The sequence below is a fragment of the Podarcis erhardii genome, assembly GCF_964252035.2.
Source record: "Podarcis erhardii genome assembly, chromosome: 2".
Lineage (NCBI taxonomy): Eukaryota > Metazoa > Chordata > Lepidosauria > Squamata > Lacertidae > Podarcis > Podarcis erhardii.
The window spans coordinates 81,800,407-81,922,302 of record NC_138498.1 but is presented as its reverse complement, the minus strand read 5'-3'; the positions used below and the strand labels follow the sequence as shown (position 1 = coordinate 81,922,302).

The 121,896-nt window shown below is 41.4% G+C and overlaps 1 protein-coding gene across 3 annotated transcripts; it reads left to right on the top strand.

Moving 5' to 3' along the window:
* The first annotated feature begins 397 nt into the window (after positions 1 to 397).
* On the top strand, positions 398 to 102,937 carry FGD3 (FYVE, RhoGEF and PH domain containing 3). 3 transcript variants are annotated; one of them, XM_081848857.1, is made up of 19 exons: positions 398 to 638; positions 50,017 to 50,187; positions 53,207 to 53,378; positions 54,447 to 55,044; positions 65,718 to 65,807; positions 66,419 to 66,555; positions 68,686 to 68,842; positions 70,334 to 70,472; positions 72,353 to 72,411; positions 74,891 to 75,037; positions 76,387 to 76,479; positions 77,235 to 77,314; positions 77,629 to 77,659; positions 78,937 to 79,038; positions 81,624 to 81,686; positions 89,432 to 89,554; positions 94,775 to 94,927; positions 99,648 to 99,788; positions 101,958 to 102,937. In XM_081848857.1, exons 1-19 carry the CDS (start codon positions 626 to 628, stop codon positions 102,180 to 102,182), a joined length of 2,694 nt encoding a protein of 897 aa, XP_081704983.1. In that variant the 5' UTR covers positions 398 to 625; the 3' UTR covers positions 102,183 to 102,937. The 3 variants fall into 3 exon arrangements, with proteins under 3 accessions (XP_081704983.1, XP_081704985.1, XP_081704984.1); XM_081848859.1 differs by lacking the exons at positions 398 to 638; positions 50,017 to 50,187 and adding an exon at positions 51,658 to 51,765; XM_081848858.1 differs by lacking the exons at positions 398 to 638; positions 50,017 to 50,187 and adding an exon at positions 52,241 to 53,040.
* The last annotated feature ends 18,959 nt before the right edge of the window (positions 102,938 to 121,896 follow it).

Below are 121,896 nucleotides of genomic sequence, written 5' to 3'. Positions count from 1 at the left end.
AAGACCAAAGGCGAAACTTTTCTTTAGGTTGGGACCCCCCCTCCCCTCCCCAGGCAGCTCAGGCCTTCTTTTTACCCACAATCCCCCCGACTTTTAGCGAGGAGGCCAGAAGAGGCTTCTCGCTCTTCCCGACTGTGGGATGCGAGCGGGGAGTGGAAGAAACCTGAACCCAAAAGGCGCCCACCCCCTTTCCCCGCTCCCGCCAGCCTCTGTGCTGCGGCTGCACCTGGCGCCTTGGCAGGCTGGGCACGTTCCTCCCCGCCGGGCCGCACGCCTTCGTCGGCCGGCCCCCAACCGGGACAGCGCACGAGCCTGGCTGGCGGCGGCGGCGAGGGGGTGTGGAAGGCGAGGCGGGCGCCCGTGTGCGGCGAGAGCCGTGGGGACCGCGGTGGCGGGCAGCCCTGTCGGGGGGCGCGCGCCGCCGCCGCCGCCCTCCTCCTCCTCCCGGCCGGTGCCACAGGGCGAGATGCAGGCGCCGGAAAGAAAGCGCGCGCGGGAGAGACGGCGAGCAGCTCCCCGCGTCCCCTTCTGAGGGCGCCTCCTTCGCCGTTGTGCAGCCCAGCCGTGCGCCTCAGGGCCCGTCCAAAGCTGCCGAGGCGCGTCTCCTGAGGGGCTGAAAACGGAGATGGAGCCAGAAGGTGAGCTTGGGGTGGCAGCTTCTGCTACTCGGGGAGCGAGTTGCTAACTCTCTCTCTCTCTCTCTCTGTCTTACCCCTTTTCCAAGGCTCCCTGCTTGCATGTGCTTCTCATCTCCCTGCGCCTCGGGAAAAACTTTCCGTGCAAGTTGGCTTGGGACTGCCAAATCTCACTGCACGGAAGCCAGAGTCCTGCATTGTTCTCTGTCTGCCCCCCTCCTTCAAGACTTTCCTCAAGGTTTGACCGAGGGGGGAGCTGGCTGTCTGGCGGCGGAATGTGCTGGAGTGAATGGGGTTTCTTTTTAAAACTTCCAACATGCAAGGTTTCGCTGGAAGTGTTAATATCAGCCGACTGCCCAGACCTGCGTTTTCCTTGAAACCAGCCTGAATTGCCTGCTAATAAATCCGGCGGCCCACATTTCACTCAATAGACGCCAAATGGTTTGTTCTGGCTGCCTTGGAGGGAAACACCTTGCTGAAAAATGTAGAAGGTTGAAGAAAGGGAGAGGACAGGGGTTTATATAGTTTGGCGCATGACCTCCTTTCTTGGTGTGATTAGAAAGGATTGGATTGATGTGCATCTTAATGATGACTGTACCTGTGGTTAGTTTGTTCGTGACATTTTTCAAACAACAATACCGGGAGAACCCTTCTTGATGGTTAAGAATTCAATGTTGGTTAAGACTAGTCTTGTAGTCTTCCTTCCAGTAGTAGCTTGCCACAGATACTTGGAAAGTTCTTAGTGTAACACATGATGGCAAGTGCCAACCCCTTTTTGCATTAGCACTTGACTGTCAGGTATACTGGTTTTGAACATGGAGCTACTCTCCATTGAGTGGTTTACTCCCTTTTGATAAATGAATTTAAGCTAGTGTCTGTCACAGTACCTTGCAGTGGCAGATTTCATTAAGCCAGATCCATTGTGTAAATAAGTGCTACCTTTTGGCTTTGTCTGTGTTGAACCCGCTGCCTCTCAGTTCCACTGGGTGATTCATTTATTTAAATCATTCTGACTCTGTTCCTCAACAGAAAGGGCTTCCAGAGCAGCTTCCAGGTGAATAAAAACAAGACAGCCCCCCCCCCCCCCCGTTTTCAGATTTACAATTTAAAATAGAGAGGAAAAAGAGAGAGGCATAAAAGGAGAAAACAATGAAGAGGGAGAAGGGGAAAGCAAAATCAGGCACCAGTTGCAGAGTCCTTATAACCAGCTGGGAAGGAAACAGTTCTGGGAGAGGAGGAGCCAAAAGGAGTTGGTCTCTCAGCTTATCTGATGGAGATGATGAAATGGTTGCTAGTAGGTGACAGCTGAAGGAGAGCCAAAGGCAGCTGCTGGTGTCTCAACAGAGCCAATGGACTTGGTATTATAAAAGCCTGTGCAGTCTCTCCACAACGTTTATAATACAGTATCTCTACCTTTGTTTTAGCTGAAAAGCCCCAAATGCTTCCTAACAGTGAAGATGTTCAATATCTAGCTTATGGCTCTGGCTTTGTGTGCTTTTAATGTCTAGCCCGATTGTTTAATGTTCTTTTTTTTTGTTAGGAAGATTGTTGCTTTAATGGATTATTTTAATTGGTTAGCCACTCTGAAAGCCTTTTGGATACAGAAAACATAGGAAGTTGTTTTATACCATTGTTTTGTATAATTCATTGATTCCTTCAGTGGTTGGTTTCAGCTGGATCTTTCCCAGCCCTGTGCCTCAGGTTGAAGACTGAAGGTTTAAAGGGTGGGTTATAAATATAATAAATGTCTTGTTTGAGGTGGGACAACCAGAATAGTACATATTATAAGACATGAGTAACCAAAGCTAAGCACAGTAAAAGAAGCTCTGTATACTTATTCAATGAAAAGTTCACCTTCTTTCTTTTCTATCACTTCATTAATTGTCTATCATCTGTTTGCTTTCTGGGACAGAGACTTCAATGCTGTGAATAGTTCCAAACATCTTGGGTGCTGCTCCTATTTTCTTTCTTTCCCCTTACATTAAACCAACTTCTTCGTTGAGTGCCTGGATACAAGTCCAAGTTAACAACTGAATGCTGATCTAGCCTGCCAAAATTATTGTGTGGTAGATTTGGCAGACTGGAACAGCTGCTGCGTTCAATTTTTGTTCAGTGGGAATGTATACCAAGTGCATATTACATCTTCAGACATCCCAGGAGTGCTTGAAGCTGGTTCTAAAGATTTCACCAGACCTGTGAGGTTAGGGTTACCTTTAAAGGCTTGGACCTGTTATTTTCTTAGAATTGCTAAGGTAGAAACTGAACCCATTTCCTCTCTTAAGGGTGCTTGCTAGTTTCTATGTGCATAAGAGATATTTTTAAAACAACAACAACAACAACAATGAAAACAACTATTAACATAAAACACATAAGGACAGCCACACAGCCAGCTTGGGGGGGTCTTTCGGCTATGCAAGGCCCCAGATTTGCACCTGCTGTTCCTCCCCTAGTGTGTATAGCATATATTTGTTGCCCTTTTAGAAACCTTTTTGAGGTATTGCAGTGAATGTAATGCTATTTTAACTTTTCCTGTTCATAACCACTGGCTTACTAAGGTATCTAGCATATTTTAAAAAGAGCGAAGAAAACTGTATGAGACACATTTATAGAACATTTGAAACTGTTCATGCAAACCTCATATTTCCCACAGTTTCTATTTCTGAAATGCATGTTGAAGTTCAATGTCCAGCATATCTCTACCACTTTCAAAAAGAAAAGAGGTGGCCAGTTCACAGTCATTGGGGCCTGTCCCAGCCTCTCTAAAAGTCTGCACTGGTAATGTAATGTAATGTAATGTAATGTAATGTAATGTAATGTAATGTAATGTAATGTAATGTAATGTAATGTAATGGGCCTTTTTAAGGTTTGAGGACGATGTAGAACAGCTTGCTGGTTCCCTGTATAAAATCCAAGACTGTTGGGACAGCCTTGTATTTTGGGAACAGCCTTTGGGGTTTTTTTAATATAGGAAAGAAAGGTGAGTAAGGGAGGGGGACATGATAGAGCTATAAAATTATGTATCGTGTGGAGAAAGTAGATAAAGGGAAGTCCTCCCCCCCTCCTTCTCCCATAATACCAGAAGTTAGTGTCATCCGATAAAGGTGAACATTGAAAGAATCAGGAAATACAAAAGGAAGTACTTCTTCATACACCACATCATAATACTATGAAATTAACTACCACAATATATAGTAAATGCCACCAACCTTGAAGGTTTCAAAAGGGTTTTAGACAAATTAATGGAAGGCAAGGCTATCTACAGCCACTAGCTGTGATGGCTGTGTACTTCCTCCAGTAACTGCGGAACGCAAGTGGGGAAAGTGCTGTTGTGCTCATGTTCATGGGCTTTCCATAAGGCATCTGGCTGGCCGCTGAGAACAAGTTGCTGGACTAGATGGACCCTGGTGGTCTGATCCATTGGGACTCCTCTTATGTTCTTATGTCACTGATGGGTAGGGCCTGAGGCAAAAATGGGCAGAGCAACACATGGAACTCTAGTGTTTGTATAGTAGATTACATCCCAGCCATGCAGAAGTCAAGGGGCTACACACACACAGGAATACACACCTCTCCAGCCATCCATTGAATCAGGGCCTGGAGAAAGAGGCCTGTAAGTCTGCATTTGGGTCTCAGGTTACCCAATCCTGATTTACGGTAGGCTTAGAAAGTAAAAAGAAACCCCAACTTGGATCTGTGTTCCTTTTTTCAATCATCAACATGGAACAGAGGAGCCAACTGGCTCTTCATCGCAGGCAGGCCAATTGGAGGAGGCCCTCCTGCCTTGCCACTCTCTTGATCATTGCATTTGGGGTTCCATTATGATTCCATCTTGTATCCCCATTCTGTTTGATGTGTATTTAAGGCCAGTAGGTGAGAGGACAGACATAATGTTTAGTGGCACCTGATACCTACTCTATCCCTCCTTCGTTTTTTCTACAGGTACTGCTACAGGTTACCTCAGGAGTTTCCAACCTGTTTAGGGCTGAGGGTCACAAATTGATTTTTGAGCAAGTGCTGTGGGCAAGATTTCCTCTATTCCCTTTTCTTTGCTTTCCCCTGCATCAGCTCACACCCCACACCATTTGAAATATGTCTTGCATCTGGGTAAAAGTCAGATTCAGTAGAATTACTCTGAGCCATGAAATCCACAAAGAAAGAGGGGCTGAGTACTCATCACTGTTTGGCTCCCATGTGCCCCACCACTGGTGTTAGAAGCTGAATACACATGACATTTGCCACAATCCATATGTATCCTGTAGAATCTTGATAAGTACTTTTGTTTGATGTACAGTGGTACCTCTGGTTACAAACTTAATTCGTTCTGGAGGTCCGTTCTTAAGCTGAAACCGTTCTTATACTGAGGTGCGCTTTTGCTAATGGGTTCCAGCGGAAGACCTGACCTTAAGGGCACCACTGTGCTTGTGGAATAAAAGTTAGCAACTTCTGGGTTACCTAGTGTACAGTTTTGTTGGAGGCAGGATGCAGCCGAGATGATTGAAGTTGAAAAGCTTAAGTTACAACTTATGGGATTTGAATTCTGGTTATGAGCTTTTGGCTTTCTTAGATCATTCAGGGTCACAGCACTGAGGCATTTCTACATTAACTGCAGTGCTTGAATGCTGGTTTTACAGTCGCCAGACGGGCTTTTCCCCATTCCACCTGCTAAAAAGGCTGCAGCCTCTCCTTTACAAGTCAGCTGTGTAGACCACCTTTGCAACCTTAAAGTGGGACTTAAAGTTTAAAGACTTACATCTTTCATGACTGTTTGAGAGGTTCATTTTGTGCAGAATGTGGTGGCCATCTCCTGACAGGGTTACATACTAGCACCATATTATACTAGCGTTCCAGTTTATACCAGTTCCCCATTGTTTTCTAGGGAATAGCTGCTGATGTTTTTGAACTTCAAAGCCACGGACAACTTGTCCCTGTGTTCTTTAAGAACATATGCAGAACCTATAGGGCAATTGTTCCATGCTCAACAAACCATTCATAGTATAGTTTAGGCTTCTAATTTTTTTTGGCAGTCTTTTGTATTGCATTGTATTCTGTTCATTTGTCCGTGTAGCAGGCATGCTGCTCCACTTTGGTGTAATTCCTAAAAAGGCAATAAAATACACAATGATAAAATACACTATAGGAAACAGTTGGTTTCCAGGGATCATAATGTAAGCACAGTTCAAGTCCCTCTTTTGGCAAAATATAACATCTTGGGGGCTAATTTTTGGGAAGTTATGAGCAAACCTGCAATGTCTAAAACCCCTGATCAGCATTTCAGAATTATAAATGTGACAATCTTGCACTGTTACTAACTTTGCTGTTTGGCTTCTTTTGTCTGACAACTCTGTTTTAACATATTTCCCACGACTGTAAAGGATGGAAACGTTTTCTTTTGAAACTGATGAAATGTGAGACTCTGTTTTCAATGGAATGTAGGGATGTACCTTATATCTTAAACTGCAGCTGCACAATATTTCTGGCAAACAAATGCTAACTTTGTATGCATAATAGGAATTCAGTTTTACAGCTATCTTCCATCTTCCATGTATAATGGCTAAAAGAAGTAATAATGTAATCACAAGAACAGCTGCTACAGTAAAGGCCCAGTTCCCATTTACAGTGCACATTTTAAAAGCTAGTTACAAATCTTTGGAAGTAAAGTTTTGTAATATTAATAGATTAATGAAAATGGCATCACCTTAAATAGCTTGGTTGTTGCAAACTTGATTTGAGCTAGTCCACCTGATAAAGGTCTAGATGACATAAGCAACTTAAATATACCGGCCCCAATAGTCACGTTACAACCCTTTATCAACTTGTAAAGCTTATAGAAAATAAGACTGTAGTCTGAACAAGACTGTTTTGTAAATTATTTATAAATGCTGGCACCATTAACTCAGAGCTCAAATGTGAGGTTCATTGATTTCAACAACATTTACTTCAGAGTAGCTGATTAGGATCGAGTTCAAAACTGTTCTCTTGCATGCTGAAAGCTGGGGCTGGGATCTAAAGCTAAGCCATCTTGCCATAACTCAGGGATGGGGAACAGCTTTTGTTAAATTTGTATCCCACCCTTCCAGTGCTCGAAATTCCCCAGCTGCCAGGTGCCTGGTGCATTTTGCTACTGGTGCTGGTCCAATTGCAACTAGGTAGAGATTCCTGGGTGCCAGATTGGCAGCTGACAGCTCCATCGAGCCAGCAGACTCACGCACAACAAAAGATGCACTTCTTGTTCTGCTGTGTGAATCATGGACCCTTTGCTGGGCATCATCGCATCAAGGAAAGTAAGTGCAGGGGGAGTACAGATATATTTTGAATGTGCTGCAGCTTTTCCACAGGCCAACCAAATGGAACTCACAGACCAAAATTTAAAAACCTCTGTCTTAGTCCATAGTTAATACAATACCATTTCCATTTGCATTTCGTGTGTTTCTCCTTCTTGCATACTGGGACAAATGAATCATTGTAAGAGCAAGCTACAGTCAAGCAGAGTCGTTGAGATCATAGAAACATAGAATTGCAGCAATGGAAGTGACCCCAAGGGTCTTCTAGTCCAACCATCTGGCAAATAGACATGCTGTTGTGGCGACTGTAACCATTTGGCACCCAGCTTATGTACCTGAGTTTCTAAGACTGCACCCTTCCTCCCAAATGAGCCCAGAGCAGGAAACAACAAATGATATCATCATCATCACCATCTTTAAAATAATTCCAACACAGCTGCAGGCTGGGGAAGATCTCAGCGCAGTAGCCTTGTTTAAAGAGGAAGTTCTGCAAAAAGACAGCAGTCATGGCACCTGTGTAATATTCAAGGAGGGGGGGGGGGATTCCAATGGGTAGGTGCCAAAAGACTAAAGGCTTGAACATATACCCCTCCAGATGCTCCTGAACTACAGCTCCCATCATCCCTGACCATTGGCCATCCTAGCTGGGACTGACGGGAGTTGGAGTCTGACAACTGGAGGGCTACAGGTTCCTCACTGTTGCCATAGATACTTGCCCTAATCCCACAAGAGAGAGCAGCACATAGAAACCAGGTTTTGTGTGTGGATTGCCCTGCTAGGTTAGGAACTGCATGTATAGGTGAGGTGTCGTTGTGTGTGTGCTTTAATGTGATCTATATCCACACTCTTGCTTTATGTGCATTTCCATCTATTTAGCAATACTGATGAGAACATGCAGTATACCATGCTGTGTTGCACATGACTGTTGTTGGAGCACAGCCAGTTCAAGGTTCGCCAGTGAAGATAATAGGCCAGTCGCATGACACAAAAGTATCTGGATTTTTAAACAAAAAGAACATTTTACATAATTACTGCATGCCTGGACTAAGAAGATGGGTTACTGCATTTACTGTGTTCTGTTCAAGCTGCTTTAAAGTGGATTGTGCTGCAAATCGCTTGTCAAAAGCCACATTAATGATCTTTTAAAAAGTGTTAACACCTAGTTCAATTTTCTGTCACTTTGTTAGTTAAACTGGATTTTTGATCAACAGTCATGGTTAACTACTGGTTTTGTTTTCATTGCATCACATTTAGTTTTAATGTGGAAACTAACATTCTGCTCAAGAGATAGCAATTTGTGTACATTGATGCTTATAGTTGCTCACTGTGCTTTCCATTATGAAAGTACTTGCATTTTTTTTAAAGTTATTTTACCTGATGGGGAAAATGCTTAAAATGCTACACCATGGTCATATAAAGAAGAGATAACTCGTTTTCTTCTTCTTCTCCACCCCACTCTCTTGATTCGTGGTCAGAGTGTTGTTTGAAAATAACATTCTAGTGGGGTTTTTGTTTGTTTGTTTGGTTACAGTCCCTTTCCTATCTAAGCAAGACACTGCTGTATATTTGCATTGGTGAATGCAGACCTGAAGCCAAAACTACCACACGTAGTTGCATCTAGTGGTGACTGGAATTGTATGGCTGTGCCAGGTAGTAGCAGCAGACTGGCTGGGTTCCTAACTTGATCTCCACCTGCTACTTTTTCTTGAGAGCTCCTTCCTGCAGTTCCCTTTCTACTAGCCAGAATGATCAGACATGCGTTCACTACCTCAACTGGGGGAAAAGGAACTTAGGAAATTGCAGGAGGAAAATAGCCAAGTAGAGGAAAGGTTAACCTCCCCCTACCCTTTTGGCTGCCGCTTCTCTGCTCTCAAATCACTCTGTGTCAGAGGTTAGCAGTAGAGAAGCACAACAGAGTGTAGGTCAGGGGTGGCTGACATTTACCTCCTTTTAAAAATTCTTTTATTAAAACTTGAAAGAACAAAGAAAAGACAGCATACAGGAATAAACAAATATCAAGCATTTTTTTAAAGATAAGAATTAAAAGAAAATAGATAAAGAAGAAGAAAAAGGTGGGCCATATTGCACTGGTCATATGCCGCTGGTGGGTTTGGCTAAATATTTGTGCACACTCTCAAATGAACCACATACATACGCCAAAGCATGCACACACGCATTGGAAAAGAAATAAGGATGGCTTCCCTAGACTCCCTCAGGTCTCATCCAGACTTGCCCTTGCCCTGCCGCTTTCCCCCAAGGAAACCTGATCTTTACCACTGAATTGGAGCAAACGTCAATCAGGTTTTCTCCAGATTGACATTTGTTTCTTGGGGAAGCAGCGTGGGGCAAGTGGAAAACTGCTCAGCCCCATGCTTTCTAGGCATGGGACAAGCACGAGTCTGAATGAGCCCTTAGATGAGAATGGCATGCTTTGTTAAAGTTGTGGGACTGCATTTTACACAGTGTATAGATGTAATAATAGGGTATGGCAAGACACCCCCCTCCTGAGATCTTTGGAAATGGGGGATAGAGGGAATATACTTTTGCATTCAGGTTTGTTTGAAAAAGCATTAGAAACACAAATGCATACAAGATAGTCTTCCTGCCTGTGATAACTCGGGCAGATGCTACTGAGTTCTATTGGCTTCTGTCAGACAGCACAGATTCCATGTGATGCCAAACAATGGTTTTTTTGTCATTCTCAAAAGCACTGAAATAATCAGGGATATCTCCACTGGCTTTTCCTATAGGTCTTTTTTTTAGTAGTTAATTGTGAATTTGTGAAATGTTCACATCCTATGTATGCCTGCTCAGAAGTAATTTTCATTTGAGTTCAAAGGTGTTTTTTTTAAAAAAATTAAAATCTCATGTAAGTAGGTACTGGATAATAGACTCTGTGTGGGTTTGATGTAATAGTCTCAATTACACCAGTTCAGAATTATAAATAAGCTTGGATTCTGTGTGACTTGGTGCCTATATACGCAACTTTTTTTAATGGTAACTGCCAAGTTGTCAGGTGGCAGCATAGTGCACATAAAGAAATGGCAGGTTCAGGTCAGAAAAAGGAAGTACTATTTCACACAGCAAACAATATATTGTGATGAGTCCTGACCTGGATAGCTTTAAAAGGAAATTTCATGAAATTTCGTGGAGAAAGTAAGGTAGAATCAATGTTCTGCCTACAGTGTTGAAGGAGGTACACCTCTGAATTGCAGTTGTTGAGAATCAGCAAGGGAGGGAGCCAGCTGCACTCATATCCCACTTGTGGTCTTCTCATAGGTATCTGGCTGGCCATTGTGAGAGCAGAATGCTTGACCAGATTACTTCAGCAGGACTCCTTTTGCATTCCTTAAATACAGTCGTACCTCGGAAGTTGAACTGAATCCGCTCCAGAAGTCCATTTGACTTCCAAAATGTTCAGAAACCAAGGCGCAGCTTCCAATTGGCTGTAGAAAGCTCCTGCAGCCAATCGGAAGCCGCGTAAGCTGCGTCGGATGTCCGGGTTCCAAAGAACGTTTGCTAACCGGAACATTCACTTCCGGGTTTGCGGCGTTCAGGAGCCAAAACATTCGACTCACAAGGTGTTCGACTTCTGAGGTATGACTGTATGCTCATTTAATATTTAGAGATGATATTTTATTTCATCAATATTTGTCACATCTCAGTTAACCAGTTCTTCTGCTACCTTCTCACAAATGTGCATATCCACTCTGAGAGATGTCCTTGCTTAATGCTTTTGAATCAGTTAGCCGTCATATAATAGTCAAAAATCATCTGAAAGAGACAATTGCCTTCAGAATTTAGCCCATCAGTTGCCTGCAGAACTGCTCCACATTCTTTGTGCTAATCAAAAGGAAAATCTTTGGGCAAAATATGAGCACCAAAACAGTGATTGTAAGCTCTCAAATCACTGAGGGGAACCTCATGCAGTCATTAGACAATAGCTATTCTATCGAAGATCGTAGTGCCACACTGTGGAATGTAGACAACAATTCATTCCTTACTTTTGGACAAAAGATAAACAAGAGTTGGTTTATTGTGAAAAGTAGACTGGAGATATGACAGGATAAAAGACAGCAGAATTTTATTTGTAGAATAATTATATAGGCAAATCCCCATTTGCACGGGGGTTGCGTCCTGGGTCATTGCGTGGGTCAGTAGTTGGCATAAGTGCCCTCCGCCCGCCGCCCACAGTTCTGCTCCCTTCTGTGGCTGAAAACAATGTGCATTTTGGCAATTGTGCATCAGTTGAGTGCATGCAAAATGGTTGCCACCTGTATACGCTTCCCTGGAAGTGAGCAATATTGAACTCAATAGGAGTACATAAATACTTTCATACATAGCTTTATTTGCATGCCACCTTTCCATAGTTCAGACCGTGCTCAAGCTGGCTTACATGAAAAAATACATAATTGCAAACCTAATAGAGCACTCAGAAGTAAACAACCAATAGCCTATCTACACATTAAATAAAGATACAAAAATAATATCAAGAACAGCAACAGCCTCGTCCAACACAAACCTCTAAACAATACCGTATTACAATGCAGTGGATTACACAGTGAGTTAAGAGTTTTGAAGAGACATTTAACATTTCTGTATGTAAGGAATGAATGGAAAAACATTCTGCTCCGCTTCAGATCTTTTACGGGTAGGAAAAAGCATTTCGTTTGATGACACAGTCTTCAAGGAATTGGAAGAGTAACCCAAAGCTGGCTAAAGGGAGCTCTATTGTAGTAAAGTATTGTTAAATATTTTAGTGCCTCATGATTTTTCTTTAATGTGAACATGAATAACTTGATACTTTCAGGCCATATTTTCTTTTCTTTTAAAACACTTTATTGGACTGTGATGTATTGGATATTTCTTTGATAGCTTCCGTTTAGATGGATGACTGTTCAGTTACAGAAAAAAGTATTTTTATGCCTGACTGAGGCATGAATGAATAAAGTGCTTGTGATTCTGCTGTCTCAGAGCCTTTCATACATATTGCAAAGCTGAATCATGAATGGCTTATAGTGACCTCTGGGATGTGATGCAACTGCAGTTTCATGGCACTATTTGAATCTTTACTTGCTGAATGGATGGTGTCTGTCTGATGCAGAAAAAAAAGCAGCCTAAAGATTAAAAACTATTAAGCCAGCCGTCTGAACAAGTGGTTGTATCTCGAAACTTTCAACAGCAAATTGTATTATTATTATTTTGGATACATGTATAAAGATTCTGGGATGCGGGTGGCGCTGTGGGTTAAACCACAGAGCCTAGGACTTGCAGATCAGAAGGTTGGCGGTTCGAATCCCCGCAACCGGGTGAGCTCCTGTTGCTTGGTCCCTGCTCCTGCTAACCTAGCAGTTTGAAAGCGCGTCAAAGTGCAAGTAGATAAATAGGTACCGCTCTGGTGGGAAGGTAAACGGCGTTTCCGTGCGCTGCTCTGGTTCGCCAGAAGCGGCTTAGTCATGCTGGCCACATGACCCGGAAGCTGTACACCGGCTCCCTCGGCCTATAGAGCGAGATGAGCGCCGCAACTCCAGAGTCAGTCACGACTGGACCTAATGGTCAGGGGTGCCTTTACCTTTTTATAAAGATTCTAAAACACCCCCCTTCACTTTCAGAGCATTAGGGCACTTACATTCATTCATGGGCTCAAAAGGATGAACACTGTAACTTAAGGCACCCTGGCAGTAAACACCTGCTCTGCAGTCTTACAACTCATTTACAATGGTTTTTCATCACTAATCCTCTTCCTCTGCAGATTGGAAGAACAGTGAAGCTGGGACCAGTGGCGCATCTCAGACTAAATGTTGATTCACACTCTTACATCCTAACCTTCTTAGGTCTAACAGCTGGCTTTTGTGTACAGAGGCAAACCATCTTGAACCAGAAAGTAAATCAGTAAAGTAATTCTTCAGTCATTGTCAAAAATGTCAGACCTGCTTCCGAGCTCTGCTCTGCTTGTAAATCTTCAAAGATCTAATTAATTACTTTGAAAGAGGGCCAACCTGTTGCAAAGTCCACAGTGCGCACCCAGAAATACAGGATTTGCATCCTCCATTATGTTTTGGACCTGTGTGCCATGTCATGATGATACAAGCACAAACCTCAGAATCTATCTGCTGCCTACCCTGTAAGAAAAAATATTATATATCTATATAGCTATGTCGATATAGCTATCTATCTCAATCACACACACACACAGCCATTAAGACAGCACAAAATATCCCCTAAATAACCCTGTTCCCATGCCTCTCCATATCTACCTACCTACAGAATTTTACTTGTACGCTGCCTTTCCACAGTTCAAACCATGCTCAAGGTGGCTTACAACAAGAAAAATATATATAACTACAACATAAAAGTAGTCATGATCAATAAACAAAACATTTTAAAAATACACAACTAAACTTGATTCTAGTTTTACCTTTTTGACTACTGACTCTGCAGTTGCAGTTTATTCTTTATTTATTGTGTTGATACCCCATGTTTATTCCAAGGAGCTCCAGGTGGCATGCCTAGTCAGCCTTGCGTCAGCTCTGTGAGGTACTTAGGCTGAGAGTGAGTGACTAGCCCAAGGTCACCCACAGTGAGCTTCATGGCTAAGTGGGGATTTGAATCCTGGTCTCTTAGATCCTTTGTTGTGGTTTAGTCGTTTAGTCGTGTCCGACTCTTCGTGACACCATGGACCAGAGCACGCCAGGCACTCCTGTCTTCCACTGCCTCCCGCAGTTTGCTCAAACTCATGTTAGTAGCTTCAAGAACACTGTCCAACCATCTCGTCCTCTGTCGTCCCCTTCTCCTTGTGCCCTCAATCTTTCCCAGTATCAGGGTCTTTTCTAGAGAATCTTCTCTTCTCATGAGGTGGCCCAAGTATTGGAGCCTCAGATTCAGGATCTGTCCTTCCAGTGAGCACTCAGGGCTGATTTCCTTAAGAATGGATAGGTTTGATCTTCTTGCAGTCCATGGGACTCACAAGAGTTTCCTCCAGCACCATAATTCAAAAGCATCCATTCTTCAACGATCAGCCTTCTTTATGGTCCAGCTCTCACTTCCATACATCACTACTGGGAATACCATAGCTTTAATCCTAGTTACATGTTAAAGAAGGCTGGCCAGTTAGCCTTTGTGAAAAAAATGAGCTGTGAAGTCATCCTCCTAACATTGATGTTCCTGCATCTTATCTGGACAAGGCAGGGCAGTAGTGTGAAGGCATGCTGGCAGAGTCAATCTGGTGCTTTCAACTTCCCCAAAGAGTGTCCTGATCACAGAAAGTCTTAAGTGGTAAACCTCACCAGACTTTAGTATAGGGGTTCATCACTATTACTATTCTTGAATCTTTCTGTATGCTGTAAGGACTACAGAAATGTACTGACCATTGCAGCAGAATTTGGGATCAGAAGATGGAGCCTGTGAAACGAAGGCACTCTGAAGACCCCTGGCAAGTTGATGATTGTAATTGGTTTGCAACCATGGTTTGTGTTAATTTTGGTTGTGTAGTATATCTGCATTATTAGCCAGTGCCAACATACTGTGGTCACACAGCTGTGGTCAACACAATCAATAGCTGCTGCTTCAGCTTTAGAGAAGATTCTGAAGGTGTAGTAAAATCATAGTTCAATTTGGCAAGCTAAGCTTTCCCTCTAGAGGGTGTGTATCTGCAGATGTCAATGAGGAGACCTGCTTGTCATCTAGCACGCAGAGAGCATACAAAGGTATAGGGCTTTTTCACTTATGTCTTGCTTGTGGGCTTCCCGTAGGCATTCAGAGGAAAACTCTTGTTTCAGTTCTGCAAATTGGCTTGTGACAAATTTCTCTACTATTGAAAAGTAATTGATGGCTTAGATTAAGGGTTCCCATGGAGCATTAGCAATCAAGCCATGTTTTAGTCTTACTTTCAGGCTGCTATGGAAACCATTTGATTCTTGTTTCGAACAGAAGCAAGCACAATTTTTAAAACCAGAGCTTCTACTTGTAATGGAGACAAGGACTGAATTGTAATGTGTTCAGCAATCTGTACCTTGAAGCTAACTGTTGTTGTTGTTAAGCTTAATTGTTGCTTTACACTTTCTTGCCCTTACCAGGCAATGGAGGCAAAAGATGGTCTTTCAGGTAACCTGCCCCAGAGTTGTTTAGAGAGTTACATATAAGTAGTGGGGGTCTTACAACTAGTTCAGTGGTTAATAGGCAGCCAATGCAGATCGTATGATGTGCACCCAATAAAGTGTACCACTTACCACTGGGCCATGGCATTCTGTGCCAGCTGCAACTTCTGGATCAGCCATAAGGGAAGCCCCAAATATAGCACATTACAGCAGTCTAAACCTGAGGTTACCAACACATGTCACAGTGGCCAAATTATCCCTTCCCAGGAAAGAGTGCAGTTGGCACACCAGCCATAGCTGGTGATAGGTGCTCTTTGCCATGGAAACTGCCTCCATGAACAAAGATGGAACAAAGAAGCAACCCTCCTTCTATAATCCTGCCAATGCTTGCTTGCTTGCTCATTTATATATTTCCTTAAGGTTCCAGGGCAGGTTGCAGCGTTAAAACACAATACGAAAAACATCTTAAAGCAACTTACAATCATAAAAATAGGATGGGTGCTAATACATATATATATTTATGTTATGTTAATGCATCCCACTGAAAGTTTATGCAAGTCTTCATATCATAAAAGGTATTACTGTTACTTTGGAGATCAGGGGCTTATTGTTCATTATTGGCTACGTAATTACAACTTCTAAGTTTAGAATGTAGGAATTCTTCATATGGTGGCCATACGCCATGCCAAATCAGTTGATGAAGTTCATCATGTGAGCAGCAGTAACTGTACACAAACGTGCCTCGTCGTGTTACATGACTCCACTTACTTGCTGTTACTTAAATCAGTCATCAGGACCCAGCTAACACACGATTGATGGATAATAGTATAGCATGACTCTGATGGACCAAGCCACCTGTTCTATCTGTAGTCCAGAATATGCCAGCAGAAAGTATACGGAATTGTTTTTATTTTGAGATGGGGCTAGCAAAGTAACTTAAACGTACTAGGGACTCATGCTGGGGGAAAATCTTACATTAAAATATGGGTGTATTTTGTTATTTAATGCTTTTAGATTTAATATTTTTTCTAGTACATTACTTCATTCCTCTAACTTTCCAATTTTGTTTTCATGAAGAGAGATGTTGAATTTGTTACTGAAAACCACACTGTATTTTAAATGCGCTGTACAAAACTGGAAACTTGGGAACTAGGAAACCATACGAGGAATGAGAACAGCTGTAAAAATATTCAGGAAAACAACAATGGCAGTTGGAGTTCTGCACCTCTTAATATTCAGCCCCCCAAAAAATGGGCTTCCAGATCTTTACAGACAAGTAAGACAATTAGAGTAAGAACAGTACAAATCTTGCTCCAGTAAGTGACCATGCAACAGCATTTAAATAACTAATTCTAGACATAGTGTCAGGGTTTTAGGGAGAGAGGAGACAGAGAGCGAGGGCGAGGAGGAAGAGGACGACAACGAGCCGAGGTTGTCCCAAAGTCCGTCTAGCGAATCAGAGGATTCCCAGAAGGGAGCCCCCCTGGTCAGGCCAAGGGGCAATAGAGAGGGAATCAGTCAGAGAGAGGGGAACGAAGAGGGAATCCCCAGTGGGAGTGGCAAAGCGGGACCAGCTCCCCCGTCGGAACGGAGTAGAGGGGGGGGAGTTGCCAGTGTGTCAGAAAGAGCAGGACAGGAAGGAGGAAGGGGGAGGAGTTCGGAGCAAGACGTCCTGCCTGAAAGGGAGGAGTGTAGTACCGAGAGCAGCGTAACTGTAGAAAGGAAGGTCAGAGGCAACGTACGCGCGCCAAGTTCAAATATAGAGGCGCGCGGAAATGAGGAGAGCTCTGAGGAGGAGCCTGGTGCCAAAGCACGAAGGAGGGGGGAGCAGGCGGGAGAAGACTCAGCCTCTGGGGAGTCCCGGAAAGAGGGAAGACAGGGGGGCAGGAAGACCCTGCGGAAAAGGAAAGAGAGGAAAAGGTGGAGCAGTACAAGCCTCTTAAATTGGTGCAGGGGAGGGACGGACTCAGAGGGGACTTCTAACATCTAAGGGTAACAGATGCGGAGCCACGGAGTTTGGATGTAATGACGACAATGATCTTCAATAAAACCTTTTGTATATAGCTTGGACTGGACTTTGGTCTCTTGTGAGCTGGGACCCAGGGTGGCTCTGACACATAGCATTGGTGTAGAATTCTGAAAATTCCAGGAGCCTAACTCATATTTAGACCGTTATGTACATAATAATAAATATGGTGAAATTGTTATAGTAAACGTTTTTTTCTTTCTTTCAAGTACATTGACACATAGTGCCTCACTCAGATTTATATTTTGCTAAGATTATTTGCTAATTTGCTTTGGTTTAAGCAAAATAATTACAGAGTTATGCTGTTCTTTCATTGTTTTACCATGCCGGGCATGAAAGGAGTTTTCCTATAGTGCTAATTGTTCGCTCTGCTTTCTCTCTCTCCCTCCCTCCCTGTCCCATATCTTGCTCAGCTTGTTTTGCTGGGCCAGACAGCAAGGAGAGGTCACACTTAAATAGATTAGCAGAGGACAGAGAGAGATAAAACCTTGCCTGAACTATTGGAATAGACAATACTTTCCATGATGTGCTTGTTAAATGGATTGAGAAACAGTGAAAGGGTGTCTTAATACAGCAGCATATTAACCTGGCATAGATCCCCTTTGATCTCTCTGTTGCAATAATTCAGCACTGGGATGCTAAAATAAATTTGTTGAGAGTAATGCACACAATTAAGAACAAGATTGATAGAAATAAAAGTAATTATAGACATAGGGCATATTTGTAAAATGAAGGAACATGAGGTCTTGCCAATCTACCTCAGTAGTACTGAAACCTGTGCCTGGCTAAGGAAGTATGGGAAAGTGATACTTGTATCAGTATGCTAATCAGTTGAGGGAGGTGGGATAGAGTATCCTAGAACAGGAGTTTTCAAACTGTGATCTGTCAACTTCATTCAAGTGGTCCATGTGGCATGTCTGTGGATTTGTGATTGCAGATGGGAGAGGACACATCCATCACACTTAATATTGATATTGATTTTAATTGCTTTTTTATTTCTTCTTTTATTTTTTGTATTGTATTGTATCATGATGTGAATTCTATGGAATTACAGTTCAAGTGGTCCATGGGAAAAAGTTTGGGAACATTGCCCTCGACTTTACCTGATCCAGGATTTCCCTTGCCTTTCTTCCACCATGGGAGAGTTGGCAGGTTAGCCCAAATCATTTTGTGGTTAAAGATGGTGAGATGGATATTTGACTGTGCTAACATAGCTGACAAGACTGTGTAGCTCCAGACAAAAGTTCATTCTGTTTGTTCTTAAGATACCTTAAAATGAGATATGGAGTGCAGTTGATAAGACCATTGTAGTCTTTCAAGATCTTGTTTAATAACAGTAAATTTGCATTCAGTTTCGCAGTACTGTATTGTTTTTCAATGCACAGGTTAACTTTTCTAGAGGAGAGTGCTCTCCGCCTAAAGCATTGGATTCATATTTTGGGAAAATGTGATTATTGTGCAGCAAGGAGATACTGGCAACAAATGATTTGAACATGTCTATCAGCTTTGACAAGTGTGAGAGAATGACAGAGAGTAGAGTACTCTTTTGTGAAGTTGTACACTTTGAATCCAAGCGTACAGAACTAGTCTGAAATGCAGGCCACGATATAGAGTTCTGTGCTCATGGGGGCTTCCTGTTCTTGTCTATGAAAAGAAAAAATTCATCGTGCTCATTTGGAAACTTATTTTTTTCAGAAGTGCCATTTAAATTCTCCTTAAAAAAAATAATAAATGGTGATATGGTGCAAAAGCTTATACAAAGGTAAAGTGGTGTGGGAGTCATGTAAAAGAGTGTGGATGTCATTTCTTAAAGCGCTCAATATGAATACTTAAAGTCCTTTGGAACTTAAAGGTAAAGAACCCCTGACAGTTAAGTCCAGTTGAGAACAACTCTGGGGTTGCGGTGCTCATCTCACTTTACTGGCCAAGGGAGCCGACGTTTGTTCGCAGACAGTTTTTCTGGGTCATGTGGCCAGCATGACTAATCCTTTTGGCAAAACCAGAGCAGTGCACGGAAACGCCGTTTACCTTCCCGCCAGAGCGGTACCTGCTAATCTACTTGCACTTTGACGTGCTTTTGAACTGCTAGGTTGGCAGGAGCTGGGACCGAGCAGTGGCAGCTCACCTCATCGCAGGGATTCGGACTGCCGACCTTCCGATCGTCAAGCGATCTAGGAGTCTTGGTTGACCACAAACTTGACATGAGCCAACAGAGTGACGCGGCAGCTAAAAAAGCCAATGCAATTCTGGGCTGCATCAATAGGAGTATAGCATCTAGATCAAGGGAAGTAATAGTGCCACTGTATTCTGCTCTGGTCAGACCTCACCTGGAGTACTGTGTCCAGTTCTGGGCACCACAGTTCAAGAAGGACACTGACAAACTGGAACGTGTCCAGAGGAGGGCAACCAAAATGGTCAAAGGCCTGGAAACAATGCCTTATGAGGAACGGCTAAGGGAACTGGCCGTGTTTAGCCTGGAGAAGAGGAGGTTAAGGGGTGATATGATAGCCATGTTCAAATATATAAAAGGATGTCACATAAAGGAGGGAGAAAGGTTGTTTTCTGCTGCTCCAGAGAAGCCGACACGGAGCAATGGATCCAAACTACAAGAAAGAAGATTCCACCTAAACATTAGGAAGAACTTCCTGACAGTAAGAGCTGTTCGACAGTGGAATTTGCTGCCAAGGAGTGTGGTGGAGTCTCCTTCTTTGGAGGTCTTTAAGCAGAGGCTTGACAATCATATGTCAGGAGTGCTCTGATGGTGTTTCCTGCTTGGCAGGGGGTTGGACTCGATGGCCCTTGTGGTCTCTTCCAACTCTATGATTCTATGATTCTAAGCCCTAGGCTCAGTGGTTTAGACCTTAAATTTAGAACTTAAGTGATGTTAAAGACCACTTTTGTGGTTCTTCCAAAAAACCTGTCATGGCCTTGATTATTATAAGCTTTGTATTGCTATGCTTTTATAAGGACATAGAAGAGTTAACATTTTTTTCTTCAACCAACACAGTGGTACCATTAGGAAAAACAGAGTAGTACAGCCTGTTTTTCAGTTCTTTTTTCCACTTGTTCTTTAATTATAGGCTTGATATGGACCTTACAGTTTAGAGGGCATAGTAGGGTGTTTTTTTAAAAGAGGAAGTGATAAAGAGTTGTGCTTTCTATCAGGCTACACACCCCACTGTTCCACTTGGAAAAAAAGTCAGTTGAGAACTTCAAACAAATGAACAACAACAACAAAATCCTCATTTTGAGAGAAGATCATGGGTTCCCAGTTCCGCAGAGCTAAGTTAATAAGAGAATGCAGTTTTGCTAATGAATAACAGTGCCGAGTCTGGAAGAACTGATGTTCGACAGCATGGAAATGTAACTTAGTTTTTGTTCACAAGAGGCTGTTCCTGGAGAGCTGCAGCTGTGACATGTATTCCTTCAACCCGGATTGCAGATAGCATGCTTTTTCTTTGCGACAGCTGATCCAAAGGACTCTGGCTGGTAAGATTGTGGTGGGAAGAGGGCTTGAGGAGGGGGTTGTAATGGAAGTGTGCTAAAGGGATAAAAGAATTCCTGTTTTACTTTACCACTTTGCAGTGCTGCTATTACATCAGGCTCAGTTTTGAAACCCTAAACCCCTCTGCACTTGCTAGTCTTCTTTGCTGCAGTCTTTCAGGGAGCCCAGGTGGCAGTGAGGTTTGCTTTGGCTCCTGCAGTGGTTAGGTCAGCCTGCTAGATGGGGGGGGGGGGGAACCCGTGCCTGTCCTCTTCAATAATCATCTTCTGCCAGCTGGTGCTCTGCAGGAAATTCCAAATTGTTAATTTTGTTAGGGATATTTGTTTTCCACACTGCCAGTTTGACTTACTCCAGGGCTGGCGAACATTGCCCTAGGCACTGTGACAGCCAAGGAAATCCTAGAAGAGAATTAAGACATCAAAAAAAGCAGAAAAAAAGCACGTAGAGATTGAGAACAGAGAAGCAGTTCTTCTTTTAAAATGTGCTGTCTAGATTTCATCTTGTATTAATCAGCCTTCCTTTAAACAAAAAGGAAAAAACCTTGCTTGAAGACCATGCATTTCTCATGTCAGCTGAGAAGGGATTTGTATTATGGTGGTGAATGTCTATACAAATCTTCTTTAAACTGCTGGCATGTGTGTTGATCCTTAAACACTGCTTCTAAAGTCTCCAGCTCATACTGGAACTGCTTCTTTTAAAGCTGGTTATGGGAGAATGGAGGGCTTCTTTTCATCTTATATTCCTCCCCTGCCACAACAGAAGGTGGCAGCCTTAAGAGACTGCATTTGAACACCTTGAGAACTTCTGGGTCATGCCACCTTAGCTGATTTTAGCGGTCAGGAAATATTAGATTATTTGTGCTGGTTGGGTCTCTATGGACTGGGTACAGCAAGGCAGGTGACTTTCAACCTCTTTTTAGTGGCTCCCCTGCCAGGAAACCCATGCATGTTGCTGCAGATTTAGGACACACACTCTGTTCACATGGGCCAGGCCTCAGTATTGTATTACATGAACTGACAGTGTGCCTGAGAGCACTCTCAGTACTGCATCTTCTTACATATTTCAGCTGCAAAGGAAAGACTGGTATTGATAGACGATCCTGTCCTTCCTCCAAGAGCTCAGGATGATGCATGTGGCTCTCCTCACGCCAATTTTGTCCTCACGCCAACTGTGTGAGGGGGATATGGCTCAGAGTTGGAATGGGTGGCCTTAGGTGAGCGTCGTGGCTGAGAGGGAATTTGAAACCAGGGGTTCCTTGTGCTAATCCAACACGTTTTCAGCTATACCTCACTGGTTCTAAAAGTAGTTAGCGTTGGCCATTTAATAACTGTATGGATGTGAGGGAATTGCGGGGGAAGGGGGATCATTTCTTCTGGGAAGATTATCAGGTGTTACTGCTAAGCTTCTGAGGCACCAAGGCTTCCCTGAAATTGCCATTTAAAAACCACTGACTTGAGATGAGTGCAGAAGCACTATTTTCTGTACAGTGGTATCTCGGGTTAAGAACTTAATTCGTTTTATAGGTCCGTTCTTAACCTGAAACTGTTCTTAACCTGAGGTACCACTTTAGCTAATGGGGCCTCCCGCTGCTGCCACGCGATTTCTGTTCTCAACCTGAAGCAAAGTTCTTAACCTGAGGTACTATTTCTGGGTTAGCAGAGTCTGTAACCTGAAGCGTCAGTAACCTGAGGTACCCCTGTATTCCTAATTGCAGCCATTTTGAGAAATCCACTACAGTTAAGCCTATGTTGAAAACGACAGGGTTGGATCACAAACAGCTTAGGTTTGCAAACAACTTTTGGTCAGTTGGTGTCACGTCTGAAGAAAGGAAATGCTCCTGATTAACTGGCTATGGCAGATAGAGAAGAATGGAGTGGCATTACACTAGTATCCCCCTCTCTTAAAGGGCTCAGCCTTTGTTTTACGGGGCAGGAGAAATAAAAACCTTTTGAGAATAACTTCAAAAACTGCCTGGGACATGGGTATCTGTGTTGCTCATCACCAGTGATAGCATAGGCTTCAACCGATAGTCTGTGATAATTGTGGCACATGTGGTAACAACCAAACTAATAGTGCTCATAGGTTTGGTGGGAACTTTGATTTAGTGAGCAGTCCTGATTTATCGTTTGATGGGGCTGAACCTGAGAAGAAAATTTGGGTGAGGAATTTGAGATTGTGCTATGGCAGTCGTTTCATCAACTCAAGCATTTCAGGTTGGTGGATGGAACAATACCTCCTCTCCTCCCTCTGCATGCTGTTCTGAGGTTTTCCCGACACCCTGCCAGCCAATCTTGGGAGGCCTGCAGGGGGAGGATAGCGGGGAAGCCCTGTTACCCTAGTGGAAATCATTGTGTGGATTTCTGCCAACAGGACTTGTTAGTCCCTTTGTCAAGCAACTGAACGATCACCAAGATCCCTTGAATTTCTGAATAGTAAATAACACTAAGATATTTGTTTTCATATAACAACTTGTTATTGATTTCAATTTTATGAATTATTTCTTCCTTGGTTTTCTGTCTGTGGACACACAAAAGCGGCTTATGGTTTTTAAAAATAAAGTTAAACTTGAAACATAATGTACAACAATGGCTTTCCAAAAACTTCCCGCTGAAGTGACATTTGGGGCATGGTCTCTATCTGTTAAAACTTTTCAAAGATGTCATAGGGAGACTTTATAAGTTATATTTTAGCTATTAAAGTTTGAAATTAACATGTACAAATGCAATGTCTGAATCCAACAAATAGATGTATTTCACTTACCATGACGCTGGGACTTTTCCCAGTTGCTTATACTCTTGATACTAGATAGAGAACACAAGTTTCCCATTGCTTAATGTGCAAAGTAGCCCATAGAGAGTGAAGAGGCAACCAGTATGCAAGTAAATTTTCTGAAGTAGTTTCACATAATTTCCTTCCTCTGAATAGGCTACAGTGGAATCTACAAATATATAAAAACGCTGTGAAAATGCTTTTTAAAAAAAGTTTTGAAAAATACATTGAATTTTGCATAGCTCACTTTCGCCATCGAGTGTAGCATTTGTATATTGCACTTTACAACACATTTAAAATGTTTTATTTGTAGCTGTATGGCTGAGTCCTATGATTACCAACCAAAATGTTTAGATATTTGCCATCTTCGTAAAGAAGGACATTGCACAATCCATATGTCATAATAGTGTCTGGCAATTTTGAAAGTAGACGGCTTTAGCCCATGAAGTTGTCTTCTTCTGCAACATCTCCTTCAATGCCTTCCATATGGCTCCCTTAATAAATTCTTGTTGGTTTCTGTCAAATACTTTTTTCAAATGTTGAGAATTACTACTTTTTCATTGATGTGGGATATCCAGTCTTTACTGCTATATGTTGTTAGGGAACATTGATTCAATTATCCCAATTCAAAATTTATATGCACTTAATTTAATTTGTGGCTAAACTTTTGTGGGGCTAAACAGTTTTGGAGACCACCCTTGTTTCACATACTAGCACCTCAATGAAAAGGATAACTGGATTGTATGTGTATCAACCAGAAATTTCAGTGTCCAAAGTGGACATTGACAATATAATACCAGATACAAATTAGAATTACAAACAAGTTAATAGCTCATTACTACCAAAGGTAGGAATTTAAGAATCTCTACTCTGTTTCCATCCATATCTACCTATGTGTAACTAATCCATCCTATCTGTAACTAATCCATCCATATAGTTTATGCATAGAATTCAGTCCAAGGAATGTTCATTTAACATTTACAGTGGTATAGTTTTTTCAGATTTTTTTGCATGCTGCCACATGACATCGTCTTTATTCAGCTAGTATTCTGGATTAATGTACCCCCTAAAATGCATTTTCTTCTACCACAAAAAAATCTGCCTTGGGCATCTACTGTGTATGGAGTTGTCTAACAATCAGTGCAGGTAGATTTGCTCTTAACTGTAATAAAGAGCCCAAGAGCAGTCTGAGCAATTGCATTTCTCCTTCCTATTTTGTGCAAAATCTATCACTGCAATTAAACACACAATTTAGCGGTAACATTAAAATTGTTTTGGGTTAGACTTAGATCTCTCAGGCTATAGGTGAAAACTGTATCCCAATAAAGTTATTGGTGACATTCCTATCAATTTTAAATGTTTGGGACTATGCCTGGTCAATAATAGAACTATGCTGCCAAAAATGATTTCTGAAATGCAATTCTTCATCAATCCACCAGATGACACTTGATGATTAAGTTGAAAAAAATTAATAAATTTCCGCTGACAATTGGATTCCTCCTCCCCATACATTTTCCACGTTGCCTTTGCAATTTTAAACGTGTGTTACAAAATGCAGATGTTTTGCATTTTGATCTTTCACTGTATGCCACTAATTTAGAAAAAGAGAATCTGTTACGTGTTTACTGCTGTTTAATTGGAAGGCTTAGTGATGGAAGCTGAACATTGCTCGGATATCTTTCTTATAATTGGTAATGAATGAGTTGCATCTGGGAAGAAGAACATGAAGTTACTAGCACTGCCGACCGAGGCAGATGGAGCAAGCCAAGTTGCTAGCTTACCTCTTTCAAGACTTTTCAGTCAAGCATTAGCATCCCTCATGTTGCATGGTATATGAGTTTTGTCATGCTGGGCTTTGCCTTTTCTCTTCTGACATTGAGCATAGGAATCTGCCTTATACTGAGTCCTCCCATTGTTCCATCTAGCTCAGAATTGTCTGCACTGACTGGCAATGGCTCTCCAAGATTGCAAACAGGGAATCTTCCCTAGTCTCACCTGGAGACAGCGGCCGTAGCTAGTCGCTTGGGTGCCCAGGGTGGTGTGCGCACTCTGCACCCGGGGGCAGGACAAGCTACCCACGGGGCGGGGCGAGCCAGGGCAGGGCGCACTGTGCAGAGCCTCCTAGGAGTATGCTCTCCGGCTACCCCTCAGCTGTAGGGCAGCTGAGGAAGAGGCAGTGGGCAGACGCAAGTCCCACACTGCTATTTTGGGCAGTGCGGAGCCTGCAGGCCCCGTGGTAAGTGCTGCCCCCCGCAGTGTGGCGCCCAGTGTGCCCCGCCCCCCTAGCCATGCCTCTACCTGGACTGGACCTAGGACCTTTTGCATGCAAAGCAGATGCTGTCCTACTGAGCTCTGGCCCTTCCCTTGTCTAGGCCTATTGTCTATCTCCACAACCAGTATGTTACTAGAACCATTTGAATGTGGACGGTGCTCTTGTAGTCTTTGTGGCAGTAGTCACCTAAATTGATTCAGTTATGATACTTATTTTCAAGCTTTGGTGCTTGTCGCTGTTGCAGACATGTACTGGTAATGAATTTATGTAATGTGCTGAAGAACTTTTTACTTTGTGCTTTTTCACAACCTTAATATACTTCTTTTGCGTTGAACTAAAATTGGAACTTCGAAAAAAAAATATATTATATACATACATACGGAAGCATGTTGCCCTCTAGTGGTTTTTTCAACAATGAAATGTTATCTAGCATAACTTTTTCAGCTAAAGATTTATTGTAACTGTGGGACCTTGTCATAGACACAGCAGTCCTGGTATTTATTTGCATGCAGGCCACTGAAAATTTAGCAGGCCCCTATGATTTATAAACAGTTTTGTGCTCCTGTTCCAAGCTCTTTTAGAGCCGCAGTAGCAGTGTTAAGAAATCCATATTGCAAAGCCCCCTTTCCTTCCAGAAACACGCAATTTGTCACAATCATCCTATAGAACTGATAATGTTTTGGGGTAAATAAAGGCATGTAAAGGATGGTGTTGTCATTTTTTTCTTCTTGTAAAAAGAGATTATTGCCTTGAATTTTCCTTGTCCCATTTTCCTGGCTCATCAAAGATTGATGAAAGCTCTCTCTCTGCCCCCCCTTTAACCTCATACTTGCAGTGTTCATAAATTACATAGCAAACCAGGCAGTTTAGTCTGATCTCTAGTGGATTTGCACAAAACGTGCCTATCCTCCTTTTCCTGCTTTCATGTTTCAAACTCTACTTATCCCACTTTCTTGCAGTTCATTCACCCAATACTAAGTGGACTTTCTAAAGAAAACATTTTAAAGTTTAATGTACAATGCTCCTTTCATTGGCACTTTAATTGTTTTTTTTTTTTAAGCAACCATTATTTATAGAGATCACAGAGTATACAAAATGCTTCATATACATGCTCTCTGTAATCCTTACTGTATATAGAGTGCCTGTATTATTTTCCCCATAATATCCTGAAGAGAATATGGTTTGTATCCTATTGTGTTCCTGGCAGAGGAAAAATTTGAATGGAGGAGTTGTCAGGTCCTGCTTTTAGTCAGCTTTCATTCATTCATTCATTCTACAAATCGTCTTGCCAGTGGCCTGCACAGTATGGCTACCCTGGGTGCCCACACTTTAATTAAAGCACAAGAGAGGACATAATTATGTACTTCCTCAGCATGAGCAGCCAGGGAGGCTGCATAGTGCTGGGAAAATGTTTACTAGAAAGAGAAATTCATACACCACCCTTGACAACTTAATGATATGTTAAGATCAAAATGTTGTACCCACTAGAATTCTCAATAAATTCTAAAGTGCCCTGAGAATGAAGCAGCAGAAAAGGAGGCCTATTTTGCAGTGGAAGACAACTTTCTGGAAATACGAAAGCAGATTTTTGGCACATCACTAAATGCTGTGATCCTAGAATTGCAAGTCTGGGAAAAGAGCCAATGGATTATTTTGTCTTAATGCCTGAAGCATCCCTGCTTAGAAGTGTTGTGAGCTCACTGCTGCTTCTAGATTGTATTTGAAAGCAGCCCCACTAAAGCACATCTTAGTATCCCAGCCTGGAAGTTAACAGAGCATGGATAAGTGAAGTTGGTGCTCACTTCCATCATTCAACATGGCTCACACAAAGCCAGTGTTATAAAATCAGTAACACCAATAGAAAGCAAAGCAACAACAGCAAAAACAGTGAAATGCCAATCAAATCCTATCTGAAACAAATTGGTTCTATGCACCTCTAGAAGGTGATGAAGGAAGAGCAAGTTTTATTTTTTCCAGGGAGCTTGTTCTAAAGCTTCAGGGCCATGAGCCTTATTTCCTGTGGATAATGTTCTAGTTTCATGCAGTAAAAGAACTCTAAGCAGGACCCATTGTGCAGAACACTGATAGAGCAAGGGTTTATTCCAGGAGAAGCAAGTTGTGATGGACTTTAAGAGTGAGAAGCTTGAATGAAGCCTGGAAGTGAACATGCAGCAAGGCTGTAGCTGCGGAAGTGGTGGAACATGTTTTTGCCACTTTGTATGTGCCAGGAATAAATCAGCAGCATTTCCACCAGCAGCAACTTCTGAGTCAATTTCAAGGGCAAGTTTGTCTAAAGGGCATCACCTCTGTTTCAGCTTTAGATTATCCAACTTCATCCACTTGACAGTTTACAGGCACAACTTTCTAACAGAGACAGGTGTTCCTTGATGTGTAGTTATAGCAGGTGCCAGGCAAGCTTACCAGGAGAGTGTATTCAGCATGCAAGGAGCCATCTCAAGCAACAGGTGCTGAAGGGCAGAGTGGACAAAGTTGCATGTCATGTGGCCTGCCTTGCACCCCTTAAATTCGCTTGATGCCCTCAGAGGTTCCCTACTTCAGGTGTAGGGTCTGCAGAAAGCCTTTTCCTGCATAAGAGCTCCATGGCACTGTCATCACATTTAAAAGATTCATAAGCTGAGATAAAACAGAGTCTTGTGGCGCCTTAAAGACTAAACAAATGTGTTATGGCATAAGCTTTCATGGACTCAAGCCTACTTCATTAGACCAACACCATGTACAGCAGCATGACGTCATGAGCTTGAGATCACTTAAAGGCAAATAGTACGCAGGATAATAATAACTTTCTAAATGTATTGATGGTTGAGTGGTTCATCTAACAAAGGAATTTTCCCTACTCTTGCATGCAGTAAGCATCACATCTAAACTGACCCATAATTTTACTGAAGTATATTGTTTTGCTCAGTTGCCAGCAATGCATTGTAGCCTGTAGGGTGAACAAAGTGAAGCAAGACCATTGGTTTTAACATTTTGTTTGGCTTTTTTTTCTTTGTCTCCTTTGATGTTGGATTGAATTTGGAACATTCAGTTTTAATACCAGTTTGACATGCACACCCCTGATGTGTATTTTGTAGAATTAGGAAAGTTATAAGATGCACCATAATACGATACAGTGGTGCCCCGCAAGACGAACGTCTCGGAAGACGAAAAACTCACTAGACGAAGGAGTTTTTCGTTTTCTTAGCCGCTTCGCAAGACGCATCTCCCTATGGGCTTGCTTCGCAAAACGAAGCTTGCCCCGCAAACTCTGGGGATAGCAGGGAAGCGTAGCGCGTCTTCCCTGCTGTCCCCGGACCTCTTTTGAAGCAAGGGGCGGTGGGGAGAAGATCGCTTCTCCCCGTCGCCAGTCCCGCAATCTCCGGGGACAGAGGGGAAGGCGTACGCCTTCCCCTCTGTCCCCGGACCTGTTTAAAGCAAGGGGCGGTGGGGAGAAGATTGCTTCTCCCCGTTACCTGCCCCGCAATCTCCGGGGACAGAGGGGAAGGCGCGCGCCGGACCTGTTTAAAGCAAGGGGCAGCGGGGAGAAGATTGATTTTCAATGCATTCCTATGGGAAACTGTGCTTCGCAAGACGAAAAACTCGCAAGAAGAAAAAACTTGCGGAACGAATTAATTTCGTTTTGCGAGGCACCACTGTACCTTTCTTGAACACTTATAGATCTCAATGAAACATAACTCAATAAACATTTTTTTAAAAATTTATGTAGACTTTCTCAATATAAATGTGTCTATTTCTGTGATACAATGTGCTGTTAGAAGCAAACCATTTTATCTAATTGGAACGTCCTCCTCCAGATTTAAAAGAAAATAGTTGAGGAGCCAACTTTTGGTAGGTTAACTCATTGGGGGGGGGGAATGTATTGATGTCAGTGTGTACGTGGTTCTGAATTAGTTTTGACAATCAGACACCCTATAAAGGCTGCTCACTTGTGATCTCTTTCTGTCTCAGAAATTCTTTCTCGCTTTATATATATTACCGCACAGAAGTGAGAGGCTGTGCTGGGATCTTTGATTCTCTCTTCCAATCAGTCGGCATTTCTGCTTTGTGAGTGAGATTCTTTTGATCTTAATACTCCTAGAATGCAGAGCTGTTCTATTAAGGCTGCACAGAAAAATAAGGTGTGTTGAAATAGTTTCAAAGTGAGACATCACATGACCTAGTCTTGGTTTCACGCAAGGGTAATTTTAGACCCACGATTCTTTAAATGTATTGACGCACACAAACTGTTATTTAGAGCTCCACTTAATGTAGACCTTGTCTTCTGGTATGTCTGCTCACTACACACGCCACATTTCTGAACAGGGTCTGCACAGCTTCAGTGTTCTTTATAGCTCTGGAACTCCACTGGTTTTAAGTAAATATGTAGCTGTACAATTAATGAGGTGTAAGATTCAAAACACAGCTCATTATCGTTTGTGTAGAAAATTCATCTTAGTTCATCATATCTAAATTCTCTAGATAAAGTGCTTTAAAATGGTGTGGAGATGATACTTTATGCAGGAAAATTGGAGCTACTTCACCCATCGCTCAGTGATGTCGAGGTAGTAACCCCAGTCAAGCACTGTTAGCTTTGTAACATGTTTTGGGAAGAGAACCTTGCTGTGCCAAATATTCTCAATTTGTAGGTTAAGAATAGTTGTGTTAGTAGGGTAGAAATACTTCCAGAAAATCATTTTGTCTGGATATTCACCCTTCTCCAGTGTTGCTTGGTGCCATTGGTTTCCCCAGTCTTCCCTTTTCACTGCTGGATTACTCCCAATCTGGGATCATACAGTGAGCAGGATAACATCACAATTCAGCCAAAAAGATTTTGGCATGCAATAACCACACAGGCCTCGTTCACACATAACACTGAGCCAAACCATGGCTTTGAGCTAACAAGTCAACGGGCAGCCTGCCAGAGAAGATTTCATGGCTGCTTTCCTTTCCCCTAGTCATTTCGCTCTTGCGCTGTGCTGAGTTAAGATGTGGTTTGGCTTAGTATGTCACCTGTGAATTAGCTTTTTGCAGAGAAACTGTGAGCTTTCACAAAGGCTTGATCACAGTGACTGTGCTTTCCTCTCCAGGAGCCTACACATTTGACCATTCGTGTTAAGCCATGGTTTGGGTTTGGCTTTGAGCTATGTGCGAACAAGGGGCAAGTGAAACCCATTGATACCAAGAGCAAGTCTGGGCAATGTAACTGAAAGCTCTAACTGAAGGGAATTAAAAAAAAAAAAATGATTAGAAAAACTGAGGCATTTCTTTACCCTGCTGAAATTTGTGAATAGTTTTGGCTTACTATAATTCCTATCCAAATTTGTAATACTAGCTCCTTCTCCTTGACTAATACAATTCAGCAGAGTGCTGAAACTGACCAATTCCAAAGCAGCTCTTCATCTGGCCAATTCCTTTCCAAAGGACTGTGAGAGAAATAGAGCTGTAATGCCTCTTTTTTTCTTTTCCATTGCACATTGTGTTGACAACTGCACATCCTTTAACATGCTGAAGTTAGTTTATTTATTAATGTGCAATTCTTTTAAAAGTGATGTTGCATGCCTTTGGTAGGAGGCTCCACTCAACAGCCAAGCTGCCACTTTCTGCAATAACTGCAACTTCCAGACCAATCTTAAGGGCATCCCCACATAGAGCACATTATAGCAGTCTAATCTTGAGGTTATGTCCAGGAATGGCCCTACCTGCCACACTAGCAGAAGCACAGAAAGCGTTCTTTAAACGATGATAGCCACTTCTGTCTCTTGCAGCAAAGATGGATCCAGGAACACCAATTCTTCCAGATTCCTGGACCTGGGAACCACCCAGCCACTCACAATACCTCAATTTTTCCTGGATTCAGCCTCACCATGTTATCTCTCATCCAGCCCACCACCAACTCAGGACTTGCACTGCCTCATCTGCCTCCGATGTAACAGAGCAACGCAGCTAATATAAAACAAGCCTCTCAAACTGATTTCAAAGCTACACTGGCTATTTTGGGGTTGTAGGATACAGAAGAGGACAGAGTTTGCCATCCTGGGACAGTCTCGCCAAAATAATGCTGTTGCAACAGCCATGAAATCTTCTCTGGGATGCTGTTGGAATTCCATCTTTCAGAAGTCTGCAAGATCAGTCAGACTGTAGTCCATCACCAAATATTAGAACCCCAAATGACAGCCCTTCAGTGCCATCTGCAACTCTCTGAAAAGCTGTCTACCCTTAATATCTGCCACTGTGTGCTTTTGTGTCACAGCTTTAGGTATTAATGGCACTGATTCCAGTACCCTTTTAGTGACATAATCAATCTTCAGTTCAGTCCCATAGGGTGTTATTGATATGACAGTCTTATATAAGTGTTGTCAGAGAATATGGGAAAGGTTTTCCCCACAGGATTGTGTAGGGCAGTAGGCCTCTTAGAGGCACCTGCGCCACCTAGAATGGTTTTAGATTTGTATGGCACAAAGCCTGCTTTTTTGACAGATCTTTGAAAGAGGGTAATATGGGGAAGTTTTTGGGGGGTTTTTAGCATTTTGATATGTACAGCACAAAAGCTTTTCCCCACGATAGCACCCCATGCATAAGTGGTAGCATTTAAAAGTATTTTGTCAAGCATGCCAGCCAAACACATGCAGTTTCCCCTTTAATCTGGAGTAAAGCCACAGGGTGGAGCTTTCCAGGGACATTTATTGGGGGATGTAGCATCTGAGCTTTTCCTTTGAAAGGTCAAATATTGCTGGGAGTTCCAATGTAAATGTAATGAATGAAGTTAGACTAACTTGGTATAAGACAACTTCATATGTTTAAAAGATTCAAAAGCCTAAATAAAGAAGGGTGGTTTCTCTATATGGTGCCTTCCATCCCTACGCTATAGACTGCAGATACACCCAGATAGGATTCTTTCTCAGAACTTCCTTTCTCTTATAAGCTCACAGTTCATGAAAACAAATATTTTTGAGATGATGGTATAAATTTTTAGGTAGGGTGTTTATTATAATATGATTTTTTTAATTTAAAAATATTCAGAGGTGTTATATGAATTTTTTAATCCATCTATAGATTTCAGGCGAAGTCTTGAATTCAAGCTTTCACCTCGTAGCCATTGGTGATATTGGTGACAGGTGATTACATGACAAGGCAAGGGTATGTGCTGTTGTAAAAGAGGCACAGGGCTATGCCACTCATCTGTGCCCAGCATGGAAACCAGACTGGACTCTGTGCCTAGCACGGAAATAAAGTGAGCTGCTGGATGAGGGTCAGAACTCTTCTCCTAGTCCGCTGCAGACTAGTAAAATATTTTGTAGGCTAGTAACTTTTGTAGGCTCATTTTGAAGACAGGCTTAGACCTCTTTGTGCGTGTGTGTCTCTATCCCACCCCTGTGTAGTCAGTGTGTGCAAAGCCCAATAACCAAGTTGTAGAAAGAAAGTGATGTGTGCATGAAGATCTTCAATGCAAAGTTTTCAATCTAACATGAATAGTTTGAGTTGTCTTTTAATGGAAACACTGACTCGCTCCATCTTGACTGATGATGCCAAGTATTCTACTTTTTGTTTCATGTGTGGACTGTTAACTGAATAGTGTTCACTGAATTCTCCTTCAGAAAAGAGCACTCCAAGAACACATTTGTAGCATTTCAAATACTAAAACATATTCTCAATCTTAATTCATCTCAGTTCTTCCTATCTAACTCTGCAACAAGTTTGCTCTCTACCAACACTGATATTTTCATCAAAATGTTATAACTGGCTGGCACAAAGACTTCTCTGTGGAAATGCAAATAAAGCACTTTTCAGGTGTCCTAGTTCTTGATGGCACTAGAGATCAGCAGCTGCTTTAAGGACCTTCCTCCTGTGTTTCTATGGCAACTCCATATGCATTTAAAAATAAATAAATCCAGCTTCATAGCGAAACAATTGAAATCTAAATCAAATGCAGGTCTGATCCTAGTAGTAATAGTAAAATGCATTTTCTTCCCCTCTTTCACAGCCCCCATTCAGCCTCCCTTCAAAGCTTGTCTCTGTTCAGAAGCAGCATTTGTCATCAGAGAAGCCCCCTCCCCTTTCCACATTTATTTCCATGGTAACCCTTTTAAGGCATTCTGCAGCCTGAAAACTACTTTTGCTCTTTCATCATGCAAGCTGGCATTGTGAAGGGCTCAGTGTATTCCTCCAGCTCCTGAATGAATATCAGGATAAGCAGCATTTTGGATGGACTGTTTGTTTTTGAAAAGGGGGACCCTAATGAAGGAACCAAGAGGCAACCTTCCTATGACCTAGTTGTCAGCACATCGCTTGCTATGGAAAAGCAATCTTCGTTAATTGATTAATTGATTAACTTTGTGGGTAGGTGTTATCGGAATGATCGTTCTGTGAAATCAACAGGGCAATTCCCTGAATCCAGTTCAAGGAAAAAATGGGCAGATGGCTGGATGTGCTATGCTGGTGAATTGCGGGTAAGCTCTCATGCTGCGATCAACTGCAAATCTCATTTTTCTTGTATACTCTTTCATGTATATCCAAGATTTGTTTAGAAAATGGTGTCTTAATAGGTTCTCATGTTACAAATTTGTCTTTTAATTTTCCCCCAAAAAAAGATACATTTAGTTGTGTTTGTCATCTCAGATTTTGTGTGCACAAAATGACATTTGATGCTATACATCTTTTTGCTGCTCTTCCTGCTTTAATGACCTGGGTTGACTTTATTATTATTTTTAAAAAGGCCATCTAGAAATTAAGAATATTTTCTTCAAACATTTTTAACATTTTTATTAAATGCAAAAAAATGCAAAGGGTGAAATCCATACAGTTTCATATATTGAATTTTCATCATATTTAAAATACATTTTATTTCCTGTTAGTCTATCTGCATCACAAAGTGATGTGTCAGCAGTCTTATTTTTTTAAAAATATATACCTTTGTTTGTTTGAAAGCATGAACTGACATTAACTGGTTCCCTGATGGGTGTTTTATACCTGTTTTATCTGTTAATAGTATTTCATTTTGTGAAACTGGGACAATGTGTGGTCGACTTGTGTTACGGCAATAAAAACCTACCTTAAAAATGTGAAGTACATAATGATTGGAGAATCACCATGACAACATGGTTTCCATTTCACGTTTTCTTACTATGCTGTGGAAACCTTTACACATGCCTTTTTAAACAGATAAAAGTAATGGCAATGCATAATGTGAGAACACTGTTCTGTCCTTGGCATAATGCTTACAAACTCATTATTGAATATTAAGCTGTATCGTTCTCTACAAATCTTCATGTAATCTACCCAGCTCATTCATTTCCCCTCCTTTGTATACTCAAATTGTTCTATTATTACAACTGCACATTTTATCGGGAAACAAAATCACATCAGCATGCACAAACAGATCTATTCCTGATTTTGTATATGCTGAGAATGATGGTGGTGCCTCTATTGAGATGAATAAACACACGTAATGTAAAATAACTTTATTAGAAAGGGCTCCTGCCAACATGAGCGCAGATGCTGAAATGCTATGCTTGGGCAGCCTTCCTCAAAATACTCCTGTTAGTTTCTGTGGTTTGCCTTCTGGATCCCTGTGCTCAAAGTATCACATCCCTCCAGAGGTGGTTCCACTGCCCCCGATGCTTCTACTCTGTATCCTTGAAGCTTGACCTTTCCTTCTCTGCATTCCCTGATTCCATTTAGCATGGCTTCCTGCGATGGAATTAAAGCATTCTTTTAGAATGTGCTTTTGTGTCTATAAATATGTGTATTGGGTTTTTATTTTATTTTATTAAGAATGAATTCAACCGTACCCATTTGCTCCATTTCAAAAAACCATTTGGCATAGAGACAAAAAAGAAGAAGTTATATGTACTAATAAAGGCATATTGATAGGTTAAGCATCCCTGATAGCCTAACCTATCTCTGGACTTCTGAGAACAGCACAGGATTTCTGGGGACAGCTTAGGAGAAAGTTATAATAACAGCTGCATGATTGAGCCATTAGGAATATAAAGCGTGAGGTTTGATGGTTTTGCACCAGAGATGCTATGGCATCATAGACAGATGGCTTGGATGACTATTTAAAATTGGGGTCTCAGAAATGTTTCTAGATGTGCCATTCTTCTGGAGAAGTCTTACAGCTTAGTTTAATTCCCTAGAGGAGTAAAAAGAAATTTTTAAAAAGCTGCATCTGCAACTGAATTTGTTGTTATGGAAGTGACAGTGAGTTTATTACCATACTTTCCTATTAGGAGGGAGGACATGCAAATTGCAGAGACAGAGTTTTGACTAGGGGTCAGCAAACTTTTTCAGCAGGGGGCTGGTCCACTGTCCCTCAGACCTTGTGGGGGGCTGGACTATATATTTTTTTTTGGGGGGGGAGAACAAATTCCTATGCCCCACAAATAACCCAGAAATGAATTTTAAATAAAAGGACACATTTTACTCATGTAAAAACGCTGATTCCCAGACCTTCTGAAGGCAGGATTTAGAAGGCAATTGGGCCAGATCCAGCCCCCGGGCCTTAGTTTGCCTACCCATGGTTTTGACCCTCAGCAGCTACTAATCTTCCTTGCTGGTTCCTAGCAAAACTTTAAAAGTTTCTACATTTAAAAAAATAATAAAAAATGCTAGGGATTTTTAAACACCAAAACAGAGCCCTAATTTCCACCCCATGAACAGAATGGAATTCTGTTCACATAATCAAGCATTTTTGACTCTCCCTTCCCTTTGCTGACCTTTACACTCCTTGGAAATTCATTTCTGAGAGTTGGAAGACCCTCTGTAGCAGAATGATATGTAGCTGGGGAAACTTCCAAAAATTGGGAACCCCCTTGCTTGAATTAAAGCGCCTTCTGCTCATACAACAACACATTTTGGCTCAAAGTTCAAAATAAAAAAAGGTAAAGGACCCCTGACAGTTAAGTCCAGTCGCGAACAACTCTGGGGTTGCAGCGCCCATCTCACCTAACTGGTCAAGGAAGCCAACGTTTTGTCCGCAGACAGTTTTTCCGGGTCATGTGGCTAGCATGACTAAGCCACTTCTGGCGCAACCAGAGCAGCGCACGGAAACGCTGTTTACCTTCCCACCGGACTGGTACCTATTTATCTACTTGCACTTTGATGTGCTTTCGAACTGCTGGGTTGGCAGGAGCTGGGACTGAGCAATAGGAGCTCACACCGTCACGGAGATTCAAACTGCCAACCTTCCGATCGGCAAGCCCCAGGCTCACTGGTTTAGACCCCAGTGCCACCCGCGTCTCCAGCAAGTTTAAAATAAGTAGGTGCTAAAACTAATGAATTGGTTATGAGTGCTTGGACATGAATTTAGCTGGTGTTGCCTTTGCACAAATATATGACTGGTAGATTGCTATCAGAGCAATCAATCATAGTAAACACCCATGTTCCTATGCAAAGCTCATACATACAAACATTTCAGGTCAAGTTTGTACTGCTCAGATTGCATGCAAGAGATCCTACCAATACTTTTATGTAGTGCTTTGACAGTACTTCAACAGAATCCAGACCTCCAGCTTTGACTTACTGATGGAAGATCCAGTATAAGTTTGAATTACTGATGGAGCAGCAGCATAAAGTTGACACTTTACTCCTTGCTGCCCCTTTAGTGCTTAGTGTTGCTACCTAATTGTGACTCTATATTTCAAGACCCAGGGAACTACATATGTAGTGTATGCTGGAATGGCACTATTTCATACTTCAGATTTGGCTATGGCACATTTGCTAAAAGCTACTTCAACTGTGTGGAAAGCTGAGAAACCCCATCTGTAATTGCTTGAATATCTCAATAATTTGAGAAGAGATTTCTCAGGCCTCTTCCCAATGAATTGTTTTTAATACTAGAAATGCAATGTGCTAGCACAAATCCTCAGGTTATACAGAATCCAGATGACATTCTCTTAACTTGCTATATTTATTGCAGAGGTAGCAAAGCATCTTTCTCAGCTAGTGCTTTGTTTGTAAATTATACCTTCCCATACTTGGACAGCAAGCAATGTAGACATGCATTCCTGCTAGTTAGAAAACACTTTAGGTGCATATGTGGATGGAGTTGAAGCTTTGATCCTCATTAGTGCAGTGGTTTGCAATGAGATTCTGTGTCAAGTAATCAGTAGAAATGTCAGAGAATTCATTTTAAAGACAGACATTGACTAAATAATGATCAATAATGGATTCAGATCCTTTTCTTGACAGTGACCCCCTGTTTAGGGAAGCTTTTAATGTTTAATAGATTATTGTATTTTAATATTCTGTTGGAAGCCGTCCAGAGTGGCAGGGGAAACCCAGCCAGATGGGCGGGGCATTATTATTATTATTATTATTATTATTATTATTATTATTATTATTAATTATGTTTCTCCAGCACCATTTCTCTTCTCCTCACCAAACCAATCAACGATCTCAGAAATGAGCAAGAAGACATCACATTAGTATAGCAGCAAATCCTGTTTAGCTATATACTGCTATTACTGAGGGCATATGAAGCTGCATTGCCCCCACTGTAAAGGAGAAGAATATTTTCCTGAATGGCTGAACCAAATTGCTCAACATATTCCATTGCCAAGAGGGGCTATGAACCCACCTTTGCAGTGTAGTGCAGGAAGACTGAGTGTGGTGCTCATTTGCCTTCTTCCTTCCCTCTCCCACAGCAAGCACTTTCACCTCACCTCTGTCTGTGTGTCCAGAGAGTGAAAACATCTCCCATTGTATGGGGAAAGGAAAGGAAAGGAAAGGAAAGGAAAGGAAAGGAAAGGAAAGGAGGAAGGCAAGACATCTCGCCATTACTGAGGCAACTGGGCATGCTGCATTTCCCATGATGCACTGTAAGGAGGGGGGAGTTCATTGTCTTTCACAGTGCTCAAAGTCATGGGAATATCATGCAGTTACTTCAGCTAGAAGGTGGGCCATTTTTTGCAGGGTGAGAGAGAGCTTTGCTGAACATCCATGTGAACATCAGTTTTGGCTCAGGTCAGCTATTTAGGTAAACCCAACTTCTTCAGATTTTAGAGGAGCTATCTAGGAAGGCTTTCTAGTAAACTACAGCTCTTGATGTGTCTTGCAAGAGCTGCTTTTGGATCTGTGAATTATTTAGGCTATGTGTGTTTAACTGAATTACATAGCACAGACGTGCCATTCTCTGCTCGCCTTGGAAAGATGCCTTTGTCAGACTGATGCTTCACTGGTGTTGGAGGCAAATATTGCTCAGTTGCTATTTACATGATGTTGTTTTGCTGCCGCCTTTGTTATATTAGATTTGTTAGAGCTGTTTTAGTTGTTTTGAATCTGTTCGTTGTTTTGTTGTTGGAGCGCTGACACTCTCAGGCATATATACACTATTCTCTGCTGACTTGCTTCTTGTCTGCATTGGCACCATCATAGCGGTGGTGGGGCTTGCACATCCCTTTGTTGAGGAACTAGATGAATAGGACAAGATATTTTAGGACAGAAAACTCATCATTTAGAAATACTCTTCACTGGATATATGTAGCGAGTGGAGCAGCCCTACATATTTCCCAGAAGAACGTGTAAGCAACTGAAAGGTAACTGATGTATCCATATTTCCCTTTGCCTGGAATGGGCCTAGTGATGCCACATGAGGCCTTTTCATGTGTTCTGGCAGTGTGATGCATGATCAGTGGAGGAAGCATCTCTGCAGCAGTCCGCCTAGCAATGCGCACATTTGTTTGTGTTTCTGCAACCTGTCTACATGTCGTGCTTGTTTCCACATAATTGGGAACACTGTGTGTTTTCATAGGTTTGCAGCTGTACAAAAGCATGAATGTGTGACGGTCCCATATTCTTCTTCATGTTACTTGAACACATTGAGTACTACTGAACAACTGAAAAGGGGTGGCAGTAATAATAATAATTTAAAACATTTTATACTGCCCCACATCAATAATGGCAGGTCAGTTCACAATGAGACAATAAATCAAAGATTATAATATATTAAAATACATCACCAAGTAGATTTGCCAGTTGTCACTTAGACTCAGCTTTAACAGACCACAAATTCCAGATAGCTATTTTGCAAAAATCTAGTAAGCAAAAAGAACCTGATGATTTTGCTAATACGGGGTCCCTCCCAATACTGAAATTTGGCTTGAATGAAGAATTCTGTTGTAGGTAATAGAATAGGTTGTGGTGTGTGTGTCTGTGTGTGGTACCCATGGCAGCTTTTCTAGTTTGTAAATGTGCTTGTGGACACAAAAAAGGCTTTCCATCCCTGTCTTATGGTATACTGTTAGCAAGCATAGTTAGCTCAAGATGTCAGCTAGCATTCTGAATCTGCAGCTAATCCCTAAACTTTTGTGTAAATCTGATCTAAAATGTCTTGGTGCTGTGACACAAAATGTCTAGACGTTGTAGTTCACTCCTCTTTTCAGTAACTTGAATACTCTCTTTTGCGTGTAGAGGATTTGGCTCTTACTCACCAACCTGAATGTAAGTAATTTTGTTTCTTTTCCATGCAGGTTGGATGAGTTCTCATTTGAAGGGGAAAAAATCCTGACTGCCAAGGCTTTAGTTATGTGTGTTGGATTTACTTTACCTCGTTCTTAAATCTTGTCATTCTCTACAGTGAGCTCATTAACTGTGGTCATAAGATGGTATGAGTCATGAACCATCACCTTGTAAAAGATGACACATGTGGCTTAGTTCTAGCTTGCTGTGTAATTTGTGGGCAGTGCTTAACCAAGTTTATAATTTCTATAGGAACTTCAGTGGGTCCATAGGAACATCACAGTATCCAATGGCAATTTGGAGGGGTTTTGCATCAGGGCGAAGTGAGTAGCACCTAGTGCCTCCACCCGTCTCTGCGCTGATCCATGTGGCGATGGTGGGTCACCAGTACCTTCTGTACCCTGAGAGGTTTATAGGGGATGGTTTAACCCCTTCCACCCCTTTTTTTCAGCCTGTGCCTCTCTCTGATTGAGAGAGCCATCGCCATCGCCATCGCCATCGCCATCGCCATGGCACAGGACAGGAACCGGAAGCCCAGAGTTCCCTATTCTCAGACTGTATTGTTGTAAACTGTTTATTTTCTATAAGCCACTTGGAATGCACATGTATTTGTGGAAAATAGACATAGAAAGCTGCCTTATATTGAGCTGGGATAGCTCAGTTGGCAGAGCATGGGCCTCGGCCCAGTATACCTGAAGGAGCATCTCCACCCCCTTTGTTCAACCTGGACACTGAGGTCCAGCGCCAAGGGCCTTCTGGCGGTTCTCTCACTGTGAGAAGTGAAGTTACAGGGAACCAGGCGGAGGGCCTTCTTGGTAGTGGTGCCCGCCCTGAGGAACGCCCTCTAAACATATGTCAAAAAATAAACAACTATCTGACATTTAGAAGACATCTGAAGGCTTCCTGTTTATGGAAGTTTTTAATGACTGATGTTTTAATGTATTTTTAATCTTTTGTTGGAAGCCCCCCAGAGTGGCTGGGGAAACCCAGCCAGATGGGCGGGGTATAAATAAATAAATAAATAAACAAATAAATAAATAAATATTATTAGAGCCCCACGTTAGACAAAAGATTCCTGCTTTGTAGGGGCCTTGACTAGATTACCATTGGTATCCCTTCTAATTCTGCAATTCTATGATTCTATAAATTATTGGCCTATCTAACTCAGTATTGTCTACACCAGGGGTTGTCAACCTGGTCCCTACAGCTCACTAGTGGGCGTTTCAGGATTCTAGGTGGGTGGTAGGGGGTTTGACAGCACAAGCTGAATCCTCCTTCCATTGCGCACTGGTGGGCGGTAAGGAAATTTTACCATCAAGAAAGATGCATCAGTGGGCAATAAGTATAAAAAGGTTGACTACCTCTGGTCTATACTCATCCATGGTTTCAGACATGAGGCATTTCCTGCCCTGCTTGCAGATTTCAGAGATTGATCCTGGGATCTTATACATGCTACATGCAAAAGAAATGGTGTACCACTGAGAGACTGCCCTTCCCCAAGTCTCTGGAGTATTGCTAATTGAGTATAACTTCATGGCTCTGGTTTTTTCTCATTATATTGAAATACATACAGCTTTTATTGTTGCTTTCTTTTAGCCTGATCGTGTTCCCCACATTTGGAAAAGCACAATAAGTGCAAATTAGGTAGATTGGCATTAAAGAACAAACAGAATGAAATTCTCTGCCGTCTTTCTATTTCATGCATCTGATAAAGTAGGCATTTGTTGGTACCATAATAAATCTGTTATTCTTCAAAGTGCCAAAAGGCTCCTAATAAATAAATTTGGAATCAGATTGTCATCTAATATAAACTAACAGAACTTTGGACATTTTAGGTAAATGGTGGATTTGTTTTTAATTTGATCTCATTTGAGTATTATTCTTTTTTGTTTTCATGTTTCTGGGTACACAAAGAGAAGCTGTTTGCCCCAGCTATGTTATCTTCAGGTCTTCTTTTGTTCTCACCCAGTTTACTCAGTGAATAGGAAATGTACTTGCTTTTTCTCTAAGTAATTTCTTTGTATTCATGGAATATTACCATGCCAGTGGTTTTCGTTTCAAGATGCATAATTAGTCTTTAGAGACAAAGTCAGATAGTTTCTGCCAAAGGATGTATGTTTTTCCTCTATATTCCAATCCAACTCCTTCCCTTTAGTAAACCCTTAGTCACAGCTGCCTTCCAAATATGGTGATGAATGTACAGTGTTGATATTAGAGGTACCTTGGATGCCTTTGTCAAATGATTATGATTGATAGTTACATTGTACTTTGGCTTGATAGTTTTGGAGCTTTGATGCACCTTCATGCAAAAATCAACTGTCTAATTAACTGCAGACCTCATTTATTTTGAGCTGTTTTTGTGCTCTGGACAACATACTTAAAGTCACAACAATGGATTTCTGCAGTCAGGAGTGTGGTATGTAAACTCAGTATGGAAGGCCAGAGCAGCTGCTAGATTTCTCAATGACACAGATGATTATGAAGAGAAGAAATTTAGGCCTGAGTAACAAAATACATTCATACTATGAGCAGATTATTCCTCCACATTAAAATGAAGACTGGGATCAGATTGCTTAGGTAGTAATAACATACAGAGAAACAATGTATCTTCAGGATATAAAATTATATGTTTATAATCACCACACTGGTCTGAGTAGGGGGAAGGTTTCAGGGGTGCAATTCTTATCTGGGTTTAGTTTCTGTTGGAAGAAGGACACCAGTCACAGTCATCAAAAAATTTTCTTTGCTATTCCAAAATACACCCACAAAATCTCATCAGTTACAATCCCTTGCAAAGTTATATTTTTAATAAATGTAAGCATACTGACATTCTACTGCAGAGAGCAGAACAGTGTCCCCAAATCTGGAAACAGTTCCTGGAAATAAGTGTCCAAAAGCACAGTCGTTTTAAAGCACAGTAGTTTTAATTGTTTCTTTTCATATACACACATAAATTGTATCAAGGTGTGTGATGGGTTTTACTACTTGAAATACACAGTACTTGTTTCTGTTTTCTTGTTTAATGGGAACATTTTATTGATACATTCTAGTAAGTTCTTCTCTCACTGAATCTTCGTGAGTCTGGGCATGCTTACAATCCATTCTGGAGGTCCGGTTGTAAACCAAAACAGATTGTAACCCAAGGCGCGCTTTCGCCAGTGGGGCCTCCCCCCCCCCCAAAAAGGGGGGAAAGGTTGTAATCCCCCCAAAATGGGTTGTAATCCCAAAAAAGGGACACACACTTCAGGGTTTGATGTGGTGGTAATCCGGTTGCAAACCAAGGTACCACTGTAAATATAAAGGTAAAGGGACCCCTGACCATTAGGTCCAGTCGTGGCTGACTCTGGGGTTGTGGCGCTCATCTTGATTTATTGGCCGAGGTACAGCTTCTGGGTCATGTGGCCAGCATGACTAAGTCGCTTTTGGCGAATCGGAGTAGCGCACAGAAACACCGTTTACCTTCCCGCCGGAGCGGTACCTATTTATCTACTTGCACTTTGACGTGCTTTTGAACTGCTAGGTTGGCAGGAGCAGGGACTGAGCAGCGGGAGCTCACCCCGCCGCAGGGATTCGAACCACCGACCTTCTGATCTGCAAGTCCTAGGCTCTGTGGTTTAACCCACAGCGCCACCCACGTTCCAAAAGGTATCACTGTACTTTCCCTTTATACATCTTAAACTAGGTCAACTTTTTTTATCAATAAGGATAATTTTGCTCTGTCAATAGCGGAGATTAAAACATTGGTGCTTTTATGAAAGGTATTATGATACTGATGCATGCCAAAAGACTTCTTGCTTGGTCTATAATTATCCTATCTCACTAAGCAACAGTGGTGCTTCTCTTGAGCCTCCCATTTTCTCTGTCTAGCTGATCTCGAAAGTTGAAGGTTTCCTTACAAAAATATTAGTTTCCTACTTTAGTGTATTGTGTAAGCCATGTTTTGTTTTAAAACAAATGGTTTTTAAACAGCATTTGCTTCTCCTTAACATGAAATAGCATCCTTTTATTTATTAAGCAAAGTTCTTCAGGGATACAAAGCGGGTTGATTTTTATCAGTCTTTGCTATGACAACTGCAGTTCATGTGTTTTTACAAAAGCTCAGTTCCTGTTAAATGCAAAGGTAGTGCACAGAGCAAAGCAGAAGTAGAAACGAGATGTCTCTTTGGGAGCGGGTGAAGTGAAAGTTCACAGTGGAGCATGCATTTTATATCTGGAAACAACTGAAGCGCACGTAAGTATTGCTTGCTGGCTTGCTTTCACCATTAAAGGTGCAACTACAGGTTGTACTGGAATGCTTTTATTGACCACCCCTCCCTCCACCCCACAATCTTCTTGATATCTGGGTGCTCCTGGTGTACTTAGTAAGTGCTGCAAGCACTTGAAAACACCCTGACCTCCTCCCATATCGACCTGCCCATCTGTGGGGGAGGAGAGATCTGGTGGTGATACAGCTTGCTAAGACTCTCTTTGTGACAACCCAAACGCCCTTCTGTCTTGAGATATGGCTTTCACCTCCTCTTAGGAGTTTTAGGCATTAGCTGAGGACATGCCTTTTTGTCCAGGCATTTAGTTGCTTTTCATTTAGTGTCCGTTGTTATTTAAGTGTCATTTCCTGGCTATGAAGAGTATTTTAATACATGCGTTGCTTCAATGATTATGGCGTCTGCCATGATGTTGCTTTGCAGTGAAGGGCAGACAAACACCTATTTGAAGTAAATCAATAATGGCACAATCCTGTACATGCCTACTCAGCAGGAAACCTCTTTGACTTCAATGGGACGTACTCCCAGGTGTGTAAAGGATTGCAGTTGAAGACTATCAAGCAGTGGTTGCTCTATGCGACAATTTTTTTGTTAGAAAATTTTCTGTGAACAACTCTTGGCAGTTATCATTTTTTGCTTCTGCTAATTCCTTCAATGGGATATGTAATGTGGACAAGGACTTGCAACAACTATATTTAAATTTACCTATATTATACACATTTTTAAAGCCTTGAAGTTGCTGTCATCGCTAGAGTAAAATGTAACTATGTGATCTGCCCTAACAACATATGCTGAAATTTGAATATGTTACTGGGAATAGTGTAGGAGCAGCTATATGATAGCACAATGGTGGGTGATGCATATTTTTGAAACCCATGTTTCCTCACAGAGCTATTGGTCTCAGAGGGTTTTTAACAGTAAGTCCCTCTTTCCAGGGAACTCTGGGAATGGAAGTTCCGTGAATGGAATAGGGGTTTCCTAAGAATGCGCAGAACACACTTAACAAACTACATTTCCCAGGATTTTTTGGAAGAAGCAATGACTGTTTAAAGTGGCTTGATAGTGTTTTCAATGTATAGTGCATATGGGGCCTCACTGAACTAAGTGGTCAACTTCTATTGCTTTATTAATTGACTGTTTATAGTTACCTTGTTTGAACTGGAATTGCAAAAAAAAAAAGTTTTAATTTAAAAATCTAACCAGTCCTAAAGAGTTTCTTCATTCGGAAACAAAATATTAATTCCAAAGATGATTTGGTTCCCATTGACAGATTCACTCTTGCTTCTTGTTTTCAGATTGTGTGGTCTAAGTGTGAGTGTCCAAGTTAGCTGAATTAAAGAGCAACATCCCAGATAGGGGACATTTCAATAGCTCAGGCCAGGCTTCATAGTGTTTGTAAGTGAGGAGTTACTTGCTGTTGTGCGACATAGTTACATGTCTTCGATAAGGCCAGTTTGTCTTAACTGTGGCTGTTGGTTCCCGTGGCTAGATAGCATATGATATGAACTAGATAATATTGATGAATGGGCTGATTAGATGGGATAGTACCTTATCAGCACAGGTGGCACCAAGCATTTAATTTCATTTCTGTCCGCCTCTTTCTCCAAGAAGCTCAAGATAGCATACATAGCTCTCCTGCTCCCCATTTTATCCTTACAACAGCCCTATGAGGCAGCTTAGGCTGCGAGGCAGTGAGTGACTGGCCCAAGGTCACCCAGTGAGCTTCATGGCCAAGTGGGGATATGAACCCCGGTCTCCCAGGTTCACTGCACCACGCTGGCTCTCAGAGGGATCTCATACAAGGTAAAAAGAATGACCGCTCTCAGTTTTTACATGGAGGCAGCCTAATACAGCTCCTTCCGAGAGCAACAGAATGTCATCAGGTGCCCTCGCTCCCAGGGGAACTTGCTCAATTCCTTTCAATGCACACAGCAGCAAGGAGTCCAGCACACTAACCACACAAGGCCGTGAGCGACTGGGTGACTTCTGGAGCTTTGTAAAAGCAGTGAGGAATGGACAAAGGCAGTGCTGCAGCCCTCATGCCACCTTGTAATGGTATCCACAGGACGAAAGTGGACTCATGATCCAGTCTGAATCATGATTTTCCTGGACTGAATAAGGCTTTGGAATAAGGTTCTGCAAATTCTTCCTCCATCCCTGGTTGCAATATTCAAAATATACATGTGTATATTTATGTACATGTTTAATTGTCTTATTTTTGAACTGATTTTCACTGTTTTTACTAGCATAATAGTAGGGCTATATTGCATATCCCTTTTGAACTCCTAATTCAGGGCTGGAATTTAACAGCACCCGCCCTATGGAACGTCCTCCCACCAGATGTCAAAGAGAACAACAACTCCCATATTTTTAGAAGACATCTGAAGGCAGCCCTGTTTAGGGAAGCTTTTAATGTTTGACGGACTACTGTATTTTAATATTTTGTTGGAAGCCGACCAGAGTGGCTGGGGAAACCCAGCCACATTGGTAGGGGTATAAATAAATTATTATTATTATTATTATTATTATTATTATTATTATTATTATTATGGCACTCAGTCTTGGCATGATGGATAAATTGCTATACAAATATTTATTAACTGATGTTGTACTCCCAATACATTTCGGAATAATAGTGCATGAAGTCTTAAATATATGTTTTTAAACATTAATTTAACTAAAATGATTGTAAACTTGGATCCAATGACCTTTTGTGCTGAAATAAAATAAAAGAGAACACTTAAGCAAACAAGATTGTATTGGCATTTACTTCAGAGTAGAAATTATCTTATTGAGATTTGAATAAAAACCTTACCAATTCTTCCAATAAGCTTCATGATTGAAATACCAAAGCCATCAAAATGATTTAGTTTTGTGTTTGTCTAAAGTTCTGGTGGTGATCAAAGTGTATCATTGTATTCATGGACTGATTCTTGTTATTTTAGCTGAATGATTTAAGTGAACTTGTGTCCCTACCCCAACCACAAACAATTATTTGCCAAAAGGCCATAGGGCAGTTTGCAACATAGAACATGATAAACAATATATGAACATGATAAACAACCTATGCCAATACCTAATATAACAGCTGTACAATACAAAAAAATAAATAAAACAATAATGTAAATACAAGTCAAAATAATAAGCAATACATAGTAAAAAATAATAGTAGATAATATATAATACATAATGAAAACATGCTAAGTAAGCAGTAATGTAAAATTATTTGCACCAGCACCCCAACAATAAACTCTACAAACCCAGTAAAATAACATGAATTATTCCATGTTTTTCTCAGGTTCAGGCTAATACACATTTCTTAACAACAAACTCCTACAACTTAATAGAGGGGGTAAATCAACAGCAGTATATGTGAAGTTCAGAAACATTGCAACAGATGCATATACAGTATTTCTCTTTGTACAAAAGTAACTCTTAATCCCCTGCAGAAAAGGCAGGTTTTTCCAGCTCTCACGTGGGAACTTTCCTCTCCTCTCCTAGTCTCTCTACGTTAGAGACCTCCGCTTCCCTTCCCCTCAGGGTCCTTCCACCATCTGCCTGCCACTTTAGGGTTTGTGCTATACCTGTCCCATAGGCAGCCCAGAAGAGAAGGGGCAATAATTTTGTTATTGTTGTTCTCCTGCTATTTGTCTCGTGCATTTTAGCTTGTGAACCTGTGGACAGGATTGGGAATTTATATTTCTGTACTGCACCTATATTTCTAGTGCAGTTAATATTAATATAATGTCACCATAAGGGGTTTTTTTGGGGGGGGTAGTGGAAGAGTGTACCGTATAGCTTGCTTGTATTGCATGATGTTGGGTTTTTCGTTTTTAAAAGCACTGCTTGTTTCTTGTTTTCACTTATGACGTAGGTCGTGGCTTTTGATAAGGAAGTGGCTTTTTAATCATCAACTAGGAGTTCACTGAACCGTGTTCTTTGCATTCTCTGAGAAAGATTGTTAGCTGATGTGGATTGATGAGGTCCATTTAAAACAACTGAGCTGTTAGCTTGCACCATCCCAGAAAATGCCGCTTTTATCAGTTTGTGATATATGGATGCATTGCCAAAGCAAGTATTAGAAATAAATAACACCTTTAAAAGTAGAAGGGTGAAAGAATGATTTTACATCTATTGAACCACTATTTCACAAACAACCTGTAATGATTTAGTCTTGAGAATAAGCAGTCCAGGGATGGTTGCTCAAACCCTTCCACTCAGCCTGCAGCTCTGCTGAGTGATCACACAGACCCAGTTCCAAGGCCCCTCTCCCCCACACTCTTTCATCTGGCAAGTGCTGTGTGCTGTGGCTGCACTCATGAAGCCAGGAGTGGACACACAACTCCTTTGGTCTCCTCTCTTCCTCACCTTCTAGCTGCATTTCAACCTGGATATGCAACTGCGATTCTTTTTAGTCTTTGACTAACAAGTGTGTAACCCTTGAGAATGAGAGAGAGACAGAGAGACAGAGGCAGAGAGATAAATGATGCTAAGTAATGACTACTGTCATATCTAAGTCATGAATTCACATGGCGCATTGCAGTTACTTTTTTGTGAATGGGAACTTTGGCAAGTTGTGGTTTCAGAGTTCACAGAAGGGTGTCTGTGAACATCTATGTTTGTTTGTTTGTTTGTTTGTTTGTTTGTGTGACATTACACTGTTTGCATGAACCAGGGTATTAGTTTCATGGATACTTCAGTGGAGATTCCTACATTGCAGGGAATTGGACTAGATCACCCTTGGTGTGCCTTCCAACTCTATGATTCTGGTTTTTTGTGGTCATTGGTTGACCACTTATCACTAGTATTGACTCTTTGAGATCAGCAGACAGACCACATAGAGCTGTACTGTTATTTTCAACTTGGTCCTTTTAAGGGGCCATATGGGTTTGTTTTCAGTTTTCTCGAAATTGAAGTAAAAATATGGATAACATTACTTTTTGAGTTGCTCATGAACATTAACCATACTGGGTTAAGGAAGAGGGCAGACCCTCAGAACTTTTGAAATGCAACACTGATGGCACATATATTCATAATGGTGTTTTTCTTTTCCTTCTGGTACTTTGAATAAGCAACCACACCAGCTTGGTTGGTTAAATGACCAATCAGCTCCTTATAATACCTAACTGGTATCTATTACTAATGCCTGCTAGTGTGTTATATAATATTTTGAATTTTTCAGCACATGGACACCAGAGGTGGGGGCTGACATGGCCCCTGTCATCAAACAAATGTTTTTACAGTTATATGGGTATCCCCACAGTCATTCAAGGTTAGAATATTTTAATAAATTTAGAGCAAGGGTGAGGAATCTGTGGCCCTCCAGACATTGTCGGACTACAACTCCCATCATCCCTGACAATTGGTCATGCTGACTAGGGCTGATGGGAGTTGCAATCCAACATCATGCCTTCAGGGTCACAGTTTCCGCAGCCCTGATTTGGATTATTTGTTTATTTCTAAAATGTATACACCACTTGATTGTAGAAGAACCTCAATGCAGATTATGTAATACTCTTCTTGAAAAATTGTTCATGAAAGCTGTTATCTTTCTGTCATCAACCATCCTTTGCATAATGACAGTAGGGATGGATGGATTTAAACTGATGACTTTGAAGTAGATGTGTCAATCATTAGAGCAGTTCATGTGACAGAGTCTTTTGCTTACTCATTAGCAAAAGGAGGAATCAAATACAAATTCATTTCTTTATTCCAGGTTGCCCTCATTCTTCTTTTCAAGTCAAATGTCACATTGACTCAAGGACAGCGCTGGAAACATGTAGTGAGTTGCAGCGTGTGGATCCCATTCAGTGCACTCTTCAACCTGGAAGAAAGCCCAAAACCAAATGCCATTTGGCCAAAAAGCATCCTCTGCCAAAACCCCAAGGTTTGTAATTTATTGGTGTTATTTTAAAAAATGTGTTGAACGATGCATGGCCACCCTATCAGGCCTTCTGAGAGGCTATATGAGCTAGAGGTGGGATATTGTTTTTGTTTGTTACTTTTGTGTTAGTATCTTTGTGGTGTTATATTGTGAACCTCCCTGCGATCCTTGGATGAAGGGCAGTAAAGAAATTTAATAATAATTATAGTAATAATAGTGAGGGCTGAACTTCACAAGGCTATTCAGAAAGTAGCATAAGTAGCATAAGTTGTGTAAGTTTTGATCTGAAGCACATTGCAGTGGCACAGAGGTTCATTACTTCAACTGGGTTGATATCAATGGAACAGAAAGGTACTGTTTGGGTTTCACTTTTTGTGTTGATTTTTATTGCCATCTCTGCAGTGCATCATTGGCCCATTGTTCACCTCGAAGGCATGTTCTGTATGATAGACTAATTTGCTGCCATTCTCTTCCATTAAAAGAATGCAGGGATAGGAACATTTGCACATGGCAGGTGGGCCAGAACAATCATGAAGAATGGCTGCTTCTGAACTAAAAAAGTATAGCATACTAAATTTAATTGAAATAACGTGTTAGCAGTTGAAATCCAGTCTAAGGGAATAAATATATATTAAAAAAACATGTTCATTCCAAAGAGATTTCTCTGGGATCTGTTGTATGAAAAATGTATAACTGCATACACAGTATACCTTTAAAGCATATTCAAAACACATCTTTCCCCTTCAAAGAATTCTGAGCACTGTAGTTTGTTAAGAGTTTGCTAAGAATTGCAAGGCAGTGAGGGATAAACTGCAGTGCCCAGAATTGTTTGAGGGAAGGAATGTGCTTTGAAGGTATAGCGTGTATGCAGTCTAAATTTCACAATCTCTAAGATGTATTAAATTGTTTTCTATGCCTGTATACCGTATTTTTCGTCCCATAGGACGCACCTAGTTTTTTTGGGGGGGAAATAAAGGAAATTCCCCCCCCTTTATTTCCCCCCCAAAAGCAGGTGGGGAAACCGAACCAGGTTGAGGAACAGCGGGATGGCGGCGCTGTGCCTCCCTGCTGTCGCCCGAGCTTGTGGGGCTGGCCGATGTCTGCCCGGCGCGAGGGGCGCTCTGCTTCAGGGCGCCCCGCCCACCGGGCGGCAGGCTGCTATCCGCAGCGTGAGGAGCCCTGCGGGGAACTCCTGCAGGGCTCTCCACGCTGCGGATGTTTGTCCGGCGCGCGGGGCGCTCTGCTTCAGGGTGCCCCGCGCGCCGGGAAGCAGGCTGCTACTCCCGCAGGGCTGCCTAGGCTGCGGATGTCTTCCTGAAGCCTGGAGAGTGAGAGGAGTCGGTGCGCACCGACCCCTCTCGCTCTCCAAGCTTCAGCGAAAGCCTGCATTCGCCCCATAGGACGCACCCAGATTTCCCCTTCATTTTTGGAGGGGGAAAAGTGCGTCCTATAGGGCAAAAAATACAGTATATAGAAAAAGATGGGTTGGATCATTAGTAATCAAATTATATCCTTTAACAGGATACAGCCTGGAAGTTCTTCCATCCACTCACAACCACACATTTCTTTCACCATCTCCAGGTCTGGCATGTTCTTTCTTAGAATACAGGTTGAATTAATGATGTGTCTCTGCTGGAGAAAAAAATGGAACTTTACCTCTTGCCTATCATGTGACCACCTTCTGCCCAGGGGCTGCCATTTTTGGCCCTTACGTGGGATCATGCTCATTTGGGACTAATAACCATCTCCCTCTGAACCTGGAAACCAGACCCCTTGATGGATTCTAACCCCAAAATGATGTCTTGTAAGCTGATGTTCTTTAATGAACTCCTCTAAGGCAGAAATCAGTGTTCCAACATATATTTTAATGGGTTATCTGACAAATTGCAATGCAAAATGTTCCTCCTGGACATCAATTTTTATACCTTACTTTGCTTTGTCCATTGCAGGTGATATATTCATACCTTAGCACTTACAGTGCCAGTAAGTGTTAAAACGTAATAGTTTTCCAATTCCTCTGTTTTGCATATGTTTCTTTGTAAAGTGTCATATATGTTGATGATATTATACAAAAATACAGTGCATGGTTTTTTTAAATGTTGAACCCAACACGCTTTAGAGAGAGGTTCGAAATTTTAAACTTCACCCTTTTCCTCATTGAGCAGTCTGAACCTGAGCTTATTTTGCCAGCAACTGTTGAAGGATGTGAACAACTGGAGTTAATTGCCCTTTTTTTACAGTATCTAGTTTAAAGGCCGGTTAAGTTAAGTTGCTTCTGGCTGTATGGAACAGTGAGATGACATGAACCCTGTTGCTATGGGTTACCGCTTGCATGCTTGAAAAACTACTATTTACTTGTGAACAATATGAGGACCTCGCATGGCTTGCTGCATTTTCCAAAAGACTGCTGCAGTAGGACTAATGCTCTTTCCCACCCCCAGCAAAGGAGTAGAGAGCAGTACTTGGTAAGTGCTTTCTTACAGTAGCATGTTTAGTGCAGCAGCAAAAGAGGAAGGAAATTTCTGCAGTTTATACCTTAAAGAGGTGGGGGAAGGAAAAAGAAAGGAATACGGACAATTCTTGATTTGCTTTCTGAATTTCCAGAAGAATAGTCATGAGAGAAGATATTTAAAAATCTCTATTAACTCTTATCAGTTTTGTTCAGTGCTTTAATCCAAAAGAACTCAAAGTTCTGGATCACGACTACCGAAAATGCTCATTTCAAGACTGGGGGTTGTGGTAGAGCTTTTGCAAAATGCAGTGTCTATGTGTGCTATGCATCCTGTTTAGCAACAAGGAAGTGGTGACGTTCTGTCAGTCTTTGAAAGATCTACCAAAATGCAAAAGAGAAGCCCAGTGAGTCTTGGCTTAAAACAAATTGTTCTTATATATAAAAACAGTCTGGCACTACATTGGTGTTACTATAATAAAGCAGTGGCCTTTTCAGCTTTGTAGAGGTGGAGCAATTGGCTTGGTTGCTGAAAGACGGACCATTCCTCTCTCTCACTCTGTTTGTTTTCAGTACCTCCAAAACCTGTTCATCTCCAGCCTGCCGGGCACGAGAAGATTCCTCCAGCACCATCTAGGCCTTTGCCAGCAGATCCTAAGTCAACAAGAAGCCCAGTGCCTGAAGAAGAAACAACACAGACCTCACCAGACATTAACAGACTCATTGAAAAATTCGAAAGCATTAGGTAAGTACTTTTGGTTACTTTTGCTATCCTCCTCTCTTCTTTAAATAACTGGAGGGGAAAATACGTTGTAACAGTGCAGAATGAAAGTATAACAACTCACAAATGTGAAATACATAAAATGGTGTGTCTATTTTAATACCAACAGCAATTAAGCCAAGTCCATCTAAAACCTAGTGGAGAGTTTTGAAATGTGTCTGATAATTGATGATGGTTTACAAGTAAATCACTCAGTGATGACACATTTTTGACAACGGAGGGTTATAGTAAAAATGATGTTGGGCTGCCAGCCCAGATTCCAAAAGGATAAATACATAACCGTACACGACTATTCAGTCCTGGCATAGGTGTGCTTGGACAACAAGTGATTTATCTAGGTTGGACGGATTTTCTCTAGACATGATTGATTTTAAAACTGGTTAACTTGTCAGAGAACCGAGAACTTATAGGACTGTTTTTTGGTGTTAAAAATGTTGAGTAAGTATGCTATAAATTACTTTTATAATTTCATTCTCTTGGGATGTTGCAGTCTGTTATGAAGATAAATATATCTGGCTAGTCTTTTAGCAAACCGTAAATGATTTATTCATTATTTAGGAGTGACTTTGCTGAAGGCCATGACTTCCTCAATATGGTTGCCATAAATTTTTAATAGGACGAATTTGTGGGTTTCATTTCCTTTAAAAACTGAATTTTATTATGGTTTAATATAATATGAATATTTATGGCAGCCACCTGTTATATTTTAAAGATATTTTAAAGAAATTTCTGTGCCCGGTTGTAGTTTTAAATAAATGAAAAGAAGAAGCTGACAGAGACAGCCAAAAGCATTTGAGGGCATGAAGCAGAAAGTTCAGCTGACATACTTAGTAGTGGTAAGCAATGCTTGACAATTGGCTGGCTTTTTAACAACAGACCCAGAATTTGCCACTTGAGGCAGGCCACCTCACTCAATCTGAAGTTAGACTTGGCCTCTGGTCTGAAAGAGTTTAAACCAAGGGCACTAGCTTCAAAGTGGATTTGTATGTGATGCCAACGACCCAGTGCCTTTGTCTTTATCTTCATTTGCAGGAGGCCCATCCATGCTGTTCAAAGAAACCAGTTCAACTTAGCTTTTAAAATGGAACCTGAGACAGACTCTTCCAAACAGTGTTGCCCAAGCATCTGTGATGCAGTAGGTTCCACTGCATCTTCTACCAATGAAAATAAAGAGCTTGATGACAGCGAACCTGGCATGTTGTGTAGCACTGAACTGTCTAACACAGACATAATGAAAATTAAAGAACTAAATATAGATGATGGCACAAGCGCTGAAGATGGTGCTGATGTGCAGGTCAGCAAAGCCCCCACAGAAGAGCTTGTACCTAAGGACTCATCCGTGGAGCTGAACAATAATGGTAAAATTCCCAATAGGGACAGTGGGATTGACAGCCCTTCTTGTAGTGTGGCGGGAGAGACTTTCCTGAATGAAGAGGGAGCGGAGCAGAAAAAGGTCACTGTGACCGGGAACCCAGCAGAGGTGGAGACGGACAAAAAGAGTGCCAGGTTTTCCGCTGGAGAGCAGAAAAGAGACTCTGCTCAGGATGAAGACAGTGACATAGATGAGGGAAGCAGTGAGGAGCAAGAGACAGCAGAGGTGCCAAAACTGGAATGTGTGGACATTAACAAGGTAAATATTATCTTTTGTATTGGTTTGATAACAGGATGCAGTGGGGAAGAATGATCTTCAAAATTTGCTGAGCATGTGAAACTGCATGATTTTGAGTCAGATAGTCTGTGACACTTGCCCCCCAGTAACTGAGTACTGCTTGGCAGTGGCTCTCTAAGGCCTTCAGTCAGACGCCTGTCACTTCTATGCAAAGCGTTGTTCTGTTGCTGAGGAGTGAGCTCCCTTGTCTTTCTTATTTTTCTCTTTTCTTCAGTCCTAGTCTATGGTGGATATATAAGTCAGTTTGAGTTTCAGACCCAGCCTTCTTTCTTTCTGAGGTCTCCAACTTCCCCTTAGTTTGTTATTGTTTTCTGGGAGGTGTTGATGTTGGCCTTTTATTTTTTTATTTCATAATTTTTATTAGTTGAAAACTACAGTCCAATAATAGCCTCATGATAACTATACCAACTTAAAATACACTTATTAATGCCTATCATTCAAATACCGAACTATATACAGTGGTACCTCAGGTTACATATGCTTCAGGTTACATACGCTTCAGGTTACAGACTCCGTTAACCCAGAAATAGTGCTTCAGGTTAAGAACTTTGCTTCAGGATGAGAACAGAAATTGTGCTCCGGCGGTGTGGCAGCAGCAGGAAGTCCCATTAGCTAAAGTGGTGCTTCAGGTTAAGAACAATTTCAGGTTAAGAACGGACCTCCGGAACAAATTAAGCACTTAACCCAAGGTACCACTGTAATTTAGATAAAGTGCCCCCAACCCCTTGTGCTAGATTTGATGGTTTGATTATCTTATTTATTTCTGCATTCCAAAATCTTACTAATTTCAGTTTCCTTCAGGTCAAAAAAATAATCCCTTATACAACAACTGCAATATTAATAACTTCTATTTGTGTTGATACATTAAATGATTTATAAAACTACAAGTGAAGAACTCAAGCTATATCCTATATTCTGTCCATGGTGTTTCTTCCTGTCCCTGTAAGATGTTATGTCTTTCTTTCCCCCTGGTTGTTGGTGTTATCCATCATTCCTTGGGTGGAGCTGATATCCCATTGTTGTTCCAGAAATTTCTCCATCGCTCCGTCCCGTACTTTGTTGTTTTGCAACTCTAACAGCTGCAAAAGTCACTCTGCGCCAGTAAATACGGTAACCTGTTGTCACCATTTTTCCTCTCAGCCTGGGAAGAAGAGCAGTCTATAGAACTGCAGATGACTCGGTAAAGAATATGATCAGTTCCTTTGGCAGTTCAGACTCCTTTCATCCTTTCTTCTAACTGAAGATATATGAGCAATTATACTTCCAATTAAATTAAATTCCACGTCCTCTTAGCGTTATTCAGTTCACTTCATAAATAATAAAGGATGGGGAAGAGTCAACTCTAAGTTTCCATCATAAACCTTTTGAAAAATAGAGCTTTCCTCCCTTTTTCCTTTTTTTTAACACACACAGCTCTTTTTATGTTCTATTCCATATTTATAATCCAATAGAAGGTACAGAAAGAATGGAATTTTTAAAAAAGAGTATCTGGAAAACTATTGTAATAATAAACATCTCCTGGCAGAACTAGAATGATTCTTGTAAAATAAGAAACATAATGTTTTTGGTATCTGATAAGAATAGAGAAAGTAATACAGTAATTTGGAACTGTGTGTGAAAGAACAATAGAAATAATAATACAATGAGTCTAATCGGAAGTCAAATGTGTTTATTTTTTAAAAATTCTTTTTTTATTAATTTTCTTTCTTTCTTTTTCTTTTCTTTCCCCTTCCTCCTCCTTTGGTGTTTTATTTTCTTCTCACTTTCTTCTTTTGGTCTTTTCTTTCTGATTTGCTAAGAAAGAGGTGAAGTTAAATATGAAAAGTTGACTAACTCAAAGTGATGTTTTGTAGTTTGTTAACTATTGTTAAAGATGGTCAACTGTAATGAATTGATGTATTAGTTACTGCTGATTTATTGTTATTGTTGAATCTATATCTATCTATATCTATCTATCATCTATCTATCTATCTATCTATCTATCTATATCTATCTATCTATCTATCTATCTATCTATCTATCTATCTATCTATCTATCTATCGTCTATCTATCATCTGTCTATCTATCTATCTATCTATCTATCTATCTATCTATCTATTCCAATTTCTTCCATTCTTGCTTGTACAAATATAATTTGAACTAATTCAGAGGAGGGTTGCCAAATCATAAATTTAGAGAAGAAAACTTTAAAGAAAGAAGCCATAGGCTCCCCTCCTCGCCACTGGCTTTTGCACCATGTCTTTTGAACTTATCTCAAGTTCAAAGCTTAAAATCTTGTAGCTAATTTCTTCCACAGTTTGTGATCTCATCTCTTCTAGCATGCACCTGTACTTTAGTCTAATTAATAGGAGAACCTCTGCTTCTTAAAGGCGGCATTGGAGGGTTTTCGGCAGGCGAAGCGCTTTTGCACTCAGCACCTCCCTGCCCCCCACATTCCATATCGGAGTGAGAGCCGGGTCCCGAGACAAACTGTATGTGAAGCCTGTTCACCACCCCCATCCCTGGGAGGAATTTGCAGGGATAATTACCCTCAATCATCCTTGTTTTTCCTTCGCCAACCATCTCTCGCTGTCGTGGGGGCTGCCTCCAATAAGGCAGAGTGGAACTGGAAGCCTGTTAGACTGAAATGTGGCTGCTGTTGTCATTTTGAAATCTGCAGCATATAGGCCAGCAGCTTCATGGTTGATATTCAAAACTTCCGGACATGCAAAGATGGGCAGAGGGAAAGGCAGACAAAGCAAGCTGATACCACAGTTTCTTTTCACTCTCCATTAAGCACTGGTCTATTATTTTCTTTTTTGGAGAATGGGTATGTGTCTCTATTCAGAGGTTCCCTTTCCCTTTTAGCTCCTGTCTGTGTCACTGATGTGATTAAGAAGTAAAGATTTTCACACAGACAAATTTTTACATGCACAGACTTCAGAAATATTATTATAGAAGATGCTCCTTATACACTGATTCCTGGAGCTACTAGCAGTGCCAGAAACCACAACTGGGGGAAGTGCTGTTACACTCATGTCCTGCTTCCAATATGCATCTGATTGGGCACTGTGAGAGCAGGATGCTGGATTGCATAGCCCTTATCCTAATTCTGCAGGGCTTTTCTTCTGATGACCTGTTACCAGAGTTCAGTAACCATGCTGTAAGAGCTGTTCAACAGTGAAACGGTCTCCCTCGGGAGGTAGTGGACTCTCCTTTCTTGGAGGTTTTTAAGTAGAGGTTGGAAGCCCATCTGTCATGTATGCTTTAGTTGTGATTCCTGCAATGCATGGGAGTTGGACTGGATGTCCATTGGGATCTCTTCCAAAGCTACAATTCTATGCAGTACTCTTCTCACCATATTGATAAGTCAATGATTGCTCAGCTGCCCCTAAACCTAAAATAATGTTTTCAATCAACAATAATAAATTTATGTGGCTTCTTTTTGCCCTGAAGCTTATCATGTACATCTGCAACATGGTCCATAGGGATGACTGTATTAATAGTCTTTAGTCGCAACAATAAAGATACTACAAGGCTCTTGGTTATTTTCAAGAAAACGTCATTCAAAATCCAGATTGACTCCAAACTATTATTAAGCCAGTGGCCACCATGGGAATGTCTTGATTTATTTAACTCATTTATATGCAGCTTTCTATCAATAGATCTTGAAGGATTTGGGTCTACACAGGAGATCTAGGAGGAGATGTCATGAGTTAGAAAATGAGAGGATGAAATGAATCATTAAGTATGGGTACTTGCACAGCTTCTAGTGATGGGGGTGATTTAAAAGATGTATATTCCATATTTAGGCAGAACTTCTAAAGCAGTTTACAGTTTTGTTAGCAAGCATAGCATTAATAGAATCATAAGTAACATTATGAGTTCAAATAGCCATAAAGACATAGTTTGCTACCTTTCCCCATCAGAGATATAGTAAGTACTGCAATTGACTCACTTGGACTTAGGCTCTGAAATAGTTTGTTTCTTTATCCATATGCCTGAGACTAATCAGTGTATTAATATGAGTCAAGTCAGAAGAAAGGGCAAGAAACATTGATTTTGGTGTCATTGCAACCATTAATGGTAGAGTAATGGCCAACATTAAGGCAAAACCTGGAAGTATATTCTGAAGAATGCAGTCTCTCAGTGTGTGTGCTTTGCTCTAGAATATAGCATGATGAACGAACACAGTCTCCAATATAATAAAATATGTCATGGCAAAAAAATTAATTTATAGATATGGAGCTAGTAATATCTATATAGTGGGAGTCCAGATTTAATTACGACCATAGCTGATTGATCTTTAAGTACACATCAATCCTTAGGATCAGTTTTCCCTATTTTTTTATCTATGCATACCTAGATGCCCCATACTTATGTGAGATGCATCATATAATCAATGCATTTTATTAATAAACATCTTAATTGAATAATACATTTTATTAATATACATATTAATATAATGCATTATTTTAACAAATAATGTGGGGCCTTTTGACCTTTCCCACTGAATAAAAATGGGAAATAAATAACTTTACAACTGCAACATAAAGCTTAGAATATTTTTAACCTGAACCTTTAAATTGGCAATATATATGGAAGGAATTTTAAATTAGTTTGACCAAATGTTTTGAATGGCTTTCATTTAGTTGGAAGTTAAATTTCCCCATGTTCAATTATATCAGCATCTCATATATGTTTGACTCTTCCTCCAACATTGTATGATACTGGGCTACGTTTTGTTTGTATATTATGCAGATGTGATGTGGCTTTTTTTTAAATATCCATGGCATCCCTGTTCAAATGCCTTCTTCTATAGACCTGAAGATGCAAAGTACAGTGAGGCTTTCTCTAAAGCAGGGACTCACAAGAGCCAGTGTGGTGTAGTGGTTAAGAGCGGTAGTCTCCTAATCTGGGGAACCGGGTTCGCGTCTCCGCTCCTCCACATGCAGCTGCTGGGTGACCTTGGGCTAGTCACACTTCTCTGAAGTCTCTCAGCCCCACTCACCTCACAGAGTGTTTGTTGTGGGGGAAGAAGGGAAAGGAGAATGTTAGCCGCTTTGAGACTCCTCCGGGTAGTGATAAAGCGGGATATCAAATCCAAACTCTTCTTCTTCTTCTTCACAACTCATACAAGTTGACTTTTTTCTTTTTTTTAATCTGCTAACCTTTCTCCTTCTTTGCAACCCATATCGTTCCATCCCTCCCATTCCTGTTCACCTTCTTTCTCAGCATTCTGTAGACTGGGGAGGGAGGACCATGGGCCTTAGGTATGCAGGACTCATTCACTTCCTGCTGTTGTGGGGTAAATGCTAGGAGTACAGTGGTACCTCGGGTTACATACGCTTCAGGTTACATACGCTTCAGGTTACAGACTCTGCTAACCCAGAAATATTACCTCAGGTTAAGAACTTTGCTTCAGGATGAGAACAGAAATCGTGCTCTGGCGGTGCAACGGCACCAGGAGGCCCCATTAGCTAAAGTGGTGCCTCAGGTGAAGAACAGTTTCAGGTTAAGAATGGACCTCCAGAACGAATTAAGTACTTAACCCGAGGTACCACTGTATTACTGTTTGGAGAACTAGAATTGTAACGTTAAAGGCAGATTTCATTCAAACTAAAAATGGGAAATTATTAATTATACTTCATTACATTTTTCCTCTTTCCTTTCTTCTTTCACGGAATCCAAGGTAGCCCACCTAGATACTGGCTAGAAGCAGACCTGCTCAGCTCCAACAGGGTGGCAGCTTCATTTGCCTTCAGACAATACCCTAGGGCCCAGTACATTCCAACAGCACGTGAATTGCCTGTGTTCTTCTGCAGTGGTATGGCATGCCCTAAAATTAGCTTTAAAAAAAGTGCATTTGTATTTTGGGCAGTTCTACATGCAGGTATTATCATCACCATCATGTTGTGTACGCTAATAATTCAGTACACCTGATCCATGCAAGCCACGGTGAAAGGATTAATATTGATAGGCAAAACATTGCATTGCATTCATTGCACAGCAGCTGCTTTCTGCACTAAAGCTCTGGACAGGAAATGTGGTAAGTTCCTGAGTAAATGTGTCTGATAGCCTGTCTTGCTCTGGGGACTTCAGAATGTTGTTGACATCACTTAACCAGAAATGACACAGTTGAAGTAATTAATATAACTAGCTTTGGGGAATAAAGGAGGACCAGCAATGTCACAAGAAGAGTCTTAAGTGGAGCACTTGAGAGGCTGCTTCCACTCCCACCCCAATTTCAATTTTCTTTACTCTTTTTAAAACCAGGATAAGGATTCTTGATCACATTGACGTGTGCTGTTTTCTGGGCACTTCCTGGTGTGATGTAGGCATTCGTAATGTAGAGAGGTACATTGTTGCAAGTTTGATGAGGCCTCTTCAAAGGACTGAGCTACTCTTTATAATTATGAGTAGAAACCTCTTGAAAACACTAATCCAGGTTTTCATTTGCTCTATTGCACCTCTTCATCTCCTAAACTAGTGTCTTTTTGTAGTTTGCATAACAATTATTTTTCAATAGCATTTTTCAGTGTTCCTTTTATATTGCACTCTGTTCAAAATAAACCTTTTCTCTGTAGTCATTGCAACAGTAGCTGACTACTGTGATGATAATTGGCAAGAGCTTCATTATATGAAGGCAGGTCATTGATCTGTCTAATCCAGCAGTCTTCGGTCTATTAGACTCAGATCCTCCTTTAATCCAAACATGTGTTTGGAAGCCTGCTCATTAATTTCCCCTCCATATATTTGTATGTGGTAGTGCTGCTCTTGCAACCCATCCTTTGTGGAGGATAAGGCTCTTAATGGCTACTAGCCATTAATGGCTACTATGTTCTGCTTCCACTATCAGAGGCGGCTTGTCTCTGAATACCAGTTGCTGGTGGTAGTGGTGGTGGGGCTGTTGTTCTCAGGTCCTGTTTCTGGGCTTTTCAGAGATATTTGGTAGGCCACTGGGAGTATAGGATGTTGGACTAGGTGAGGAGAGGGAGACTTTCTGTTCTTCATCAGGCAATGGCGTTCCCACCTGCCTTGCTCCACCCTCCAGCCCTGGAAGCCTTTCCCAGACCATGACTTTGAGAACAGCAGCAGCAGAAGAGCGAAGTTCAGGGATATTTTTTAAAAGTTTTATAAGTTGTGCATCCTTGTTTCTCAATTTGACATTTTTACATGGTTTTGTATGTTTTGTGGTATTTTATGCATTGTGATTTGCTGTTATTTTTACTGATTATAGATTGGTAATTCTTTATTGTGGTTGATAAGTGTAAACTGTTTAATTATTATTTGCTGAAGTTTAATTTTACTGTTTACTATGAGATTCTGATGGATTGTTGAATGTTGCTTTGTTTGATATAAGTTGTTGATTTTAAAGTTATTGGGACTTTTTATATTGGTTCAGATTGCTACTATTATTTTATTATGTTTTTATATGTGTTGGGAGCTGCCCAGAGTGGCTGGGGCACCCCAGCCAGATGGGTGGAGTATAATTATAGTTATAATTATAATTAGCCCTGGAGAGACTCACCAGTGTTCTTCTTATGCTCTTATCAAGTCATGACCCAATAATGGGCCGGAACACACCAGTTGAAAACCAGTGGTTTAACCTGATGCGGGACGTGGGTGGCGCTGTGGTTAAACCACAGAGCCTAGGACTTGCCGATCAGAAGGGCGGTGGTTCGAATCCCCGCAACGGGGTGAGCTCCCATTGCTCGGTCCCTGCTCCTGCCAACCTAGCAGTTTGAAAGCACGTCAAAGTGCAAGTAGATAAATAGATATTGCTCTGGTGGGAAGGTAAACGGCGTTTCCGTGCTCTGCTCCAGTTCGCCAGAAGCGGCTTAGTCATGCTGGCCACATGACCCAGAAGCTGCTCGCTGGCTCCCTCGGCCAATAAAGCGAGATGAGCGCCGCAACCCCAGAGTCGGTCACGACTGGACCTAATGGTCAGGGGTCCCTTTAACTTTACCTTTACCTTTAACCTGATGCCAGTCATTTTGACTGCTGGCCAAGGTCTCTGCAGAGAGGTATTTCCCAGCCTATTACCTGAGATCCTTTAGTGTGAGTCATTGAACTTGGGACCTTGGGCATGAAAAACCATTTGAGCACAGCATCCAGATTATTTCACAAAATGATAGGTTCTCTATTCTTTTGCCATGATCACTACTCTTTTTCACTCAGCTTAGTTTGAGTGTTGATGCTGGGGTAGAGATGCCATTCCATGTCACTCTAGCATGTCTTTACCCATAAGTCTCCTCTGTTATATTTCTGCCTTAATCTGTGATTATTATTTTTAAATCACAACTTTAAAAGAATACATATTTTAAATTGTATTTTCTCTCAAAATACACATGTTAAGTTTTTTTTTAACCTAAAAGAATTGTTGCAGATGGTCATCTGTCCTGTATGATCTAGTTGAGATTCCTGCAATGCAGAGGATTAGATTGGATGACCCCATAATTCTAGGAAATGTGAATACTGGTGGATTACTGAGTTCTTATCTACACATTAGTCAAGAGACAATGATAAGGTCAATTCATAATGGAATACAGAAAAACAGATACTTGAGAAATTCGGTGTTGAAATACACTGGATCACATCAAATTGTTTTTCCTTAAGTTATCCACTGTTTCTATAGTGGAAAGATGAAGAGAAGTAAATTATTGATATTTATTAAAATCCAAATAATTATCCAATTTAATGGCATTATTCTTAATTTACTCTAATCTTGGCAGACTGATACTTTGCTGTGCATTCTGTTTAGAACGCCCCCCCCCCCCGTGAGGAAATGGGCAATAATAAACAATTAATGGGCACATTTGTGTGTAAAATACTGAAATGAAAATACTGATTAATCTTGCTAACTTTTAAAGATAGTGTTCCTGAAAGTAAGAAATGCCTCATTCCACATCACTCTTTTATTTTATGCTATAAGGCATCAATGTCATTGAGCATTTATTAGAACCTGAACACACATGACTGAATAATTGTGTGTCTTCTCTGTCGTTTGTCCAATGAAAACTGACAAGAAGGAGCTTATTAGCTTTGATAATGTCTCTCTGACTGACATTGCTGACGTTGTATATGGGATATCTCAGCCTGGATACTTCTAAAAGAAGAAATGACATGAAAGTGATTGATTTTAGCGATTTTGCAAGTGTGTGCCCATGTTCAAGCACAACTGCCATACTATTTTAATTGGTTAATAACTGGACTGGTAATAAAAAAGTGGAAAGAAGAAATATGGAAATATTCTATATTAGTGCTAAATCGTAGGAATGAGAGAGGCCCAGGCATATCTTGTATGGAGATAAATAACCTAATCAAGTGAAGATTTTCTATTCATTGAAGCCTATTGTTTTTGGAGATGAAAGACAATTGCCATGTGATGAACACTTCAACTGACCAGGTTATCGTATTTTATTAGCTATCAGGGTGTAAAGAGCGGGATTGTCTCAGTTCACTTACTTGGTCTTCACTTCCTTTGCCTTCTTCTCTTCTTGCTGGTGAGCAGTGTTATATCCTGAGGAGGAAGCAGAATAGAATAATAGTTGTGAATGTGTCTGCATAAACCCTGAAATCCGGAGATGAAATTCTGGGCTGAGAACTTAAGCAGCTTCATATCCTTGCTCTAATCAAGTGTGATGCTTTGCTGTTACCATCAGCCTTGGTAACAAATAAACTTGGCATGTGATGCAGAGCTTAGGAGGTGCAGGGTGCCTTAAATTGAAAAGTTTTTTTATTCCAAAGCTACCTGTTAGAGTTTTGTCATCAGATTTGCTCAGACCAAAAGTCAATAAGGAAGTTTTGAAAAACCAACACTGCATTGCATGGGTTAGGTATTTCTATCTAGTTTTCTGAAACCAGCAATTTGGAGCCTTATTTTTTTAAAAAAGTTGAGAGTGGTTTTGTCTTTTTTTTGTTTGCCCCAATGCATGGACTATAACTTCTTTTTTCCTAATGAGAAGGGATTTCAGGGCTAGAGAGACATGGTAACAACAACAACAACAACAACAACAACAACAACCCATAAACACCTTTTAACTTTTTTGTTCCTCATAAAAGCATTTGATTAGCTATTGACTATGCAAGCTCAAAAATCAATAATAAAGTCTGTTTTACTTTGCCCCTAAACATGTTTGCTTTTCCCTTTTCATTTCTTGGGGTTTTTTGTTTGTTTGTTTATTTGTTTTAAAATGAAGCAGCAGCAGCAATGTTTTAAGGCCATCAGTTGAATTTGGACATTTTCTGTGGAGGCGATTACCACTAGCGAACCACAGGAAAGGCATACTTTGATTTCTTCCCTCTTTTTGCTCCACATCATACTAAATTTTAGTAAAGGATGCCTTGTGAGAGGGTTCCATAGTTCACATTTGATGACAATGAGTGAAATATGCAAATTAGATGGTTCTAGCTATACTGTAAGAGGTTGCTCTGTACTAAATTGATTTTAGAGAAACAGTGAAACATACACCATCCATAAAGAGATTCATGAACCATCCAAATGTATACTTCATCAGCTCAGTAAGATGGAAGACTTTTTATGGTAGTGTGCACTTCATCAGCTGCAAGAACATAATATGAAAACGATTACTTCCTCAGCATTTGTAATCTTGACTGAAAATTCACATTGCCTTTTTCATGTTGTCTGCAGTGTTCGGAGCCACAGAAGCTGTTTAACATTGCAAGTGAACTTCTTCATACGGAAGAAGCTTATGTTAAAAGGCTTCATCTTCTGGATCAGGTAAGTCTACTTCTATATGGGAAATTGGCCTTGCTAAAAACTTGTAAGAAAACTTAATTTTTCTCTACTAGAGCAGTTCTAGTATGTCTGTATAGCTGATGGTAGTTATTTTGGACAATTAACTTCCTTAAAAGTCAAATTTATCTGTAATAGCTGAGTCAGATGTCTGTTGTCTTTTAACCAATTGTGCAATGTCTTGTGCGGAAGTAGAAAAATATATAATTGGACCACATTGTAAAGAAACCTTTCCATTTAGCCTCTTTCTTTCTTTCACTAGTTTTTTTGTCTAGCCAAATGTTAATTAAGAATGATACTTGAAAATATTTGTAAAGCACCTTTATATGTTAAATCCATTATTTTTCTTTAGTTGGCTTTCACTCTAAATGACTAACATAACAAATGGCTTTGAAATAAGCAGGTGGCAGATTTATTGGAAATATATATGGATGTCTTTAGTTGAGGAGTCCTTCTAACCAGCTAGACATGTCTCTTGAATACATCTTGGGGAGAAATTCAAAAATCCATATCCGTTATCTGTCAACATCCAGCTGCTTAAACTAGTATAAATAATATACTTTTGGTTCTGATGTTGTGTGTGTGTTTTGGTGCAGGTTTTTTGCACTAAATTGTTTGAGGCGGGGATTCCACCTGATGTGGTAACAGGAATCTTTTCAAATATTTCTTCCATCTATCGCTTCCACGAACAGTTTCTTCTGCCTGAGCTCAAAACAAGGATTACAGATGAGTGGTGGGTAAATGAAGGACTACAAACAAATGTTTCTATGTTAAGAATTTCCTAGAAGCTAAAAACGTCCACTTCTGTAACATGCTAGCACAACAAAATATAATGCACTGTTATTGGTATGTATCTGTATGTCACATCTTAACACTCCTGAGTGTTCCATGAACTTTACAAAATAAAGTTCAGGAGATGGCCCTCCTGTAATAGTTCCACCATGTGGTTTCACTGGCTTTGAAACCCCTGCTTCATCTGAAACTATGGCACCAACTAAGCCTCGCCCACATTAGCACAAGCTTATATCTTGTTTTGCTTTCCTCTGTCTTTTCAGAGGCAGGGATCAGCAGCTGGTGCAGGAACAATGCTCTTTCTCATTGTTTTCAGTGTTAGGCACTGTTCCATGCTTGCATCTGAACTGCATGCTTGGAGCTAGCCTCAGGGAAGCCCATCTTTGTGAAAGCTCCATTTCCAAATCTAGCATACAAAGCCTTGGGTCAAAGCCTTGGCTGGGAAATAGAATTGCACCATAAGCACACAAATGTCTTTGGTAAAAGTATTCCCTAATAAGAATTCATACATGGAGATAGCTATCTGTTTAGTTTTTTGTGACTAATTCACATCCGCAGCCAAAAATGCAGTGAGGCCTGCGCTCAGGCCCCTTTGACGTGTCCTTTAAAAAGACATTGTATACTTCTCTTATTGAAAAACATATATTTAGATCGTTAAAAAGTTTTGGTCGAGTTCCTGTAAGGCAGGGATGTCCAACAGGTCGATCGGGATCCCCGGGAGGTTGCAGTCAATTGCTGTCAATCGCGGGCTCATTTCCCTTTGCTTTTGCCTAAGAGCACCTGGCCCCTCTCCCCTGCCTGTATTTTCTCCTGATCTCTGTAACGTAAGACAGACTTTTTGCTTTTTGCTGTTCTGCTAAATGTTTCCCGTTCCCGCTAAAAGTCCCCCCCCCAAAAAAAAACAGAACCCCAACAAAATGGGGCGTTTCCCCTCCCTAAAAAAGTTCAACAACTTTGACCGGAACCCCTAAAAACCCCTAAAAAGGGTGGTAGATCACTGCCAGATTTTAATTCTGAAAGTAGATCGCAGTCTCTCGGGAGTTGGCCACCCCTGCTCTAAGAAAATAAAGTGTCCTTGGGTAAGAGGACAGCTCCTCATAAGGATGAGAACCTGGTTAAAAGACAGGCAAAAGATACGTATAAACGAATTTTCATAATGAACAGAGGTGTAACCATGGCTGTCCCTCGTGGATCTTCATTGCTGTTTAACTTGTTCTTGACAAATGTGAATAATGTGATAGCAGCCATAAGACACCAAATCATTCAGATTGGTCAGTCCCGGGTATTAAAGCATAGGAAAGAGAATAAAGTTTAATAGAGAACGGGAATACAATTTCCTAAACATTTATGAAACTACAGCATCAGTCCTTGAGAAGGGGCAGGGTGATTGTTGCTCCCTGCTTGCCATAATGCTGTACTTGCTAGGATGGGGTGGGGTGAGAGTGGAGGAGCTGCAGCTTGGCAACAGGGCATTTTTGTGCCTGTGGGGCCATCACTGCCATTCTAGAGCTCCCCATCTTCATTACTGCCAGCTCCAATGCCAGGAGGCTGCTGCTCCCGCTCCCCCATACACCACTGCTGTGGAGACTCCAACTGGTGTTGGCCTGTAGAATTGTAGAGTTGGAAGGCACCCTGGGGCCATCTAGTTCACCCCCCTGCAATGCAGGAATCTTAACACACGATCCCTCATCCAGTTTGAAACGATACTGTGCCCTGCTTAGCTTGGCAAACGTGCTAGCAGCTTTACTGCCACACAACTTGATGCGAGATAATTCAAATATGCACTTTTACAAAACTTGCCATTTTGAATTCCAAATGGTGTAATAATAGAAGCACTTGTTTACAAAAGAATTGAAGTGTTGTTTTCAGACTCGTGTGTTTAATTTTGATGCAAGTGAGTAAGTAGAATTTCCCCCCATCCACATCATTTTAACTATACTTGTAATTTATGAAGATCAATTATATCAGACTGCATTCAAACATAGGATGTGTAATTGTAGTTGCCAGCTGATGTCATATTTCATTTCTGTGTTTTTCTTTAAATTTGTCTTGTTATTTCTTCTGTCTACAGGAATACAAACCCAAGGCTCGGAGATATCGTCCAAAAACTTGCTCCATTTCTGAAGATGTATGGAGAATATGTAAAGAATTTTGACAGAGCAATGGACATGGTGAACACATGGATGCAGAGATCTGTTCCTTTTAAAGCTGTTATTCAAAACATACAGGTATAAATCATTTGTACTTATCACAGTCCATGCCTTGTTGACATTACACATGCGAGGGAGTGAAACCAGAAAAAGTTCCATTCCACACACTTATGGTATCATATACTGGATAGGTCTGCCTGTATAGCTGTGTAGCCAAGAAAACCTTTTAGGGAAGGCAGGGTTGATTTCAGTGACATGTGATTGTGCCAGCTAGATCTCTGGCCAGCTCATTGGTTTTACACAGAGTATTGTAATAAATATAAACCATTAAATGGGCATATGAAATTTATTATTATAAACTCTGAATTGAAGCCAGGCTTAAAAGGAAAATAACTTCCTTGAAGAAGCCACTTTTTATGGCTTGACTTAGTGTTATGTCTGAACCTGAGATCATGGTTTATTTCTTCTAGACAAGCCGTGAACAGTAAGACCTTGGTTTCAGGTCATGGTTTGTCCAGAGCAAAATAAACCATGATCCTGGATTCAGAAATAATGCTAAGCTAAGCCTGAGTACTGTAAGCTAAGCCTACAGTAGTAGGACCAGAGGAGAACCAAAGCTGCTACAACCTTCTAACTGGGAACCATCAACATTTGCTGGCTTGCATTAATCCATAGTTTAAGATAAACCTGTTTTTCTCTTCATGCATAGTCATTATATTGATCAATGTATTCCATCATAATTAACTTGCAGACTTTGAGTTGAATCCAATGTTAGTTTTACTTAGAGCAGACTAGTTTAAATTAATAGACATGTGTAACTTAGGTCCATTAATTTCAATGGGCAGGATTTGTCTATTGAGTCCCAGTCAGCAGCAGAAGCCCTGTGCAAGGATTTCTTCCTGCACAGTGAGCCTCCTTCCCTCTCCTCCCCCTGGATGCCCCCCTACGGCTCCCTAAAGTGACTGGTGGTGGTGGTAGGGTGGTCCTGAGAACTCCCAGAACAGTGGATGGTGGGAGGAGATAGGGGATTGTTCTGCCCAGTAAGGTGAAATACTTGCACTGGTGGAATGATCAGAAGAGCTTGATGTTGACTTCCTTCCATTGGGTCTATTCTGTGTACAACACTTCGTACTTCTTTGTTTTGTGATGAATATACCACTGAGAAATAATGAAATAAATAATACTGTTACGGGAAACATGAATTGGGTAGTAGATATGGGGATGGACTGCTGTACTGGACTGAGCCTAGGTTGAAACCAAGGTATCAGTAAGAGATGCCTTTAGGCCTGGATCCAGCATGACATAGTAACTAAATGTCCTTTCCTTTCCTTCCTCTTTTTATTATGATGATAATTTGTACATCTGAAAGCAGTTCTATAGAACACTTTGCTTGATTCTGTATTTACCTTGCCTTGACCGCCAGCATCTTTATGATAATTTTAAAAAACTGACTAATTAAGCATATGAACATCTTTCTACAGTCCTACATCATTAAATGGTTTAAGTACATGGATATGGCAAAAGAAAAAAAATTGTTCAGAAAATCAGCCTGTTTTCCTTTAATTACAGAAAGAAGAAATATGTGGAAACTTGACATTACAGCATCACATGCTGGAACCTGTACAGAGAATTCCACGCTATGAGCTTCTCCTAAAGGATTACCTTAAAAAACTTCCTGAAGAGTCACTAGACCGAAAAGATGCTGAAAGTATGTACAGTTTTCATTCACATGGTTCAGCATCTTATTCTGTGTGGGGGCATAAATATGCATCATGTTATAGCTTTTCAAAATTAAACCTTTTCCTCTTTTGTCAAAATCTGACAACACCACTCTTTGAATGATGGATTTCTATTGTGGACCTGTTAAACCAAACGTGTCATTTCTTTTTTACTTAGTGCACAGCACCTGATACATACCTACTGCATGATAATGATAGTTCCAATCAACTTATTCTCTGGTAGTGAAGCTTCTGACACCAGTTTTCTGAAGTGTCTTGATGGCGCATACCATTTCCTGACATTTCAACTGTTTGCCAGCCAACTTTTTTGAGAGAGAAACTGAAGTTTCTGATTGGGTAGGATTTCAACTTTACACAGGGACAGAAATAGATTTGAGAGGAGACTCAGTATAAGGAAGATATCATTGGAAATGGGTAAACTAAGAGGCAGGAACTCAAGAGGCAATGGAGCTGGGAGAACAATGGGCATGGGAGTGAGAAAGGAATCTGAGACAAGGAGAAAGACAGTGGGTCACAATTGATGCTAGGTTTAGATCCTTAAAGTAATTGATTGGTAGCAATCATCTAGTTCAGGGATGGGCAAATTGTGCCCTCCAGATGTTGTTGGACTCCAAATCCCATCAACCCAAGACTGTGTGACCATTTTTGTGTTTTTATATTGCAAACTGTCTTGTGATCATCAGATATATAAAATTTAATAGCAATAACAATAATAATAATAATTAAATAAATGTGGAGTGGCATAGGTTCCCATCTGCTGATCTATATCTTTTGAATGCCATAATACATTATTCTATGTGTTACATGTAAAAAACATATCTTTGGCCATTTCCCCCCTAGGTGCTATGAGTTGGATGTAGGATTCTTCCTGTTCAAAAGTATCCAGGCCAGTTCATGCAATCCTCCCACCCACATATATAGACTCAGCATGTGCTGGGACTGAGAGGCAAGCCTTCTTCCTCTAGCTTGCCATACACTCAGTCCTGCTTGATCTGCTTTGTATGCTTAACTGGCTGAAAGTCTAATGTGGTATCAGTTCCCCTGCAGGTTTCCTTCCACAAAGAAAAGTACAGACAAAAGGGGACTTGCAGTTCCTGATGCTGATTCTGGGCAACTGAAGAGAAGCATTTGCTAAAGACAGCTTCCTTCTATATAATGAATATGTGCCTTGGAAGCACACAACCAGAAAAGGCACAAATTATGTTTCAGATGTGAAACACCTTCAGAGAGGTGTTTGAGGCTGGGCTTGAACATTAAGAACCTACATTAACACCAACCATAAATTAGGGAAAAGAAATTCCTGTTCCTGCACAGGAAGTTGTATAAATAGGGCTGTGCCTAAGCAAAATAACTGTTCTTATATTGCATGCTTTCCTCTCTTGGTAATTACTGGGTAATTTACTGTTGCCCACTGTTTACAGGGGACTCTCGACTCACGCGGTAGTTACATTCCGGGTATCACACATAAAACCAAAATCGCATATAGTCAAAACACATTGGGTTCAATGGCAGGTAGGATTGCCAAAGTCATTTTTCCTGGAACACCCTCCCTCCTTCCCCTTTTTATTTATTTTTTAAATTATTTTGCCAAGCATGTAAATCTGAATGTACACAAGTTGCCGTGCTACTTATTTCAGATATTATAAATGTGTCCTATGTTAATACTCTTGCATACACACTTGACCCTCACAAGCACAGGAATATGATGCAATGGATTTGTCCTTACAAACCTGTCATTTATGTGCAGCCGCATTTTTACAGAAATGCTGTACACATCAGGGAAATAAAAAACTGCACTATTAACTGATAACGATCTCGAGAATGTGTAACTGCTGCTGCTTTATTGCAGAATCACTGGAGCTCATTTCTACTGCGGCAAACCATTCAAACGCAGCCATCCGAAAGATGGTGAGTAGAAATTGTGTAACTGAATCATCACCTGAGCCATTAACTGAGCTTCCTGTTTGAACCAGTGGTTTTCTCATGACTACATGAAGACTTAATGTTGGTTTTTCATACTTATTCAAACTTTCTAGATCAAACTGAAGTATAAATTAGTGCCTTTCTAGAGTTATTATCTATTATTTATGTATATGAGGTCTGTCCCCCTGGCATTTTCTCTCTTGTGACTGATACTAATTTATGTAGCCATTTTCAAAAACTCCAATATTTGTTGTAGTTTCTTTCCTGTGTATTCTAAAAATGTTCATAAGTTTTAGCATACTTAAAATATTCAGCCGTTGTTCTTACAAATGAAACAGGCCAATTAGGGTTTGACCCTATATATGGCCGAGAGCAGGTCCATATATTTACCTTTTTTACCCATATATGAATATGAACATATATGAGATAGGTGTTGTGTGAAATTGCAATTGCCCGTGACCCTAATACCATTTTGGGGGCAGGAGGTATTCTCGTCATTAGGCAAATGAATGCATGGCTCACAATGAGCTTATTTACAGTGTGGCAAGTGGACATGTTCCTAAGGTTCATCCCCGCTCTGCCAAACCCAAATTAAAGACCATGCTTCTGTCATTAAGAAGACATATATAAAGACAGTTGTTTATAACTGTAGAGCCTATAAGAAATGTAACAATGATGGAATAAGCAGCAGAGCATATGCTTTGCCTACAGAAGTTTCTGGTTTCAATACCTGCAGAGCTTCTCTAAGTGCTAGTGTTCATGTGGTTGAGCAGATGACATCTCAGTTAATCAAACTCTGAATGGCAGGCTTAGTCTGGTTTCCAAAATGGCAATGTATGCACTAACTGCAAATAAGAACATTTACAAAGATTAGCAATACTTCTTTGTAATCGTGTTGAAACACTGAAAATCCATAAAACTTTGTGTGTGTGCGCGCGCATGCGTGTACACAATACTGAGACAATTTCTATAAGATCCAAGCTTTGTGTATGTGTTTATTTAATAAAATCATCCTGCCTTGTCTTGAAAACATTTTAAAGAAAATGCAAGGTTTGTTTTAGATGTTACATATTTACTTGTCTAATTTTACCTCCCAGCAACAATTCTGTTTTTGTAAGAAATAATTATAGGCAATGTTTTAAATGAACCCACTTGTTTCTCACTCTGGGCGTTCTTTACAGGAAGTAGTTGTGGCTTCTTCTCTTTCTCAGATTCACAAGTTAGAGGTGTTTTCATCTTCCTTATTGAGACACTATTATTCTTGCACAGGCATAGGGAACATTTACATTCAAAGGCTCTCTTATCTTGCCAGTGCTCCGAGTGCCAAGTGGATGGGATCAAAGGCTGGCAATAGTAAAGAAACCATGCCGCTTGCAACACACACATATAGCAAGGCATGGGGAACAGTTGCTAAGGAAGCTGAAGTGTGTGTAGTGTGTAGTTTTAATCCTATCAATGTTTAATTGTTTTTTAATTGTTGTTTTTAGTGGTTTTTAATGTACTTGTAAGCCACCTTGAACTATGTCAGGGGAAATGGGGTGGGGGATTAACAACAACAACAACAACAACAACAACAACAACAACAACAACAACATACAGTGGTACCTCAGGCTACATACACTTCAGGTTACATACGCTTCAGGTTACACACTCCCAGAAATAGTGCTTCAGGTTAAGAACTTTGCTTCAGGATAAGGCGGTGCGGCAGCAGCAGGAGGCCCCATTAGCTAAAGTGGTGCTTCAGGTTAAGAACAGTTTCAGGTTAAGAACGGACCTCCGGAACGAATTAAGTACTTAACCTGAGGGACCACTGTACTAGTTGTACTCATAATAGATCTGTTGAAATCAATAAACATTACTACCTCACGTCCTTCAATGCCAATGGGTCTACCCTGAGAAGAATTTGGTTGTCAGGAAAAATTTAATGGCTGCACTGGATATTGGTGTACAGACCTTTGTGACACATATAAGGCAGGCCCTACTTGCTAAAATTCATATGTGGGCATCAGATCCCCATGAAAGTGTCTTTCTCTAGCTTCCAGCTCTTATTACTGCTGCTATGAGGGCTAGAATTTTATCTTCTTTATGATTTTGGGAATCAATTTCCTGACTACTTTGACAGAAGAGCTGTTTGGGATTCTGTGGCAATGCAATGAAGTACAAAGAGATGATTAAAATAGAGAGGATTAAATGCTTTATGTTGCTAGAGTGCATTCTGTTTTCATGGTTGCTTTTTTAAGGCTGTGAAAAACCATGGACTTGCACTGTTTATTTCTTCTTTCATGTATTTTTTTGTTGGTTCATTGTTTTTTGTTTTTTAATACCAATATTCAGTAATTCTTCAGTAGGTAGCATTTCCCTTGTTAATTAATTGAATTATTTTTTTCTTCTAGTGTGTGTATCGTAAAGCAATAGACAAAGACTAGCTGTTAGCTGAGTTGGCATTTCCTTTTTGTGCTTGTAGGAAAAGATGCACAAGCTGTTAGAAGTGTATGAGCGCCTTGGAGGAGAAGAGGATATTGTTAATCCAGCCAATGAATTGATTAAAGAAGGGCATATTCAGAAACTGTCAGCAAAGAATGGCACCGCTCAGGATAGATATCTATTTCTGGTGAGTTACTTCATTTCTCAGGAGTAAAGTGTTCACCTACTTTGTAGACACAAAGTCTCCTTTGATCTGATTGGTTCAGGTCTTGCTGGTGGAGTCTGCTCTGCATTGCACATGTATTTTCCTTTCACAAAAGCAGGTTCTGTTCTGTTTTAAAGAAAATGTTTTTTCTGTCGCCATACCAGTATTTGATGATGCTTTGGTTTTTGTGTAATTGGCACGTTTCTTTTATTAGTTTATCCCAGAGTATTATGCTGCTGAATATTAAATAGTCCACAGACATTAACCTGACAAACCCATTGCCACCAGACTTAAGTATAATCTTTTAAATTATCATTAACAATCACAGACTCCTGTGGACAGTGTCAACCATTTTGTGCAAAAATCAGGAGCAGCACTTGAGGTCAGGCCCGGCCAGCCATTAGATGTTGATCTTCTGACATAGCTCTCTGAATATAATATCCACACATAGTTTCTCTCTGTGTGAGTCCACATGTGACATAGAAGGCTTTTCTTATTTTTATAGTTCTGCAGAGAATACTGCTTAAATATCTGCTGGAAAACACTCTGGCATCTTCCCAGCATGTTGTGGGTTGGTTTTGCACAGGTATATTGTACATTGCAGGTATAGGGCAGGATTCACCTGACTCCTGTTGTCACAAGCCTTGCATGAGGATGTCTGCTTTTGCAAGGGGTCTTTCCACTCCCCAAAAATTGGCTCTGGGGTGGGTGAGTAGGAGAACAACCAATATAGTGTGTGTGGAGAAGAGGGCGGTAGGGGGTGTCATTCTGTCTGGCAGTGACATTGAATTACACTCATAGTTATTGCCAGGCAATTCCCCCCCCCCCCCTCTGTAACCAGGCCTTTGGTTTTTAACTATATCTGTGGCCTTTTGTACATGGCCAGGATGTTTTTAATGTGTTTCTTTTTCCTTTTGCTTTTAATGTATTTATTGTGGGATGTTGTTTATTTGTCTGTTTGGTTGTAAGTTGCTTTGGGTTGCCCTGGGCAAGATGAAGCGACCAAGAAATATAATAATAATAATAATAATAATAATAATAATAATAATAATAATAATAATAATAAATCACAATTCATAGAAGGTAGATGATTCACAGTCAAAATTGAGCTTTCCTCAATCCCCCCATGAGCTGTTGCTATAAAAATGAATTCCTGATAAATTTCACACACCACAGTGCTAGAAATTTTAACCTTTATTGGAGAAATGAACTGTAACAACTGATTTTGTAATTAAGGGTGTGGCTATGCTTACTGATTTTATAATGAAGGGTGTGGCTGAATATTAAAGTGATTTCCACATACCATAACAAGAATTTTCCATCAATTGCAGTTTAACAGCATGGTGTTGTACTGCGTGCCCAAACTGAGATTAATAGGCCAGAAATTCAGTGTGCGAGAAAAGATCGATATTGCAGGATTGCAGGTTTGTATCTTGTTTGCTTGCATTTATAATATACTTTTATAACAGTGCTTGGATAGCTCAGTTGGTTAGAGCGTGCTGCTGATAATGCCAAGGTTGCAGGTTCGATCCCCATAAGGGACAGCTGTTTAGTCCTGCATTGCAGAAGGTTGGACTAGTTGATCCTCAGGTTCCCTTCCAACTCTGTGATTCAGGATTTGTCACTCTTGTTGAGAAACAAGCCTTTTGGCCATCCCCAGATGCATAAGCAAAGTAAAACACAGGCAACGTGGAAGGCAGAACATGATATGCTGTTATTGAAGATGGAACTGCAGGAAATGAGTATGCAGTATTGCAGACTGTGCAAACAGTAACAACAACAAAGCCACAGTCAGTTTCTCCTTTGGCATTGCAGTACCATCAGTGCCACTTGAAAGCCGCTGAGCTTAAAACATAGTGGATGTGGACCCATACATTTCTCCGTGCCTAGACAAGTCGCAGAGACAGTCTAGGTTAGAGTTCAAGTCTCTTCCACCAACTGCTTCTGCACCTTGCAGCTGGCAAACCTTGTTTGTATCTCAGAAAAAACCTTGTTAAATAATGCCTCTGAAAGCATTGTCATTAAAAAGTAGACACTAGATGTTATTTTTAAACAAACAGTTCATTATTATTAATAGTTGCTGCTGTTTATTTAGAGAGAGTAGAGGTTTGTTTGGTAATCTTAAAAGTGTTTGGAAAATTACATTTTAAAGTATAGCAAAATATACTTGGTTTCCTAGGTCCAGGAAATCAGCAAGCAAAACGTGGCTCATACATTCTCAATAACAGGAAAGAAGAGATCATTGGAGCTACAAGCTAGGTACAGAATTTTGTTCATTCATTCTGCATGTTTTGAGCAAGGAATGTTAGGCTGTGGAAGCAACTGGTAAAATAATTCATTCTAGTAAATTCTATTGTTTTGAATCATAAATAAGGTAAAGGGGAAGCAAGGGGTAGTTTTCAATTATATGCTGCCGAGTTTAGAATAGGTGGCATATCAGATTCCAGCAAGAAAACACGAATTTACTGTAGAGATGAATAAGACTATTATTTGCTTATAAGACTGCAGATATTAAAACAGCTACTGAATATGCTACATGTATACAACATGTATGTCTCTTCTGCATTTTATAGGACAGAAGAAGAGAAGAAAGAATGGATCCAGGTCAGTATAAGCACATTTTACTTAGCCTTTGTGTCAGCCCATTTCATTTGCGGTGTTCTTCTTTGCTAACTACATTAAGCTGCATATAGGAACTTTTTTCTCCATTTCATTATTTCCAAGGTGTTAAACCCCACCCTGCCAAAAAGACATCTTTCCCTGAGCAACTTACAATAAAACAATAAAATACAGCTATACAAAGATAAGTAAAGCTGAGTAAAATAACAATAAAGCTAGCATTTTTTTTAAAAAAAAAGCATTATAAAAAAACCAGACACTGGAGATGAAAGCATGCTATTAACATTCCTGAGATAGTAAAAAAAGACTTTTGTGCTAAGATGACGTCAGAGTAGGCAAATGTGAACCTCCTGGTGGTATTTCATAACTAGGACTGTAACAGAAAAGGCTGCTCCCTAATCATAATCCACCAAGGGTTGTATCTAGCAAAGCCATCCTATTAGTGCAAGGACTTCTGCCTGAACAACAAAACAGCCTCTCTGCCCCATGTGATGCTGCACTCCACCCAGATCTATCCTGGGGTTTCCTCCAACCCTTCACAGCAGATTGGTGAGGGAGTAGAGGGAGAGGAAGTCCCGTTACGCAAGCAGAAGGCATTACGCAGCTTGGTCGGATACAGCCCTGTATTCATGATGGGTATCCAAAGTCTCTGAGGATTATCTTAAGGCACTCATGTGAAGAAAATGGTCAAATATGTCCCAAGCCATGAAGAAATAACTTTAAAAGTGGGCATAATCACTTTAATGTGAACCTGAACATAGACGAATAGCCAATGCAGATGCTTCAGAACAAGCAAGGTGGATTCCTAATGCCGAGTCCCAGTTAGCATTTCCACAATAGTATTTTACACTAACTGCGTCTTCAAAGGCAGCCTCACATGTACTCTATTACAGTAATGGAAAATATTGCTTCGGGGTGAGGAACTGATGACTTCTATGTTGAAATCTTACTGGTGTTTTAGCAGAAGACCCATTGCCTACCTCTCCCATTACATTTATATAATTCTGATAGTGCTTTTGTTCCTTATACTTAGTTAACTGAAGTGACCTTTCAGTTTTTACAGAATACATTCTTAATTTGAGGCTCTACTTTTGTAAGTCATACTTGGAAATTCTTTATCTTGTAGAAACAACACTCTTAAGTAATGACATCTGCAAACAGTTTTGTTTTGTTTTGTTTTAAAAAAGGTTTTTGGTTTTGTGTTCTAAATAAGATTTTGCAGCTTACTTTTACTTACTGCATTTCTTGGAATTTTATTGCAGGTCATTCAAGCAACAATTGAAAAACATAAACAGAACAGTGAAACGTTTAGAGCTTATAATAGCTCTTTTTCTCAAGAAGATGAGCATCTCCCAGATTCATCAGTAAGCATTTAGTGATCATTATTCCTGTGGGTCTTTGCCGTCATATATATTGCACTTAAACTTGCAATTTTTTTGTTTTTAATTTGTAGCCTATGCTTTTGATCTATAGTTCCCTTAAGTGGAGCTTCACTCCTGGGACTTTCCATTGGGGAACTGGACAAAGGGGGGCAATTTTCTCCATCTCTTGACACTTGCTTATATTGAGTTACATTAGTCACTTTATGAACATGCTTAAAAGCACAGGTCCTAGTACCAATCCTTGGTGGCATAGGAACCAACTCCTATGGGTTAAGGTCCTTTCACGTGCCCCCCATAAAATATTTGAGGGGCCCCCCCACCTAAAGTTGATGGGCATTACCATTCAAATAGCATGTGTGTGCTGTGTCTTTGTTTGATTATGCAAGGTTGGCTCTTTTGCTTGGTGGACTCCACTTTCTACTTCCATCCATTAGGAGAACTATCCATTTATTCCTGCTCTCTGCTTCCTGTCTCTTTCCCAGTTACCGGTACTGATTCTTAAGAGGACCTCTCCTCTTATTCTGCGACTGATAAACTTACTCAGGAATATTTGACAATGTACTTTTATCTATATACTTGTTGGCACTCTCAAAATACTAAGAAAGGTTACCTTTGCTGAAACTTGTTCTTCTATATGCTTGGGAGTTCTACCTTTAATAAAGCTTTTCACCAGTTTTCCAGGAATAAGTAAACTGGTCTGTAATTTGCTGGATCCCTTTAAAAGAGATTCATGTTAAGTTGGCTACTTTCCACACCTCAGGTATGGGGATTGATAGTAGGCACATGTTACATATTTTTCTTAGAAGATCAACAATTTCACATTTGAACTCTTTAAGAACTCTCAAGTGGATGCCATCTGGATCCAGTGTTTTGTCAGTTTTCAATTTGCCCATAAGACCTAGAACGTAGTCACTTATCACTGCTATTCTCATACTCCATCTCTAAGTTCAGACCCAGGGATTTATCCCACATCTTCTGTGAGGCAGGCACAAGAATTCATTCAGCTTCTCTGAACTTTCTCTTCTATCCTTTAACAGTCTTTTGATACCCATGTCATTCAAAGATCCAGCTGCTTTCCTAGCTGGTCTCCTGCTATTCATGTATTTAAAGAGTTTTTTGTTGGTGGTCTTTATGTTTTTAACAATGTGCTCCTTGAATTCCTCTCCCTCCCCTTTCAACAAAGCTGCAATTTTCTCAAGAAAATGGTCTCTAATAGCCTCTAAGAGCTTCCTTTTCTCTGCTTGCTAACCATGATGACCCTGGTGGTACATTTCTTGAACTGTAATATACATTCTAGTCGAGCTTTCATTGTGGTTTTGAAACCCCCAAGCATTCTGGAGAAATTGGGTCCTCTTTACTTTGCCTCTTAGCTTCCTTTTTACCAGTTCCTTCATTCTGGGGAGCTTTTCTCTTTTGAAATCAAATGTGACTGTGTAGAACTTTCTGGGTAATTGTCCGCTTACATAGATGTTAAATTTGATAGTATTATGGATCACTGTTCCCAATTGGCTCAACAGTAGTTATATCTCACACCAGGTTCTAAGTGCTACACCTCTAGTTGATTCCCATAGAACATCATCATTTAGGATATCTAGAAATAGATGTTACCAGTTTGTTATGTTTGGAGCATATAGCCTGTCTGTATGAGGGTAATTAAAGTCACCCATTACTACAGCAGTTCTCCTTTGGATGTCTCCTGGATTTTATTCTCAAGATTCTCTCAGCATTTTGGTCAGGGTGATGATAGTACACCCCGAGTACTAAATTGCTCTTGGAAGCCAGTATTACCACCCACAACAGTTATGTGGATGAGGCCCTTAGGGATTTCTAGATTTTTGGACACTGTACCTGTTGATGTGCAGAGTGACACCCTTTCCAGTGTTGCTAGCTTTCAAGAATTTTAAATATGATGATTTTATGTTCTATTAGAACCAAAATGTTATTACATCATGGGCAGATATATGTTGGTGTGCACAAAAAGAGCCAGTGCGGTATAGCCTATGGTATGTTTGTATGAGCCTTTTGAATCCAGGTTCAAATCGCCACTCAGATATGAAGTTCATTGGGTCCTTGAGCAGTCCTAACATGCAGGTGCTTTGCTGGGAAATGCTAAAATGGGAACTCCCTGGACAAAAGGTGGATAGACTATAATAAAGTATAACTACTGATATCCTGTGTATATTAGACAGAGAAGGTCTATTCTGGTGCCTCATTTATCATTCCACAATGTCAAATTACAATGTTGGGTAGAACTGTATCCATAGTGGCTGAAATGCCTCTCAGGTATTTTGTGTCGCCGCCCATTGTCTTTAGCTGTTCTGTGTATATTTCACAACAGCTCTTTCATCAGTGGTGTCATATACCATTACGGTCTGGTGCCCATGTAACAGTGCAGACCTTCATTGCACCTCTGGGTCACCTTGCAACCACAAGAATGGTGTAACAGCAGTCATAGTGACCCTTCCCAAACACTCCTTGGCCAGTGCAAGAGCTCATAGTATCGAGCTATTAAAGAGCTAGGTGTTTTATTAGTATTCATGTGCTTTCTGATGGCTTTCCCACAACAGATAGCGAGCACCAGTTCTGTGGAATCCATGCCAGGAACAGATGGTAGCAGCACATCTGGAGGGGTAAGCGATTGCGAGGAGGATGCCTCATTAAATCAAATGTTCAAATATTTTGTTTTGATGGGGGGGGGGGGAGAGCAGGCCCATTCCAGACATGGTCATGCATTAGCCTATATTCTCTATTTGAATTCTATTCACTTGAACTGTGCCTTTTCACCATTAGTGAAAATTGCTCCTGTCCTTTTCTAATGTAAAACTTTCAACACTTACCTCATTTCTGAAACACGAGCCCATATCCAGACTGAATTAGCTTCCTTTGAATACTGTTGGAAAAGAAAGCCACTCCCGAACTAAGGAGGGGGGGTTGCGGGCTCACGCCCCCGTCCATATTCTCGCGGGGCTGCCATCAGCCCCGCGGGACTCAGGGATTCCCCAGCCTCTTTAATATTCATCACCCCCAGTGCTAGCCAATTGGCTGGCGGCGGGGGCGGGATTTCTAGGTGCACTTAAGGTCAGGGTAGCCCTGGCTCGCCCCTTTCTTTCTCTCCAGCAGCAGCAGTAGTTCGTTAAAGGACTCCGGGGGGCGTCGCCTCGTCCGAAACCTACGGAGGCTAGGGCCTAAAGCGCGCTCCTGAGCGGTAACCCCTTGGGGAGCGCCTAGGGATGTGCATCTCGGGGGCTCCCCCTGCTGCTGCTTAACCCTTCCCGGTTAGACCGGATAGTCAGTTACGGCCAATGCCTAAAGCCAATACCACTCTTACTTGTAATCAATAAAGTTGTGGCCATTTTTTGCCCATTAACCTAAAATTCTGGTGTCCGTTGTCTTTATTTACTCCATCTGTGGGAGGGGGCGGGTAAAGGTAAAGGTACCCCTGCCCATACGGGCCAGTCTTGACAGACTCTAGGGTTGTGCGCTCATCTCACTCTAGAGGCCGGGAGCCAGCGCTGTCCGCAGACACTTCCGGGTCACGTGGCTAGCGTGATGAAGCTGCTCTGGCGAGCCAGCACCAGCGCAGCACACGGAAATGCCGTTTTCCTTCCCGCTAGAAAGCGGTACCTATTTATCTACTTGCACCCGGGGGTGCTTTCGAACTGCTAGGTTGGCAGGCGCTGGGACCGAACGACAGGAGCGCACCCCGCTGCGGGGATTCGAACCGCCAACCATGCGATTGGCAAGTCCTAGGCACTGAGGTTTTACCCACAGCGCCACCCGCATCCCCTAGGGGGCGGGTATTGCCACACAAATCATTGTCTTCTGTTTACAAGCGAACAGGACTCCTGAAGCCAGTACAAAATAAGCCATTGTTACTTGACATATATGTTTCCGTAAGTCTGAGCCGAAGACTAGAAAAATAAGCTCGTCCATTCTGTGTTTCACTAGAAATCTTTGAATTATCAGCAGAAACGCTTTACTTTTGGCAGCTGGGAAAGGCACAGTAATTTCCCCCCTAATGATGGTTTTCAGTGTAAGCACTGCAAATCGTGGCTCACATCCATAATATGCCACAGATGTCTTTTATTAGGAAACTAGAGTCTTAGGTCTGGTTCGGATGTTCACCAGTTAAGATATCAGATGGTGCTTCTTACATGAAAAGCTGCCGCTCTAGGCTAAACTGCTTTAATTCTGCGTGCTGTACTTGGCATTCTTTATAATTAGGGCTTTCACCTGATGAAAGAAATTGTAGCCAATTAATCAGATGAGTTTCAGTCTAGTAAGATTGGTTGATTAAATCTGTGTAAATTTGCATATGAATAGTAATACGGGGGGGGGGGGGAGGACACACACACAACATATCTCTCTTGTTTTTCCGATGTCACACTCATATGTCCCAGCAGGCATCATCTTAGAAGAGGCATCCTTTGAGAGAGAGCAGGAGGTGGAGTCCCCTTTCTGAGATGGTGCCTGTCACCTACAGTTTTTGGAAACACTTGCGTTTATACCATTTTCCATTTTAAAAATCTGCTGCCTGCTTAAATGGAGGTCACACTTTTAGCCACTCAAACGGTAATTAGGTATATTCAAAGATTAAGGAATGCAGCCCTACTTACAGTTTAGCTTGCTTCAGTCACACCATAGTATTCTCAAGCCCAAAATGTCTTGTTGTAAACAGGCGTGCACTCCAGGGATTCATACAGGCCATTTGACTAAGTTAGGCCCACTAATTTCAGTGGTCTACCCTGAGTGAAACTGAGTTAAATACCACCCATAATAAAGTGTGCGGCATGTTATCTGCAATGTGAGCCAACAGTGTGACGTGGCAGCTAAAAAAGCCAATGCAATTCTGGGCTGCATCAATAGGAGTATAGCATCTAGATCAAGGGAAGTAATAGTGCCACTGTATTCTGCTCTGGTCAGACCTCACCTGGAGTACTGTGTCCAGTTCTGGGCACCACAGTTCAAGAAGGACACTGACAAACTGGAACGTGTCCAGAGGAGGGCAACCAAAATGGTCAAAGGCCTGGAAACGATGCCTTATGAGGAACGGCTAAGGGAGCTGGGCATGTTTAGCCTGGAGAAGAGGAGGTTAAGGGGTGATATGATAGCCATGTTCAAATATATAAAAGGATGTCACATAGAGGAGGGAGAAAGGTTGTTTTCTGCTGCTCCAGAGAAGCGGACACGGAGCAATGGTTCCAAACTACAAGAAAAAAGATTCCACCTAAACATTAGGAAGAACTTCCTGACAGTAAGAGCTGTTCGACAGTGGAATTTGCTGCCAAGGAGTGTGGTGGAGTCTCCTTCTTTGGAGGTCTTTAAGCAGAGGCTTGACAACCATATGTCAGGAGTGCTCTGATGGTGTTTCCTGCTTGGCAGGGGGTTGGACTCGATGGCCCTTGTGGTCTCTTCCAACTCTATGATTCTATGATTCTATGATTCTATGAGGTTTTGAAGAAAGAGGTCATGTGGATGAAATGGGGGGGGGGGTGTTTCCCTGCCACAGTTCACAAGACCATTCTGCTATGTAACTCAATGGAAGGGGTAGTCATTGTGGTACCCTCCAGAACTCTGTCTCCTATTATCCTCAGTCAGCATAGCTAATGGGAGTTGTAGTCTAGCAACACCTGGAGACATAGCCCCAGGCCCTTCAGTAAACCCAACATGCAATACTTTCCCCAGAAAATCTGCCTTTGCTGTCCATCTACTACCAAACCAGGTTCTAGGTCCTTGCAGTACTTAACAGAGCCCTGAAAAACCTAGGTCCTGGATTGCCTAAACCCTTATAACCAAACTCAGTCATTGAGATCATCTGTAGAAGCATCATTGGCCGTCCCCCAAGTTGGGGCAGTGCTCATCTGACAATAAGAAACCGAGCCTTTAGTATTGTTGGTCCAGTCCTGTGAAATGCTCTGCTAAATAGAGCATCAGCGGGTGCCTTCTGTTTCAACCTTTAAACACCTGCTGAGAACTTCTCTGTGCTACCCTGTTTCCATAGTGGTCAGTTGATGGTCTTTGATTTTAAAATTTTACATGTTTTTATTAGAGGTAGTTGTTGTTGCCAACTGCTTTGACTTTTTAAATGATCCAGCATACTCTGTTTGCCATTCAACAATTTGAGATGCTGCGCAATTTCCTGGCATTTTCATAAAAGGCTTGGAGGACAACTTGGTTGGGATTTGTTACAACTGCTCTAAATAGTCACAGCAATCCCAGCAGCTCTTGAATGGCAGCTGGCGGCGATGGTAAATCGCTGTTACATCTGATGTTTGCCAGGGCTTGGCTGCTTGCTCTAGTATGGGAGAGGAGGAAATACCTAAATGCCATGGGGAGCTTTTTGCTGTGGGGAATTCTTTGGGTCTTGCTGTGAACAGTGGTTATGGTTACTTTTTTATATTAATGTACAGTGGTACCTTGGGTTACATACACTTCACGTTACATAAGCTTCAGGTTACAGACTCCGCTAACCCAGAAATAGTACCTCGGGTTAAGAACTTTGCTTCAGGATGAGAACAGAAATTGTGCTCCAGCGGCGCGGCAGCAGCAGGAGGCCCCATTAGCTAAAGTGGTGCTTCAGGTTAAGAACAATTTCACGTTAAGTACGGACCTCTGGAACGAATTAAGTACGTAACCAGAGGTACCACTGTACAATATTATTATAAGCATCAGTTAGGTTTTTTGAACTACGAAAACATTAAAGAAGATAGCAGCTTTATATATTTTGCATTATAACATTTCTGTACTTAATCTCAATTGTGTTACCCATTTAAATCTTCGTTGTTGTTGTTTTAAAAAATAAATCTGTGTATTTTGCTTACAGTAGACATGCTACTTTTTAATAAAAAGCCAAGTCGCTTCTCTGTTTAATAGGAATGCCACTTAAAGCTCGCAGTAAAAGTTGAAATCAAGGTTCATATTTATACATTTGTGTGTGAATCTTTCTCCTAGCGTTTGAAAAGCACCTGTCAACAGCTAGCTGGATTGTGCCATCCAAGAGCCTCTTTTTCCTCTTTAAGTCTTTATACAGCTGAACCACTTGGTGGTGGTGATAGGCAGCAAACTAGAAGCTGCCTTCTTTATTCTGTCCAGCTTCCTAAAGGAATGCTTAAGACATTGTGATATGGCCAGTATTAATTAAGAAAGCTATATCAGATAGTTAAAATTGTAGGGTAGGGTTTTCAAATGATGTAAAATACATTAGTAAATACTGCATAGTGGTTTTGCACCCCAAATACACAGAGGTTTCTGTTGCTTTTTTTTTATTTGCTGGTTGGCATTCTTTTCAGAATTGTCATTGAGGAATGGCCATGTCTTCACTGCCATTTTTATATAGGTTGCGTTATTTACATCATACAGTCACTCTCTAAAATATAAATGGAAGTAAATTGCAAAGCCTGTAGCATTACATAGGGTTGAGTAACTGAGCATTCCGTCAGTTTCACTCCCATTATTGTGAAATCATGGCTGTTTGCCTGTTGAGTGAGTTTCCATGCCGGCATGTAAATGCTGAAGGCAGAACACTAGGGATTCTGCTGTGCTGGAAAGGGGTCTATGGAATTTGCTCCCCCAGGAAGCCGTGATGCTCACCGGCTTGGAGACACAGACAAATCCATGCAGGAGAGGGATATTGATGGCTACGCTCTGCTGTTGCAGTTGGAGGCAGCAATGCTTCTGAATACCTGTTGCTGGAAATCACAGGAGGACAGAGGGCTCTTGTGCTCGGGTCCTGCTTGCTGGTTTCCCACAGGCATCTGTGGGAAATAAATTATTATTTAGGGAAGTTTTTAATGTGTGACATTTTAATGTATTTTTAATCTTTGTTGGAAGCCGCCCAGAGTGGCTGGGGAAACCCAGCCAGATGGGTGGGTACAAATAATAATAAATTGTTGTTGTTGTTATCTGGTTGGCCACTGTGGGTACTGGATGCAGGACCACAGGGGCCATTGATCTGATCAAGCAGGCTATTCTTATGATGGAGAACCCCCTATTCTTGTAGAAAAGTAGTGGGGCTGTGGGAATAAACTCTTAACCTATGCAGAACCCCAAAGTGCACTCAATGCAGGTTGCACATGTACCATTTCCTCAAGGCACCAGTGCACATCCACAAGGCAGGAGGATTCAGGGGAGGCAAAACTCATATCCCAAGAGCTCCAAGGCACTGGGATCAGTAACCCTTGCATCCTTTATTTTTCCACTTCCCTGAAGTTGCCATGCAACAAGACTCTTTTTGGTGATGGATGGGAAGTGCTCCACCACCACCACTGAAATATCATGGGCGAAGCTGATTTGGGTTCTGATGACATTTGCCCAATTCCTTTCTGTCGGATCCTTTTGGTGGTTCAGGAGGGTTGAGACCCGTTCACTGCATACAGGGTTGTTGGGCAATGTAGGAGCTGGCAAGGCATTTCTTTCACTCAGTGTTATTTGCAGGGCTCTCTAAAGGATGTTAAAAGGGACGTGGGTGGGTGGTGCTGTGGGTTAAACCACAGAGCCTAGGGCTTGCCGATCAGAAGGTTGGCAGTTTGAATCCCTGCAACGGGGTGAGCTCCCATTGCTCGGTCCCAGCTTCTGCCAACCTAGCAGTTCGAAAGCACATCAAAGTGCAAGTAGATAAATAGGTACCGCTCTGGCAGGAAGGTAAACAGCATTTCCATGTGCTGCTCTGGTTTGCCAGAAGCGGCTTAGTCATGCTGGCCACATGACCCGGAAGCTGTACACCGGCTCCCTCGGCCAATAAAGCAAGATGAGCGCCGCAACCCCAGAGTCGTCCACGACTGGACCTAATGGTCAGGGGTCCCTTTACCTTTACCTAATAGATGTTGCACCTGATAAAGTACAGCTTGGTGGAAATCCCTGGCACTAAGGCTGAGGCAAATCACAGGCCGCAGTGACAGCAAAGGTGCAAACTGGTGGTGGTGGTGTTGTAGTCTGAGCCTGTATGATCGGCAACACAATGCTAGTATGGTGTGGAATGGCCCTTTAATTTATTTCTTTCAAAAGCTTTTGTGTACACCTGAAATAAATGTCATCGGTAGCTAATATTCCGGACACTTGTATTTGTTAGTTGCTATAGTAATTGAGAGCTTCTTTACATACTGAAGCAGCCTCGTGTGTGGTTTGTAATGTGAGCAGAAAAGGTAGTGTATGGAAGACTGTTAGCAAACCTATAATGCACTCCATAAAGTTTAATTACAGGCCATACCTATACTTTTAAAAAATGATCTTTGTGCTCTTTGGGGCAAGAAATGAATGTTAATATAAATTAAACAACTTCTCTGAAATGAACCATATGCTTGGTTCTGAACTGGGTAGTGTTGCAGTTGCTGCTTTGCTTATAGCGATGGGATTGAATGGTTAAAATCTTTACTACTCATGCATACGTACTTGGCAGGCTAAGGTTCTTGGCTGCACCTGCAGCCTAGCTGTTTCCACTTTGCTCCTTCCCAGTGAGATCAGGTAAACAAACCAGGAAAGAAGGAATTCCTGAATGTTAAGTCCAAATGCAGGATCGTAGTTTGTTTCATCCTAACAGATTATGATTTGTAGCCATTCTGAAACCATGACCAGTTGTTGGCTTTCCAATACAGTGGTTCCTCGAGTTACATACACTTCAGGTTACATACGCTTCAGGTTACAGACTCCGCTATCCCAGAAATAGTACCTCGGGTTAAGAACTTTGCTTCAGGATGAGAACAGAAATCGTGCTCTCGCGGCGCGGCGGCAGCAGGAGGCCCCATTAGCTAAAGTGGTGCTTCAGGTTAAGAACAGTTTCAGGTTAAGAATGGACCTCTGGAACGAATTAAGTACTTAACCCGAGGTACCACTGTATGCTTGAAGTTCTCCTGATGTCTGCCTGTAACTGCCTGGGAAGGCCTGCATTCTACTCCTTTTGAGTAGTTGTCTCAAATTCTTCAGACAAAGAAGTCTCGCTCAAAATATACATCCTTGCAGGTAGTTTGCTTGCATGTTGCTTGCACAGCAGGAAATACTTTCTGAGGGAGAAGGCAGCTCACATATCAGGAAGGGTAAAGAGACCTTGAGCATGCAAATAATAGACTTCTTAGAAAATCTATAATTCTTAACCAAACAGTGCTAGTTCAGCCCTTGTTAGAGGCTTTTAAAATAGCTGGTCTAGCCATCATTCCAAATGTCTAGAGCTGTTTGGCTGTGAAAGTTGGCCCGTAACATCTGGCAAAACTTGAGTTAAGGTATATCTGGCACTCTAAATGCTAACCACGTGTGTTAAAATCACGACATTATATATACCAAACTTTAAAATAATAATGATAATACACTTGTGGGGCTCAAGCTGCCCTTCACTGGTTCAAAGTCACATTGTTTAACATTTAAATTTTATTTTTTTTCATACCAGCCTGAGTGTTGCAGAAAATCCTCCAAATCAAAGAGAGAAAAGGAGAAGCAAGCTTGCAAAAGCTGCAGTGAAAGCTTCAACTCCATTACAAAAAGACGTCACCATTGCAAGCAATGTGGGGCAGTGAGTATTGGAGTGAAAATTACTGTTTATATGTATGTGCATTGTTACTCATTTGGAACAAGCTGGTTTTTCTTTATAAAATTCTGCAAAAAAGAAAAAAAGAAAAGAAAATCATCTTCTCAAGTATTATACTGTCCTTCAGTTCCCAAGACTGTCTGCATAAGTAGACTGATTTACCCCTTTCCACGTTTTTATCTTCTGGTGTGCCATGCTCCTTAACAATGGGAAAATCATGATCAAAAAGTATTTGAATGGATCTCTTAGGACAAATTTCACACCATTTCTAAATAAGAAAAAAAGTTTTTTCTTTTTAAACACAGATACTTCGAATTAAATTCTGTTGAAATCCAGTGAAACTTTAATCCAAGGTTTATTGATTTTATTGGAATTTGTTTTCAGTTTTTTCCAATCACAGCCATTTTGCCCATGTTTTGCTTAATTTAGCATGAATCATCCAAACATTAAAACTTGCCATTATTTAAAGCCACAGATATCTTTATCATCTAACAGAACCCGGTGTCGGATGTACCTCTCATTGATAAATAATCAACCCCAACTTTTAGTTAGCTTTGTTCCTTAACCACTTACATTCTAATATAACAACAATATAGTTTTAATAATTTTAATATTTTTGCCCCACCCATCTGACTGGGTTGCCCCAGCCACTCTGGGCAGCTTCCAACATATATGAAAACATAATAAATCATCAAATATTAAAGACAGTCCCTATACAGAGCTGCCTTCACATGTCTTATAATAGTTACCTATATACTTGTCATCTGATGAGAGGGCATTCCACAGGGTGCCGCTACCGAGAAGGCCCTCTGCCTGGTTCCCTGTAACCTCACTTCTCGCAGTGAGGGAACCTCCAGAAGGCCATTGGAGCTAGATCTCAGTGTTTGGGTTAAACAATGGGGATGGAGGCACTCCTTCAAGTATACAGGGCTAAGACCGTTTATGGCTTTAAAGGTCAGCACCAACACTTATTCTGGTAATTGTGCAAATGAAGGACGTTTGAATATTCTGAGCTCAGTAGAGTAATATAAAGCAAGCTAATGAGGCTAGACACTCTTGTTAAATTACATTGCTGTTTACTAGGCTGTGTTTTGTTTCCTTCAAATTATCTCAGTAAACCTGAACCTATCAAGACATCTAATATCCGTTGAATGACTTGTTGGTATTAATTTAACAATAATTTCATAGCTACTTTTGAAGAATCTATTTTATTTATCAGTGAGTTGTTTTATTTAATTATTTAAGTCCAAAATGCTGAGTCAAAAAAGTATGTGCAACACTGCAAGCATTAGGCAGTGAGACACAGACATGGCCTAAGAGGTGAAGCCAGGAAATGTTTTGCAACATCTGCCTCTTTCAGTACCTCTTTCCTTTCATCTAGGAACTACACACTGTTAAGAAATAGTTATAGTAATCTTAATGTATAGTTTGCTGCAACACATGCTTTACAAAGAATGCCATGGAACTGGGAATCCATTAGAAAGGTTTTAAGATAAAATGCATGCCACAGAAAGTGCATACCCTAATTTTCCAGATTTTTATAGCAAATACTTCATCATAGACCACCCCATCTCTCTGTAGCGGATTCGTGGAGGTCAGGGGTGGATGGGTGAAACATACCTATTGACAGGGGAAAAAATGAACAGCTTTGTAACAGTTTTAGCTGATAATGTTTGAAATATCAGCAGTTTCCATGCCCATTTCAGCCAGAGTTTAAAATCTCATACATTCTGAATCACAACTATGTTGCCAGCTTTGCTGTATAGATATTTTCCTTTTTCCTTTTCCTTTTTATTATTAAAAAAAACTACTTTCTTGATATGCAGTTCAAAGATTAGCAACGTGCATGCTTCTAGAAAAAGAAAATGCATATATTTTCATATTCCTCTTTTTAGGACTTGCTTATTGAAAGAGCACTTCTCAAGCAACTTTGAATAATTGGGAATATGTTGTTCTGTCCCTTGATTTGCAGAACAACAGAGATTCTTAAAAGAGAGAGTTCCCCTGACCCCATTTATATATCTCATTTTGGATGGTGACCACCTTTATTTGCATTCTTTTGTTTTGAAATCAAAACCTCTCCATCTTATTGCATCTATTTGTTTGGTTCATTGTGCGATAGAGACGTTATCAATTCACCATTCTCCTGATGAGCATTTCATTTCCTTACATGCTATTTGTCCTCAGGAGTACCTGCAATTACAAAGCAAATGTTATGTCACTCTACCTTGATGACTAGATTAATTGAATTGAATATAGGAGCAAGCCATTTGCTCAACCGCTGAGCTATCCCTCTTCAGTATGAATTACCAATAGTGGTGCAGAATTGAAGCAAATAGTCTTGAGGTGCTGGCAGTGCCCAAGAGAAGCAGAGACCAATTCAGGGGCAATGGTGATGGAAGGGAAGGAGTCAGAGAGTCTGTGGATCTCATGAGACTTGTGGTCCGTCTCTTTAGGAAGAGTACTCTAGAGAATATTGTTAGAAAACTGTTCTTACTAAATGGGAAACCCCCAATATGTTGAGTTAACTAGTGGCCAAAATTGTGGAAACCTTTTGGAAAAAGTGTATTTCCGAGGTTTGATGGCTCATAACACCTGATTGGCTCTCTAAACACTCATGGCTATATTCAAATGAAGGAAAACTACTACATGTCACCCTAAGCCAGTTGTGCTTCCTTTTTCTGGTTATTTGGCTATAGCTTTTGATAGAATACAGATAATTGAACAAACTTTGTTGCATTACATTCTTCATTAAATTATCTTTCCATTGATGTATAATTTTATGGTATTGCTCCCCCAAAAAGTGGTGTTAAGAGCCATCAAACCTCAGAAATACACTTTTTCCAAAAGACCATGCCACTAGTGTACATTGCATGGTCTTGCTCCCAGGTATAAGCCAGCTAAATGCGTCCCTAATTACCAACTACTGCAACTAAAAGATGGTAGATTTGCCTTTCTCTTTTGTTAATCAAAACTCACTGAGCCAGTTTGTTAGCCTATACCAAGGGGGAGGAGCCTAATCTGTTTTTGGGCCTTGGGACTCTCCTATGGCCATTCCTCCTACACAGGCCATACCCCTTATTGCTTACCCTGCTCACTTGGCCCCCTTGGATGCTTTTCCCTGGCTGGATTGGGTCCCTGAACTGCAATGATGCCTCTTGCTTGTCTGGATGGAGAGCAGAAATATGTGTGTGTAGATAGAAATATCTGATACAGTGGTGCCCCGCAAGACGAACGCCTCGCAAGACGGAAAACCCGCTAGATGAAAGGGTTTTCCGTTTTGGAGGCGCTTCGCAAGACGAATTTCCCTATGGGCTTGCTTCGCAAGACGAAAATGTCTTGCGAGTTTCTGCGGGGTTTTTTCCCTCCCCGCCCCTTTTCCTAAGCCCTAAGCCGCTTATCAGCTGATCCGCTGATAAGCCGCTTATCAGCTGATCGCTAAAAGCCGCTAAACCGCTAATAGCGCTAATCCGCTAAGGTGTCAATGGGCTTGCTTCGCAAGACGAAAAAACCGCTATACGAAGAGCCTCACGGAACGGATTAATTTCGTCTTGCGAGGCACCACTGTATCTGCATGTAGCCAGCTGTACAAAGGCAGGGGTCACACCCAGTGCTCCACCGTTTCCCTCTCTGGCCCTGCCCACCACTGACATGGATCCCAGAAGATTCTCCACCCCTGGCATATAGCTATCCAATTCCCCTCTAATGAATGACATCCTGTATTTCTCCCTGAAGATTCTCCAGAAAATTCACAAGGTCTGATGAGGTTTGATTTTCAAGCACATATATAGGCTGAATATATAGAGACTTTTATGACCTGGGGAAGAAACCCCCTTATTGCCAGTATCCACATACATATTTTTTACAAGGTAAAGTGTTATTCAGCTGATATGCCAGATTCCTATCCAAAATCATATTTAGACTTGATTTCAGCCTTTCGCCTTCACTCATTTAAAAATACTGTACTAACTTCTAGACGTTCTAATTGATAAGAGAACATGCTTTGGGAAAGTTTAGCTCCACCCTTGTTATAGGAGTCAAATAGGGTATGATGAGCTTTCACAAATAATATACGTATCACATTTTTCATGCATTCTATGCTTTAAAATTATTGAGGTATAATCTTGCCCTGCATCCTGCAGCCATATGCTAGGTCAGTGCATTAATTGTAATCTTCTGTTTTATCAAGCATTATGTTTTGGATCTAGCTGCAAGCCTGCTTTCCATACATGAAAGGCCATTACCTAAAAGGATGCTTTCAGTTAATGCCTTACCAGTATGAGAGTCAGTTAAGTGTGTCAAGACATACTGTCTTGTGTATTATCAGTGCTCCAGTCACTCACGGTCCTGTACAAAATAGACTGCTGTTACTGCACCCAAAATAGCAGTATCAGAATGGTTGGTACGACTGTCATCGTGTCTCTACAGCAATAATAGTTCTAAAAAACCCACAACAGAAATATCTCTCTGGGGTGCTTCCTGTTCCTTGCTGCTGTTCCTGTTTCAAGTAATGCTCGGAAGAATCCTGTGAAAAAGCAGCTCGTTATTCACCCATCAATTTGCAGGTGTAAATTCTTATGTCAAAGTACCTCTCTCTCATGGTTTCCTGCATTTTTGTTGCTTTGAAAAGAATGATTTGTTAATTGTTGCTCTGCTGTTTGGAAAAATTTCCAACAAATAAATATTGATGCCCTTACTTGTTCAAGCTCAACATGGCCAAAATGATTGAAGTGCTGAATTTCCACCTCTTCTTTGCACGATGCAGAACTTTAGCTGGTGTAAACAAGATGTCATGTTTATGAAGCACCAATTGGTATCCTTTCATTAATGGGGTTCTTATAAATTTATATTTGGATGGGCTTCTAGGAAACCTGATAAAATTTTAATCCAGTGTAACTGAAAATGCTTTTTATAACACTGAACAGGAAGGCAAACCCATATAGGGTGGCCTTGTTACCCCTCCCCCCATTGTAGGTAGAGTTTTAACAAATAACATGGAATAGCAAAATCATTCTCTAGTGCCAAGCAGGTGGGAAGTAATCATAACTTGGACATAATACCTGAAATTCCTGTGTTATTATCACTCAAGATCATTCCTTTTGGGAACAGGAACCAAAGTGGTTCTAATTATAAATCAGTTTTTTTTTTTGGTTTTTTTGTTTCCAGTAATGACTTAAGAATAAAGTCCTGTGCTTTTTCATCCAGGTTATCTGTGCAAAATGCTCTGAATTTAAAACACTTGCTGACAACAGCCGCCACAACCGAGTGTGTAAAGAATGTTTTCAACTGCCGTCAGCAACTCTGTGTGTCTTGGGCAATGAAGGTGCAGGAGAACAAAAGAAAAAAATGGCAACAGAGGTATATTTTGTCATATTAACACCTAAAACGACTAGTTACTCAGCAGAAGCATACTTTTCATTGTTAAAATCATTTCATGGTCTTGCCTCACAATACTTAAACATCCAGAAATCCACCATTTATTACATAGACCTACCAGAGGGCCAGTTTCATGGTTGCTGCTGCATTATGTCTTTTCAGTCCTTTCAATTTTATTTTATATGCACCTTTTTTCTCACTGCACAGAAGCCACCCCCATGCACATAATTTTCAGCCATTGTTGCTTTCAGCATGAACAGGGGGGTTGCACATTATGGAATGAAGCCCAATTCTCAGGAGCAGAGCTGTAGATGTATAATGAAATTGTTTTATGTTAGAGCAATTATGTATTGACACTTGCACATTAGAGAATTCTGCCTTCTGAAATCTTCATTTCCTTTAAAATGTGGATTGTGTGGATATCTGAGTAACAAAAAACAAAAAAGGCAATAGCAGCTGCTATATTGAGAATTGGTTTGGCGCAGCAGACAAAGTGTTGTGTTAGGATGTGGAACTTGAAGATTTAGATCCAAGCTAAGCAGTTAAACCTGTGCCAAGGCTTGTTCTGTATGTGGGGGTTGCCCTTTCACTTTTAGCTATATGGCCATACACAGGGAGGGATGTGTGTCAGCATGCATCAAGGATAAGGACTGTAAACACTAAGCACGCAAGTCATTGATAATATAAAGTGGTGCTGCAAAAGTTTAGAATAAATTATCAGTGCAAGGAGGTATACAAGGTTTTAATAGATGCAAGGAACCTGATGAGTGTACCAGCTACACTGATTATATAATTTGTAGTGCTGCTTCTTCTTCTCCCTCCAGAATTAAAGCTGTGGCTGTATATTAGTTTTTTTCTGTTCTGTTGTTCTGTTCTATTGTAGTTCTTTTATATACTGTGGAGTCCCTGAGATGGTTGGCTGGCACGTTGTACGCCTCCTTCCAGCAGCTCCTGCGGCTAAGCTGGTGCCAAAAATATTGCTCTGTTTTACTTTGGACCACATCAGCAAGGCTGAGAGAGGGGGCTTGTCGTCTGGGCAGCTCAGGACTTCCATACACACTGCCCAGGCTTGCACCCAGTGGGAGGGGGTCACTTCAGTGCTGCTAACACAGGTGCTTGACTTCACCCCAGAGGTGCCTTCTGTTCTCTAACCATAATAATAATAATAATAATAATAATAATAATAATAATAATAATAATTTATTTATACCCAGCCATCTGGCTGTGTTTCCCCAGCCACTCTGGGTGTCTTCCAACAAAACATTAAAATACAGTAGTCCATCAAACATTAAAAGCTTCCCTAAACAGGACTGCCTTCAGATGTCTTCTAAAAGTCTGGTAGTTGTCATTCTTGGCATTCCAAATGGCGGACGCCACTACCGAGAAGGCCCTCTGCCTGGTTCCCTGTAACTTGGCTTCCCGCAGTGAGGGAACCGCCAGAAGGCCCTCGGCGCTGGACCTTAGTGTCCAGGTAGAACAATGGGGGTGGAGACACTCCTTCAGGTATACTGGACCGAGGCCATTTAGGGCTAGGGCTTACCTATCAGAAGGTCGGCAGTTCGAATCCCTGCAACAGGGTGAGCGCCTGTCACTCAGTCCCTGCTCCTGCAAACCTAGCAGTTCGAAAGCATGTCAAAGTGCAAATTGATAAATAGGTACTGCTCTGGAAGAAGGTAAACGGCATTTCCGTGCGCTGCTCTGGTTCGCCAGAAGTGGCTTAGTCATGCTGGTCACATGACCCGGAAGCTGTATGCCGGCTCCCTCAGCCAGTAAAGTGGGATGAGCACTGCAACCCCAGAGTCATCTGCGACTGGACCTAACGGTCAGGGGTCCCTTTACCTTTTACCAACACTTTGAATTGTGGCCAGAAATGTACTGGGACCCAATGTAGGTCTTTCAAGACCGGTGTTATGTGGTCTCAGCGGCCGCTCTCAGTCACCAGTCTAGCTGCCGCATTCTGGATTAGTTGTAGTTTCTGGGTCACCTTCAAAGGTAGCCCCACATAGAGCTCATTGCAGTAGTCCAAGTGAGAGATAACCTTATATTGACTACTACTGACTTATATTTGCCTCTCTCCAAACTCTGCTGTTAGGAATCCCCATCCATAGCTTTCACTGCAGATCAGACCTCCCTTTGCTTCTATCAAATGACTTAACCTGCCATGGAGAAAGAATAAAAGTCTTGGCAATCCACCAGCCAGAAGCAACCTGGCATGGAGGGAAGACCCACTGCCCCATCCTCCCAGCAGCAGCATCACTTCTGCTTACTGGAATTGCCTGGGGGTTAGGGTTAGGGTTAGGGTACAGAGAATATATGGACCCACCAAATGGCTTTAATTACCTTTCTTACTCTTCTACTTGGAAATATGCTCCTCATAACACTATAAGCAGTTCCTTGTACTGCAGACGAAAGCTGTTGCAGAGGAACTGTAATGGGGGGATCGTTGCCCCAAATCCAAGTTTTTGGATAATCCTAAAAGCCATGCAACTGCTTAAAATACAGTACAGTGAAATATGACCTGCTCTCTCAAGTAGGGCAGCATACTGTTCACATTCAGGAGAAAGGAAGCTCATCTCCTTAATAGGGTTAGGCATTTAGCTCTGTGCTAAGTCTTAGAGATTCAGGTAAAACACACAAGGGAATAGCACAGAATGCAGCCTAATCTGGGCTGCTGCCTTGTTCTATGAAGTAACGGATGGACGTCTTTGGGTTACATCCAAGGAAATGCTCCTAGGATTAGGGGTTCAAGTGTTTTCCCTGAATTAATATTTCATGAACTCAGTGGCTCTTCAAGGATTTGCCTTTTTTCCTGATCTATTAGCAGATGTGTAGTTTCTCTGGAGATTTGTTATACAAAACATAATAGGTACAGTGTTTCCATTCCTAGAGGCTCTTCTGCTTTTTTGATATGTGGTTCTGGGCAAATTATTGATTTAATTCACCACCACCACTACCATTAGCATATCACAGAATAGGATTTTCTTTTTTCTAAAGACTCCAGTGAAGTCAGTGGCAGGACACCAAAACCTCTTGCCATTTGCAGTTTGCAGAACATAGCGCCGCTATTATTTCTAATGGTTTTTCTTCAGAGGTATTTTTCCATCTCAAGTGTGCTCATTCAGCCCACCCTTGTCTCCTGCCTGTTCACATAGCCAATGCAAGGATTTGTAGACTGTAAATTTCACACAGGAGATGCCACAGTTTAAGCTTTTTTAAAAAATTGAAAGTACATCTTACTAAGGGGAGCAGAGCATATCCAACTCCTCACAGTTCTGTTTGCATGCTAAGGTGCAAATTGAGAGTTGTCAGCACCTGACACTCAGGCAAATGCTGCTATTAGGTGATGCAGTCTCACAAAGACCATCCCTGTGCAAGACCTATTGAAACAAATTGAAGTTGTGTCCTTGCATTTTGTCATGATGGTCTCATACACACACACACACACACACACACACACACACACACTAATTAATTAATTTTTCTGTTTTACAGTTTAGAATGTTCATTTAAACAACCTTAAAATAACAAAACTTCCCTTCTTCTCTTTCCATGGTTCATTTTGCATAACATAAATCCCTGCATATTAACTAAACCATTCAGTATTCCATTATTAAAGGTAAAGGACACCTGACAGTTAAGTCCAGTCGCGAACAACTCTGGGGTTGCGGCGCTCATCTCGCTTTACTGGCCAAGGGAGCCGACGTTTGTTCTCAGACAGTTTTTCTGGGTCATGTGGTCAGCATGACTCAGCCGCTTCTGGCGAACCAGAGAATCGCACAGAAACACAATTTACCTTCCTGCCGGAGCGGTACCTATTCATCTACTTTTTCCAAAATGTTTTTCCAAAACATTTCCCAAAAAAACCCAGAGTCCTTTCTGTTGGGGATAATTCAGACTGAAATTCCCATGTGTCAAAAAAAGGTTATTTATGCAGGCCGTGTTTTGTTAGCCCCAAAATGGCAAACAAGCGAGGTCCCAACTAAAGAAGAATGGGAACTTAAACTAATAGAATATGCGCAGCTTGCAGACCTAATATACAGAATAAGAGAACAAGAATAAAATACGTTTAAAGAAGATTGGAAAATATTTATTGAATATATTGGAGGAAATTGTGTACACTTGAAAACCCTGGCAGCATTAAGATAAATTCAACAGTGTAAATAAGTTTTGATGGATGTAATAATGGAATCAGGATGTGGGTGGCACTGATTTAGCTGTTCTCACAGATTTGGAGTGGATTTTTTTTTAAAAAAATCCCCATCCTAAATAATAATTTTAAAACCCTGGAGATTTTATTTATCCTTGCAGCAGCACTGCGCTGTGACTCTATTCACTTGTGCTGAAGCAGCTTCCTAATTAATTTTCATTCTCCTTCCAACCTACTTTACGTATGAAAGTAGCTGTATCATCTTAATTGCTGTTCTCAACTTTGACTGTGGAGGTGGGGTTTTCAGCTTAACGTTCTCTAAAAACAGTTCAGCACCTACGTGTGAGTCTTTTAATCCTGGTTATATGTAATGATGATTAAACCTCTGTATGCTTAAGGATTAATACCTTGGTAATCACACTTCTGCTCCCATGGACCATTCATGAACAAATATTTGAACATAAACCAATAAACCATTAAGGTGCATAATAAATTGTAAATGCCTTCAGCACAAGCGCATGAATAAACACTGTTTGGTTTATTTGTTATATATAGAAGCAAAGCATTTTGGGAGCAGAAAGCAGCCTTTTCAGCAGTCACCTCCTGTTCCAAGAAAAAGGAAAGACTTGGTGTAAAGTTTGGGTCACCATCCCTAAGGCTGAACCTCTCGTCTTATATCTACAAGGAGGCAGTCAGGTAAAAAGCAGAGCATCTTACATAGCTGTTATATATTAAATATATTAAATATATATATTATATTAATATTAAATATATATTAAACAAGTCATACTGAGAAATGGTCTGGAACAGTTATTCCTAAGCTATGTGCCAGGGCTTGTGAGCATGCTGCGTGAGAACCGTACAGGTTCAGGAAACTAATGGATTAATTTGTAGGTTTTTGTGCATCCACTGTACATCCCACTGAGGCTGCCTGCCACGGCTGATCCAGTACTCTGCCCTTTTCCTTTCTTCAGTCAGCTTCCTCTGGGGAGAATTAGCTGCCCTCTAGGGAGGCAGCTCATTGCACCTTTTACTGTAAGCGCAGATAACTCTTACACTTCTTCAGCAGAGCAAGTACCCCCAATTTTAATTTGCAGGGGAAAGTGTGCTCTGATATCAGATGATTTGGCTAGAAGGATTTGGCTTCCTTTCAACAACCGAATGTCTTGCAGGCATTCAGAGAAAGCATTCTCGTCTTTTGAAAATGATAAATGAACTTCTTGCTTTCATCAAAAAGGTGTACAACTATGATAATTATTTATCCCACCCCCGTTTTTAAGAGATGCATTTCCCCCCACCAAAAAATGAAGATCTCAAAGGGTTTATTGAGCTTTGAAAAGCATTCATCCTCCCCAAAGATAAAAATCACAAGGCAGAGGCAGTAAGACTGCATGCCTTTAAATCTTCATTTGATTTATGAAGCTCGGCGTTCTGACAGTATTAGATCTGTGCACTTGCAGAAGTGCTGAGAATGTGTTTTGATAATGCATGAAACAAGTAGATTTCCTCAGCTCGGGCATACTTACAACTAAATCAAATTCACCAGATACATACAGGATTAATACAGTAATAGAAGCAATCTTCAGATCTCTCCCTGGCGTTTATACTGAGATGATAAAGAGGAGCAATATGTTGACTGACAGAATATGTAGAAAAATTGCTTTCCTATCCCAGTTGGGTTGAAAATCACTATGTGTGCAGGGTCAACATACACGCATCAACAGTAGCCCCAGGAGCCAGTGAGAGCGAATAGTAGTAATTTGCGAATATTGTTATGAAAAAAAGAATCAGAGTGAATGCCTTTAAAAGCCCAGCAGCTTGGTGCATTGGTGCATCTCTGTGCACGAATGCTCCCTGGTGCAAAGTGGTGGTGGTTCTTCTCCAGTTATCATTCCTGCATTCCCACATGGATTTGTGAGGGAACTGCAGGGCACGTCAGCTAATGCAGCCTTAACAGTAGCTGTTCTTGTAATAAAGTGAAGAGAACGTTGCTTTCTTTGAAATATGCCTCTTTGCAGAATGCTGGTGGAATGTGCGCGTAGAATCACTAGAGAGGTTGTTATTGAGAGAAGGCAATCTGGGCCTCATAACTCTTGAATCCAAACTTTGTAACATTTGTTGTGGTTTTCTTTGAAAACCCCTCAAGGCAAAACAAATACACGAGTCAACCATTTTTGTGTTTGTTTAGTTCTGTTAAAAAACAAAATGAAAACCATGAACTAGATTCTAGATTCTTCCGCCCCCCCTTTCTAAAAACCCAAGGCAGTTTACAAGTTAATACTGTTCAAGACCAAGGAGTGCAAAGAGGCCACTGCATAGCGAAGTCTATAGAGACCACTTGCCACCCCAACTGTAGCTGGTTCAGTGATTAGGGGCAGGCAAGGCATCTTTCTGAATGCAGACTGCTATGATCTGTGGAATTTCACAGGGAAAAATCACTGATGTCTGAGAACATGGGCAGGGAGGCATCCCCTCAGCTCTTCATCATCCCAGGAGGTTTCTTCAAAGAGGAAGATTCCTCACAGCTTGTTCTTGATACAGTTTGGTGAGAGTCTCTTCCTTGACCTCTGTGTCACTAGCATTCCAGGGCTTCTTGGTTTCGGAACCATCCCAGCCCTGGCCCACAACACAATAATTCAGTCATCATGATAAGATGACCTCTCACTAATAATACCTTTAAAATACATGCTGATAAATGCATGTGTTTTATACAATGTTTTATCTTCAAGTACTACTCATTCCTAGAAAACTCTTAAAATCTGGAAATAATGGCTATCCTCTTGAATTTTTTTCACCAGTTTACCTGTCACCTGCTTTCTTTTTATTTTGGGTTTTGACTCCTGCTTTTCTTTTGTATGTGTTTAGGATGGTCGGATTCCACGAAGCATACCCCTACCAGGATATGAAGTTGAATTTCCGCATTCTGGTGAGAAGTTTGACTCAAAACATGTTTTCAAACTCTGCCAGTCCCAACAGACTATGTATTTCAGTGCAGACGATGAAGAGTTGCAAATAAAATGGATGGATATTCTCACCAAAGCAGCTAAAGGGGAGATTTATGGTCCAAGTGAAGGAGCCAGCGAGCCCTAAAGCCTTTTTCTGGGGTCCAAGATATATTTCAGGAGCAGGGGGCTGAACTCGATAATCATGGCACTTTCAAAATATGTATGGTTTTCTCTCCCCCCGCCCTTATTATTGTACATTCATTACATACAGTACTGATTGTCTGGCATATATGTTAGATGGAAAAAGTAAGTGTAGTAATTAATGGTGTTCTTGTTGACATTGATGGAAAAGAAAAGAAGGAGCAAGCATTAATTTTATTGAAAGTAACTGCGAAAAAAAAATCATAATTCAAGTTAGCCATCTTCAAACACCTAAAGGGCTGTCACATGGAAGATGAAACAAGCTTGTTTTCTCCTGCTCCAGAAGGTAGGACCCGAAACAATGGCTTCAAGTTACAAGAAAGGAGATTCCGTCTAAACATCAGGAAGAACTTTCTGACAGCAAGAGCTGTTTGACAGTGAAGCAGACTCCCACGAGACGTGGTGGACTCTCCTTCCTTGGAGGTTTTTAAGCAGACGTTGATGTATGATCTAGTTGTGATTCCTGCATTCCAGGGGGTTGGAATAGATGACGCTTGGGATCCCTTCCAACTCTACAGTTCTATGATTCTCTTACTCCACTCCCCCACCCTGTATTTTTGTTCCTTTCAATGGCTGTGTGAGTGAAGGATATGTATAGTCCGTGTGTTACAAAAGTGCTGCCTTTAAGTTAAATGTTGTACAAGGCTTGTGGCTGGCCACTGACATGCTGTTTTCAGTCTTCTGTTTTGGGATAATTTTTTTTAAAAAAATGGTCTCCTCTGTGCTGTAAGAACAACGTGATGGATCTGTTTCATTTGGTAACTCTGTCCTTTCTTACAATGACTTTTTTCACTAGACAAATACTGTAGAATACGTTTGTAGAGTTTTCTGAAAGGCATTGTGGAAGACACCTTGAAATCTCAAATATCAAGTATTCCTATATATATATATATATAAATATAAATATTTTTGTTTTTGTTTTTTACTTTTACCCACACTTTTCTTATTTCTTTATACAACCTCCTTTTTAATGTATGCAATCAAATGTTTTACACTGCAAACTGGGATGTTCCCAATAAATGGACAGTTTTAGTACACCCAGTAAAGGTGACCTTTTTTAGGACGATTAACTTTTTTGAGTAATCAAGGATTTATTTATATAATTTGTAAATACCACATGTTAAGCTTCTTTTTTTTTACAAAAGTGATCTAACTGAAACTTAGTCTGTCAGTTAAGACACTTGTATAAATTGAATTTGTAATTCGTTTCCTGTGTACTTTTGTTTGTAAAAATAATTATGTATGCAAATAAAAACCCATGCCATTGATTCCTGAGCCAGGTACTCAACGTAGAAATTATAGGTGGGTATCACCTAAGAGATAAAACCAGCGTTCTTGGATTCAGTCACTTGCGTCACATGGCTCTTCTGGTCCGTGAATCCTCTTGTTTCCCCCTCATCATGGCTTCCATGGCCATGTCTTATGCAGCTTGCCACACCTCTCCATTCCAGTGTTCTCAGTATGCAGGCCAGGACTTCATCGTGCAGCCCATGGGCTCCTTTTGCAACACGATACCATAAGAGAATGAGACCACATGCCCTTTCTACCAACCAGTCGGAAGAAAAAGAAAGGAAGCAGCATGTTGAGGCACTACAGAAAAAGTGGAGCTGGGACGCTTGTCCGAGTAGGTGAGGAATTGCTGCTGGAGGCGATGTGTTGATCAGCCTTTGATTTTTCTCTGCCCTCATTATTGCTCCTCAGTAGCTACTACAAACCTAGTCGCAAGCCAGACTCGTCCCATCAGCCACCTGGGTTAAATGAACGGGGCATGACAGGGAGGGAGGTGGCAAGTGTGGGACTCCCATCAATCCTAGTCGACTGAGGAACATAAGTAGTGCACATAGCCATGGCTGTATGAAAAAGCAAAGCAGCTTGCACAGATATAATTTAAATTTATTTTTTAAAAGGGGAATCCTGGTGCAAGGGATTGCTTTGGCCAAATGGATTAAAAGTGCTCTCCCTTCCTGCAGTGCCCAAGACCAGGAAGTAGACCATGGCAGAAGTGTTGGGAAGGAGCAGGTTCCTTTCTCAGTTGCTGAGGAGTGTTGGGCTGGCTATTGGTGGAGTCAAAGCTTTTTGTCATGGTAAACAACATCTAGAATGAGCTAGACCAAAGCATTGTTTAACCGTGTGCACTCTTGTTGCTGCGTGGGATCTTTTAAACGTTTTGTTCCCTTCATAAGGCCATTTGGGCTAGTCTTCCTAATCAGATCCATCCACCCGGTAGGAATTCATAGAAGAAATAGATTTGGAAATTTGTTGCTTTTGACAAGTAGATCGAAATATTCATTTTAAGATGTCTCCTCATGCTTCCTGCTGAAACGATGCAATCTAACTGTAGCTGAGCTTGGTATTAAAAGGGAAAACAGGATAGGAGGGGGATATATGCATGATGAGCAAGGGAGATAGCTGCCGATTGCTTATACATGGGAGAAGATTCTTGTGAGTATCTGTATATAACAGTGGGCTTATCTCATCTGAAACGCAATATGGTAAGAAGCAACAGACTAAGAAAGTGAGTAAAACAGTTCTACAATTAGCATTGCCACACAAAGCAGTGACTCCAGTTTATGAAACAGGATTGGTCCATCTAGCTCACTAATGTCTACACTGGCTTGCAGGGGCAATCTGGGGTTTCAGACCCCAGATTCTTTCTCAGCCCTCCCTTGAGATATCAAGAAGGAGTTGAAGTTTCCAGCATTTTTTATAACCTGAGATAGGAGGCAAAATGTACAGACACCATTGTTTTCATTTTGGGGTGAGAAATTATCTCACGCCACTCTTTCACTGTTATATGTACTTGCCTGCCCCTTTGAAACATCCACATACACTCCTTGAAAGAAAATTCCTGCTGATGCCCATGTGTATGAGAGTGAGAGACACACTTGGAGGACAGTGGCAGGTGTGTGAGAAAGGGTATGTGTGCTTGTATATGTGCATGCTCTACAAAGGTGAGATGTGAGTGGAAGGGGAAGGGATATGCATGAATGTATGGCCTGCAAGGCAGGGAGAGGTGCCTATGTGAAGGGGCGGGGGTGAGTTTGTGTGAGAGAAGCATGTGCATCTGTGGTCTGTATGTCTAGTGATTGCACATGCGCAAGAGGGTGATGTCAGTGTGGTGTAGTGGTTAAGAGCGATAGTCTCGTAATCTGGGGAACCGGGTTCGCTTCCCCGCTCCTCCACATGCAGCTGCTTGGTGACCTTGGGCCAGTCACACTTCTCTGAAGTCTCTCAGCCCCACTCACCGCACAGAGTGTTTGTTGTGGGGGAGGAAGGGAAAGGAGAATGTTAGCCGCTTTGAGACTCCTTCGGGTAGTGATAAAGCGGGATATCAAATCCAAACTCCTCTTCTTCTGTCACCTTATGCATATTTTATATATTTTTTCTTGTTACTGGGAAGGCTCCCTGTTTTTCTTAGGCGGCAAGACCACTCTGTGGGGGGAGAGGGGGGGGAGAGAGAAATCACACAATTGGGAACAGCAGGACATAGCTTACTTCCCAAAGTAAGCCTCAGGTTGTCCAAGGAGAGGGGCAATGAATGTACTCTTTCTAATTTTGTGACATGCCATGGCTCCATAGCCATTTTGTAAGTAGTGCCCACAGCAGGTCATGGTATCCACAGCAGCGACCAGAAGAGGAATGACCACTAGGAGAAGCACACCATGGTTTCTGCAGCAGCAAATCAAATACCCCTTCACCTGCCCCACCTGCAATAAAACATTTCTCTCCTAGATCGGTCTCTGCAGACACAGCAGGCTCAGTCATTCTCCAACAGTTTGTCCTTACCCCTGAAGACACACACTTCCATTGTCTCCTGAGGCAGATGGATGCCGCTGCCGCCACCAACAACTTTCTCAAAATATAAAATGAGCCTATTGGTCCAAGAAAGACAGGTTTCAGACAGTTACAGCGTCTACTGCTATCTGCCTCCTTGAGTAGACAAAGTACGTTTTTTATGTGCATCACTCTATAAAAAAGGCTCACAATCCGATGACAGACTTTTCTTTTTGGTTTGTCTTCTCACAGACATGTTTCTCCCGATCTGGGTTGCAAACAGCTATTGAAACAGACTACTTTTTTTGTAGTCATGTACAGAACAGATAAGGCAAGCCTCTCCCCATGGGGAAAGGAAGCCAGAGCTGTTCTTGTATTCCCACCACTGCCAGAAAGATTCCTAGTTCAGTTAGTCATCTGAAGCCCAGAATCAAATCCATGTTTGGTTTCCGAAGCTTCCTGCTTAGCCTTGGGGCAAGCTGCAGTTTCTCTTCCGAAAGTGCCGTGGTTCTGTGGCTAACACAGTGCTATGAGTTTCTGGGAGGAAGAATGGGGGTGGCCAGGGGAGAACTGCAAACTTACAAATAACAAATAAGGCATCTGCTGAAGGGCAGACCTACATGCGCTCAGACTAAGCAAGAAAGGAAAGTTATTGGTAACTTACAGGTAAAGTAGCTGTGAAACATGATTATTTTAGAATATAAAAAATAGAAGAGTCAATGGGGAAACAAGGGAGAGAGGCAGAAATGTGAGTAGATGCTATTACACTTACTAAATGATTGTAGCTGGGAAGAGGAGAAGCCAAAGGCTAGCATGAGGAATAGTTTTAAGATGACTGTCTAACAGCAGTCCACATCTAAATATCAAAATATGGTAAACAATATTAGAGGTCTTCAGTTGTAGATTCTAAATGGATCGTCTCCTAATCCATTACAAGGTCTCTTTAAACTGGATAGTGTTAGTCATGTTAAACTCCTGTGACAAATTCCCTTTCCATTCTTGGCCTTGACTTTCCTGCACTAGTTTATTACAGTGAAGTTAGTAACTTTCCTGACTTTTCCATATATTCTTTAGTGCTTCTCTAGCATCCACAGGGTCTGACCAGATGCCTGTGGGATGCCCACGAGAAGGACCAGGGCAGCAATAGCCCTGTCCCGCTGTCGTTCCTTCTGCCTTCATTCCTTTCACTGTGTACAGTACATGTAGTCCTAAATATTTGCTTACATGCAGTGGCTGGGATCCAGCAAGCTACTTTAGCATGCCCAGTGAGATATTGACTTTTCTTTAGAGAGCAAATCCACAATTCCACATTGTAAGCTGCTTTTGAAAGCCCATTTAGGAGCATTTGTACCATCTTGGGAACATTTATTTATTATTATGTTTTATTATCCTTTTCAGTCAAATAAGAGTTCCAGAGCAGTCAGCAATTTGGTGGCAAAATGATGCCAGGCTGCCTGGAAGAGTGTATGCCATAGCCATCCAGGGATGTGCGTCTTTCGGAGTTGCGCTCCCGCACAAGTCGCATGACTCACATGAGAGCACCCCAAAAAAAAAAAAAAAAATTGTTTCAGGGCCATGCTTTCGCAGGAGCCAGATGACTCATGCAAGAGCATAGCCCCCCAAAATGGGTGTCTTTTGGGGCCACACTCTTGCAGGAGCCAAAACAGGACATCCTGGGATCCAATCAGAAGCCAGGATGACCTCTGTAATTCCAGGATGTCCCACTGAAATAGGAACAGTTGATGGGTATGTGATGAACTTTTGATTCAGTCTGTTTTTATCATGGCCTGGCATGCAAGGGCTAAAAGGGAACAGAAGATGAAAGGGATACTGGCAGAGGATTGGGGGAGAATAAAAGATAGCATTCGTTTTTTCTTAAAGCAGATCTGACTATTGACCAGATTCCAATGAACCATACAGCTAGCCAATTCAAAATACAGTGGCACAATTGCTAACTAGGACTGGCCGATCAAAAGGAATAACCCTTGTCAGTCCTGAAATGATAGTGAGGCATATTGGAGGGTATGCCATCAATTTTGATTTTCATATCCCAAGTAGAGCTTTCTGGGAACCAAAGTATATTTTTAAAAGATGTGTGAATTATTGAGAATGTTCCCTCCTTCCACTCCTCTCCCCATTGCCATTATTTCTTCTCTCTGCACCTGCAGTAGAAAAAAAAAAATCCTTAGGGTTTCTTTCTTATCCAAAAAGTCATTTCAGCTCTTCCACAGTCTGCATTTTCCTCACGACATGCAGTGGATGGGAATTGTGTGTGTACTTATATGGATTCATAACTGGGGCTTGTAAATAGGTGAACCCATTAGTGCCTCCCTCTCTGCCTGTTGCTTTTACAGATAATGAAAGAAGTGGATTTTACACTGATTTTGTGACTTTTGTTTCATATCTTTTTCTTTCAGAAAAAAAAGAACATTTTAAATCCAGCAGTGCATGTTTCTGTTGACAGCAAGGGAGGCAGAGTTATGGATACTTTTTTAATATACTAAAGTTAGGAGCTTTGGTTTCAAATATTTGATAACCTCAAATACCTGTGTCTTCACTCAAAACCTAATCTTATTCTGGAATCCAGATTTATTCTGCAGGGGCTAGATGTTGGTGGATAATGAAATAACAGGATGTCTGTGATCGAAAAGGTAGTTTATTGGCATAGTTGGTAGCATCAACAGTGACCTGGGCCATAACTCTTGCTCAAGCTTGAAAATAAATCGTTTTCCTATACTTAAAGTCCCTTTGCTTCTACCTCAACCCTCAGCCTCTCCACAATTCCATATTGAAAATGAAACAATCTTGGTGTGTTTATGAGGCACAGTATTTTTTAAAATCTACAGTTAAACTCAACTGCAGACTGTTTTAACTCTACAAAGGCCTTAGAGACTTATTGGTGGCTATTCCAGTGTTTACATTACAGTCCTAAAAGCTGATACCAGCTTGTTATTAGGGGATTGTAATCTATCTGCAGCACGTGAACATTTGAGCTTCTTTATACTGAGTCAGACTATTGGTTTATCTACTGTATTTTTTGCCCTATAGGACACACCAGCCCATAGGATGCACCTAGTTTTTTTCTTTGGGGGGGGGAATAAAGAAAAAAAATTATCCCCCCCAACCGCGGCTTCAGCGCGCCCCACGCTCCGGCCAGCAGGCTGCTATCCGCAGCCTAGGGAGCCCTGCGGGAACTCCGGTGGGCTCCCCAGGCTTGTGGATATCTGCCTGAAGCCTGGAGAAGCTCTCCAAGCTTCAGCGAAAGCCTGCATTCGCCCCATAGGATGCACACACATTTCCCCTTCATTTTTGGAGGGGGAAAAGTGCGTCCTATAGGGCGAAAAATACGGTAGTTCAGCTCTGTCTACACCAGTGTAGAGCCAGTGTGGTGTAGTGGTTAAGAGCGGTATACTCGTAATCTGGGGAACTGTGTTTGCTTCCCCGCTCCTCCACATGCGGCTGCTGGGTGACCTTGGGCTAGTCACACTTCTCTGAAGTCTCTCAGCCCCACTCACCTCACAGAGTGTTTGTTGTGGGGGAGGAAGGGAAAGGAGAATGTTATCCATTTTGAGACTCCTTTGGGTAGCGATAAAGCGGGATGTCAAACCCGAACTCTTCTTCTTCTTCTTCTCTACACTGACTGCCAACAGCTCTACAAGGTTTCAAGCCAGGGACATTCCTAGTCCTACCTAAAGATGCTGGGAACTGAACCTGGGACCATAGGTCTGTACGACAGATGCTCTTACCCCAGCACTACAGCACTTCTTCAGACATGCAGTTTGGTCTGGAAGATATCTGTGGATCTCCTTCTGAAATTAAAAAGCCCTCAAAATTTGCCAATTGTTTTGGGTGGATGTTGGATAGGCAAAGTAAAATGTATAAGGTGGTATTCTTCCTGTTGTTAAATCATATGTTCCTTATCATTTGCACTTGAGATGCTCCATCTAGTACAGGGATGGGAAATGTGTGATGCTACACATGCAGCTTGATTGCAACTCCCATAATTCCTGATCATTGGCCGTGCTGACTGGAGCTAATGGGAACTGGAGTCTCAACAATGTCTGAAGGGCCAACTGTTCCTCATCTATTATCTAGAAAATTAGGTATCTGCACCATTTGCTAAATTTGCAAGATGCATAGCCAGATCCTAGAATCCTAGAATCCTAGAATCATAGAGTTGGAAGAGATCACAAGGGCCATCGAGTCCAACCCCCTGCCAAGCAGGAAACACCATCAGAGCACTCCTGACATATGGTTGTCAAGCCTCTGCTTAAAGACCTCCAAAGAAGGAGACTCCACCACACTCCTTGGCAGCAAATTCCACTGTTGAACAGCTCTTACTGTCAGGAAGTTCTTCCTAATGTTTAGGTGGAATCTTTTTTCTTGTAGTTTGGATCCATTGCTCCGTGTCCGCTTCTCTGGAGCAGCAGAAAACAACCTTTCTCCCTCCTCTATGTGACATCCTTTTATATATTTGAACATGGCTATCATATCACCCCTTAACCTCCTCTTCTCCAGGCTAAACATGCCCAGCTCCCTTAGCCGTTCTTCATAAGGCATCGTTTCCAGGCCTTTGACCATTTTGGTTGCCCTCCTCTGAACACGTTCCAGTTTGTCAGTGTCCTTCTTGAACTGTGGTGCCCAGAACTGGACACAGTACTCCAGGTGAGGTCTGACCAGAGCAGAATACAGTGGCACTATTACTTCCCTTGATCTAGATGCTATACTCCTATTGATGCAGCCCAGAATTGCATTGGCTTTTTTAGCTGCCGCGTCACACTGTTGGCTCATGTCAAGTTTGTGGTCAACCAAGACTCCTAGATCCTTTTCACATGTACTGCTCTCAATCCAGGTGTCACCCATCTTGTATCTGTGCCTCCCATTTTTTTTGCCCAAGTGCAATACTTTACATTTCTCCCTGTTAAAATTCATCTTGTCTGTTTTGGCCCAGTTCTCTAATCTGTCAAGGTCGTTTTGAAGTGTGATCCTGTCCTCTGGGGTGTTAGCCACCCCTCCCAGTTTGGTGTCATCTGCAAATTTGATCAGGATGCCCTTGAGTCCATCATCCAAGTCGTTGATAAAGATGTTGAATAAGACCGGGCCCAAGACAGAACCCTGCGGCACCTCACTAGTCACTCTTCTCCAGGATGAAGAGGAACCATTGATGAGCACCCTTTGGGTTTGGTCAGTCAGCCAGTTACAAATCCACTGAGTGGTAGCATAGTCAAGTCCGCATTTTACCAGCTTCTTTACAAGAATATCATGGGACACCTTGTCAAATGCCTTGCTGAAATCAAGGTAGGCTACATCCACTGCATTCCCTTCATCTACCAGGCTTGTAATTCTGTCAAAAAACGAGATCAGGTTAGTCTGACATGACTTATTTTTCAGAAATCCATGCTGACTATTGGTGATCACAGCATTCCTTTCTAGGCGCTCACAGACTGTTTGCTTAATGATCTGCTCCAGAATCTTCCCTGGAATTGATGTCAGACTGACTGGGCGGTAATTATTTGGGTCCTCTCTTTTCCCCTTTTTGAAAATAGGGACAACATTTGCCCTCTTCCAGTCCACCGGGACTTCGCCTGTTCTCCAGGAATTCTCAAAGATGACTGCCAGTGGTTCTGAGATCACATCTGCCAGTTCTTTTAATACTCTTGGATGCAGTTCATCTGGCCCTGGAGACTTGAATACATCTAAACTAGCCAAGTATTCTTGTACTATCTCCTTAGTTATTCTGGGCTGTGTTTCCTCTGCTGAATCATTTGCTCCGAATTCTTCAGGTCGGGCATTGTTTTCTTTATCGGAAAAGACTGAGGCAAAGAAGGCATTGAGGAGTTCAGCCCTTTCTGTGTCCCCTGTTTGCATTTCACCATCTTCTCCTCTGAGTGACCCCACTGTTTCTTTGTTCTTCCTTTTGCTACGAACATACCCATAAAAGCCTTTTTTGTTGCTTTTAACCTCTCTAGCAAGCCTGAGTTCATTCTGTGCTTTAGCTTTTCTGACTTTGTGTCTACACGTGCTGGCTATTTGTTTGAATTCCTCTTTGGTGGTTTCCCCCCTTTTCCATTTTTTGTACACATCCTTTTTTAATCTTAACTCAGTTAAAAGTTCTTTAGATAGCCATCCTGGCTTCTTTAGGCACCTTCCATGTTTCCGTCTCATTGGTATTGCCTGAAGTTGTGCTTTTACTATCTCCCTCTTAACAAACTCCCAGCCATCATGAACTCCCTTTCCTTTTAGTATTACTGTCCATGGGATCTCACCCAGCACTTCCCTAAGTTTTATGAAGTCGGCTTTCTTAAAGTCAAGAAATTGAGTCCTAGTATGCTTGGCTGCTCCTTTCCGCTGTATAGTAAACTTCAGAAGAGCATGATCACTCGCGCCTAATGATCCTTCCACTTCTACCTCACTAACCAGGTCATCAACATTGGTTAGGACCAGATCTAAAATGGCTGCTCCTCTTGTTGCTTCTCCCACTTTCTGGACAATGAAGTTGTCTGCAAGGCCAGTGAGGAATCTGTTTGACCTTATGCTCTTGGCTGAGTTTGACATCCAACAAATATCCGGGTAATTGAAGTCCCCCATTACTACTATCTCCCTTCCTTTTGCATGCTTGGCCATCTGTTCCAGGAAGGCATCATCTATGTCCTCCGTTTGGCTTGGGGATCTATAGTAAACTCCCACAATGAGGTCACTGTTATTCTTCTCTCCCTTAATTTTGACCCAGATGCTCTCACTTTGGCTTTGAGGTTCTAAATCTTGGATCTCTTCACAGGTATACACATCCCTGACATATAACGCCACTCCTCCTTTCTTGTCTGGTCTGTTTCTCTGAAATAGATTGTATCGCTCCATTATTACATTCCAATCGTGGGACTTATCCCACCAGGTTTCGGTGATGCCTATTTTGTCATATTTAGTTTGCTGTACCAAGAGCTCAAGCTCATCTTGTTTATTTCCCATGCTTTGCGCATTAGTGTACAGACATTGGCGTCCATTAATCATTCCCCCGTGTCTCTTATTTAAGGATTTTTTCCTCCCACCACTAGGTCTGCGTGCTGTTTGCTCCATTTGGTCTATGACATTTGGATGATCATCTTCATCAATTGATAGACTCCTACCTTCAGGAGCACTGTCTCCCTCCCCCACATTAGTCAGTTTAAAGCCCTCCTGATGAGGTTTCTGAGATTTTTGGCAAAAACATTCCTCCCAACCGTTGTGAGGTGCAGCCCATTGCTTGCCAGAAGTCCATCTTCAAGAAACTGCAGTCCGTGATCCAAGAATCCAAACTGTTCCTGTTTACACCAGTTGCGAAGCCAGCTGTTCACTTCCACTATTTTTCCCTCTCTCCCTGGGCCACGTCGTTCAACTGGGAGGACAGATGAAGAAGAAGAAGAAGAAGAAGAAGAGTTTGGATTTGATATCCTGCCTTTCACTCCCTTTAAGGAGTCTCAAAGCGGCTAACATTCTCCTTTCCCTTCCTCCCCCACAACAAACACTCTGTGAGGTGAGTGGGGCTGAGAGACTTCAAAGAAGTGTGACTAGCCCAAGGTCACCCAGCAGCTGCATGTGGAGGAGCGGAGACACGAACCCGGTTCCCCAGATTACGAGACTACCGCTCTTAACCACTACACCACACTACATGACAGTTTGTGCATTTAATTGCTTCAATTTCCTGCCCAGAAGATGATTTATAATGAAATGAAAAAGGTATTCAAATATACCTTCCTGAAGAAACCAGAGGCCTTTCTCCTGGGCATGGTCGGCCAATTGGTGCCAAAGAAGGACAGAACAACAGCAGCAAGAATACTCATCGCAAAGTATTGGAAGACACAAGATTTACCCCAGATGAAGTTGATGGACTATATGGAACTGGCGGAAATGACTGGCAGAATCTGAGACCAGGGAGAAGAGTCAGTGGAAGAAGACTGGAAAAAGTTTAAAGATTATTTACAGAAATATTGTAAAATTAATGAATGTTAGAAAAATGATGGAATGAAGTTATATGGCTTTAGCAGAAATGTTATAAGGAATTAGGTACAGACAGATTGTAAATGTATTAAAGGGAAAAAATAAGGTTAGAATATGTTAAGATAAATTACAGGACAGAAAACCGAGGAAGATGGAAAGGAATTGCTGAAACAGCTAATTGAAGTGGAATACAAAAAGGGAGGTGTGAGGAGGTTGCTGAAACAAGTGAATGAAAGTTATGATATTGAAATTATTGGATGTGTTTTTAATTGTTTTTGTTTTGTTTGGTTGATTCAATCTTTTAGGGTTTGGGTTGTGTGGTGTTTTTGTTTTTGTATTGTATTGTATTGTATTGTATTGTATTTTTGTATTGTCTTGTTTAATTCTTTTTCTTTTCTTTTGTAATCTTTAAACGGCTAATAAATATTATTTTAAAAAAAACAAAACAATTTCCTGCCCAGAGCCTCGTAGTCTCTTTTGATCTTCTGGAGGCTATTGCTTGCAGTGTCATTGGTCCCCACATGAACCAAGAGGAAGGGGTATTTGTCAGTGGGTTTTATGATTCCTTGCAGTCGTTCAGTTACATCTTGGATCTTAGCCCCGGGGAGACAGCACACTTCCCGAGACATCTTGTCAGGCCCACAGATCACTGCTTCTGTTCCCCTCAGTAGGGAATCCCCTATCACCACTACACACCTCCTCTGAGGTTTGGTCAGGGTTCTTCCGTGATCTGTCTGTTCCAAGGTCGCCTGCACATTCCCTGAGGACTGACTTTGCTGCTCGTCTTCATATACCTGATCAACTGTAATGAGGGAGAGATCCTCAAATGGAGTCTGCTCTTTGTCTTCCATGCTAGGGGAGAGGACCTCAAAGTGACTGTGTATTTCTAAACAATCAGAACAAACCCTGGGCCTCCTACTTCTTTGAGTCACGTTTCTCCATATATCTGGCTCCTGTGTTGGTGAACTAGCCTCCTTCTTAGGGGAGTCCCCTGTCTCCTCCTTGGTGGAGACGGTGTGCTCTGTTGCTTCCAAGAAGAGCTCCAGCTCTCTAATTCTTTGGAGCGTAGCTACACGTTCCTCCAGTTGCTGGACTTTGTCTTCTAAGAGGGCAATCAACATGCAATTGCTGCAGGTAAAGCTGCCTGCAACCTTTGGCAAGATGGCAAACATTGCGCAGGAACCGCAGGCGACTGCAGCTGTTCCCTCCCCCTCCATCTTGAGAACGTGTCGTTGGGGGTGGCTACAGCGGTCCTCCATCATAAAAAGCGTGCAGACAGGACAAATAACTCCCCCCCAAAAAACCTAGGTCTCCCCCAACAAACGTTTGAGACTAGCTCCCCTAAATCTAAAAGATGGATCAAACTGCGTGCGCCGCTGCCCTGCAAGCTCTGATCTAAGTAGGATCTGATCTGATCCTACTTAGCTTTATTTTAAAACATGGAAGTAATCTAATCTTGCTGTCATCTATCCATGTCAACTGTGTTGAAACCAATGGGAAGTGAAGTAAAAGGCAGTAATTCAAAATTACTTCTGAGCAGTAGCTCAGGGATAAGATTACTGTGTGCTCTCATATCCTGAACTCCTTGTAGTTCTCTGCTTTTTGAGTACATTGTTCAAAATAATACATGAGTGTAATGCAGTACAAAATAATAGGAATTACTGTATAATCAAGATGGCAATTTCTGGAAACTTCCGACTACGCTAAGTTTTAGGTATTGTAGTTAGCTTTCCATCGGAGTTTCTAAGCATGATTACAAAGAAGTAGGATTCCACAATACTACGTAGAATTAAGGCATTTAGCTTTGTTTTGCATTGTCTTTTCTATGTACTTATCACAAATTGTGTACTTATTTTGTATGTGATAAAGTTTGTGTGTTTTTTAAGTTGGATTGAATAAATGAAGCACCCTTTCATCATGCTCTGAGATGAAAAGCAGTTCAAACTAATTTCAAAAGTTTTATGAATATTTTGCTCATCCTATGAATCTCTCTCACCCTCAAGCCTTGCTTTGTTTTTCAAGGTTATTTCACTGAGTTCCAGTAAACTGGGCGGGGGGGGGGGGGCTGTTAAAACTGCTGAAATCACATCTATCCTTACTCCAAATGCATCCTGATAATGCTGCAGGCAGTCTGTTTGATATATTCAAGTAAAGCCATTCATATGAATAAATATTATATTCATTGTAAAGTTTAGACCACATTCCAATGTGTGTTTACTAGAAATTAAGTCCCAATCAAATCAATGGGATATACTAAAAAATAAGCATGTCTATGAAGAATTTAAATGGTATGCTTTAAATCTAGTCCATGAAACAAAATGAAAAACTCAAACTTTTGCTTATTGGCTCACAAATTCACAATGAGTCTTTCTTTTTGTAAACTTCCAGCAAGTGTGCAGCTTTGCTTGTTTGGTCCCCCACCCCCCAGTGTGAAGTTGAAATTTTAATTTCCCAAAGTCAGTGTATACAAACCTGGCATTGTTTGGATTGTTCCCTATGACTTGTGGACTGGAAACTCAAACTCATAACTAGGGGTTGTATCATGATATTGTATGAGCCAAACTTCACTTCCCTCTTTTCTCCCCATGCATAGCCAGCACCCATCAAATCTGCTCTGCGGTTCCTACAATCCTCCAGAGCAGATCTGGGTGTGTGTGACAGAGAGCACCGAAGGGAGGGAAGGGAAGGGAATTTCTATTGTGCAAGTGGAGTCATTCTGCAATAACTCTGTTAAATTCAGCCCTAGATATGTCATGACCATAGGCTGCATTACTCATTTTTCCAGTTATAAATTCAGTTCTCTGCATTTCCACATCAGTTTGTGATATATAATTTTAAATCCTCATGAAAATTGACCAGCATTCTAGTATACATTTCTCCCAGCCCTACACATTTTTGTATGCAATTCTACTGAATATGCACATTTTTGCAAGCAGTTTCTCTGACTGTACAGTGGTACCTCATGTTACAAACACCTCAGGTTACAGACTCCACAACCTAGAGGTAGTACCTCGGGTTAAGAACTTTACCTCAGGATGAGAACAGAAATCGTGCAGCGGCAGCAGGAGGCCCAATTAGCTAAAGTGGTACCTCAGGTTAAGACCGGTTTCAGGTTAAGAATGGACCTCCAAAATGAATTAAGTTCATAACCAGAGGTACTGCTGTAATGAATTTTGTATGTTAATATATGCATTTTTATGTACACATTATACTAAACTATACATTTTTGTACAGGGACGCGGGTGGCGCTGTGGGTAAAACCTCAGCGCCTAGGACTTGCCGATCGCATGGTCGGCGGTTTGAATCCCCGCGGTGGGTTGAGCTCCCGTCATTCGGTCCCAGCTCCTGCCCACCTAGCAGTTCGAAAGCACCCTTAAGTGCAAGTAGATAAATAGGTACCGCTTTATAGCGGGAAGGTAAACGGCGTTTCCGTGTGCTGCGCTGGTGCTGGCTCGCCAGTGCAGCTTCATCACACTGGCCACGTGACCCGGAAGTGTCTGCGGACAGCGCTGGCTCCCGGCCTCTAGAGTGAGATGAGCGCACAACCCTAGGGACTGTCAAGACTGGCCCGTACGGGCAGGGGTACCTTTACCTTTACCTTTTTATACATTTTTGTACACGTAATTTGGTTGGAGAGCTGCACTCCCAAATTTGGAGAATGATGATTTTTGATGCATATCTGCATCACTTCATGTGTTTTTGAAAATGTGAATTAGGTAGGTTCACATTAAAATGAAGCCAAACTGGATTCCTCCCCCATCCCTAGTCATGCCAAGGGTTATGGGTCTGTGCATGGCTAGAATGGGATACCAGAGCCATCATGCTGCTTATTGTTTTGTTTCTCTACTAAGTCCTGAATGTCATATGCAGTTTGGTTCATCTTATTGCTTTCCAGTCTGGGTGTTCCATGATAGCTGTTCATTTGTAGTATTTGTTGTGTGTGCTGGCTGTCACAAGCAATCATGTTCAAGATCCCTCATGGCTTTTTAACATGTTAATATCTAAAGTTACGGCAGAATGCAGCCCCTGCAGCACAGAACCCAGCCACAGAAATGCCAGGCCCATGTGCAAAAAGGGAACGCAGATGTTCAGCTATGCTATCACAGAAGTGAATGGAGGGCACCAATGGGTCATGCAAGAACTCTGAGTGCGCATGAGAGTTTAACTGAGTTTGGCAATAATGGCAAATGGACAAAATCTCTGTAGTGGTCAACTTTCTCAGGAGCGTAGTCTTCATAATGATGTGTCAACACCTCTTTGAATGATACAGGATATAACCATTCAGAATCAGTTATGGGCATTTTTCAACACTACGCTCAGAAGAAATGGATGTGGATCAAATACAGCAGTCATAATGGATTGTGGGTGCCAGGGTAGCTGAGTAAAAAATAAAATAAAATTGGGCAAATTCCTTGGGACTGTCTATATAAATAAAGCTTCCAAAAAGTTTCCATGACTTAGCTCCCACATTAAACAGTGTTATAATTACTTGCAGGTCAAAATATGCATCATGCCTCATTTACACATATTAATAAAGCTGGGTCTGGGAGAAGAACCATTTCTCCCATTAGCTGAGGGTAATGGAAAGGAAACTCTTTAGATCAACACATTCCAGTGACAGTCTCTGTAGGGCACTTTGCAACCTTTCAGATGTACTGCCCCAAATCATTTTTCTTCCTGACTAAACATTGGGTCTCTCTATCTTTCCACTGAATTAAGCAAACTGTCTATTTCATACAGAAGCCCACACAGAATTGGAGTAGGATTTACAGCCTATGATTTGAGGATGTGGCAAACTGAAATTGATGAAATGTACACTTAACTCTCCCTCCATCTGATGCCTTTCAGTGACTGATCTGCTATTGCAATGGACATAAAATCTGAGGAAAGAACTAACAATTCAATTTTCTTCTCATTTCCCCCCCTTTACCTTGCAGAGAAGTTAGAGACTGAATATTGATGATGTATTAAAAGAAGACATTTGTTCTCTTTGGAAAACTGCCCCGTACCCAAACTGATCTCCCAGAACATTTGTGTGATTTCTCTCAGTCCTTCCTCTAAACCTCCTTTTTCTGGAAAGCTTTTGGCATAACCTCTCAACCCCATTATCGCTCTGTGACTGAAATAAAGGAAAATTCTACCCCCAGCTCCCACCTGCCTCCTTTCCCCTCCTTTTTCCCAGTGTTAAATTGTAGCCCAAAAGTACCTTTGTGGAGGAGCTTCTCCTCTTTTACTTTGTAAATGGACATACATATTGATCATATAGAATTCATATGAGGTGCTGATTTAACTTTCCAGTATGGGTTGGAAACCTTTTTGAACCTGAGGGCTGCATTGCCTTATGGATAGCCTTCCAGGAGGTGTGTGCCCTCTGGTAGGGCCAGAGGCAAAAGGGGGCAGAGTCTTGGTTCCATATACACTTGCACTGTCAGAGTTGAAGGACACATTCCAGTCAGGCAAAAACACTCAGGGAAAGTGCAAAGCAGAGCCAACATACCCCAGAGGAAAACCAGGAAGTGCGTCTTTTGGGACCAAGCTCACACGTGAGTCATGAGACCCACATGAGAACATGGTGCCCCAAAATGCGTGTTTTTTGGGGCCACGATCACACACAAGAGCACAGCTCCACAAAACTGAATGTCCCAATTAAATTGGGACAGTTGAGGGATTTGCTATAAGCAGGTGGCTAGGGAGGGTATGTGGCCCAGGGAGAGTCCTGGGGGCCACACAGACAGGCTTGCAGAGTCACATTTCGGCCCCTGAGACCTTTGCATTAAAAGCAGATGCTCTGCCTGCCGCTGCATTATGGTCCTTCCCCCTCAAAATCAGCAGTGGATAAACAGTAAATAATCTTAAAACACAAGCAACAGACATTGCACATTAAGCAGTGAGATTAACTAAGAAGTGGCACTGCAAATCATATTAGGTAAATTGTTTATTTTGCTTCCTTGGATTGCTATTAGATTTTGGAAAAGTGAGAAATGAGTTGTAAAAAAATTCATTTAGAATATCTTAGGAAATATGCAGGTTCGAAAGCACGCATTCTGCCATGCAGGTTTTTAATGAGACAGCACAGTAGACAACGTCAATCGTTGTCACGCTAACCTTTTATAAGTTCTTCAGTAGCTCAGTTGCAAAGAAAGAATAAAGCATCTGAAGAATGAATGAGTAGGCAGGCCTGTCCTGTTCTCTGGTGACATTAGAGCCCCACAACCACAAAATCAATTTATGCATTACAATATAGATTACCACTGTAATGCAAATAATAAATTTGTTCAACATGCCCTGCCTGTACAGTTAAAAAAAACCTGCAAATTTTCTTGCAAAGACTGATTGAAATTGATCCCTGTCAGTAAAACAAGACCTTTGCTCTGTACACATTGGGTTTGTAATGAAGATCTGCAAATCAAATCAGTTTGGTGTGCAAACAAGTCTTGAGAGAACTTTTTAAAAAAACAAGTCAATTCCCTCTCCACTTCCTTCCCACCCACTAAAAAATGTCATTTGCTGGCAGCTGTGACGACATGCTACAAGTGGGTGCAACCTAGTTCGTCTTAGAACAGTTTTTGCCTGGATGTTTTATTTCTGGAATGGTGTCAGTAGAAATATGTTGAGCATGTCAAGGAGTGTAACATGAGGCCTGACTCTCATTTGCTACAACTTTATTAATCTGTCACTAAGAGACTTGCTAAATAAATCAAGAGGAATGTGTCTAATCAAAAAGAATATCTGAGCGATGTAGTAGTAATGGAGAAGGAGTATCAAAATTCCTTTTTTAAAGAAGAAGAAGAAGAAGAAGAAGAAGAAGAAGAAGAAGAAGAAGAAGAAGAACAACAACAACAACAACAACAACAACAACAACAACAACAACAACAACAACAACAAAAACTTTAATATAATCTGTCCTTTCCTGGATCCATCACTGTGACTGGAAGCTCTGATGGGCTCCAAGGTATGGAGTGCCTTCGATCAGCTTCAGCTGTTGGTTCAACTATGACCCTATCTGGACAGGCATTGCCTGGTTTCATTGGTCTAAACTTTTATTTTTGGATTAGATCGCTGCAGTGTGTTTCATGGGATTGAGGACAGTTTGGAAGCTGCAGCTAGTGCAGAATTCAGCAGCCAGATACTGATGAGCACGGGGGGGGGGGGGGCAAACAAACAAACAAACAAACATATAACTTCCCTTTTGTCTCAGCTGCACTGAATGAGAATTCGTTTCCAAGCCCAAATCAAAATGCTGGTTTTAATCTATGAAACCTCACATGGCTCAGCATACAAATACCTCTTGGATTCCCTGTCTCCGCAGGAGCCTATCCAGATCCTAAGATCATCTTTTGACTCCCTTCTCTGCATACCCTCCTCCACTGGGCAGCAGTGATAGAATGGCTCTGTTCAGGGGCTGCCCCACATTCTGTGGGATGCTCTCCTAAGGAAGCATAACAAAAGAACGTCAGAAGAGTCCCGCTGGATCAGGACAAAGGCCCATCTAGGCCACTCTCGGTTCTTGCAGTGACCTACCAGAAGCTTGTGGGAAGCCCAAAAACAGGACTGGAGTAGAACAGGGCTGAGCACTGGCACCGTGTTTGACATCTTTTTGTCACCGGCTGAAAAGAGATTTATTCTCCCAGGTGGTTGGACACCAACTGAGGTTTTTGTGGCCATTTTGGATATTCTTGGCTGTTCATCCCAGTGTCGTACGTTTTTGCTTTGACAAAATGTTACAAATATTATTATTATTATTACTATTAACTTTACTTTTATGAGTTGCTTCAATACTTTTTGTGGAAAGAGACAAGCACCTCTAATGATGATGACAATAACTAGAGACAATTCTATGGTTCTATGCAGCGCTTTTTTAAGAGAAAAAAAGGTGCCAGAACTCACCATGAAGTTCTTACAGTAAGTGC

Bases quoted from the DNA above. Each gene is read 5' to 3' on its own strand.
- FGD3 (XM_081848857.1), top strand. The intron at 50,188-53,206 runs GTTTGTAATTTA...GTTTGTTTTCAG, and splicing joins TCCTCTGCCAAAACCCCAAG to TACCTCCAAAACCTGTTCAT. The intron at 99,789-101,957 runs GTAAAAAGCAGA...GTATGTGTTTAG, and splicing joins ATCTACAAGGAGGCAGTCAG to GATGGTCGGATTCCACGAAG.